Genomic DNA, 144,179 nt, shown 5'->3' on the forward strand with positions numbered 1-144,179 from the left:
GAAATTAGTTATTTGGCTAGGGAACACAGCTGGTAAGTGAATAAACCAACATTTGAACTCCAAAGCCAGTGTTATTTCCACCATCTTATACTCATATGCCATGGGGATTCTGAACAACTTTTAATAACAGCAGTTCAACTTTCTAGTATTTGGAGGGTTAATATTTTAAACTACTTGTTAATGCTTTTAATAACTTCCTGGTTGAGATGTAAATTTTCTCATGTTTTCTAAACTAACCCTGATTATTTTAACTTGTACCCATGCCACAAATGATTTATATGTTTAAATGTGTTTATTCCTATGTCCATAAAACATGTTGCTTCTTTTCCCTAACAACAACAAAAAAAGTATGTCACACCACAGTTTCCTTGCCTGGACTTTGATCACTCCTCTGTAAAATATATGTGTTTATGTTTTTGATTTGTGTGTGTATGTTTTTGCCTGTTAAAATATTAGTAATGTTGCATAAATATTTTATGTCTTCCTTATGCTGTTTTCTTTTTTTTACTTTTCAGGTTACATTAGCTTTTTAAAACAGACTCACATTATAGTAATTCTTTCATTAGTAAAATCTATCTTTATTAAAATAAATGATTTCAAAAACTTGTCTCTGAGGTTTTGAATTTCATTCACTATGGAAAATTAGTTAAGATTAATAAGAATGTGTTTTTCCTTGAGGCAACTTCATCTTTGATTTATTTATATTTAACAGTATTAGGGATGTTTCTGAACTGCTAGGTAGAATTCTAATGTTTGAAAAAAATACTATTATATAATTTTATAATATTTACTTTGATAAATCCGTTTTTAAATGCTATTTTGGTACTTTATAAAGGTAAAGTAGTACTTAACTAACATCAAAAAATAATTATTTTACTATTTTGATTTCATTTTATTAAATTCCCTTTCTAGAATTAATGAACTTTTAAAATTTCATAACAAAGAGCTAATGAGTGAGAATCATAAATAACAGCTTGTAAAAAAAGGTAAACACATAGAGGTATCTCAGTCTGAGCCCCAAGGATGACTTTCCAACTATACAATTAAAAGTCATTCATTTAAATTCCACATATAAGTGATATCATATGATATTTGTCTTTATGGGAAAAGAATCTAAAAAAAGAGTGGATATTTATATATATATAACTGATTCACTTTGCTGTACACCTGAAATTAACACAACATTGTAAATCAATTATACTCCAATAAAAATTAAAAAGTCTTTCATTTAAAATATCAATCATTAGTGTGTTATAACTTGGAAAGTCGGCATTATGTAACATCTTTAGTAAAACAATATATCATTATTCAATTCAGATGTATGGTGTAATCAAATAAAGGTATTGTTTACTGGCGGGGATTCTTAGGCAACCACGTCAAGGCTAAACATTTTGAAATTAAGATCCCATTATTACCTGTTAAGCAGTGGTCTTATAAATATATTGAAGGTCCTGAAAAAAAGTATTCCTAATTATTCTAAATGCCTTGTCCTGTAATTTTTTTAGACCATAAGTGTCTAGTTTTTCAAGGTTTAAAGATAAGAAGTGGCAGAGTCAGTACTAGAATCTGTTCTATTTCATCTAAAATAAACCACATTTATCAATAATTGTTTTCCTGGGTGTTCTTCTCATAATTAACTTTCTGTTGAATATTTAAAGTTTAATAGCTATTACATAAAAGGCCTGCAAAGATATAAGATGCACTCAATATTTTAAGAAACAATCTTGCTTTATACAATTGTTACTGTAGGGAAATCTATCTTTGATACTTTGTATTGAAATTAAGTATTTTATAAGTGTGTCTACTTAGTAATAGTGCTTGAATTCCTCTGTTTTGAAGGAAGGGTAATTGAATTAATAAGAATGAGTTTTGCTCCACTTTCTTCCCTTTCCATTCATTTGCATTTTTCAGCAATAATGGTTATGAATGAATCCCTGTCACTGCAGTGAACACTGGAAAAAAATGATCTCATTGGCTCCTCAGAAGTTTTAGTACCCATTTCACATATGAAGAAACTGAGATTCAGGGACATTAGATAATATCACACAGATACAAAGTAGGAGTGCCTATGATCCCACAACTCCTACTTTTAATGATTGTGCATGTTGCTTCTCAAACATATTGAGTTTACTATCATTATAGCTAATGAGGGACATGTCAGTCTTTGTGATAAAGTTAATGAAACTGAGTGAATGCTCCCTGTTTTCTAGTCCATACACATCTTTCTAAAATTTATAAGAACATAGGACATAAAGCAGCTCAATGAAATAGAGCTAAACTTCACGGAAAATTAACAAGGATGAAACTGAATTTAGAGTTTAAAGATCTTAAGAAATCCACCAAACTCTGATGCTTTCAAATATAAGAAAAAAGCCAGAGAGATTAATGGTCTTACCCAAGATGCAAGAGAGACCTGAGCTATGTGGCCCAACTTTTTTTTTTTTTTTTTTTTTTTTTGCGGTACACGGGCCTCTCACTGTTGTGGCCTTTCCCATTGCGGGGCACAGGCTCCGGACGCGCAGGCTCAGCGGCCATGGCTCACGGGCCCAGCCGCTCTGCGGCATGTGGGATCCTCCCGGACCGGGGCACGAACCCGTGTCCCCTGCATCGGCAGGCGGACTCTCAACCGCTGTGCCACCAGGGAAGCCCTGTGGCCCAACTTTTGAACATTAATTCCATATATTTTCAGAAAGTAAGTGACATTTACTGAGCACTTGGTATGTGTCAAGCATGGTGCTGTATTATTGTTGCTGAGGTAAGTTTTGTAATTACCCTTTGTACAGATGAGGAAATTGAAGCATAAACATGTCCAGGGCCCAACATTAGTATGGGTTGCCACAAGGATGAATCTAGCTCTAGATAGCTTTGAACTCAGACTGAAAGGGATTCACCACCCTTCAGTAATTTAGCTCCTCACCCAATAGGCTGTACAGAAACTGCTGCTCTCTGTCAGATGTGATTGGCCTCCATTACAAAGCAACTGGTTTTCCCTTACTTCAGATATACTAGAGGAGCATCCTGTATTCCAACTAACCAGGGCCGCCATGTAAAATATTTAACAATAGAAAGAGCTGTGGGCCAATCTATCAAAACAGATACCAGATACCGGGGGATTCCCTGGTGGTGCAGTGGTTGAGAGTCCACCTGCAGATGCAGGAGACTCGGGTTCGTGCCCCGGTCCGAGAAGATCTCACACGCCGCAGAGCGGCTAGGCCCGTGAGCCATGGCCGCTGAGCCTGCACGTCCGGAGCCTGTGCTCCGCAACGGGAGAGGCCACAACAGTGAGAGGCCCGCGTGCCACACACACAAAACAAACAAACAAAAAACAGATACCGGCCCAAACAGAATAGAAATTGGCTATAGACCATGGGATTGGTAGGACTGACTTACACCTACCAAATAATTGCCCTGAAACCAATTAAACTCTGCAGTCAAGGACTGGAATATAAAGTATTTTCTTCCCTTAGCGTCCGGATATCTGATCTTCTGTATTTATTGATCAAGGAAACGCAGGATTAAAAGGAAAATAATGCTAATATAGACCCCAGTGAGTGAGCTGCTTTGAGACTATTTTAACTACCATGAATAGAAAGTGTACAGAAGGAAAAAAAACCCCACAACCCAGCTGAAGAGGATACATGTTTCTTAATTACAGCTAGATTATGAAATCAAGAATGGTATTGATTGCAAAAAGGAACTATGTGACAGCTGGTAGACCATCACATCTGCATTTCAGAGCCATTAAAGAACTCTTCCATTTGGTTGCTACCTTCCCCACTATCAATCAAGTGTGGATGTAGATGCCACGGCTTGTGGTATAGTAGAATGAAATAAAAGTACGTCATTTAACATTACAGATCTTTGAAACAGAAAGTTAATACCTTGATCTTTTTAATGTTTCAATTGCCCAGTGTCTTCTGAACACTCATTCTGATACTCACCCATTTGAAACATTTCCTGATTTAATTTTCAGCAATAACCATGCCTACATGTCCTCTGCAGATCAGAGAAGAAATAACTACACTACAAAGAGGTCTATTCTCTCTCCATTCAACTGTGCTGTTCAATGGATCCCGCTCACCATGAGACAAAGGACCTGGTATTGTTTTGTGTTACCCTGTGGGATCTCACTTTCCCCAACTGTTCCAGAAAAAAAAAAATAGGGAAAATGAAAAGCTCCCTGTCAAAGTTGTGTTGAAAATGGTTGTACACAGTGATGTGGAATTTTGGATGCTAACTACATTTACATAAATGATTCCTGCATATAATTCTGATCCTAATGCTCAAGAAGCTTGGTTTCATCATATAAAGTTGGCGATATGTCACCCCGTGCTTGTGAATTGGGTTTGCCTGAAACATACATGGTGCTTGATGTCATTTATTCAGCCTCAGATAATGTGTTAACTTCTATACCTGCTTTCAGTTCTGACAGCGGTCATATGTGTTAGTCTTCACTGTCTCCATTTAAAGTAAAAGAAACCGATGACCCTAAAGTGTAAGTTATTAACAAGGCCAATTGGCTGGTCAATGGCAAAGGCAGATTTCCAAAATAAGTCAGCTTCATTCAAGTTTCAATAACCACTACTCTCTACTGCATCCTTCTTTATGGGAATATCATTTCTAGGAGAGACTATTTATTCTCATGGTAAAAACCAAGATAATACAATGTGAACGTTTAAGTGATATATGCCGTATTTTTGATATAGGGTATGACACAGTGAATAATGACTGTCTCTTTTGATACTGCTGATGGAAACAACAAAAACAAATCTACCTCTGCTTTTTACATGTGAAGAATTCATTTTGACTAGCAAACGGTCAAAATGTTTTCCTCAATTTGACTTTGTGTCTCCCCATACTTTGCATACTTTTCATGATGGTGACATTTTGTTGCAAGACGATTTTTTAAGATAGCTCTTTATATGCCTTTTGCAAGCTGGCTCAGTTTTGAGGTTGTGTGTAAATCGAAAAAAAGGATATTCTTCAAATCATTTTAACAGTTCTCTTAGCCTTCCCTGTGGGTGTAAACATATCCTGAGTTCATCTCAAGCTCCCAAATCAGATAAATGTGTGGCTATCATATAATCATAAAAACAAAATTTCTGTAAAGTATAGCAATGGGTAACCAAGAGATGTTAAAGAAAATATATGATTTGCTTCGAGCAAAGCTTATTGTGCATGATTCACAATTCTATAGCTCTTTCTGAGGTTTGAAAAGAAATTATCCAGCCACAGGAGATTGACAGGGTAGCTGTTATTTGAGGCGATGCTGTGTGTGGAGAGCTGATCCCACAGGGAGCCTGATGTCACCATGGGGCCCCCTGTGCTCCAATCACACTTTCTCCAAAAGCACATACAGGGTAGCTGCCAGGGGCTGGACACCATACTCAACACTGGATGAGATATAATTGACAGAATATGTGCTCTGTCTCTCCTGGAGTATAGTCATGAAACAGACCCATGAAAATTTACAATGCATGGGTGCCACAAATCAAAGTATTTTAAAGTTAGATTAACTGCACAGAGAGGTCAGATCATTAACAGGTATGATTCAAGCTTTCCAAGTGTTGGGGGGTGGGTGTATATTTGAATTGTATCTTGAATAGTCAACCAGACAAGGAACTTGAGATCTCTTAGAGATAGACTGAAAGATTTTCATTCATTTTTTAATTTAAGATATATCTAACCTAGAGCACATAATGAATGAGGAGGAAATACTGGTAAGGAATACCAGGCAGCAACGGGTAGTAGGACACGTATGTCACACAAGGAGTTTGACTTCTCTCTTAAAGTAATGATAATGGAATATTTTGAAATTGAGATAGTGTCACAGCAAGCATTTTTTATAGATTATCCTTTGTCCTGCAATGTGTACACGAGGCTGAAGTGGGAACAGACTGAAGGAAGGGTCTTAACCATGTCAGGGTTAGGAAGCTGAGAGAAGAAAACACATTTGAGAGCGTGTGTAAGTGCCAGAACTAGTACTGTTAGCTGATTATTTAAATATAGGTGCGTGAGCGCTCCAAGAAGTCAAAGAGCGTGGGGAATGGCCTAGGCTGTGAGTTGAATACCAGCAGCTTCCAGGAAAGATTTTTGATGATGCAAAGTTAAGTCTCCTGGAAAACTGTCTCACTCAGCGCCAAAACTTACCAGGACTTAGCGAATATTTGCTGAATGAAAACAAAACTTAATTACCCAAACCAGGGAGTTTAACAGACCCTCTGATCCATCACATTTTTATATTTGATTAGAAAAAGATGGACCCATTATGGAGGTTTATTATGTCAAATGATAAGAATCCCCCTAAGGGTACATTGAAATGTTCATCTACTTTAGACTTCATACCGAGAACCTGGACAGACGGGATCATCAGTTGGTGTGTGTCCTACAGTGACATCCAGTTTGGAGTTTAACAGTAAAAATTCTTTATCCTTAACTTTCTGTATAACTAATGAGATAAAGCTTGTATAATATCCTCTAAAGCACACATTCTATATTTGTGCTATGAAATAAAGGTATAAATGCAGAAGCCAGTTTGCTAACACCCTAATAGATTCTTATCTGTGAGCATCTTCAGCAGGATTTACAAACTATTTAGAGCAACCTCTCAAGTATGAAACAAATTCATTACTAAAAATAACCTGACTCAAGTTTTTTTAATAGTTCTCTCAGCTCACCCCATGGATATACACAGAGCTTGCTCGATTCCATCTGAAGCTTTCAAATCAAATCAATGTACAGGTATCAAATGATCACAAAATCAGAATATTAAAATTAAAATTATAGGAATGGATGACCAAGGGAGTTCAAAGACATAGATATTTTGAGGTTTGTAAGAATATTCCCTTGATTGGTCACAAACAATCAATGGATGAATCCACTGGGTGAAGTTGTGGTATCTCCATCACTGAAAATCTTAAACACTAAGAATTTGTCCTGAAGGCTAGTCAGTCTTAAGGCTAGTCAATTGATTAAGAGGCAAGAAAACAAGAAGAGTCCATGGAGCCAGGTACCATTATTATGATTATTATTTTTGATTGATTTCCATTCTGTGCTCAATGGGAATTTAAGAGGTTGCCTTTGTAATTACCAAATACAATTCCAAAATTTTCAATTACTGGATGTAAATTTGAAAATTTAATTCAATTGAATTCTGATCTTATCAAAGCACTCTCTTTGTTTCATCTATTAAACACCAAGATCCTCTAACCTCTTTCTCTCTAGATATCTAATATACAAACTTGATGCATTATCAAACTTACCAACAGGTATATATGTCTCTTTTGTTATCTTAGATATTTCGTTGAGTTTAATGAGAGAATGTAAAGTTATCACATGGGCTCTGAGACACTGGAATATGTTAGAAAACAAGTTTATTACACGATCTGTGGGCTTTCTAGCAGCAGAGTCATATTTTTCTCTGAATCCCCAGTAGAACCTAATAAAGTACTCTGTAAAAAGTAGATGAAAAGTAAATATATTGGATGAACAAACGTTTTAGGAACACAGTGGAGTAGGAAATACACTTGGTTTGGCTAAGACTGTATTTCATTCTTCTATGAAACCTCTGAACTCAGACCAGTGCCTGGGACATAGTAAAAGTTGTTTCATAAACTCTTTTGAATGAAAGGTATTCCTCGACTAAGGATCTGGTCTCCACAGAGTAGAGTCTGTAACTCTTGGCAGAAGTAACCAAGAACACATAGACATTATTTTGCACAAAATCTCCCAAATGTAATATGAATCACCTGTTACAGCCATCTTTCATAGTTAATTCTCCAACAGAGGTTCTGCAAGTCATTAATAGTAGTAACTGAGTGTCATCATTTTATTTCCTGATTCAGTCTCTGTCAAATACACTATTAGTAAAACGGCCAAGAGGGGTTAGAGAAAGGGCTTCTGGAAAATCAGGAGATAATCCCGAATTGAACTTGAGCATATGAATACATACATTTTCATGAGTGCTTATTGAAAGTATGGGTGGATGAGCTCTATAAACAATTCTGAAGTAGAAAGTACCATGAGGATTCTTAAGGAAAAGTGACATTTAAAATGGACAGTGTATATTATGAAATAGGGCAAAAGACTATTCTGATGAGATAACTACATTGGCATTTATCTATATTCTAAACAACACAGATTTCACAAACACAAAATAATATGCTCCATGTATGTGTGTATATTCAAAAGATATTCATAGGAACACACAACTTAGTCAGGAAATAGAAAAGAACGTGAAGATTTCATATAAACCCCTCACACAAAAAGAGTCAAATGGCCTTAAAACACAGAAGTTGTCTTCAAGGTAAGAGAAAATGAAAAACCCTACTACCTCCTTCATCCCATCCATGGTCCTCCATCAGGGAGTGTCCCTCATTTGTCTTTGACATGAACCAAGCAAGGATGGGCAGTATCCCAATGAACTTACTCAGATAAACACAATGTGGTTTCTTTTTAAAATAAGCCTTTACTGAGTATATCAACAAGGTACTGTATAGTGTAGAGTGAAGTTTGTAGTTAACAAAGTGTGCGACACAGTAGGTCTCAGGGGATGTGTGATGCAGAATCTTCCAGCCCCTTGCAGTCCCTTGTCAGTGAGAACACACTACACAGAAACCAGAAGCAAATCAACATACGGCTCAAACAATAACAAATCATCAGGATTAACTTTCAGCGAATATATGCTGTTCCCACGAGGGACACACAGTGGCGACGCCTTCACCTTGCCTCAGAAAGGTTATAAATCTTACATCCCATGGATGTCTTTACGAATACCCCTGTGTGTGGTGTGTGTGTGTACACAAGTGTGTGTTTTACACTAGTTAAAAAATGTCTGTTGTGATGGCCTTGCTTTGTGCTCTTCTGGTGGGTGTGCTGCTAGAAAAAGAAAAAAAAAAAAACTTAAACTATAGCAAAAGGAATGTGATTTTTTTTTGTTGTAACAGTATCCCCAGAATAACAGTGTAACAGTACATGTTATAACAACATGTACAAAACTTTCTCCCCACAATCAGGGACAAGCATCCCCCATTGTCAGCAATTGTCTTTCGACCCCACTGAAGAAATTAGAGAGAGGTGTAAACTACTGCTTCCTACATTAGTATTTTGACTTAAAAAAAAAAGCATCAGGCAAGGTTGGACAAAACTAATAATGAAGAGGAGTTTTTTGGTTTGTTTTATGTATTTATCTCTTTCTCTTTGGGGCTCCATTTTCTGTTCTGCTTTCCCATGAAGTTGGAAAGGTAAGTCATGAGCAAAACTATTACTCTCATATTCCAAAGTGAAACAATGTCTCCTTGTTATAGGGTAGAGAAAAATGCTAGAAGCTAAGAAGTAATGGAAATTGATCACTTCATTGTTGCAAGTTGTAATGGATTCTGCAAGTGAGGTTAGCTGACCAAGCTATCTGCTGTCCTCCCTGTGGACAGCAACTATATTGTCTTGTGTCTGGAATGGATGCTCTGTCCACAACATGGAGAGCTTGTTCTCCTCAGTGAGGAAGGAAGTTCTAACTCCTGTGGAATGACTAGGACTATTATGATCTAGTAGGAAATGGAGCCATAACATCAGCTATTTCATTCATCCTTTTTACCAGACTGGTCACATTATACTTTTTTTTAAATCTCTGGGAAAACATGTAACATATTTTCAACAAACATCCAGATAACTAGAAATTGCATGATTTCTCACAGGGTAGAATGTTTTCCACTTCTCGCATCAGAAAAATAGGCAGGAGGACACCCTTTGTGTCTCTGCTTTTGATTGTCCCATGCGAAAAGTTGTTAATGCATTTGACAGTTTGAGGGAAGCTAAGGGCTTCTCCCTATTCAAATACATCTCCCCAAACAAGTAGGTATTCATGACAACGCTGGGTATGAATTAATGGTCAGTAATACCTGTGTGCTCATGGCTATGACTTTTCCTTTTGGAATTTCTTCTGCACAGTGACAGTTACCTAGCTCTGAAAGTGGACACATAGTATCTGAAATCATTTGATTTGGTCAGACAGCATCGAGCTCTTTAAAAGCCGGTACGTATGGCTTTGCTCATGGTCTTGTCCTGAACCTTGAACTGTGACTCTTGACTAATCTCAAAATGAAAAATAATGTATGAGATCAAGAGAGGTCCAAAATACAGAGTTGATGTATCAGTAAAACATTCCCATAACAAAAACACCATTCAAAGCATCATCCACTACTGATGGTTGTTACAAATTCCATGATGTGCTTTCTATCCTGGTGTAGGTGAGAGCCCCAGGTACACTATTACAAATAGGAGACTGATCTCAATTTTAACAGTCTCTGTCATGTTGTGCACAAGCTCAGAATTAAGTCTATAACTAGATTCTATCTCTTCAGAAATGTCTTCTAGCAAAGGAACCATTTCAGATCATCCTAATCATTTCACATGACCAGGTCTCTGTCATAGGACTTAAGCCCCAAATAATTCTGTGACTCCCATAAGACATTATAGAAACCTCTCTAATCTTGGTCTTCTTGGCTCAAAGCAAAAACATTTGTTTCAGCAGCGAAGTATCCAGCTGGAGGTTATACACACAATACAAATAAATGAGAACGATTATTTTGTGGATAAAAGGAAAAAAAAACCCTCAAAAATCAAAGTACCATCATTTGAACACATAGTTTTATCTACACAGCCAAGGAGAAAGGGACAGTGGGAGGGAATTATCCAGTTAAGTACACAAAACCCCATGTCATGGTCCTGCATTTCAGATGGCTTACTGCTACACTGATCACTTTCACAGATTGTCTTAACCCTTCACTGTGTGGATCAAGCTTTAAAAAAAGCAACAGACAAAACGAGCTAGCTAATAAACTAAAATGAAAACCGAAGTCACTTCAGAATTAATTCAAATTAATTAGTAGTTAATTTCAGCTCAACTGACTGCACAGTTTCAATTCTTGTGTCTATAACATAACTTCAGTTATATTTTCTGCTTATTCTGAGGGACAAGGGAGATTAAAACATATGAGTTGGGGATATATTATTAAAGAAAATAAAGCTCTTACTATAAAGAAAAACTTGCATAGCATTTTATACCTAAACTCTTACAAAGTAGACACATCACAGTTCTATTTTGTTAAAAGTAAGAGGGACAGAGAAAGAGAAAGCAAAATGATTGTGACATTAACTTCATAGGTTCCTAAAATAATGGCTGGTGATCAAGGAAACATGCAACACAGACTGAAATGCCTAAATTTGATTTTGAAAATAATTTTCCAAGGGTGTATTTTTTAGATAATGTATGTGTGTGATCGATAGCCCTTCTACAACTAAGGGATGGAAAGGAGTACATTATACATGCTTTCTGAAGACGGACGTTACTTCAAAAAATATCTAGAATTAAGTCTGGACATCCTTCTCTTCTCCATGCCCTCTGTCCTATGCCCTGCTTTGCCAAGATTAGGAGAACAAGTCTTCCCTCTCAGACTTGATCATTTTTTTTCATCTGTTATGCTGTTAATATAAGATTGATTATCCCTCCACAATTCCCAAAGAAGAGGAACATCCATGACTGAAAGGAATAAATGAAATTTAAAAAATGGAAGGTCAAAGTCAGTTCAAGGTGGAAACTTGGTATTGCTTTTTAAACAAATACGTTATTTTGCCAGCTTTGATGTGTCCTTACAGAATTATTAGCAAGGAGAATTAGTATACATTTTAAAGTGTATATGGATATTTTGTGCAACCAAGACTGGCATCCATGATGTTCTTTTGAATTTTGAAGAGAGAGGGAATGACAAATGTTGCCTCTACAGCTAATTACGAAAATATACGTGAGGTGATTGGAAGACAAGAATTTCCGAGGGGATAAAGGTATTAATTCAAGCTATTTCAACATGATACTAACAAAGTTAGTTGATATAGTATAACAGAACCACTGATCACTTGCTTTTGTCTAAATGGTATCAATAATTTTTACATAACAAGTTTAGTATATTCCAAACATTGATCCCTTGTTGGTCTAAATATCATGTTGACATAGCTGCAGTGAATCTACCCAAATAGTTCTCATTATCAAAAATAATTCCATTCAATATAATTCTTCCCATTATTTTATTAGCCTCTTCTAAAAAAAGTATTCTAGAATATATCTCTGATGAATGTGATTCAACCTGACATATGATTTGAACAGTAACACTTTTAAAGGGAGTTTTCTTGCTGGGACATCCTACCTGCCCCCGAAGATGACTGAAAACAGACTCAGGTCTCTCACTGTTTCACATAGGGCCAGGGAAGCCTGAAGAGTGATTTTCAAGTTCCCAGTCAGAAAGCCAACCCCTGGGTTTGACTGTCTTTTCAAATCTTATCTCATTTTCTTGATTCTGCCAGGATGGGTTAACTTATCTCACAGGAACTGACTTCCTCAAGAGATGTTTTCTGCATTTCCTCCTTTGGGTCAAATCAGGGTGACTACCTCCTTTCTTATACTCTAGAAGTTTTCACTTTTCTTCCAGACCAGGAAATATACAAATAGCGTGAAGATATCTGGGGTCATTTCTGGTTTTATGCCTATTATTTATCCTACACTGATGAGTCCATTTTAACCTGCCCTTTCATCTGACCACCAACTCTAGGAAAGGAATTTGTTCTGAAGCTTCAACAGCAAAGTGGTGAATTGCATCAGGAGGAAGAATCACTCATTCTTTTACCTTAGTATTGGGTTCTCATTGTACAACCCTGTACAGTACTTCAGCAACTATTTTTTTTTTTTAAGATTTTAAAAAGCAAAGAGTTACAAAACTGTTTGTAATTAACTTGGAATAGAAAAGATAGCACTTTTTTTAAATCCCATTATATAGTACACCGTATAAATTACAGAGTATTCAAATGCACAAATGCATCTGTGTAACATTTATCAAATGTAATTCGCGTGTCTTTATGTGCACACACGAGTGTGTTCTCGAGAGTCTTACTGTCCGCGTTTGTAATGCTGGACCTCTAGCTGTCACGTATGGCAGTGCTCCAAGTCTGGCACACTGCTGTTGCAGTATCGCATGTTGTTGGGGATATGGCAGTCTGTGTAATTAATGCCCCCATTTGGGGTGTAAATGGGCTGCAGTCTGAAATCTCCTTTAAGGAGCTGATCGTTATTTAAGGAGACGATCTGAAAGCTGGTTTCTGTCATCTCCAGGATGGAATTGTCCTTTTTGGTGCCTGCCTCGCAATAGTCATCTTTCCGCCGGCCTCGGTTGTATTTCCACTTCTGGGAGGTGTAGCGCCCCTTTTTGTGCATATGCCAGCAAAAGACACCGAGCAGGACCACAAGCACAAATATCACCGCACCCCCGATCAGCCCCGCCAGCAGAAAAGGGGAGCCCATGCTGTGGGAAGTCGTCTGCTCATGGCTGGAAGCCGTGTTGCTGCCGTTGTTCACATAGGAGGCATGGGTGGTGGCCTCAGAACAAATGGTGTCTTCTACAGCTCGGTAGTTAAATGCATCCAGTGGCACTAAACAAATCCGATAAGTGGATCTGGGCTCTAAATTGACCAGGCTCAGATGCTGCTTCTCACCACTGACAATGCGTTCCTGAACGATGCCCCCCACCAAACTGTGGCCCATTTTCACCCACGTGAGTTTGTACGCCATCACAGTAAAGAGAGAGAGCCAGCTGACTTGAATGGAAGTGTCATTCACAAAACGAATAGAGAGCTGGATCCGTTCAGAAAGAGGCGGGGTCACTCTTTCTCTGCCATCCCAGTCGGGAATCGTGGGGAGTTTCGATGCCATGGGAGTTAGAGGCGCATAGCTTCTGCTAGGGGTCGGGACAGAGAGTGTGGGAGGCTGAGTCGTGGGCGAAGCTGAACTTGGGGCTGGAGTGAAGAGAGGCAGGCCGGGGGTCGTGGTGGGACAGGACAACAGATTCATATTCAACTCCCGGACTGCCATCCCCCGGACTTGTTCAGGACCTTGGCACATGAAACCTCGCACATTCAGAGATGAGGGTATGTGTTTGAGCCATTCTGTGACCCATTTAATACTGCAGTCACAGAACCAAGGATTATTCCGAGCAGTGAGCTGCTTCAGGTTGGAGAGGTTATCGAAGACCCCTTGAGTCAACACGCGCAGCTGGTTGTTGGATATATCCAGCCGTTCCAGCTTCCGGAGATTCGAGAAGGCTGTCAAAGGGATGTGGTTGATCTGGTTGTCCTGCAGATAGAGCCTCATCAGGTGCGTACCTGGGAGGTCAGAAGGGGGATGGGAGAGCGAATTCCGGACAATGGAAAATTCCTTGAGCTTGGCGAGGTGGCTGAAGGTGCCCTCGGCAATGCCCTTGTTGGTCAGGAGGTTTCCATCCACGATCAGACGCTCCAAGCTGGTGAGGTTCTGAAAGGCCATGTCTGATATGACGGCAATTCGATTCTCATCCACTCTCAGCTCTTGCAGGTCCATGGGAAGCCCCACAGGCACGCTGCTCAGGTGATTCTTGGATAGAAACAACAATTTGAGGCTAATGGCCTCCCGGAAGGCCCCATCTTCCACCCCCACCGTGGATATTGAGTTGTCATCCAGGTGGAGCTCTTCAAGCTTCAAGAGCTGGGCCAGGGCGGCCCGTGAAATGGTCTGAATATTGTTTTCCTGCAGATGGAGAACTCGGACGTTCTTGGGAAGGTTCATGGGGAATTCATCCAGTTGGTTCCCATAAAGGTACACGGTGTGCACAGACTGTACGTTGTGCAGCTCTGCAGGAAACCCAGCATTATTAATTTGGTTGTTGTGGAGGTAGAGTACAGTGACGCCCTCCGGGATCCCAAGAGGCACTGAGGTCAAGCTTCGCTCGTTACAGTAGACAAAGTTCCTGTCGCAGCGACACACGCTAGGGCACGCCAGGAGTTTTGACACTTGTGAGTAGAGCCCCAGGGAAATGAGAAGCCAAGATTTCAGGAAAAAAGCCCCCTGGCTGGGCCCCTGTGTAGTCTGTAGGCCCATTTCTGAAGTACAGAAATAAAATACGATGTGGTAGTGAAAAGAAAAAGAAGAAGAAAAAAAAAAAAACAGATAGCAAAACCAAAATGATTGAACGCAGTTCTGTTAAAGTCCAGAACTCCAGCTAGAGGAAAAGTCCCGAAGGCCAAGGTCAAAGAATCTTCCTGTGGTCTCTGGTCTTATCAGCCTATGTTGCCCTCTTTGCTATTGTCCTCCATGTGCAAAAAAATTTCAATAGGGAGAACTTTCCACCCAGGCAACAAGTGAAGCCAAGTTATCAGCGGTCAAAAGGGGCCCAGTTGGGTAGGCAGAATCCCTTCTTCTGTGGTCCGTCAGGTCAGTGTGGATCAGCCTATGAACTTGGTTAAGTTCAGTCTGCAATCTGCTGTAGGAAAGTAGAGAGAAAAGAGTCAGTTAAGGGTAGTGAGTGGATAAAGTGCTGATCTGACTGTGGCTTTTCAAGAATGCTGTGATTCAATGTTCATTGCAGCACTATTTACAATAGCCAGGACATGGAAGCAACCTAAGTGTCCATTGTCAGATGAATGGTTAAAGAAGATGTGGCACATATATACAATGGAATATTACTCAGCCATAAAAAGAAACAGAACTAAGTTATTTGTAGTGAGGTGGATAGACCTAGAGTCTGTCATACAGAGTGAAGTAGGTCAGAAAGAGAAAAACAAATACCGTATGCTAACACATATATATGGAATCTAAAAAAAAAAAAAATGGTTCTGAAGAACCTAGATGCAGGACAGGAATAAAGACGCAGACCTAGAGAATGGACTTGAGGACACAGCTATGGGGAAGGGTAAGCTGGGAGGAAGGGAGAGAGAGGCATGCACATATATACACTACCGGATGTAAAATAGATAGCTAGTGGGAAGCAGTCGCATAGCACAGGGAGATCAGCTCAGTGCTTTGTGACCACCTAGAGGGGTGGGATAAGGAGGGTGGGAGGGAGACTCAAGAGAGAGGGGATACGGGGATATATGTATACATATAGCTGATTCACTTTCTTATACAGCAGAAACTAATACAACATTGTAAAGCAATTATACTCCAACAAAGATGTTAAAAAACAAAACAAAAACAAAAACATCACTGTGATTGGGACTAAATGCTCAGGGAGTTGGCATTAAGTGACATGCTAAATAATAATAATTCAGTTGAAAAGTTATTCAAGAAATGAAAACGATTCAATTATCTTTATCATCAAACGGAGACCATACTGTTACCTCTCACTATCAATGATCATATTGTGAATTTCACAGCACAGTCAGTATCTTCTCTCAGAGATCTATTTGCATATCCAAACAGACAGGCACAAGAGGCCCAGGGCTGAATCCATTGAATCAATGATGACCATCTACAAATGCAACTGGTCACAGTCATATTTCAAGATGAAATGAGTGACTGAGCAACGAATACAATTTAAGGGAAAAAAAATTGTGAAACCCTTTCCAGTTATAAACAAATGCAAAATGGGGACTGATAAAGTTATTTAGAAAGATGCATCCTTCTGATCTGACACTGTGATGAAGCAGTTTAAAGGTGATGCACAGAAACAGAGGTGATGTCAGGTCAGAGAGAAGACTGCTCTTTTCTTCCCCACTCCCCACCTCCTCTCATCTCTCTCTGCCTCCCAAATAGCCCCCACTTGAGTTACCCATGACACATTTCCACTTATCCCCTCTTTTGAGACCTTCAGGTTCAGATGAGATACACCATTGCGATTCCTTTGAGAGCTGACAAGCTCATGACTGCGAATAGAATTATTTTCCAGCAACTCAACCTTCCTCCCATCTGTATGTGTTTTCCTGCTTTTAGGAAAGGACTTTCAGTAAACTTTGAAATGTTAGAAGACACAGTTGGGGAAGTAAAGGCAATATACAGATAGTAATCAGACCTTCTTGCTCCACAACTGTCCCGTCTATTTTTAGATTAGAGAAGTAAAGAAGTTAATTGAAAGGTGCCAGATTTGATTTCCCTACAAAAGAAGCTAACGTGACAGGACATGGCAAGCCGGAAGTCTCTTAATTCTTACCAATACACAACAATTGAAACAACTTATATGTAAAGCACAGAGGAACTATTTGAAATTGTTCCCTTAGCTATCTTTAGAAAGGTAATTAAAAAAGAAAAAAAAAAAAAACAAAACCATTGTAACTACTATTTAAGTGTCCAGACTCTTGTAAATTTGTTCTACAATTTGAAATATTGTGAGCCATCTAAAAAATGCCTTTGATGACCAGAAACGGTAATATTCATTTTTCTATTGTTCAGAAAACTTAAAAAAAAAAAAAAAAAAAAGGGAGGGGGTATAGGGAGTATCTTTCCAGGCAAAACAGATGGATGTGATACTTTATTAAAAATTAAGCATATTTAAGTTGTTAAAAATTACAAATATATGTTTTATCACATGGAACAGGAGTCATCCTCTCTGCCCAAAATCTCCCTATACGCTTAAAGGATAATTTATAATACAACTAAGCATAGTGCAGGAAAAGCGAATTTAATGCCATCAGCTTGATGCCATCCCTAGCTCAGGTTTCAAATTCTCAAACCATCTCAATGTTCCCTAATAGCCTGCTACTCAAGTGTGATCCCTGGTCCAACAGCACGAACCTGTGAAGTTGCTGGAAACAGAATCTGCACATTAGCAAGAGCCTGGGGCGTACACGTTAAAATTAGAGAAACACTGCCCTCAACACAGTGCCGTCTTATTTAAGCTTTCAAATGTTTTAATTTATTAAGTGTAAAATACATGCAAGAGCATGTCAAATGATTCATTTGAGAAGAGTAAAAGCATAAGGCATACTAATCACTTTCGTCCCCAGGAGATGGTCTCAAATTGCATCTTACATGTAAATGACATCTTACAGGTAGAGTAATGCAATGACTAAATATATCACTTGGCTTCAACAGACCCTTGAAAATGTATGTCTGAATGACAAGCACTAATATCCAGGAGGAGCTTAAAGAGCTATTTGTAATCAGAGGGGGCCTACTTTCATAAAGCATGATTTATTTAAGAACAAAAATCTGTTTGGTGCTATTAGCATTTACTCTTCAAAACAGGTAGGAAAGTGAGACCAAAAGAATCGAATCTAACACATTTTTGAGTATTCCATGGGAATCTTCAAAGTGTGGTAGTAGCACACAATGAACAGAATTTTCCAAGGGAGAAAACACAGCTGCCCCAGGGTCTTTAAATTCCTATGTAAAAAGAATAGATGCTTCTCAACTTGGCATTTACAAGCCAAGCTTTAAGGCCCTAGAAACAACAAACCAGTGCTTGAAGATGGTAGAATTTGTTTAGAAACTTCATCAGTGAAGAGACTCAAGGCAATAATGATTGCGAGCTAACAAAGTACTCAGGGATCACTGGAGACCATCACTGTGCATCCAAATTGCAACTCTTCCACTTGCTTCAACTGTGTCCTCTGTAAGGAGAGAAAAAGCCCTATCAGCCAACCCTTTGCCCCAGGCCTTGCTCTCTTGGCAGGTGGACTTTACTCATGAGTGGTTCTCCTATAATTACATAAGAAGAGGATGTGGTCCTGAAGAAAGCTCCTAATGGGATTACATGGGGCAAACCGTCACTGTTTATCCACCTCAATAGGAGAAAAGTCCCATCTAGATCGCGCTTGTGTTGATCAGCTATGGCAAGTTCAGTGTTGAAAGAAAACAAACTCTCAAGGTTTTCTTTGTGCTTCTTGGGAATTCCATAAAATAACTGTGCATAATAGACTTGTCCTAATTCCTGGATCAACAACTGCCTACATATTATATCAGCCAGTAGACTGTATCTTTGTTCAAATTAGTGCAAGTGTAAAACTGCAACCACCTAGGCAATAATGATTTTTTTTAAACTTAAGTAAGGCTAAAATCTCCATATTTCTTGCACTAGGGGGAGAAATCTTTTTAGACCTTAAAATGGAGACTGTATTTATAGAGAAAGCAGTATAGTATAATGATCAAAAGCATAGCCTCTGAGTTCTCATCCCACCTCTGGCACTTAGGAGCTAGATAAATTAGTTAACCTTTTTTTTTTTTTTTTTGCAGTACGCGGGCCTCTCACTGTTGCGGAGCACAGGCTCCGGACGCGCAGGCTCAGCGACCATGGCTCACGGGCCCAGCCGCTCTGCAGCATGTGGGATCTTCCCGGACCAGGGCACGAACCCGTGTCCCCTGCATCGGCAGGCGGACTCTCAACCACTGCGTCACCAGGGAAGCCCAGTTAACCTTTTAAGTCTTAGTCTCCCTATCTGAAAAATGGGGATAAAATAGTTCCTAACTCAACAGCACTGTTGAGATTAAATAGGATAATAGGATAATATTTGTGAGAAGTTATATGGTGCCTGACACATGGCAAAAACATAATAAATAAAACTTTTATTCTCTGTGTACTTGTTATTATTAATGATATCTAAAAAGATGAACTCCAAAATGTAGAGTAAAATAAAATCACCTTTGACTAACCAAGTTCTCTGTACTGACACCTCCTCCAGGATTTCTCAACATCAGCAGTATTTAGATTTTGAGCCAGATAATTCTTTTCTTGTGGAGCTGCTGTGTACATACAAAGATGTACATACAAAGATGTCTCCAGCTGCTGTGTACATACAAAGATGTACATACAAAGATGTCTCCAGCTGCTGTGTACATACAAAGATGTCTCCAGTGTACATACAAAGATGTCTCTGTGTACATACAAAGATGTCTCCAGACATTGCCATAGGTATGTCCCCTGGTGAGGCAAAATGCCCCCAGTTAAGAACAACTGATCCACCCCATCTTACAAGTACCTTAAAGAGTTAGTATTTTTATCTTGATTTTATAGAGGAAGGTGAAGATAAGTTTCTAATAAACAGAGCTCATAAATGTTTTGTGCCATGGCCACCAAAAAAGCATGAAAATGCAATATGTTTTTCATTCATTTATTCAGCCAATATTTATTGGGCACTGGAATGACGATACCATCATGCAGAGCTGATATGGTTTTTGCCTTTGTGAGTCTTAAAAGTATAATGAGGGGAGAGAAATGAATAAGCAGGGAATTATGGTACTGTGTAAAGATCTCCAATCTCAGGGCATCAGGAAATTACGGTACCATGTAAAAAGTTCTAATCTAGTGCATGGGGTATCAGGAAAAACACAGCAGAGGAAGGACTGTCTACGTGAGGATCTGAAGGATAGTAAGGTGCAAGCCAGGGAAGAGATTCCAGAAGTTCTGCACATGGATGGTTGTAATGTGGACCAAGAGGTGAAACCCAGCCCAGCTCAGAGAAGGAACAAAACTTTGACTGCACAGCACTTTCACCCAACTCTTTGCTTCCCACAGAGATAGTCCTGTTTCTAGAAGTTAATAAACAAACCCATGTTTCAAAATCATTAGCCATTTCATTTATAAGTCTCTGAAGGTTGATAACAAAAAGATTTTGCTTTACAAGATGGATTTCAAATATTGAGAGCAAAAGGTGTGGGGCTTTTCTTCTTTCTTTCCTATTTGAATAGTGCACTGAGTATGTCTCCCCTCCAGGAAATGAGAGAATGTGAAGAATGGCTTAATGGAAGGTGCTAGGTAAAAACAGAAATTTTCATTTAAAGCAGAAAAGAGTTTCAAAAGCCCGAGTGTAAAACAACATGCAACAAAGGCTCTTTGGAGACAGCAAGACCCTGACCCTGCCTGTCTGTTAAAGATGACAGTAGCGGCAGCAGTTATGCCAGGCTACTTTTTAACTCTTTTCATAGGAACTGAGACTCAAAAGACATAAATCATGGAAGAGCTTTCTGCAAAGTGTTTCTCTCCTCATGTTGCCTAAAAAGTTTTTTAAATTAATTCCAGGGGCTCTTAATAAACTCAGACTATAAAAATCATAGTACAGAAAACAGGCATTATCTATAAGCACTGCCGATTCCATAGTATAATGACACCAGGACAAACCTAATAAAAACCTTAATGGTTTCGGCATTGGCTGGATTGTGCCAAGACAGCACACTGCCTGGAGCGATGCAAGTGAAAAAGCTACTGTTGATGAGCTTTTTTTTTCCCAGAAAAGTTTCCCTGGATACATCAGACTTAGAGCTTCTGGAGTTAAGTTTGTGCTTAAAATCGACACACACAGGTGCAGAAACCATAGGCCCAACTACACTGCAAATGTCTTTGTTATAATCTGGAAACACTAAAGCAATTTATAGATCTTGTGCACATTTCCACATTCCTCAAGATAGGTTATAAATACTGTTCCTACAACAATCGGAGAGTTCTGTAGTTAGCTGGCCAAGATGTGGGAATTAGCAGAGGAATGCGGAGGAAAATATAACAATAGCTACCCCCTAACTTGAAACCATTTTTCCATCTCATTCACTGAAGCTCAGTCAAGCTCCTTGAAGTTTTTCTCATTAGACAGATATTTTTCTTTGCCAAAACAAAGGGAGAGAAAGAAAGGAAGAGGGAGAAAAGGAGGGAAGGAGGGAAGGAAAGAAAGGAAACACTTTATTTAAACAGTCGACAATTTTCTGGCTCCAGTCAGTCTAGAATGGAAAACATTAAAATTGGACCAAAAAAAAAAAAAAGAAAAACTATTCTCCTGACAAGCATAAAATTCTCTAACACACTTGAAGGGTTGTTCTCACATGGTTTCCAATGCAGTTGGTTTGAATAATAGGGCTAAGTTTAGAACAAGTTACAATGCTAAAAACTCAACTGCATAAGCTTTGAGGACACCTTCATTACTGCCATACGCTTCTCTCAATCCACTAGGGAGCTCCCACTGACCATCCCCTGGGTTCATATAAATCTGTATAATCTAGGACTGCAAGACTGAGTCTTCACGGTATTTAATAAAGCCCACTGGTGAACAGACACTATTAGAGAAGAATTTTATTGAGACAGCGCCAACAGGATTAAAAAAAGAAAAAAGTATATGGTCCATAAAGGATGGAATTCCCTACAGCTCATATCTATACACTCTTCAACCCATTTCAAAGGGAGGTAGTTCAGCAGTCATTCATACATTCATTCATTTGCTCAGATACTGAGCACCTCACGGATCGGGCATAGAAAATAGCTGATTTCTTAGACTTAACTTTGGGAGAGATTTTTCGCATCATCTGATCCAGTGATTCCCCATCCCCAAGGGTCATCAAAAACACTTAGGGAAGGTGATGAAACATTAAAGTTCCTGGGTCCCACCCCTGCAGATCCTGGTTTGACTGGTCTTCAAAGAAGGCTGGGTAGGTACATTTTGTCAACTTTCCCCAGATGGGTTTGATGATCAGCCACTTTAGGGTCTTACTACCCAGCCACTCACTAATCAGGAACTGCTTTCAGGGCATCGAGACAACTGGTCCTTCTTGCTTCTGGATCAAATCAACAAGTGAGAGGTAGAGGTGGCGTGGGGGCATGGAAAGAGCAAAGGGTTTGGAGTCAGAATTTAACTTGACATCAGTGCAGCCACTCAAACGGCATGACAATGGACACTTAACCTCTCTGTGCATCACCTTTCTTCATCTCAAGAGGGGATAATAAGCCACGCTCATGTTGGGAAGACTAGATCTAATGCATGTAAAGTAACAAGAAGCACCAACTAGGCACTCAATAAACTGTGATTTAAGAGAGGTAGAGATTGTATAATGAGAAAAAGCTGGGTCTGGGGACAGTTGACCGGGACAGCTTTCCCACTTACTAGCTGTGCCAATTTGGGCACATTACTTCATCTCCCTATGCCCCAGTTAACTCATATGCAAAATGGGGAAAATGATAGTATTAATCTCTCAGAGTTGTTGTAGGACTATAAATCACTTAGAATATCATCTAACACATGGAGAACATATATTCATTGTGTCATTCTTATTACTAGCATTAAAAAAAAAATAACAAAAAGCCCCCTATTCTAGGAAGCTTTTGTCCCTAATTTAGTAGACAGGTCATTCTGTTTAATTCATCAAATTTTATTTTTCTCTGACTTTCATTCTCTATTTTTATCATAGTTCTTTCCTCTGGGATACACACACACACCTTTCCATCCATCAACCTGCAAATATGTGGAGACATTTATTGGGTCTCTGAGATCTCTTCCTTTCCTGTGTAAATGTCCCTTTTCTTTCATTTGCTCCAGAGTCTTAGCAATGCTGATTCCTTCACTGGCAATGCCTTTCTTGATATGTGTTGCCCAGAATGGAAAATAAGACTCATGAGGTCTACCAGCACCAAGTACAGCTCAGCAAATACTCGGGGAATGCCCACGCCCTGCCAGGCATGGAGCTGGTAACTAGAAAGATACCTATGACATGGCCCTTGGTATTGAGTAAAGGTTCATGTCATATCAAGTAACTTTTTGTATAAAGCTCTTTATAATTCCAAAGACTTTTAATATGTTTCATTTCATCTAATCCCACAACAGCCCATAGGAGCTATTTATATCAACCTCAAATGAAGTCCACAGAGATGAAATAATTTGCCTGAAGCCACATAGACGGTATGGACAGAGGATAGTATTATAAATCTTCCGTATGAAAATGCAAGCTTCAGGTATAATTTTATGAACGGCGTTAGTTACAGTGGTATTAAAACCAACATCCGGGCTTCCCTGGTGGCGCAGTGGTTGAGAGTCCGCCTGCCGATACAGGGGACACGGGTTCGTGCCCCGGTCCGGGAAGATCCCATATGCCGCGGAGCGGCTGGGCCCATGAGCCATGGCCGCTGAGCCTGCGCATCCGGAGCCTGTGCTCCACAACTGGAGAGGCCACAACAGTGAGAGGCCCACGTACCGGAAAACAAACAAACAAACAAAAAAAACCAACATCCACTTCCCTGAAAAAACTAAAGCCCCTCGCCACTGCTCAAATTTTCAAAACTAGCAGCAGCCTGGCATTTAAAGTGGGTAACACTTCCAAGCAGGACTGGTGCATAAGTAAAAGGTAATTACACCAGGGGGCCCATTATCTGCTCTGCCCATGTGACTCCAGGACTCAGCAGGAATGGGAAATCAAGGGCTCCCCAGATGATGGGCAGCAGCAAGATGCCAAGAACCGGAGGCGTCTAAAGGACTAGACAGCTACTGATAAGCCGGTAGCAAGACAGACAACAAAGTCTCCTTGCCTCCTTCATAGCCAAGAGTCCCAAGTTTGCTGCCACCACGTTCTACAGCTCGGGAAGGTCTTTATGTGGGGTCACTGTCGGAAAAGCCATTTAAGGGATAAAACTAACTGCCAACTGTCCTACATACAGCCACCTTCTGTATTCTATTTAAATGAAATGTTGTTAAGTGTTGTGAGTTCCTTGAATTCCAAGTGAAAAAAATATCTGTAGAAAATGGGATCAGTAAGCTACCAAACAGTAATTTTAGGGAAAATCTTTCTACATCTGCTTTTTCTCTACAAGAGACTTTGTTCAGACAATCCTATAATAGCATTTGACACCAGGAAGTCTAATAGGTTTTCTTTTCTCTCTTCCACTCTATAACTCAAACATGCAGTGCTCATTCTGAATATGTGTGTCCCAAATGAGAATTTGTCCTCTTTTCCTCACCCCTTCCCTCTCTTTCTTTTTCAAAAGGCAGACTGTGCAGGGCTAGAACAAAAGATGTTTAAACAGTTCTTGATAATTCAAGAGAAGGAATAAGCAAATAACTATACTCACATTATTCACCACTAGGCTCTTGTACATTTCCAACTGGAGTTCAGATTCAGCTAAATATTCAAATACCTATTGAGAGCTAGTCACTACTAGTCTTGTGAAATGCCTACACAGCTATGAGAAGTTAAGTCATTATTACTCCTAATTTACAAATGAGGAAACTAGCTTGGAGAAATCTGTGACTTCCACCAGTTCAAACAGTAGCATATCCTAGAAATAGAACTGCAACTCAATTTTCCTGGCTAAAAAACAATCAGTGCTCTTCCCACTACACCACATTTCTCTCCTTATCAGTTTAGGGTATACAGTCTCTCATTTCAAAAATTCTTCTGTAACACCCCAGGTTCTCTTTGCCCTCTATTCTTTCATTACAGCAATGAAGCAAACACTTCCCACCCAATCACAAGCCCAATCTCCCCTGTGCCCACCTGAGTTTCAGATTCCCACTAGAGAAAGTCACCTAACAGCACAGACTAGTTCTACCTTAAATAAGAAATCCCCAACCTAAAGTGAGACCTCACTCCATCTAGCAATTTCACTGCACTTCTCTGGAAAGCATTCTCTCCCATTCTCCTCAAAGATGGCATTAAACTTCACTCTCCTTAGCCCTCCAAACCTTATTCCTCTCACCCTCAGTAGACAACCTGACTTTAATCTGAAGATAGCGGAAGGCATCAGACAGGATCTCCCACCTCTTTCTGTTGCCAAACATACGAGTTTACCTTTATGTGCACCTACTTTCTTTTCCTTAAAGGTTGATCACATCATCCGTTCCTTGGAGCGCTCGCCCTACAGGCCTCTCTGGAAGATAACTATCTCTTCCTTCCCTGTGTGCACAATCTCTCCCTCTCAAACTGGATCCATGTTTAAATATTCCCCACTATTTTCCACTAAAAAAATCCCCTTGACCCTCAAGTTCCCCTCCAGTTATTCCCACATTTCTCTCCTTTTAGCTAAATTCCTGGAAAGAACAGTCCATCATCAATATCTCTGTTTCCTCACCTCCCATGCATCTCACACCAACACATTCCATGCTGGTTCCCACCCCTACTCTCCCACAAGCTTCTCTTCTAATGTTTACATTAGGAGATGTTAACAATCTGCCCCAGGTTGGCAAATCCAAAGGGCTCTCTTTTGACTGTATTCCTCCCACTTAATCTCACAGCAACATTTAGACTTGTCCATGCCCTTACTGAAACATCCTCATTCCTTGGTTGCTATGACAGCTGCTGGTTTTCTTCCTATTTCTATTGTTATTTCCTATTTTGTAGGTTCTCCCTCTTCAGTGTAGCCATTCAGTGTTAGTCCAATAAGCTTGGGTCCAGACACTCTTCTTTTCTTCCCTTTGTAAGAAATGGCATCCAAGCCTTAAGCTTAAATGATCATATATGCAAATGATGCTTGAGAGGGTGTGGAGGGAAGGGAACCCTCCTACACTGTTGGTGGGAATGTAAATTGGTACAGCCACTGTGGATAACAGTATGGATGTTCCTTGAAAAACTAAAAACAGGAATACCATATGACCCAGCAATTCTACTCCTGGACATATACCCTGAGAAAACCATAATTCGAAAAGATAGATGCACCCCAATGTTCTTTGCAGCATTATTTACAATAGTTAGGACATGAAAGCAACCTAAATGTCCATCAATAGAGGAATGGATAAAGAAGATGTGGTACATAGATACAATGGAATATTACTCAGCCACAAAAAGAACGAAACAATGCCATTTACAGCAACGTGGATGGACCTAGAGATTATCATACTAAGTGAAGTAAGTCAAACAGAGAAAAACAAATATGATATTTAAAAATATGTGGAATCTAATTTAAAAACATGATACAAATGAACTTATTTACAAAACAGAAACAGACTTACAGACATCAAAAACCAACTTATGATTACCAAAGGGGAAACAAGGTGGCGGGTGGGGGGGGAGGAGGGATGAATCAGGAGGATGGGATTAACATACACACACTACTATATACAAGAAGATAACCAACTACTGTATAGCACAGGGAACTCCACTCAATATTCCGTGATAACCTATATGAGAAAAGAATCCCAAATAGAATGAATATACGTGTATGTATAACTGAATCACCTTGCACCTGAAACTAACACAACATTGCAAATCAACTAAACTCCAAAAAAAGTTTTAAAAAATGATCATATATACAATCAGAAACTTCAATCTCCATCCTAGACTGTCCTCTCAGCTGCTTATCTGTACACCCAAACGCCCACCTGACTTACTTCAGTGTTTCAGGAGCACTTCCAACACAGCATTAACAGTTTTACATACTTTAAAAGAATCTTACGTACATGGACTCATAATAAAGCTATGCATTTTATACTGTTATTATCTCACAGAGGGAATGGAGGCTCCAAGTTAAGTAGCTTCTCCAAAGTGGATGAGCAGAGAAGTGACACGGATGGACTTGAACTCAGGCATGATCTGCAGGGCCTTGCTCCTATCCTGTGTTCTGTCTCTCTGTAAACTCCACACATTCACAAGCTGGTCCCTCCCCAGGGCCAGGAGCAGCACATGGCAGGCATTCAAGAAGTGTTTGTAGAATAAATGGACGAATCAAAGAACGACCTTCAGATGATTAGTTTGTTTGAAGAGGCAGTCTGTGAAAGCTCTTCAGCATCTTCAATCTGAGGTCCCATAAGGAATCACTAAGATAATATTTCAGAACAGGCTTCAAGGGTTTTATACTACACTAACCTAGCTGGAGAGATTGATGGATAAATAATTCCCAAACACAAAGGAACTAGATGACTTTAGGAAAAGACACAGAACACTCAAGTGGAAAATAACTGTAATTACTACAGCACTGTACTTCTTTTACAAAATAATATCAAATTCTGTGGTCTTCTTCAGCAAGAGTACTACTCACATAAGATCAGTCTGATCTATTACTACAAATTCTGTTTGATGAAAGACACATCTGATCATGCTAGATACCTAACACCTCAGTTTTAAAATGGTGATGACCTGAATTCAGGTAAGTCTTTATGGTCTACAGTAAATACGTGTTCTGCTTATATATACCAACAGCTTATAAATATTTACATACATTCAGTGTGACAGTTCAGCTGCATTTTAATAGCATATCACTTTACCAGGCCACATAGTTAGAATCATAATATAAGCCAGTATCTTTGAGAGCTATAAAAATGCTTATGAAAAAAACCAAACTGAATCCAAAAATATAAACATGGCCTATTTTTCCCACCAAAATACTGCACCCTATATGTAACAGACATAATGAAACAGAAAATCTCATGTCTCCTTCACAAGGAGAATACAGATTTCAGGCAGTGATATTGATTAGGTGCGTGAAATGAAATTACATAGTGTGTATTCCCATGTGGGCTATCTGGTTTTGAGTCTAAAAAAACAAAAAATTCATTGCTTAAGCCTATTTCAGTATGATAGTGATGGCTCTGAATGTAAGTGGTATAAAATTTCCTCACTGAATAAACAGGCTTTCCAGTGCACCTTCTCATCTTCAGAACACCTGTCACGCAGAAGTGTCAGGCTATGTTCAGGGGACTATTTCTGGATCTGGAGGATGAGAAGGAACAAGAAACAGAAGAAAAAATATTATTCCTTATCCTTGACCCTCTCCTTCTCTCAAGGAAATTCTCCCCTGCCCTGACCCTGGAACATGTCTAGATATGGGTTAAAATTAAATCAAGTGATTTCTAAGACATAAAATAAAACCTGAGATGAGAGCCATCAGTACCACATCCAGTGTAGCTACACAGTTCAGATAAGGAACAATTCAAAGGAAAATAATAAAAACACACACCCACAACAGATTTTAAAAGCTACCTTTAAAAAATCTATACTGGTGGCCTTTCTCATTTGAATGAATTTTAAAATATGTTCCCCTAATACTGAGGAATTTAAACATATGAGAAGATCCTTTTATAGGTTTATACGCAGTCAGAGCCCTGCTTTCATTTATGAACACTGCAGGTTCCCAACTTTACCCCACATGCAAAAAGCTTGTATTCTCTTAAGTATTGAATATATGCTGCCAATCAATTTCAACCGCTTAAGTCTTTGTTTAAAAAAAAAAAAAAAAAGAGCTTCCACCAAAATATTTTTTAAAAATCAGGAGAACACAATAACATTTTTTCTTTTTCTTTTCTTTTCTTTTTTTTTTTTAAAAAAGAAAGCAAGCTACAGTCTGACGTAGTCCATGTCACCCAGACCCATGTGCACATAGCTGGCAGCCAGAGGGAGGCAACACAGCTGTAAGATGATCCCAGTAATACACACACACACACACACACACACACACACACACACACACACACCCCCATCACATGAAAAAGTTTTGACTGTTTTTTCATCTTTGTCTCAGCTACTTTATGGTTGTTCAGAAAAGAATTCCTATCTTCACTTGTAAATAAAACTAAAAACTCAAGTATTAGAGAGTAATGTGAGTTTGGGATGATAAAGCGGATTTTAAAGACTGAGATTAATGAGGGGAGCATCATATGTTTGAAATCAGATTGGATTACTCATTCCTTCCTTAGCTACATTTTCACACTTGACTGAAATGCAGGGCCCCCTGGTCCTTGGGAGTACCGCGGTGGGTCTAACAAGGTTTAACTTCTAAAGTATCACATCTAAATGGCAGGCCTGCTCTCTTAGACAAAACACTCAAGAAACAGATCAAGGAAAAAGACTCGTGGGTGGGCATCTGCTTAATGTGACACGGTTTCCCAAAGGATCTGTGTTTCCACAAAAACCTTTTTACACCAGTTCCCTGACACTTACAATTTCATAATTGTAAACCAATTTCTTTGGACTAGAATGTTACCCTCTCTAGAAATCCAAATATCCTTGGCAGACATTCTAAATCAAGTGAAGTGTATCAGACTTTATCCTAAAGCTAGTATTTCTCATTCCTTCATTCATTTGTCAAACAAGTGTTGAGTGGCTACTCTGTGCCAGACACAGTGTGAGGCCCTTGGGATACAAAGATGAACAAGACAGATAAAGTCCCTGCCGTCGGGAAGGTTATCTGTTTTGAAAGCAAGACAGAAAAGAAATATCAAATAACAACTACAAACTTGAGACTGGAAATAATAAAATTATGAGCGACGTCATGAAGGGCATAGAGAAGTACGATAGAGCATATTGGGAGGCTGTGAGTGTGAGTTTAAATATGGCAGACATGGATGACATCTTGGAGCGTGGGATTCCCAAAGGATGAGCAGCTGATACCCATGGGGGAGCTGGCACAAAGGAGGGCAGTGCATGGGAGGAGAGAGGCTAACACAACAGTCCAGGTCTTAGCAAGAGCAGGCACAAAGTTAGTAGGGAAGAAGAGTCTGTTCTTTTCCGGGAACTGAAAGATCAATGTGGCTGGGGATGTTTTGTGAGGAATGGGGTGGGTGGAAGGACCAAGGGTTCTGAAGGGCCTGGATACACAAGGCCTTGAGGCTTTGGTAAACCACTTGAATTTTATTCTAAGGACAACTGGAAGCCGGCAATTAAATGGGCTAGAGCAGGGAGGGTATAGAGAGGGATGGTAACGATGAAAAGGGATACCCTGAATCTGTACAGCGTAGAGTGGAAGGAGGTCTGGGGAGAGGAGAAGTAAGGATGAAGTAAAAACAGGAAATTTTATCAAGAAGAGGACAAAGCAACTTCAAACTTCTGTCTGAATTGTCTCTTCAAATGTCCTGTTTCAGACAGCCTTCCAAATACTGTCCCTGCTCCCATTTTCTCATCTGTCTTAAACTCTCTTTGAAAATAGATGTTGTATAAATAAGAAATATGGCTTTCTCTAAAGAATCTTGAGGACAAAGTAAGGTACTGATACTGCATAAAGGCAGCCATGTAATTAATGAGAAAGCTCTCCCTGCTTCTATGATGAACACTGAAGACTATCACCCTGCTTAGCATAATGTCCCCTCCACTGGGAAAGGCACAGACCACCCGCTGTTCCCAAGCAAGTAGATTGGTCCCTACCTGTAAATTATTCTATGTAGTGAAGAAGAACACTGGCTTTTTTTTCCTGAAGCTATGAGCATAGCATGGCAAACCACCATAGATAATTTTGAAAAAGTGGCTTTTCGTGACCCTAGTGACACAAAAGTGGCCAGTGATGTCCAGGGTTTGGCAGGGCTGCATCATTCATGAGAGGCTAGGCTGTCTCACCTGAGTACAGGGGTGGCATCAATGCCCTGGCTCCCTGCAGGTGAGGTGGGCGCCTCTCCAGGGTAGCCCGTGCAGTTTCTGCTTTTACCTGAAATCTGCTCATACGTTTCTAGAGCTGAATCTCCTCACAGGGAGTGAGTTGGTCTTTGCGGGGACTCACGGGTGCAGAAACTGGGGGTATTGGCGTCAGGACCTAAGGAGGTGAATTCCCAGGTGAAAAAGCCACCTCCATCGGCTCCCTTTGAACGTGGCTAAGCCCTGACCCTTGTGCTTTCTCAGAAGGTTCTGTCCCCCTGACTCTCTTGCTCACTCTTCAAGGAAGTCAGAGTATGGAGATAATATCAAAACTAGTGCAAGGTCCTGAAGGAGTTGAAACTGACCGCAGCATCACCCTCAGACCAAGACCCGCACCCTCCCATCAGGGCAAGGGGTGGACAGGGCCAAACAGTATGACTGTCTGAAGACTGTACAGCCTCTTCTAAGCTATGTTCTTTGTAGCCAAGGTCCATAATTTCCTGTCCCAAACCTTCTCCCAGGGCCTGGGTGGGTTTCTCTGCTGCGTCTGTCCTCCCGAAGTTCTGACATCTCTAGGTGTCCCCTGTTTATCTGGGGGAGGAGAGTGCAGAGCTGGTGTGCGTGGGCCCAGCCCCTTGTGGTTCAGGATGGAAACCCCATGGGGAATAGAAGAGGCTTGGGATCAGCTCTCTTTGTGTTGTTACTTTCCATGAAGCACTGGTGGAGTCAGACTTCTAAAGTCAAACCTGCCTGGCCTTCCAGGACATTCTGAAATGCAGATCAGTCATAGTAGGAGGATTGTACGCATTTTATAAACAATCTGTTAATAAGATGGATAACTTTTGAAAGATTAGCTCTGTGGCTGGCCTCTCTCTAACCGCTGCTCAGGGGTCTGCTAACGTTTGGGTTACACCTGCTGATGGCAGAAGCTCTTAACATGATGAGAGGATCTTCCTTCATGAAGAGAAGAGTGGTGCATAGTTGCTGAATAAATATGAACATCACCTTGGAATTTTATCTCCTAAGCATATCTTTAGGGTGAAAGAAATATAAAAATTTTGAGAAACTTATTAATAACTCACAAGAATTGCTAGAATTGCTAATTCTGCAAACAGCAAAAATATAAATAAAAACCCATTCATTCATTCATTCATTCACTTATTATTGAATGCCCACTACCCAACAGGTAATGGATTGTTATGAACTGAATTGTGTTCCTTAAAACTCACATGTTGAAGTCCTAATTTCCAGGACCTCAGAATGTGACCATATCTGGACACAGGGTCTTTAAAGAGGTATTAAGGTAAAATGAGGTCATTAGGGTGGGCCTAATCCAATATGACTGGTATCCTTGTAAGAAGAGGAGATTATAGGACACAGACACACGCAGAAGGAAGACCATCCGATGACACAAGGAGAAAACCACCACCTATAAGCCAGGAAGGGAGGTCTCAAAACCCCGCTGACCCTGTTGACATCTTGATTTTGGACTTGTAACCTACAGAACTATGAAAAAATAAATTTCTGTGGTTTAAGCCACCCAGTATGTGGTACTTTGTTATGGCAGCCCGAGCAAGCTAACCCAGAGATACGCTCAGTTCAATAACTCATGATACAAAGGAAAAGAAAGACATGTCACAACTAACTGTAAGACCACGTGATTAAGAACAGCTCACTTACATCCAACTCTCAGAGCAAAACTGAAAGCAGACTTGTTTGTAAACCAAAGGAAGGGTTTTCTTCTAGAAGTCCACTTTAAACCTAATTTCAACTTCCAGGTCTCCCCATCAGGATTTCTCATTCTTGGAACTGAAAACGTTCTTCTCCCAGGTGCCTTGGTCATACCCTCAGCAGTTCCAAGAATCCACCCACCTCCCACTTTTCAGGCCAACAAATAATACTTCATATCTTCAATGACAATCCATTAACAAAGTACCTATCTAAGGAGGGAAATATCCACAGGATAAGGGAGCATCACTCCCAGGTCAAAACTTGCTCAATCCCATATTATAAAGAGTCAACCCCACTCTAACATAGTACGCTGATGCCTTGGGTTGGAGGAGAACACAGTCATCTGAAATACAATAGACCATGCGTCCTCAACCAGGGCAATGTTGTCCCCAGAGGGTAAGAAAATTTTTCTTAGGGAAAGGAGAAGAAAACCTTAGATATTATGATAGTTTATGACCCTCCACGTGGCCACAGTACATAAGCGGATATACTGCATATCTATGGTATTAAAATGTTATGAGGGAATGAAATCTTTAGGAAAAAAATCTAAGCAATCTCCTTAGGGGGGCAATAAGGATGAAAAGTTTGAGAGACACAGTCATAGACTACCAAACAAGGAAATAAGAATAGTAATAGCTAACATGTACTGAGCGCCACCTGCAACTGAAATGCGCAGTGCCGAGTGCTTGAGATTTGCCAGCTCATTAAATTTTTCTGGCAAGCCTGTGAGATAAGTATTATTATTATATTACTATTTTAAGTGACATAGAAACTGAGGCATAAGTGTTTAAGTCATTTTCCCAAGATTACACAGCTGAAATATATGATAGCTGGGATATATATGGCAGAAAGTTTCTGCCCAATATTCCACTTAATCAATATACCAGAAAGTTCGATGGTCTCATGTCCTCATGAAACACACTGATCACCACCCAGCACATACTGGGTGTTAGTGGCTGCTCAGGTAATCTTCTGGCACCTCCACACACGTGCTCTTGACCGTCAAGCCCTTACCAAACCATATTATACCAACTATACTTTTAAAAAAAATTACTGAAAAAAATATTCTTTATATATATATTTTTTCACATTCTTTTCCCTTATAGGTTATTAAAACATAATGAGTATAGTTCCCTTTTGGGTTATCTATTTTATGTATAGTAGTGCGTATATGTTAATCCCAACCTCCTAATTTATCCCTCCCCCACTTCCCCTTTGGTAACGATAAGTCTGTGGGTCTATTTCTGTTTTGTTAATAAGTTTGTTTGTACTCTTTTTTTTCAGATTCCACATATAAGCAATATCATATGATATTTGTCTTTCTCTGTCTGACTTACTTCACTTAGTATGATAATCTCTAGGTCCATCCGTGTTGCTGCAAATGGCATTATTTTATTATTTTTATGGCTGAGTAATATTCCATTGTATATTTATACCACATCTTCTTTATCTATCCATCTGTTGGTGGACATTTAGGTTGCCTCCACATCTTGGCTATTGTAAATAGTGCTGCCATGAACATTGGGGCACATGTACCTTTTCAAATTAGAGTCTTCGTCTCTTTCAGATATATGTCCAGGAGTGGGGTCACTGAATCATATGGTAGCTCTATTTTTAGTTTTTTTAAGAACCCTCCACACTGTTCTCCATAGTGGTTGCACCAATTTACATTCCCACCAACAGTGTAGGAGGGTTCCTTTTTGTCCACACCCTCTCCAGCACTTGTTATTTGTAGACATTTTGATGATGGCCATTCTGACTGGAGTGAGGTAATAATACCTCATTGTAATTTTGATTTGCATTTCTCTAATAATTAACAATTATGCCAACTATACTTTTGTATTGTAATTATATAAGAATAAATATTTTACAATGCAATAAAATAGGGGAACAAAAAAGGAGTTACTCATTGTATGAAAATCTACTTGAATGGCTTAGAAACATTGATGAAGGACAAGTCAGTTAAAGTTTCTGGCAAATCAGGGGACATGTGGGTAAGGTGAGGGCAGAATCTTAAAAATCTTGAACGATTCTACACTCAAATTACTCTCCAAGTGCCTAAATGTTTTTATTCCAATGTAAGAAAGCAAACTGGAAATCAGAGTTGATGCATGTGGGGAAGGGAAAAAATGTTAATTCGATCAGTGGATCCACATGCAGGCAATAACTTGGATCCTACATCAAAAGATTGCCAAGTTAGTGTCCATTTAGATGGTTTTCTGTGTATGTGTATCACTTATTAAATCTTTTTATGACTTCTTAATTTACCTGAAATTACTGTCCCAATTACGTCTGATAATAGATAACTTGTACACTGTATATGTTTTCAAATGTATAACATGGTTCTATTAGCCCTAAAGCCTGGAAAATCTGTGACTTATTATTGAGGCAAAAACGTAAGCAAAATTGCTGAGCTCCATCCAATGGAGAGAGTTACCGTTACCAAAATAAATGACGCTCCCTATTTCCAACTAAATTTGCAAGTTACTGAAAGAATAACATAGCTGAGAGAAAACAAGGGGCTTCCTAAATGATCCTTCTTGACAAAACAGAGCTAGAGACAGACACAGCCATATAGTAACAGAGACAGACACAGCCATATAGTGACAGAGATGTGACAGAGAGAAAGAGAGAGGGGAGCAGGCAGAGAGAGAGAGAGTCAGGAGAAAGAGAGAGACAGAGACAGAGAGACAGATTGAAATTTTCATCAGATGGAAAGGAGGCCAGGTACAATATTAAAGGAAAAGATGAAAAAGAACAGTTAAAGTCTTCCATAAGCAGGCACTTCTGACTACCTGAATTATTTATCAGATGCACTGTAGTTAGGTCCCAAAAGGGCTATGAATTCTTAGTGTGTCTTCTTTGTGACCTGTGATGATTCTGAACCTTCCGTGTCAGTCACGTCTTCGCTACCCGGCACTGACAGCCAGAAGGAGGCTGCAAGGGCCACTGTGGTCTTCCCATTTCCTTTCCTAACCACCCCCATCCCACGCCTCTGCACAGACACAGCAGGAATGACTAATTTCTTCCCATTTTTTAAGCCCTCTTTGAAGGTACTTCTCTAGGACTGCTCTGAACTGCAGCTATTTAGAGCAATTTAGTTTATCTGCATCCTTTTATTCTCTCTACCATTAGTCCAATTTCAAAAACAGTAAGAACAAAAAAACTTCTCAGTTTTAAAAACAGTCCTTAGGCTTATTTATCTTGCTTCTGATTTTTTTTTTTTTTTCTTTTTGGTGGAGCTTTCCATCTCTCACTCAACTTCTTCATCCACAGTAATTTGTGCAAACAACTGCTGCCCACAGCAATCATTAATCCTTAAAGGGTGACCTACTGTGAATAATAATGTTCAAAGACTTGGGCTTAGTTGTGAGAGGTCAAAAGAAGTCAAAGATACGACCTGAGTCGTTGAAAAATGTACACTATCGTTGCATAAAGAAAATACACACATTAGAGAAGATTATCAGGCAGCAGATAAGCATGTGAAATATACACGAAATAAGATATAAGTGAAAGATGATCTGGGTAAGAGCTAGGAAATCATGACTTTACTCCTGAACATTCCACTAATACAGGCATGTCACTTAACTTCCCTGGGCATCCTGTCATGCATCTTTATGGAAGAGGGTGGACTCCATTGCATCTAAGCTCTTTTCTTCCAGCCCATCCCACCTACCCAAAATCAACAAAAAAAACTCCACAAAAATGTTTTTAAAAACTAGTAAGACAGGGTAGGATTAATTTAGGTAGGATAGGCTTTGAAGTTCTTGAGTTCACAGAAATACATTAAAGAAAGCAATAGATGCATATTCCAACTAGAGCAGTACGTTTTAATGTTATTAAAACGGTCCCATCAAGACACAGTGAAAAGTCACCTTTTGTTACCCAGAAATCTGTACAGTTTTAATCTCTGATCCCTTCTCCATTCTTTGTTCAGGTCCCAATTACATGCCAAGATTTGACAAAAAAGAAAAGAGAAGAAAAAATAAAGAGGGAACCCCTTCATCTTCTATCAGACGTTATTTATCTGTCCTTATCTTGTCCTCAGCAGAGAACATCACTCATCAAGGAACAATAAGACAGGGGCATTTTTTAATATGCTGGTTTTGAGCTCATCAGTTATTCAGACACTGCCGTTATTGTAGAAAGAACTGACGCAAGCCTTCTTTCTCCTCCTTAATAATCAATGCCCAGAACCTCAACTTTCCTCTTCCTTATTGATACAAGCAAAGGGGCCTCCGTCTGCTCTTCTCTGGAGTCTACCTCACTGGAGCAACAGGAGTGGTTACCAAGCTGCATGTAATGGGTGAAGGGCTCCATACTAAGTGTCTTCAGGGAATTCAGAAGGAATCAGTTCAAGTCCTTGCCTGCGTGTTACGTAGCACACAGGAAGACAAGGAAGATGGATAAATGAATAATTGAAGGCAGAAGGCCATAAATGCCATAACTAGAGGTTATCAACAAAATTATATCCAGGCAGAAAAGAAAGGGAATATTTGATTGGGGATATCTGAAAGACTTGAAAAAAAAAAAAGTGGCATTTGAGATTAGCTCCCTTTCTAACTGCCCATTGAGTTGTAAACAAGAGAAGCACCTCACAACCCCCAACCCCCCCCAAATAAACCTGAGCACAGAGATAATCATCAGTCTGGGGTTATGAGCAATTTTCCTCTGCAATATATCTTTAAAATGGTCATTAGTTTTATTTTAAACAGTAATGAAGGGCACACACAGAATTTAAATGCATCAAAGGATATGCCATCCACGTATGACATTCTAGCAACTTGTTTCCTAATAAATAATCTGCCAGATATGTTCAGCTACAGGGCAAATAATGTGATGTGAAGGTAAGATTCCTAAAGCACAATCACGCCCACCCTTTCTATTTCACTCTCTGTAATAATTGGAGCTTTTGCCAAATCACAGTTTTCTGTACTGAATGTAGAGCTCCATTAAGCTACTCTCACTCTGAAAACTCTAACTTGGCTTTTGAACAAACCCTGACGAAGAAAAAGAGAGCACAGAAAATAATCGATCCTGATGTCTCCAATTTGCTCCCTGAGCCACAGGGTATGGTAATGAAATCGGAAACGCCATCTCCCTTCCAGTGGAGAAGGTGGGAAGGAAGAAGAGCCAGGAGCGGACCAGGAATGATTCTGCAATGGTAACTCCAAATCTGAACCTAGAGACTATTGCAAGGTTGTTTTAGCAAGATGGTTAATCTTGAGAAACTGGACCAGATGTATCACTATTTTAAAAGACAGCTATGTAGGAGAGAGCAAAGAAAATAAGGTAGTTATGTATGTATTTTCATGTGACATACATGTGAATGTTTATATGCATTTACAGGATGAGTGTGTGTATGTATATATACACAAAAAACATTTATACCTACAAAATACACTGCACTATCCTTTACTATAAATAAGTATTTCATGACAAATTTCCGGTATGGTTTTACAAAAAAGTGTCTATTGCAGAAAGGGCCTTCCTCCATACAGACCAAGAAGTACTGTTTGTCGCAGACAATGAACTCTCTTCTACCTGAACTCCCATCTGTACAGTCTGGTATTCAGAACACTCCATGATGGACTCAAGGACACATCTCCCATTTCTGAGTACTGTAAGCCAGATACATGGCAGTCCTAATGCTAGCACTGTTTCTTAGCCATTCACATCGCTGTGGCTTTACCAACAATAATGATAATAGTCAAAAAACTAATATTTGAGTAGAATTTGAAATTTACAAACTACTCTCCCATGTATCTCATTTGATCTTCACGACATCTCTGTAAGACAAGTCTGTCATTGATCCCAGTTTGTAAATGACAGAACTGAGGCTCAGACAGTTTCAAAGATTTTCTCAAGCTTATCTAGGTAGTGGGAAGCAAGGCTGGAGTTCAAGTGTTCTGATTCCAGAGTTGTGCTCTTTCCTTTGGGGTGAGAAGAGCTTTAGGGCTTTTCTCCCCGGGCCATTAATCCACTGCAGCCTGCCATTCCCCAGCTTCTAGAGCAGCCTGCTGCTTTCTATTATCCAGAGACCTGCAGTCTCTCTGGGGAATTGGTGATGTGGGACATAACTTTAGTCCTGGAAGCCTGGCTGTGCTCCAGGACCTCTTTATTATGATCACGCCATGTCATTTAAAGTTCAATAGGGCTTGTAAGCAAGGCTGACAAAATGGCTCAGCAATGGTCTATGAGTTCATGCAAGTTCAACCCAGTCCTCATCGGTCTGGGCTGCCAGTTTGCTGCCTGCCCTGTGCCACATTCTGTCAGTGGGTCTCTTGCGTATTTTGCTTCCCTCCAATCTCATCCTATTCTTCCTCCAGCACTTTTGCCTCTGTCCCTGCATCCTCACCGCCTTCCTGAGCCTTAGCCCTGCCTGACCGTCAGCTGGACCTTCTCCTTTCTGATGTTAACCTGTGTCCTTCATCCAACCTCCTCCCCACCCTCCCGCCTACCACAGGACATGGTTTCTATTTGTTTATTTGAGAACATGCTTTTTAAAATTTACAAAATTAAGGTAATATCTATCTTTCTGGTTTGGTAAAAGGCTAAATCAGTCATTCAACAAACATCTACTAAGCACCTACGTGGATGAGGCAATGTACAGAATGATGTATAAGTCAGAGACTTGACCTCAAACTAGGTCTTCTCTGATGACAAACATGATCAGGTCTCCACTATTCCAAAAACTCATTCCCAGCACTGGGAGTCCACCAAACTCCCACTCCATCTTTCTCCTTGCATTCTTGTAAATTAGATTATCTCTATTTTTTACCCTCTGGATCTTTATAATTTGGCTTAAACTATCCTGAAATATTTTTGAAACTGCTCTCTAAAAAGTCCACATTAGGATTTCATAATATAAAATTGAATAGTCTCTTTTGATCTTCCTTCACCCTGACTTCTCTGCAAGGAATAACACTCCTGACGACTCTTCCTTTCCCTAAGCTCTCCCCTTCATCAGTTTGTCTGATATCCCGTCAGTCTTCCTCTTACTTTTCTGACCCCATTTGTTTCTTCCCAACCCCTAAATGTGGACAGTCCTTACAGTTCTGTCCTCATTTACCTTCTATTGATGCACGATGAAATGTTACTACTTTAATCGAATAAAGCTGGATCTCAAATCTTCAACCCAGTTCCAACACCTGATCAGAAATTCAGTCCTACATTTCCATACCCATGGATGTTAACAGCATTACATCTATCTGCAACTTCAAACCAACTCTCTCAGGATCTTCTTCTGACTTCTTCATTCTGACTAATGGCATCAACATCCTCTTTGTTACTCACAGTGAAGAGGTCACCACTGCTTCCTACTTCCTCCTGACTTACCACCCAAATGAGTCACTGGTAAGGTCAAGTCTTACTTTAAAACTCCCTCTTCAGATACTTGCTGCTAACCTCATAAATAAGCTAAACTGAACTTTCCTCGTGTCTCCTTGTCCCCAGTGTGCATGTGCGTCCGAACACTTTCTCTGCTGTTAATGAGCTGTAGGCGAATGTTCAGTAAATCGTTTAACTTCTCTAAGCCAAAATTTCCTTACAACATGGTTGTAAAAATTAAATGAGGGCATTTATGCAAAGCTTTTACTTAGTAAATGGCCTGAATGGAATAAGTGCTCAGTAAATGGTAATCATTATGTTCATCATTCGACTTAGACTGTGTCTATATGAAGTAACTAAACTAACAGTTTTGAATGAAACAACTAAACTGAAATAGTGACAAGTGTAGAGGAGCCATTAAAGAGAGTCTAAAACTCAGGAGATCAAAGGTTTATTTTCCAACTGTAGACAATTATGTTTTTGACTGTAAATAAATCCATTTTGCTGGTATAAAAACAAAATGCCTCCAGAGCATTTTATCTCTGTAGTCCCACTCGGCGGTGACATCCTATCAGTATATAATTTTAAACCACACATCTTACTGTGTAATTCACCAATGCCTTTAAATTTCTGCAGAAGTGACTGAATTATAGAGAAGCATGGTTTCTTTGTGAACAGATCGTACTTCTCACAAGTTGTTTAAACCCCTAAATATCCTAAAGTTGACTGCATTTTGGTATCTCCAGCATTCAGTTTTAACTAAGAAAACAGTGTGATTTAAGAAAAAATAACCCCATAGGCGTTTGTCATTTAGCTGGGAATGGCAGCCGGCAAAATCTGATAGAACCAATAAAGAAAACAAACGTTCAACATCGCCTCCAAGTTTTTCCCCAGAAAGAGATCAAATATCTCCATGTGACTCACCTCATTTACTCACATTTTTCTCTTGGTTAATAGGAGGCTATGTACTGAGTACTATATATATATATATAAATGTATGGTACGTGGGCTTCTCACTGTTGTGGCCTCTCCCGCTGCGGAGCACAGGCTCCGGACGCGCAGGCTCAGCAGCCACGGGTCATGGGCCCAGCCGCTCCGCGGCATGTGGGATCTTCCCGGACTGGGGCACGAACCCCTGTTCCTTGCATCACCAGGCGGACTCCCAACCACTGCGCTACCAAGGAAGCCCAAATGTAGTTCATGCCTAAATAGTTAATATTTCTCTTCATCTTTCTTTCATGCCCTGACACATTTTCTCTCATTTTCCAGCTCCTTGAACTACCTTTTTTCCTTATTGTATTTTAATTGACTTTTCATATTAAATTTTGCTGGAAAGGATGATTTGAGTTCAAAAACACCAGGCGTCATACCTTTTGAGCAAAGCCTTATGTCATATTTAATTTGATCCAAACTTCGATAGCAAATTCTGGTTTTCCTCTTTATTTTTTTTCCTATCCACACAATACAATATAATAAAGCATAGCTAATAATAATAAAGAAGGAAGAAGTAGTTTCTGTCATTCAAACACTGATTTCACCTTGAGTTTCACACTAGTAAAACTCTATCATAATTTTAAAATGTTTGCTTGCTTTCTGAGAATCAAATCATTAAAGCTATATGCTATCTCCTAGCCTGGCATTCTCATTACCATTTAAAGTGTACTTAAAATCAATTGAAAGTCAACACATCACATAACAAGGCCCAGCTAACATGTTCTGATCTGTGTAGCTGCATGGTAACTGCTCACCTATGAAACATCCAAATTCTTGCAGGTACCATGGTGAGAAGCAGAAAGAGCTTAAACAGTGAAAATGTTTCAAAGAAAAACAAACAGAAAAATCTTCCAAAAGATGATGGGCTCAGTTACTTTGGAATTTCTAAATCTGAAGTTCTTTTATCTACTTGCGCATTGGAGAAATCCATCAAATAAATTCTCACATTAAAGTCCTTTTTCACTTAAAAAAAAAAAGTTACTTCAAAAATACCCTGCCTTGTGTTCCTATCTAATCTCTAGTTTGGTCCATGGTTCTACAAGGCATAAATATGACATAGCAAACAAATGTGCTGGAGTGTCTCAAAAAAGAAAAAAGAAAAAAATTACATGAAAACAGTGTGTCCAACTGCTTTAATATTTGCAGAAATATCTGATTCATTTGAGGATTCTTGTGAAGATGAGGGCTGCTGGTGGTTATTTAACTGACCTCACCTAAATCCGTGAAGACAGGTTCTATGTCAGTCTCCAGATCTGGAAGAGAAGATAACGTGTGAAAACAAATCATGGGGAAAGTTCAGAGGAGTCTGTTTCCTGGCCCCTGGGTGAGATGCGGCCTCGCTGACCTGTGCAGGGAAAGACTGTTTGTTTGTTGGACGCCAGTATTTAAAAAGGCCCTTCCTGAACAGTCAAAAAATGAACTGTAATTTCCTGAAAGGCAGCCACAAGCCTGTCCTAAGATGAATGAAAAAAAAGCCCAGTCCCGACACCCGACAGCAGAAATCTCCAAGCCCTCCAAATCCTCCCCAGGAGACTTACAGAAGTTAACTCCAAGCGACTGACCAAGCAAGGAACATGCTCACCTCTTGCCAGTCATCTGAACCGTTCTAAGACACCAAGAGAATACACATATGAAGACAGGACAATACAGATATGGCCTAGCTGTCCCACTGGGCCTGTTACTTGGTATCGAGAACTTACCCCCAATAGAAATAGCTATGGGTTTCACTTCCAGGCCTTCCTGTATTAGGACTTCAAAGAAAATTTGGAATATTAATCCTGTTGATGCTATTTGAACATGGTAGGCACTTATATCTTGGATAACAGCAGGACATTAATTCCTAAGCTCTTTTCATATAGACTTCAAAAGATTCTTTCTTCCTTATCTTTGAGAGGAATCCATGAGTTCTCCTAGCTCTGTGCATATACATGTACAGAAATAAACAAGCATGAATGTACATTCAAAATGTATCTACCAACTATGGACACGTTCTCCAGGCCAAGCACTTTCTCCGGCATTTCTTTACATCTTATCACTAATCCTCACAAAACCCATGCAGGCCATTATGTGTAACTCATTATTGATATTTTTAAAAATCTAAATTTTTTTTTCTTTTTTTTTTTTTTTTCGGTACGTGGGCCTCTCACTGTTGTGGCCTCTCCCGTTGCGGAGCACAGGCTCCGGACGCGCAGGCTCAGTGGACATGGCTCACGGGCCCAGCTGCTCCGCGGCATGTGGAATCTTTCCGGACCGGGGCACGAACCCATGTCCCCTGCATCGGCAGGCGGACTCTCAACCACTGCGCCACCAGGGAAGCCCTAAAAATCTAAATTTAATTAAAGTGAAATAATTTGCTCAAATTCACACAGATTATAAACATCAGCTCTCGAACCTAGGATGATGTGAGTACCATATCCCAGGGTCATTCTGACATATCACAGGTATCCCCTGTTAGGTAATGACTGGGGCTGTGTGTGGAACTATGGAAAAAACTTTAGTTCTTGTCAGGATTATATGAAAACTGAATGGGAGGACTTAGACTCCAATGCGCCAAAAGATAAAAGCCTCCTGTATGTTTTTCGACTGAAAATGACTTCGATGGGAACAACTCTTTCTTTGTTTGTTTTTTTTAACTGGTACAAATTCAGTACAATACCTATACCAGAAGCAAATTATTTTTTATATTTATTTATTTGGCCATGCCCCGTGGCATGTGGGATCTTGGTTTCCTGACTGACCAGGGATTGAATCCGTGGCCCCCTGCAGTGGAAGCATGGAGTCTTAACCCCTGGACCCTCAGGGAAGTTCTGGGGACAACTCTTAAGGTCCAAGTTCCTTCAGAGCTCAGGGAGAACATTCCCAAATATTTATTGAGCACCTAATAAGGTAAGAGGGATTTATTTGGGTGTGTGGTGAAGGGCTGAGTGAGTGCAATTTTATTTTATTTTATTTATTTATTTATTTATTTATTTATTTATTTTAACTTCTACTGGTCTTTATTAAAAGGAAAACTATTATATGAAAACAAAGACCCAATGTAGTCTCAGGCTAAGTCTCATTGATAGAACCCCTCAAGCAACAGCCCAGGCACCTAACCTTGGCACTACAATGTTGTCCTTGACTCTGCCCTCTCTCTCCTCATCTCAGACTCTGGGGGTTCGCTTCCTACCAGGATATTCCTCTCCAGCCAGGCAAGATATCTCAGCGCCCCCCAGGACCTCGCCCTTCCTGCCAGGATGGTGGCCACCGGGTCATCCCCCTATCCCCGCCCCCTACACACCCAGTCAAGGTGACTGCTACACACGCGGGGCTGCTGCCCTCTCAAACCCAAGTGTCTTCATTGCCTTGTCAGCACCCTGGGTACACTTTAAACGTCTTTAAAGTCTCCCAGCCCATTAACAATAGGGTCACTACAACAATAAGGCGGACGCAACCTCCTCTGAGCTCAGTGTGGTGGCGTCCAAAGCTCCTAAAGTCCGAGACTTAGGCTCTCTCACCCCACGTCACTCCCCGGGGCATAAGAACTACTACTCAGGCCTCAGCTCGAAGGTTTCCTCTCTAAGAACCCTGCCCGGCACTCGACAGGCCGAGCCGGGCGCCCTCTCCTGGGGGCCCCGTGCCCCCTCAGTCTGGGCAGAGATGACACCCAGGGTCGGCGAGTGTTCCCGCCCGACCCCCTCCAGGGCCAGGGGCTCCTCGGGTGCACGAGCGAAGCCTAAGTGTGCAGCTATGGCGTCCACGTGCTGGGCCTGCACGTGATTGGGCGCCTGCTCCTCGGACTGGAAGACTTTACCTCCACGAAGACAGGAGTCCCCCGGAGGTCCACCGGCCTCTTTCCCGGCGCTTCCCCACGCGCCCCGCCCCTGCCTCCCACCAGCAGTGCAATTTTAAATAAGGCATTTGAGCTGAGACTTGCAGGAGGGAAGGAGCTGGGCACGTGGATACCTGGAGGAAGAGATTCAGGGCAGCTCTGCTGATGCACACATGGCCATACTCCAAAGACACACATCCACACACATTCCATCCCATACTCAACAGATCCCCAACCCGCCCGCCCCCCGCCCCCCGAGTAGTGATCGTGGCCCCCATTGCTCCTCTCCCTCAGCTGAGGACAAACTTGGCATACACATAGAACCTGGACAAAACCCTTGCAGCCATGTATAGTCACTCCACCACGACCTGCATTTCCAATCTCCTGCAAAAAGTGTCACTTCCTTGTACAGACGTGTACTCTCCTCTTGACATACATACGGTGTGTTTGTGGAATTTTTTCTCCTATTATTCCTTGGCTGTCTCCTCCAGTCAGATGGTTTGTTTCCTCTGTCTTCTCCTTTCCAAAGATACCTCCTCTGGGCTTATTCTAAGTTAGAAATCAATATCATCCCATTTGTCAGGCTTATTAGTATTAGGAGACCGCTTCCAATCAAGATAAACTTTTATTGTAAAATGCTTTCTTATCTGAAGAAAAGCCCTGGGGATCCAAAGGAAGGAGCCATGCTGATGGGAAACAGAGGGGCTGGTGTTTGGGGCAGGGCATCCAGCCTGCTGTGTCTCCTGCCACCAGCCCATGCTTCATGTTCTCAACCACAGAAAGAGGCTCACGTTGGTCACATGACACAGAACCTGGTCTTTTTCATGTGGCTGCTGAATTACCCAGGTCTACCAACTGCAATTTGAATTTTCTAGAGAAGCTGTATTGAAGACCTTAAATCTAGTGTTGGTTCATTAAAATATTCAGAAGACCACAGTTGGAGTGGACTGAAAACCTCATTATGGTTGAAAATCTAAATTTTAGCTTAGATAAATTATTTTAGGTAAAAAAAAAAATTGTGGTCATTGACATACTGATAAAAGTTTCATTACTAGTTTGCTTAATGTTATTTAAATAATCATATTTAAGTAGTATATACTTAATATTAAATATTATATTTAGACGAGTTTGAAAACAAATTATTAACAGATACTTGTGACTGGAATGTTCTAAATAAGCAGGCAAATGATCGAATTCACAGTATATAAGGCAAATAGAATTTTTTAAATCTTATTTTTAAAAATCAGGTGTTGAGACTTTTTAATGCTCAGAACCAGGCATAAAATAATTTCAATTCAAGAAAAACAAAAACAAGAAACACAGGTAACTAAGAGCCCTGTAAACAATGCTAAACAACCAAAAGAAACAGTTAAGGGTCGGCAATGACATAAAGAGTTCACAGTCTATAAAACATTATTAACTGGTTCCCAGGTAGAGTATAAAGACCCAACAATATCCCTCGGTTTCAATCCCCAGGAAGTATATGACATATCGAAAATCCTACTGGCACCTACTGATTTTGACTGAACATATTGAACATATGATTTTGACTGAACATATTGAACATATACATTCAATATGTTTTGACTGAACATATTGAACATATACATTTGACTGAACATTGAACATATTTTTAATCTTATCAAATTGAACATATTTTTAATCTTATCAAAGTACAGATTTCACAATTGTACTTAAAAACAAATTATATGAAAGGTATGACAAGACTTAAATTAACCTACTGGCTCTGTAGCCAGCAGACGAGGTACAGAAAAAAAGCTTGAATATTACAAGGAAGAAACAGCCACGAGCTTCAGGTAATGTCAAAAGCAGCACAGAATAGGGGCACACAGACATCACAGAAAAATCTAGAAATTTTAGGAAAAGTCTAATAACTCATTGATTAAGCATTTGAAAGCCGCACTCAAAGAAATGAAAAGTTAATCTACAGATAGTATATAGACATCTGGTCAAGTACTCTTTTTCTCCTTTCTTCTGAAGAAACATTTCTTCTAAATGTTCTTAAAGGAACACGGTATATAACCCAGTGGCAATTCTGTAGCATAAGATGAAAAGAAAATGTTACCCATATCCAGATGTGTATTGAGATTTAGTGTGGAGTAGATGAAGATGTATTTTGTGTATTTTCAGCCCACTGATTTGAAAATATTAGGTAAAACATTTATGTAATTTGAAAAGACTATGGAATGACTACAATGAAAGCCTTGTGCTCCCGGGACAGCTGATGCAGCATGTTCTGCACGCCTGGATCCTCCACAGCACTCTGCACAGCATCCTGGACAAACAGGTGCAGAATGAACGTGGTTACAATTTTTGATTGAGCAAGGAATGCCAATACTTCTTTGTACATACCAGATTCCATTTATTTTCAGAGCTGATGCACTTTTATCACCAAGGGAAAAGGATGTAGAGATGCTACCTCTGTCCTTCTCTAGAGTTCTCTCCTTCCTTTTCTATTTTGTCTTCCATCATCACAGAATATATTGATTAACACTAAGAAATAAAGTTGTCTTTAGCCTATCACTTTTTGTTGTTGCTGTTAAAAAAATAGTCATATAAAAGATTTTTGTTTTCTTCGTGTCACATGTTTTTAACGACCCATCTCAGACAGGGTGAAATCAACTACTACGTAGAGAAATATTTAATTTGACACTTTAAAAATCAATTTGCAATTTACTTCGTTATTTCAATTTACTGGAGTGAGTCATTCATTTCTTGACTGTTACATGTGTTTAAAACACTAAGATAAATGCATATTAAATTTATATAGCATTCTATGTAAGTCTAATGTCCCTTTATTTTCCACATCCATAAGAGTCAGGGCTTAGCTCACAAAATATTTATTAAGCAATAAAAATGCTATATATTCAGCAAACAAAACTCCACCTCATTTATAAATTAGGTACCCTTGTACACCTGTCACTCAATAAATCAAAAGCAATTAAAAAGAATTGCATTTAGTTGCCTGCTAACCTAGATTTACACAGATTTGTTTTATTCTCAGCTAACTATTTTATGTGCTAACTGGCAAAAATAATTTGATGGCTATTTTGGAGGCCTGAGGTGATAGGATTCCTAATCACCTAAGCATTCACCTAGGTTACCTTTTAGGAGCAATTGGAACCTGCCCCATGCATTCCCCAAGTAAGGGGCAGGGCTGTGGTCTGTCCCCTGCCTGTGCATCTTTAGATGCTCAGAGTCCAAGAACTTTGCCACTGCAGACTTTCTAACCTAGAGAATAAATTCCCACAGCACAATGCACTTCAAATGCACCGACACTGGAAGAGGGCAAGATGTATCCTCAGTTTCTGTGAAACGAACAGACGACAACATCACGACACCACCCATATGTGCTTTTACTACCTTTTTTTCAAAATGGTTTTGTATTAAACCAAATCCTCAGCTACTAGAAGGCCTGGGAAAACTAAAACTAACGATGGTTTGCAAAAGGTATATGTGGCTTTCTTCTGATAGTATTTTATGCATTAATGGCTGACCAATGGACTATTTCATCTTGAAAGTTATCACCGTGAATGATACTTCTATTTTTCAAATATTATACTTTTCAATGAACTGGATGTCTTAGAATTCCTTTCAAAGTGTTTTGCAGTTAACACACCACTCTCCAAAGTGAAAGGTAAGAGGACTTGTGATAGAAGGATGGTTCTCATTTTTTCAAAAAGAAAAAGCAGGAAACACAAATGATTCAGTGACTTGCTCAAGGCCACTCAGCCATTCAGAGGAAACAGTGACAGAAGTCTGACTCAGTGAACACATGACGACTGTATCTCAAACACACATTCAGCAAGCAAGTGAAGAGGGATGAGCAATTAAACAGCTGCTGTGTGGTTCTTCACGCACGCTACTGTGCATATGATATTGCTTTCAAAAGGCGCAGACCCCACACCATTTTTAACTGACTACACCCACAAAGAGAATAGAAAGGTGTTTGTCAATGCACTTAGCCCATCATCAAGATGAACAAGCAGACATTAATGATCACTTACTAAGGGCTAAATCTCTATGTTCAGGAGAAAGAAAGAGAGAGGGAAAGAGAAAGAGACAAGAAAAGTTGATAGCTGTAGCTATGTGCTATATGAACAGGGAGTAGAATTACAGTAACAAGAGTAAAGAGGAAGGGAATTAGTCTAAGACATCCCCAAGCTCTGCTACATATAGTACAGCGGTTCTCAGTGGGGCAACTTTACACCTCTCCCCAGGGGACATTTGGCAATACTGGAGACTTTTTATTAGTCATGGCTGGGGGTGCTACTGGCATTTAGTGGGAAGAGACCGTGGATGAGACCATGGATGTTGCCCAGTGTTCTATAAGGCAGAATGCAACTCCCACAACAAAGAGCTATTCAGTTCAAACTGTTGATAGTGTTGTAGTGGAGAAACCCTGAATTAGTGATACGACATTGAAGTTATTGAACTTCTGGAAATGCAAGCCTCCTTAATTGTATAATACTATTAATAATACAGCAGTCCCTACCTTGAAGGATGGGTGAGGTACTGCAAGAGATAATTCAAGCAAAGTAATTCATCCTGTTACTGGAATGCTTATAAAACTGGAAGTACTTTTATTACTATTATTTTTACTTTTATTATTTTTATTCATAATAAAGCCCATGCATTTCATTGAACAGCACATGAAGAAAGGAAAATACATAAGAGGGTATCAGAATAAAGACACATTTTAAGCTTATGATAGTATTAAAAATAAAATTCAGAATCAAACAGTCACATTTTATTCAGCCTCGAATATTTTAATCTAATTAATTTAATTAATTTTAATCTAATCAATCTAAATTAATCTAAGGGCCATCCCCACCAATAAAAAGGAAAGTTAAAATAAAAGCAATCCTCCAGAACATTCCTCATCATTTAACCTGTGAGAGCTCCACAGATTTCCCTAAAAGGATGATTAAGACAATACAGCCTTGGATGGGCAGGGAAGATGGCAGAAGAGTAAGACACGGAGATCACCTTCCTCCCCACAGATACACCAGAAATACATCTACACGTGGAACAACTCCTACAGAACACCTACTGAATGCTGGCAGAAGACCTCAGACCTCCCAAAAGGCAAGAAAGTTCCCACGTACCTGGGAAGGGCAAAAGAAAAAAGAATAAACAGAGACAAAAGAATTGGGACTGTACCTGCAACAGTAGGAGGGAGCTGTGAAGGAGGAAAGGTTTCCACACACTAGGAAGCACCTTTGTGGGCGGAGACTGCGGGTGGTGGAGGGGGGAAGCTTCGGAGCCGTGGAGGAGAGCATAGCAACAGGGGTGCGGAGGGCAAAGCGGGGAGATTTCCACACAGAAGATCGGTGCCGACCAGCACTCACCAGCCCGAGAGGCTTGACTGCTCACCCGCCGGGGCGGGCGGGGCTGGGAGCTGAGGCTCGGGCTTCCGTCAGAGCGCAGGGAGATTGGCGGCGTGAACACAGCCTGCAGGGGGTTAGTGCACCACGGCTAGCCGGGAGGGAGTCCAGGAAAAGGTCTGGAGCTGCCGAAGAGGCAAGAGACTTTTTCTTCCCTCTTTGTTTCCTGGTGTACGAGGAGAGGGGATTAAGAGCGCTGCTTAAAGGAGCTCCAGAGGCAGGCGCAAGCCGCGGCTATCATCGCGAACCCCAGAGATGGGCAGGAGATGCTAAGGCTGCTGCTGCCACCACCAAGAAACCTGTGTGCAAGCACAGGTCACTATCCACACCTCCCTTCTGGGGAGCCTGTGCAGCCCGCCACTGCCAGGGTCCCGGGATCCAGGGACAACTCCCCCGGGAGAATGCACGGCACGGCACGCCTCAGGCTGGTGCAACGTCCCGCCGGCCTCTGTCGCCGTAGGCTCGCCCCGCATCCATACCCCTCCCTCCCCCCGGCCTGAGTGAGTCAGAGCCCCTGAATCAGCTGCTCCTTTAACCCCGTCCTGTCTGAGCGAAGAACAGACGCCCTCCGGCGACCTACACGCAGAGGCGGGGCCAAATCCAAAGCTGAGCCCCAGGAGCTGAGAGAACAAAGAAGAGAAAGGGAAATCTCTCCCAGCAGCCTAAGGAGCAGCGGATTAAAACTCCACAATCAACTTGATGTACCCTGCATCTGTGGAATACATGAATAGACAACGAATCACCCCAAATTGAGGAGGTGGACTTTGAGAGCAAGATTTATGATTTTTTCCCCTTCATGTGAGTGTGTATGTTTCTCTGTAAGATTTTGTCTGTATAACTTCGCTTCCACCATTTGTCCTAGAGCTCTATCCATCCGTTTTTTGTTTGTTTCTTTCTTTTTAAAAAAATGTTTTCTTAATAATTATTTTTTATTTTAATAACTTTATTTTAACTTACTTTATTTTATTTTATCTTCTTTCTTTCTTCCTTCCTTTCCTTCCTTCCTTTCTCTCTTTCTTTCTTTCTTTCTTTCTTTTTCTCCCTTTTATTCTGAGCCATGTGGATGAAAGGCTTTTGGTGCTGCAGCCAGGAGTCAGTGCTGTGCTTCTGAGGTGGGAGAGCCAACTTCAAGACACTGGTCCACAAGAGACCTCCCAGCTCCACATAATATCAAATGGTGAAAATCTCCCTGAGATCTCCATCTCAACAACAGCACCCAGCTTCACTCAACAACCATCAAGCTGGACACCCTATGCTAAACAACTAGCAAAACAGGAACACAACACCACCCATTGACAGAGAGGCTGCCTAAAATTGTAATAAGGCCACAGACACCCCAAAACACACCACCAGATGTGGACCTGCCCACCAGAAAGACAAAATCCAGCCTCATCCACCAGAACACAGGCACTAGTCCCCTCCACTAGGATGTCTACACAACCCACTGAACCAACCGTAGCCACTGGGGACAGCCACCAAAAACAACAGAAACTACAAACATGCAGCCTGCAAAAAGAGACCCCAAACACAGTAAGATAAGCAAAATGAGAAGACATAAAAACACACAGCAGATGAAGGAGCAAGATAAAAACCCACCAGACCTAACAAATGAAGAGGAAATAGGCAGTCTACCTGAAAAAGAATTCAGAATAATGATAGTAAACATGATCCAAAATCTTGGAAATACAATAGAGAAAATACAAGAAACATTTAACAAGGACCTAGAAGAACTAAAGATGAAACAAACAATGATGAAGAAGACAATAAATGAAATTAAAAATACTCTAGATGGGATCAATAGCAGAATAACTAGGCAGAAGAATGGATAAGTGACCTGGAAGATAAAATAGTGGAAATAACTACTGCAGAGCAGAATAAAGAAAAAAGAATGAAAAGAACTGAGGACAGTCTCAGAGACCTCTGGGACAACATTAAACACACCAATATTCGAATTATAAGGGTTCCAGAAGAAGAAGAGAAAAAGAAAAGGACTGAGAAAATATTTGAAGAGATTATAGTTGAAAACTTCCCTAATATGGGAAAGAAAATAGTTAATCAAGTCCAGGAGCCCAGAGAGTCCCATACAAGATAAATCCATGGAGAAATATGCCAAGACACATATTAATCAAACTGTCAAAAATTAATTACAAAGAAAACATATTAAAAGCAGCAAGGGAAAAACAACAAATAACACACAAGGGAATCCCCATAAGGTTAACAGCTGATCTTTCAGCAGAAACTCTGCAAGCCAGAAGGGAGTGGCAGGACATATTTAAAGTGATGAAGGAGAAAAACCTACAACTAAGATTACTCTACCAGGCAAGGATCTCATTCAGATTTGATGGAGAAATTAAAACCTTTACAGAAAAGCAAAAGCTGAGAGAGTTCAGCACCACCAAACCAGCTTTACAACAAATGGTAAAGGAACTTCTCTAGGCAAGAAACACAAGAGAAGGAAAAGACAATAACAAACCCAAAACAATGAAGAAAATGGGAATAGGAACATACATATCGATAATTACCTTAAATGTAAATGGACTAAATGCTCCCACCAAAAGACACAGATTGGCTGAATGGATACAAAAACAAGACCCATATATATGCTGTCTACAAGAGACCCACTTCAGACCTAGAGACACATACAGACTGATAGTAAGGGGATGGAAAAAGGTATTCCATGCAAATGGAAATCAAAAGAAAGCTGAAGTAGCAATTCTCATATCAGACAAAATAGACTTTAAAATAAAGACTGTTAGAATAGACAAAGAAAGACACCACATAATGATAAAGGGATCGATCCAAGAAGAAAATATAACAATTGTAAATATTTATGCACCCAACATAGGAGCACCTCAATACCTAAGGCAAATACTAACAGCCATAAAAGGGGAAATCGACACTAACACATTCATAGTAGGGGACTTTAACACCTCATTTTAACCAATGGACAGATCATCCAAAATGAAAATAAATAAGGAAACACAAGCTTTAAATAATACATTAAACAAGATGGACTTAATTGATATTTATAGGACATTCCATCCCACAACAACAGAATACACATTTTTCTCAAGTGCTCATGGAACATTCTCCAGGATAGATCATATCTTGGGTCACAAATCAAGCCTTGGTTAATTTAAGAAAATTGAAATTGTATCAAGTATCTTTTCCAACCACAATGCTATGAGACTAGATATAAATTACAGGAAAAGATCTGTAACAAACACATGGAGGCTAAACAATACACTACTTAATAACGAAGTGATCACTGAAGAAATCAAAGAGGAAATCATAAAATACCTAGAAACAAATGACAATGGAGACATGACGACCCAATACCTATGGGATGCAGCAAAAGCAGTTCTAAGATGGAAGTTTATAGCAATACAATCCTACCTTAAGAAACAGGAAACATATCGAATAAAGAACCTAACCTTACACCTAAAGCAATTAGAGAAAGAAGAACAAAAACCCCCAAAGTTAGCAGAAGGAAAGACATCATAAAAAAATCAGATCAGAAGTAAATGAAAAAGAAATGAAGGAAACGATAGCAAAGATCAATAAAACTAAAAGCTGGTTCTTTGAGAAGATAAACAAAATTGATAAACCATTAGCCAGACTCATCAAGAAAAAAAGGGAGAAGACTCAAATCAATAGAATTAGAAATGAAAAAGGAGAAGTAACAACTGACCCTGCAGAAATACAAAATATCGTGAGAGATTACTACAAGCAACTCTATGCCAATAAAATGGACAACCTGGAAGAAACGGACAAATTCTTAGAAATGCACAACCTGCCAAGACTGCATCAGGAAGAAATAGAAAATATGAACAGACCAATCACAAGCACTGAAATTGAAACTGTGATTAAAAATCTTCCAACAAACAAAAGTCCAGGACCAGATGGCTTCACAGGCGAATTCTATCAAACATTTAGAGAAGAGCTAACACCTACCCTTCTCAAACACTTCCAAAATATAGCAGAGGGAGGAACACTCCCAAACTCATTCTATGAGGCCACCATCACCTTGATACCAAAACCAGACAAGGATGTCACAAAGAAAGAAAACTACAGGCCAATATCACTGATGAACATAGATGCAAAAATCCTCAACAAAATCCTAGCAAACAGAATCCAACAGCACATTAAAAGGATCATACACCATGATCAAGTGGGGTTTATCCCAGGAATGCAAGGATTATTCAATATACGCAAATCAATCAGTGTGATACACCATATTAATAAAATGAAGGAGAAAAACCATATGATCATCTCAATAGATGCAGAGGAAGCTTTCGACAAAATTCAATACTGATTTATGATAAAAACCCTGCAGAAAGTAGGCATAGAGGGAACTTTCCTCAACATAATAAAGGCCATATATGACAAACCCACAGCCAACATTGTCCTCAATGGTGAAAAACTGAAAGCATTTCCACTAAGATCAGGAACAAGACATGGTTGCCCTCTCTCACCACTCTTATTCAACATAGTTTTGGAAGTTTTAGCCACAGCAGTCAGAGAAGAAAAGGATATAAAATGAATCCAAATCGGAAAAGAAGAAGTAAAGCTGTCACTGTTTGCATATGACATGATACTATACAAAGAGAATCCTAAAGATGCTACCAGAAAACTACTAGAGCTAAACAATGAATTTGGTAAAGTAGCAGGATACAAAATTAATGCACAGAAATCTCTGGCATTTCTATACACTAATGATGAAATATCTGAAAGCGAAATCAAGAAAACACTCCCATTTACCATTGTAACAAAATGAATAAAATATCTAGGAATAAACCAACCTAAGGAGACAAAAGACCTGTATGCAGAAAATTATAAGACACTGATGAAAGAAATTAAAGATGATACAAATAGATGGAGAGATATACCATGTTCTTGGATTGGAAGAATCAACATTGTGAAAATGACTCTACTACCCAAAGCAATCTACAGATTCAATGCAATCCCTATCAAACTACCACTGGCATTTTTCACAGAACTAGAACAAAAAATTTCACAATTTGTATGGAAACACAAAAGACCCCAAATAGCCAAAGCAATCTTGAGAACGAAAAACAGAGCTGGAGGAATCAGGCTCCCTGACTTCAGACTATACTACAAAGCTACAGTAATCAAGACAGTATGGTACTAGCACAAAAACAGAAAGATAGATCAATGGAACAGGATAGAAAGCCCAGAGATAAACCCACACACATATGGTCACCTTATCTTTGATAAAGGAGGCAGGGATGTACAGTGGAGAAAGGACAGCCTCTTCAATAAGTGATGCTGGGAAAACTGGACAGGTACATGTAAAAGTATGAGATTAGATCACTCCCTAACACCATACACAATAATAAGCTCAAAATGGATTAAAGACCTAAATGTAAGGCCAGAAACTATCAAACTCTTAGAGGAAAACATAGGCAGAACACTCTGTGACATAAATCACAGCAAGATCCTTTTTGACCCACCTCCTAGAGAAATGGAAATAAAAACAAAAATAAGCAAATGGGACCTAATGAAACTTTAAAGCTTTTGCACAACAAAGGAAACCATAAACAAGAGCAAAAGAAAACACTAAGAATGGGAGAAAATATTTGCCAATGAAGCAGCTGACAAAGGATTAATCTCCAAAATTTACAAGCAGCTCATGTAGCTCAATAACAAAAAAACAAACAACCCAATCCAAAAATGGGCAAAAGACCTAAATAGACATTTCTCCAAAGAAGATATACAGACTGCCAACAAACACATTAAAGAATGCTCAACATCATTAATCATTAGAGAAATGCAAATCAAAACTACAATGAGATATCATCTCACACCAGTCAGAATGGCCATCATCAAAAAATCTAGAAACAATAAATGCTGGAGAGGGTGTGGAGAAAAGGGAACACTCCTGCACTGCTGGTGGGAATGTGAATTGGTACAGACACTACGGAGAACAGTATGGAGCTTCCTTAAAAAACTAAAAATAGAACTACCATATGACCCAGCATTCCCACTACCGGGCATATACCCTGAGAAAACCATAATTCAAGAAGAGTCATGTACCAAAATGTTCATTGCAGCTCTGTTTACAATAGCCAGGAGATGGAAACAACCTAAGTGTCCATCATTGGATGAATGGATAAAGAAGATGTGGCACATATATACAATGGAATATTAGTCATAAAAAGAAACAAAATTGAGCTCTTTGTAATGAAGTGGATGGATCTAGAGTCTGTCATACAGAGTGAAGAATGTCAGAAAGAGAAAGACAAATACCGTATGCTAACACATATATATGGAATTTAAGAAAAAAAATGTCATGAAGAACGTAGGTTTAAGACAGGAATAAAGACACAGACTACTAGAGAATGGACTTGAGGATATGGGGAGGGGGAAGGGTAAGCTGTGACAAAGTGAGAGAGTGGCATGGACACATATACACTACTAAACGTAAAATAGATAATTAGTGGGAAGCAGCTACATAGCATAGGGAGATCAGCTCGGTGCTTTGTGAACACCTAGAGGGGTGGGATGGGGAGGGTGGTAGGGAGGGAGACGCAAGAGGGAAGAGATATGGGAACATATGTATACGTATAACTGATTCACTTTGTTATAAAGCAGAAACTAACACACCATTGTAAAGCAATTATACTCCAATAAATATGTAAAATAAATAAATAAATAAAAACAATACAGCCTTACAGTTTTGTGGTTAGTGTTTAATCAGGAGAAGTTTATGCTAAAACGGGATGTTTAAAATTATTATCATTTTAATATGATCTTTGAAATACGTGTTTTTATTCCAGGAGTGATTTTTTATTTCAATTTTAAGGGTTCTGATTTCATTCTTTTGAGCTGTCAATTGTGACCACATCTAAAGAGACAGTTTGCATTTGTCTGCTGAACCTGTGGTTAGAGCTTGAGTAATAGCAGAGTGTTCACTTGAAAAAAGAAAAAATTCCACAGTCAAGTCCTTTAATTTGTTGAAATAGTTAGAACCTGAGCAAGTTCTAGTTAAAATGACCTAAGAATCGAATATGTTTTTCTGCTTTAGGTGGTTTAAACCACAAGATTATATATCAAATGAGCAAACAAAACAAATCTGGAAAATCTCGGACAGAAGAGCAGAAGTAGCTCTTCCTTGGGAATTCTTTGGAACTGTGGGCAAACTGGTGTCTGCTGTCAGTGACAATTACAGTGACCAAGATAAGTCTGTTTTTCTTTTTTTTTTTCATTCCTTAGCCAGCTACAAACTAGATGACAAAGCAGTTTCAAGGCCAAAATCTACTTGTGCCCATGTCCTGAAATGCTGAAAGAAAGTAAGTGTTTTTTTTTTTTGAATATCATTTTGAAAGCAAAGTAAAAGTGAGCTTCCTCATTTGATGGTAAAACTGGAAATACACCTTTTCTAACATGTAACTAAGGGCCAAATATCAAGTAAGAAATGCTTTATATAAAAGAGTGTAGATTTCCTTATAGTCAAACTGGAGAACACTGATCTATAAAGGGAAGCCAACTCAAAAACAAAAAAAAAACCCTCTACTATTTTTAACATTCACATACTACCTGGGAATTTCTTTGATTAAACTAAACTCCATGAGAATCAGCTTACCTTCCTGTGTTGATCTTTTGGATTAGAACATTTTTCTTCTGACTTTGAGAAATATCATGGCCCCATTGTACAAGTGATGGGATCATTACTAAACTGATTCCATGTCTACTATGCCCATGAGAATTTGCCTGACTAGTGTTCTGGTTTCAACTGTTTAAAAAAAAATTTAAACAAAGACCCCTTTTTACTTTGAGATATATATATATATAATGAAATACCATATTTCCAATTCACAAACTGTGGAAGGATTGGCACATAATCCTGGTGAATTTTACCAGGATTATAAAATTCCAATTTGGGGCATTATTTCATTTATTTTTTAAAAATTTCATTTTATTGTGGTAAGAACAATTAGCAAGATTACCCTCAACAAACCCTCAATTCTTAAGTGTATAATACAGAATTGTTAATATAGGCACAATGTTGTATAACAGATCGCTGGAACTTATTCATCTTGCATAACTGAAATTTCATGCTCCTTGATTGATCATTATTTCTTACACCAGCATTATCAATGCAGTAAGCAGAATAGATAAAAGCGCATGCTCCACAGCCCCTGGGACTGAAGCTGGGCTCCATTGTTACAGACTGTGTGACGTGTGGGCAAGTTACTTAACCTCCCTGTGCCTCATTTTCCTCTTCTGCGAAAAGAATTTAAAAAATCATATATATGTGTTATATGTTATATATATGTATATATATATATATGTGTGTGTGTGTGTGTGTTATATATTTTTATATATATGTTATATAAAATATATATAAATCAAAATAATACATATATAATATATATGTTATATAACATGTATGTGTGGGTATACGTGTGTTAACTACGTATGTGTGTGTGGCATGTAGAACCAATGCCAAGAAGATAAATAACAAAAATATTTGCAATCATTATCACTGACTATCAGCAAAGCTGAAGCATTGGTACTCCTGAACAACAACAAGAAAGGAAAATGTATATGAATTTATATTCTCATTCTAAAATGAAGAAAATAAAATTCACCTACCCTTGATCTCAACAAACCTTATGTTGCAGAATCCAGAACTCTAAATAACATATTAATATGATACTCAATAAAATACCCACCATATATACTCTCATGCCTATGTAAAACACATACCCACACATGCAATGATTCTTTCTGTGTCCTGCGATTATAATTGCTGGTTATTTTAGTCTTTAACTTTGGATTTTCCAAATTATCTACAAATAAGCTCACCTTACATGTGTAATCAGAAATTAAAAGGTTCGCAGTTTTCAAGTGGGGATAATTTTGGAATTCTCATTATAACTGAACACGATTGAGCCCCCTTTGAGTGGGAAAAGCAGAACTAGAAGACTGATAATACAAAGACTGCCCTGAAAAATGATCATCTGCAATGAACCAAGTGGGACGAGGAACAGTAAGAGAAATAAAACATTTGAGTAACATCTTGCTCTTTGAACCCAGAGGACAGATGGTCACCTCAGTCAAACCTGAGGAGTGGTGTCTTGGAAAGGCTTAGGGGCTAGAGACACTTATTGAGCCCTGATGACAGATAACTTGACAAGCATTATCTCCCTCAATCTCACCTCCAACTTGTAGAGAGCTCTTTGGACCACAATTTTACAAATATGGAAACCGGGGTTCAAGGTCAGCAGCCATGGTAGAACACCAACCATATTTCCCAGTTCTAAGTTACACATCCTTTCATGATGCCACAGAGGCCCTCGTCTGCCTCTTGCCTTTCCTCAGCCCTCTCATATATTTATTCATTGCCCCTACCATGCTCCCCCTTCAAGCCCACCCTCTTCCCTGCTTTTTGGATGTGGTCCCATTTGCAATGAAAAGTCAGCAGGAGTACAAAAGCCTCATATAGCTCCCACACAGAAAGCCTGACTAAGGTAGGGACAGCAATGCCTGAACCCACCAGTATTCTCACAGACGTGCAGCTGCAGGCACGCACACCGATTCTGCAGAGCTCATAAAGCAGCTTTCAGCGCCACTTAGAACCCTGTGTCAGCAGGCATCTGCGGGGGAGGCCAGCTCCCACAGAGTAAGTGATTCTCTACTGAACCCAGGCAGGACTGCATGGGACCCCAGGGAAGAAAGTCTGTCCTCTGTGGCTCTGGAGGGCATATTGTCATGTCCCAAAAGACAGGAAGGGGAGAAAAAGCTGCAGAAATGTCTAAGGAAGAACCTCCAAGTCTGACTGTATCCAGTCACCCAACCTAGGCATGGAATTTCTACTGCTTGACAGAAATACAGAATTAAGATCATTAAAAGAATGCCTTTCATGGTTTTAATTGGTCCCCACTATTTTTTTTCATTTATACCTTTCAGCATATATTTTTTCATGTAATTTCTCCTGCTAATTATTTAAAGAAGGAAATGAGTGCAATGCCTAAGTCATTACTATAAGGCCTGGTACATGCTCATGCCACTCCTAAAAGGCATTTCCTAGTCCTGTGCACATACTAATCAACTCTTGCATTTTGTGAGGCAAGTAGCTAAGAAGCCTTAGTTCACCAGTGCTTAAATAGAGAGGTTAGGACAACAGAGCAATGTAATTGTGGAGGCTTCCTAAGACTGAAAGCTTAGAGGTAAGATAAAGGGGAGCCCATATTCCCTGAGGGAAAAAAATAAATAAATCCTATTTCAGGGATAAAGACAGTCCAGGGAGCCACAGGAGCCCATCAATAACGAAAAGCTAGTGCCAATCACCTCCTATTCCTAAAACATCCATATACCCATTGTCAGATTCTGATTAGCTTAAGAAAGGCTCATTTTTCTCTTCCTTCTCACTGATTTTCAGGAGGTACAGATCAGTACAATCAACATGCAGCACACATATTATATAAAGTAAGATATATTTTCTTCCTTGCACAACGCCTTGAGGAAACATGCTTTAAGCGAACCACGAGCTCTGATCTTGACTTTATCCTGTAGGAACCCTGGGATGTGCTTGGAGGCTCTTCCCATGACATCTACTGCCTGATGCTGTGTGTACCTAGGGCTTCAAGCCACTATTGCCAAAATGGGAGTGCTCTGCTCCCAAAATTCTTTGCTTTAACCCACATTTGAATTCTGTTCATGGGACAGAGTGCCCCTCAGTTGCTCCCTGGATTAATTCCTTGGTTGTTACTATTGGGGAACTTTGCCCACTCCAGTTTACCAGCAGCAAGGATTTCAAATGGGTTAAAAGTGTTTCCTTAAGTTTTGATCTAACAAAATGGATGAACCTTATCTATCCTTTCTCATTACCTCTGCTTCTTTAGATAGTATGACATAGCATAAAAAATTAAATGAATCAAAATTAATTTAAAATAAATGTCCCTGCAGTATTTACTATGGGAAGGATTGGGACATTCTAACCTTCAGAGCTGATCCGTCCCAGTAACTTTCAGAATCTTACAGAGATTATCTTTCCATGATTTTCCGCACACAGTTCCTAGAGCCCTAACCCTTCACAAGGACAATTTTATTCCTCACATGGGAATTTTCTCTAGGTACTATTTTTTCAGATGGTTTTCTACTTTAGATAAGGGCCAGGAGAGGGGAGTAGGGAGGAAGCTTAGCTTTAACCTCCAAAGTTGTTCAGTGAAACAAATGCAACTGTTATTCTCAAAAAAATATGCAGAATATTATGGAAATATATAGTAAAACAATAAAATTGATCTAACATACATAGAACCCTACAAAAGGATGCCCTTTTTCATAGCTACTATTTAACATCTCTCAAAATTAGATGCTCTCATCCCAAGTTAGTAATAAAAACAGCTAGACTTTATTGAGCACTCTCTTTGCAGGACGAATTTATGCATAATTATTGCATGTAATCTCCACAGTGACTGCTTAAGATAAGACTATCCACTATCCCCCATTATACATATCATAGTAATGATAATAACAATAACAAGAGCTATGATTTATCTACTCAGTGCCTAACTACGTGCTAGACACCTTACGTAAGTCATCTTCATTTAATCCACGCAGTAGCATTATGAACCTGGTTCTCTAGTTTCTCCCGTTGTACCGATGAAGAAACGGAGCCCACAGAGGTTAAGTAACTAACTAAGATCAACACTAATAAGTGCCAGCATTTCAACCCAGACTGAACTCATTCTTGACTTCTTAACCACTTTGCTCTACTGCCTCAAACAAACACGAAGTACAATGAAAATCCGTGAGTGGGGTTGAGGAAGACCTCTACGAGTCTTTGAGCAAATACTTTCTATCTCCTCCTTAGGTCCCCAACTCAAGATGTCTGCCACTTTCATTGAGCTTCCTAAGTCAAAACAAACTATGATTACCCATTACACACACACACACACACACACACACACACACACAAACACACACACATCACATAGTCGTAAGGCATATGTATCAAAATAATGCTCATCTTGCTGTTGAATAGAATATCAAAACTCCGTTTGTTTTGCCTTACCACCAGCCTGTAGACCTAAGAGTAGGACCTAAGTACACCTTAAACCAGGCAAATCATACAGAAAATGGGATGGTAGCTGTAATTAAGTAAATATCTTCCATTGTTAGAGTTACTGTTTCCTATAAATAGCTTCTTCCTTAAGCTTCATAAGAACATGGCAGAAAGACTTCTTTTGTACAATTTAAAGACAGGAAGACTCAGATGCATAAAAATAATGATCACACAAATATTTAAGACTAGCTCCTTCTCCAGTGCTGGTGCTTTTTCCACTAACAGACTGTATTAGTAATGCTCCCCACTTGCCACCACCCCCAAGGAAGAAAACAGCTAGTGTAAATGATGCAGTCCGTGAAAAGAAAAGCCCGCCCCTCACTGTAGGGAAACACAAAGTTGAAGCCAAACTTGCATCTGTGTTCACAGGTACAGTTGTCATCCATAGCTAAGACTTCATCCCTTCAAAAGCTATGACTCAAGGCAAAATGAAATGATAGATATTTGTCATATTTGTCACACATCCTAATGGTGGACAAGACAATATGGAGAGATAACACTGCAGAATGACCCCAAATATTAGACTTTTCTCACTCAAGTGAAACATGACAAAGGACCTTTTGGACACCGCCCTCAAACTGGCCCTGCAAAAAAATACACATCTTTTTCTGAATAAAAATAAAGAATGTTATTATTTAAAATCTAGTTCTACAAATTTAAAAATAATGGATACTACGAAACAAACATTATAAAATATATGTAATGTCACCACTGCATAGGGAGAATTTTTAACCTTTCACTCCAGAAGAAAATGGAAGTCTTCATCCTGGGGTCAATCTTCAACGCTAACGTTACTGGACGCGTGACTATGAATGCCCATGAGGACCGACTGGGGCTTTGAACCAAAGGAAGGGAATGACTGCCATTTTGTTGCAAGAAGTGGAGACGTGGTAGAATTTTCTAAACCGTTTGAACTAGGACTCAATGGTACTGTCAAACTATTGTTTTCCTTTCTTTGACCACAAAATATAGAGGCCGGTCTTCTCTAGGGGTCAGTGGCATCCTGTAATGAGCCATGTGAAGCCACCAGCTTGTCATTCAGAGCACTGCTTGCTCTGTTCTAGAATCCTGGAACACCCCATGACTGCTGCTGCCTCCGGACCATCTCCAAACAAATGGGAAGCTGATTTGCATAAACCGCATTTGCATTTTATTCATCCCCTGCCCAAGTCTAGATCAGAATGTTTAATATCATCCCCGCTGTGGGAGGTCTCCTGAATTTAAGGCCATTTGTGGTCAACCATGAGAAGGTCTGGGTTCCAGAGTTGGGTTTATATTTGAAATTAAAAGCAGAAACAAGAGAAGGCCTGCTGCAAGATACAGAGTATGAAAAAACAAAAAGACCAGTTACAGTATAAACATGGCAGAAACCAGAAACCATTGCTGAGGTCTTGCATTTCTACTGATGAGCTAGCAAGTCACCATTCAGGGGCGCCTAAGATGACACCAGGTACTTTACTTGCATTTCCACATTTAATCGTTTTTTACTCCCTGATATACAAGGAAAGTCCAGAAGAAAAAGAAAATCAAAAGGCAGGAGGTTTTCTCAATGTTAAACATCCTCTAAACAGTAGAAGCAAGATTCAAACTTAGTAGTGTCTGGCTGTAACCCCATTCCTTCACCCGCCACCCCAACTCACCTCCCTTCTGCCGACCCCTTGTTTTCTGACATTAGCCCAAAATACAACAGAAAAGTATCCTAGTAAGTGTAAACAAAAACTTCAGCGATTCACTCAGCATTTGAATGTTTTCTTCTCCTTGAAGATTAATCAGACAGAGAAAAACTGTTAACTTAAACTAAATTCTATTTAGGTTTATAAGCCAGATTTTGAGGTGTGTGCGAATGTTAGTTACCAAGAATAAATAGGCTCTATGTCATAATAAACACACACATACGTACATGAACACGTATTTCTTGAGCAAACACAATCCCATTAGAAGGAGAAAACAAAACTACTTGTGAAAACTCTGCAAAAATCCTGCAACATCAACAGCATCTTCCCTGGATCATTAATTCTGGCCTAAATTTGCAACTATCAGGCAAATCAGGCACACTGTCCAGCAGACACCCACCTGCTATTAGGCTGAATGTGCCCGGCATCTTGACATTCTATTGATTCCAATCCAAAGCTTATGTAAAAAAGGCAGCTCAGAGTCCAAAGGGAATTTTAGCCACAAATACTTTGGGAGAAATCCAAACAACTAAAAACAGAAAGAAAGACAAGATGCAAATCTGAGTGACAAAACTGCAACAGCTCAAACCAGACTGGTAGATGCTCAAGAACAAATCTACAAACGACTCAGGCCTCCCCTTTTGATAACTACTGATTTTAAGAAATCCCAATAGCCTCTACGAATCAGGACTATCACTACTGGTGCATGTAGCCACGAAAAGATTTGTTATGACTCCAGGGGTGTTGCTTTCAAAGAGGACTCTGTCAATTTCTGCCCACTAGAGCCCTGTAAACATTCCATAGAAATTTGTTGTACCATAAATATGATCCTAATAATGACAAAGGTTCTTAAGCAGTTCAGATGAACCAGCAACTATATAAAGTGCTTAAGAATACTACATCCTTTAATCTTCAGAACACCCCCACGAGCTAAGAGTTCTATTTCCATTTTACAAATAAGGAAAATTGAGGTTCTGAGAGGTAATTTTCTCCAGGTAGCTGGAGAATGAGACACTAAAGAAGAGAGAGCATCAGGATTCATTTCTAAGTTTTCTGACACCTCCCAGCCTTCCTCCACTCCCAGAATAGCCGAAGCCTAAGTGGGGTGGGTGTATGTCCAATTTCCAAGTCCTGGCACTAGTGGCTTTGGTGGCAGCTGCTTGTTACAGTCAACTTTGCATAAACAGGCTGGCTCTAGTGGTGTCCTTTAAAACCAGAATAATTCTGTCTTTTCTTTAGCCAAGAGAAGACACGCATTTCAAAATCAAAAGTAAATATATATTTTTAAAAGGAAGCAAAGGAGAAACCTGTAATCCCATGGAACAACATGGATTTCAGCCGGCCCCCACTCCCCCCCTCCACCCACTTCCCCACTCCCATTGGCCACTGCACAGCCCCCTCTGACTTCAAAGGCAGCTCCAGGGGGAAGAGAAGCACGAGGTCCATGAGGGCCAGCTGGAAGGGGGACCATAATCCTAGGGAAGGGTGGAGGACGAGTGGAGATTCACTACAGAGGTCGGTCAGCTCAAAGAAAAGAATTCAAAGTGTTTCCAAAAGCTGATTTCTATCAGGACTGCCAGGGCAGATCAGAAGGTATGAGGTTCCAACTGGGAGGGGTGTGCTTCTGTGGCTCAGATCCCAGGTTTGCAGGATGATCCCAGATTTCTGAGTGCCTGGCTGGATTTGAGGGGCAGGGGTGGCCATCCAGATGTCAAGTAGACTCAGTTTATCCCCACCATGACAAGGCAGCGGTATTTCACCCGCCCATAAAGCTGTCTGTGACCCTCAGCATGTCTATAATTTGAAGCAATACTCTTTTACAAGAATGCTCCTGACTTGAGCTATATAAACTAAGTATGTGAAATAACCAAAAAGTTCCTTAAAATGGTTTGTAACATTCCTCGGCCCCATTTTCCCCCAAATTGCTGCAGCGTCTATTTTTTTTTTTGTCCATGATAGGGGTTGGAGGCCCTGCCTGGAAGTCAAGCCAGTGCTTCCTTCCCTCTGCTCTGCCTCTGATTTACAAGGTGACTTCTTAGAGACAGCCACTTAGCCGCCTATTCTTGGCTTACCACCCATCGGTTATCAGTGTTACTGCTGCCATTATTATTCAGAATGATTATGGACTTATGACGATGTGCTCATCGGATAATAACGTATGCAATATGCTTTTACACTGCCTAGCTAACATAGCATGCCTGTGATTTTTGTTCTGCCGCAAGTCAAAAACGCTGCTGCAATGGAATGTTTAGCAGCTTTCTGAACGGTTACATGAGAACTGGGGAAAAAAAAACAGGTGCCAATATACATATTTTTTAAACAGCAAATTGGGTGTACTTTTGTGCATAGATGACAACCAAATAGGTAACACCATACGCAACGTTAGAAATATCTGGCCCTTTCCTTCTCAACTCAGTGTGGCAAACTCTCTAAGGGCAGTGATTGCCATTTGCTGTCCTTGACCATCTCACTCAAGTCCTGTTGACAGTAGGGGAAGTAGAGCAGGCATACAGAAGGCAGGGCATTGCCCTCAGAGGCCAATAAACTGAAAAATAGTATACTGGCTAGAAAGCAGAATCTTGAAGGAGAGCACGGCTGCAGGGAATTAATAAAAAATCCGTACATCTTTTTTTAAAGGCAGCAGCAGTGGGCTGTGACTAGAATTCACCTCTTCATGCATGCACTCACCTCCCTTAGTGTGGACGGGAGTTCTGTAACAGCACTGCGGGAGAAAATGGATTCATACGTCATTTAAAATGAATCATTTCACTTCCTCTCCTCCATTTTTATACATATTGACAAAATACAAAAATACATTTAAAAAAATCGATTCGGCTTTGTAGTTTTCTACACCAACAGCAAAAGGAGACATCAGAATTATAAGATTCGATAGCCTCTGAATAATTATTTAAATGGGGTCACCCACAACAGCATTCCACAGGCCTCAGATTTGCCAACCCAAAATGAAAAACAGGCAATGCATTACAAATCGCTCCTTATTTATTTTGAGATTTGAATTTCTATTTTATTTTTAACAAGAGCTTCACAGTTCGCTGACAAATGTTCTGAGCTATAGTTAGAGGAATAACTGTATGTAAGATCAGGAACACACATGGACAGAGTTGGTTTTTCACTTTTTCTAAACAGAAATACAAAACATGTGGGCACTGTGTGAACTTCATGTCAAGGATTTGAATTGGCCGTCAGAATTTCTGCTCCTCTCTGAGCACAGTGTGTCAATGCTCTTGGAAGGGTATCTGGAGCGCTTTCGAGGGGTGTCTATAATGCCTTTTCTCTGACACAATAGAATATTTCTACCATCAAGCAAGCAATTAGTTTTAATATGAAGAACTGCAAATCTGAAATGCATTTGAAAACAAAATCGACAAATGACTTGTTAGCCTCCTCGCAAAAGGTACAAGCAGCTTGTACTGCTATTGCTTTAGGAATTAGATTTTCAGAAGTTGGAAAACAGTCTTTGGCTTTCCTTGAAAGAATGCTAGAGGCAATATGCTGATTATTTTTCAAAGTAGGAAAAGAAGGTGTTGAAAGCTTTTAATAACACGTAAAATTCTGAGTTTGCAAGCACCAAACACAAGACAATGATAATGTTTTGGCACTTTATAAATGTAAGGCACTCTCTCTACTGTTTGGAGACAGCAGATACTTTTAGACAAATTATAACATCCCTGTCTCTATGCCCAAATAGAGGAAAACAGCCAAATACTTTGAGTCATCAAAAGATAACTATGGTGATGAAAATACAGAGCTCTTGTCCCAAAAGGAAAATAAGAAATCACATATAATTAAAATAGCAGCAAACCTGAAAGAAATCCGAATAACTGAGGGTTTGGTCATGAGTTTCTGAGACTGCCTCTGACAGAGTTTCAAATATAGCACAGATTGCAAGTAAAGAAAGATCATTTTATCTCAAGATTGGTCACTGGTGAACTCAATGGCAGATTATTAATCGGAGGAAGCACAGAATATAAACATACAAGGTCGTGAATGATCTCTTAAAGCCTTAGTGCAAGAAGCATCCTTCTTGCACTAAGAATTTTACAGGCAAGAGAGAATGAAGGTTTACCAAGCTCCTTCAAAGCCCTGTCCCTCCCAGACATTGTGCTAAGCACTTAACATATATTCTTCCCTTTAATCTTCTGGATAGCCCAGCCAAAGAGGTAGTATTATCACTTCTTTACAGATGAACAATTTGACACTCAGACGTGAAGGCGCTTAGCAGTGGAACTATGGCTGGAAGGTGGCTCTCCTGGAACAAAGGGGGCCCCCCATTCTGTCTTCCCTCCTGCACCCTCTCGCTCTCTGCATCTCTTAAAGAGGCTTGAAATTGCTGCTGCAGGTTGTTCATTCATTAGCCCATCTGCCCCATGGGAAGAAGCACAGTCTGGGGCAGGGTTTTCACTACTTGCTGTAAACAACTTTGTTTGGAGACTCAGGGGTCCAAACCATTCATGTCCCCTTACTCCATTTAGTTATGCTTGGTAGGGGATTCTCGTTGTGGGGCCCGATGTGCCCATCCCAGAGCAGAGAGCTTTCATTTCCCCATTTCCAACTTAACTTATACATACTTATGAAAAAGGTGAGTTACCTTTTCTGGAGCTGCAGAACCACTTGATCCATTCTAAAATAATGTTTTGAGGGGGAACCAGAGGTATCGGTAGATATTTGTTGAGTTTGAAGGAATATTTCAATAAGAACAAATTGTCTTCAGCTCCAGAAAATGGGAAACAGGGTTGTAAGTCAGAGTCCCTTGTTCTACCCACACACACTCTGCTCTGAGGTACCCAGAGGTATCAGAGGTAGAGATTCAAAATTTACCTTCAGCCTGTTTTAGGCCTAAGGACTGTACAGGATCATCTGGGTCCAGGTTTCAAGATCTCAGTGCGATGGTAAAAGCCCAGGAGCAAAGCCTGGGAATAAACAACCTTCAGATGATGAAGGTTGGGTCCAGGCTGCCGAACTATTTCCTTGGCAATCACAACCACCTATTACAGGCTCTGCCAGTATGGCCATATTCACAAGTGTGCCCATTAAGTATATCTGAAAACTTAGTAAATAAAAGCCAAAGTAAAAATATTTGCTGACCTAATGACCGTAAGTCTTTTCTGCTGAGTCAGTAAGACTAAGTATGAGTGGTACCCAGAGATATTGAGTCACTAAGACTAAGTATCACTAAACGAGGGTGGTACCCAGAGATCAATTTCAGTGAAAATGAATCTTGGTGGTGTTGGCCGTGACCTGGTCTGCTCTTAAAAAATGGCCAAGGCCTTTGTTTCCTACCTTACCCAGCATGTCTTGGGTAAATTTTTTCCAAAGTAGACTAAAGAGATGCAATTCACAAACAGTGGAAAAATATTCCATTTGGAAGAAAAACTATTTGGGAAGCCAACACATTGGTCAACAGGGAGGTCTTAGATTCCTCACAAGTCTCATCAAAATAAAGTTCTGAAATTTAGGAGATGGTAGTTGTATCCACATGAGAAACACTGGAACAGTTTTCCACGTGAAGTGATGGCTTAATAGGAGCAGTGTAGCTAGATTCCTTTGCACTCTAAAAAAAAAGAAACCCTTTAATTTATTTCAGGAATAAAAGTGAATGCAGCTCTGGCAAAATGCAGCATAAAGGGAAAAAAACGAGTGAAAGATTTAAAAAAGGCATCTTCAATTTCTTTCTAACACAAGGATCTTCCAGAGGTTCAAGACACAAGTTAACAGGCAATACCACAGCTTCCGCCAACCTCTCTTTGTCTAGAGATCATTTTTGACCCCTTGGTATTAACATTTGTAAAAGAACCAAGACTGTCCTGGCTTTCTATAGCATGAAAGGTTGCCAGGTGAAAAAAACATAATACAAATAAGGCATGGGACCTATGCATGCCAACAAATATTCAGTGTTTATCAGAAAATCAAATTTAACCAGGCATCCTGTATTTTTATTTATTATATCTATTAACCCTCTAATAGAACAATCAAGCAGTCATGAGCAAATTCTGAATGAACTATTTTTGAGCTGGTTAATGGTGCAACCAGAGGTCCTTAACCGCTATTGTGCTTCATGTTTTCCTGGGAAGCTCTTTGAAAATGCAGACTCCTGGGACCTTCCCCTAGAGGTCAGTTCTCCTATGGGCCAAATATCACTGTGCTTACAAGTTTCCAGGAGAATCTTGATGCACACATATTTGAGAATGACTGTGTTAACCCAGACTAATAAAAATAAATGTGGAAGACACAATAAGCCAGATTTCTTTGATGGCTCAAATCACTCCATTAGGCCTTTAGAGGTGACTCGGATGTCCTGAATCTTAAGGTAGTGTGAACTTGAGAACATCAAAAGGAGATAACGTCAACCCAAATACTGGTTAAGAAAATATTGTCACGGACCACTTCTTCATTACCCACATGAGGACACTGCGGGAGAACCACTCATTCTAAAATTGTAACCCAGAAGCACAACCAAGTATAGAATCTCTGACACCTGATGCCAGAATTCACCCCATGTTGTCATTTCTAAACAATTCCTCCTTACATCCTGTTTCTTGAACAGCTGAGAGAGTTGGCACACCCAACAGAAGGAGCTGAGACATTCTTCTACCCTTAGCTAATGTGCGAACTCCTTTGCCACCATGTAACCGTCCAATCACAGTATAACATAACGACATCCACATTTGAATCAGGAATTATCTCAACAGATGTGAGCTGGGTCTTCATTGTATCAGTAAATGCTAACATAGCATTAAAAGTGAGTAAAGAAAAATCGGACTTTTCTTCATGGAAAATAAAGCTCAATGACTTTTTACTTCCAAGGACATGCTGTGTGTGTGTGTGTGTGTGTTTGTGTGTGTGTGTGTGTGCGCGTGTGTGCGCGCACGCACGTGCGTGTGCACACACGCGCATGTGTGTTGCCTATAAATGGGCAGGAATGTTTCCTTCTCTTACCATCAGCAGAATTTCTTCTCTGGGGCATAATAGCCATTTACAATAGCTCCACACACACAGCCTTGCATTCACAATAGCTCCACACACACAGCCTTGCATTTACAATAGATAAAAACTTCTCTCCCAGGGAGGCTATGTTCGACAATCCTGGGTTGCTAACTATGAGATACAAATGACCAAGAGGATGAGCCAGCCAAAGAAAGATGTTAACACAGAAACTGTGGCTAATCAGTAATTAGAATGGCCAAGAACTGGAAAGCTAGAACTGAAGCATGGGTCTGTATGCAGCAGGAATTCAGGAGAGTGGAAAGTAAGCATGAGCGTTCTCTCTTGAGAGTTACTCAGACTTGTGTTCAAACTCGAGTTCCATCTTGTCTGGCCCTGAGATCTTGGGCAGGTTACTCAAACTCTCTGTGCCCCTTAGCCATCTGGAAAATGTAAGTAACAGCAGCAAACTCAAAGAGCTCCTTTGATGATTAAATAAATTAGTGTGTGTGAACTACCCACCACAGCGCATGGTACATGCTCACTAAATGGCAATAATGAGATGCAAGAATGCATATTTCTGTGGGCCCAGTGGGTCAGCCCATCACCATGTATTTGCCAGTACTTAGGCACAGACTCTGTGCCTAGCTACATACAGGATGAATGAGCAATAAAAGAATATCAATACCTACTTCCTGTCTGCACATAACTGTCTTATAATCCATGTACCAATATACGCTTAATAGCAACTCCTGCCATGACCCTGGGACCTGATTAACTGATGTTGATAATACAAAACATTGTAAGACACATTGCCCTGCCCCCATGTCTTGGCTGAGGAAATAACACACACCTGCTGGAGAAGTTAATGAAAATGACGGTTGAATAACAATAAAAGGACAACATAAAAGTACAAAGGGCAGTAGATGAATCACTGATGAGCAGTCAGACAAGTGGTATAACTGATAACACCATCCATGAGCTCAGAGAAAAAGGGAACTGCCGTGAGTTAAAGCAGTCTGGGAATTCTTCATGGAAGATAAGCCACTTGAGACTGGCCTTGAAAGAACAGTGGGATTTAGATAAGCAGAGAAGAGGAAATCCTAGATTTATGATACAAGAAAGTCACAGAAATGAGAAAACACAGGGCTAAGTGATGACTTAGAGATACACAGTACATTAGCCATGCTGTTTGCAGCATTGAATGCCAGGCACAAAAGTTGGACCATTGCTATTGAGGCCGGTGGTTCTCAACATTTTATTGTTTGTCTCACCACTATACAGCTGTCAGGTAATAACAGTGATCATTCTCAAGGCTCCACTCAAAAGGATTTGGGGTTGCATAAATAAGACTGATTGTAGATTATATAAAGTCCTAGTAAGCTGGCACTAGCAATCCCCCCCCGAACTCCAAACACACACACACACATACACACACACACACACACACACACACACACACACACACCCCGACACAATTTCACTGACTGCAAAACAATCGTCTCTTGACACATGGTTTACATGGCTGCCTTGGGACAAGAGCCTCTAAGAGCTTTAGCAGCCAAATCAAGAGACACTTGATAAGGAAAGAAGGTGCTCTCCACGTTCTTCAAACATCAAGTGCACTGGGTCAGAGGAGGAGAGTCCCTCTATGGCTCTGCTCCAGTGGCCTCCCCCAGCCCACCTTGTTACAATTCCTCCCACACCACCATGGGAAGAAAGTCAAGGAAATATTCAACACCAGATGAATAATGATTACATTTGATTCTCATTTTTGGAATCAATCTTTGATACAGCTTTTACACATGTCAGTGGGAGGGAAGAGCCCAGGGATTAGATAAACCATTTCTCCTTTCTTATGACCACATCCACCACCCCATCCATTGGGTTATACTATTTATTTATTTATTTATTTATTTATTTATTATTATTTTTTTTTTGGCGGTACGCAGGCCTCTCACTGTTGTGGCCTCTCCCGTTGCGGAGCACAGGCTCCAGACACGCAGGCTCAGCGGCCATGGCTCACAGGCCCAGCCGCTCCGCGGCATGTGGGATCTTCCCGGACCGGGGCACGAACCTGTGTCCCCTGCATCGGCAGGCGGACTCTCAACCACTGCGCCACCAGGGAAGCCCGGGTTATACTTTTTAAACTGCCAACTATGGACCACTGAATTAAAAAGTCATAATAGGTACTATTTGGCCATCTAATATTTCAATATCCTCCTTACCCCACAAAGTTCTTTATAGTTTGTTAAAGTTTCTGAAACTAATATATAAGAGGGTGATAATTTCCATTTTAAAAGAAATTCTAGAATATAAAAATGTTATAGCAGATCGAAATATAAACACATTATAGCCGACCCTGAGCTAACATCATGTTGATTCTTAAAATCATGCACGCTTCTGAGAAAAACCTTAGCAGATAGCATCCTGTGATAAAAATAAAAGTATATCCATTTTAAACAACTTCAGCCTTGAGCAAATCAGATGAAGAAAAGCCCTGGGTTCCAAATCCTTAGGATGTCACCAGGGCCCAAGATACACTGTAATCACCTTACACCCCCCAAAGCCAGTATCACTGAGAAGCATAAACAGATACTTTCTTAAGATAGAAGTCTTACAAACACTTGAAGCAACAAATGCTTTAAAATCTAAACTCCTGATTCATGGCAGACTACAATGAAAATAAGTATAATGTAACATATTAAGACACCAGAGCTGTTTTCAAAGAAATAATGAAAATTTAAGGGAAAACACAAGCATAAAGAATTCCTTAAAACCATGCACTTCACCCTTTGCTCTTTCAGTAACTGTATAAATTAGAGCATATCTATGCAATGCTTTTTAAAAAAAAAAAAAAATTCTAAATATGAATTCATTTAGCTGCTTCCAATACTGTGGTCAGGTTCAGGTAAAAAAGTACAACTATGAATCCTAATGCCTAAAATGAAAAGAGTTCAGTTATTACATGTTCAATTTTGTATGTATCTACTCAGTTATTTACAATATCCTCACGTAGATTCTAACCCGGAGCTGGAATTTGAAACCTACGAAAACCAAGGGCTTTCATCTTCAATATTCAACACAAACTTGGCATCAGAACAAGAGAACATCTTTGAAGGAGCCAAGGTATAATTTGGGACAAAAATGACAACTCTACTCTCCTGGGTGATGGCTGTCAATACCGGAAGCTAGAGAATGGTGATGGTGGCAATACACAGTCTTATGTGGTGTGAAAGCTTGTCACTTTCTGTTCCTGATTTTTTACTAAGGTTGAAAATGATATATCCATCTGGAGAAAGCCTGTTTAAAGAATATGGTGGTAGATGAAATGGACATACCAACATCCTATCAATACCACTAAGACTGACTCTCTGTCACATTTAATTAGCATGATCCCAAAATCGAACTGGTCAAAACTTTTATAAGAAAACATCTCGGTAATGGCAGCACTTGTGATGATTTTATCGCTAATGCAAAATCCTTCCAAAGGCACTGAAAAAAAAAAAGCTTTAATAACATTATTTTAGGATTGGTATCCTGCCATTGTCTCACTGGTGTGCAGCAAGATAAATGTATTTTTTAGCAGCTCTGATAAAACCATAACAAACTGGTAACCAAAGGGCCCAGTGACAAAATAAACCTCATCTGAAATTCTTAAAACACACTCCTTAGTGTGACTGCCTGCAGAGTTTTATGAGAACTCGGTAGCGTACTCACAATTGTCCTGGTTCCTACTGGTTCCTTGTCTCTAAGGTTTATCTCTAAGGGCCAAGTTAAGTGCATCTTGGGTGGTGTTCACTGTAGGAAATGATGTCTTCCTTCTGCTGCTCTTGTGCTGCTCTGGTCCACAGTCCCAGCACAGAGGACTGGGTTCCACCCTCCTCCTTGCCCCTGCTGCCATTTCCTGGTCAGCTCAGGGAACCAGAGGGGCTCAGTTGTGCCCTTCTCTCCATCCTAGGCTAGAAACCTGCATTGACACAGGTCTCCTTAACAACAGCTGGTCAGCTGTCAAGGACGTGGGGTAATGACGGAGCTGCTTTGGGCAGACACAGCTCCTCTTTTCTTTCTAGAGGAAACCAAGAACAGTGCCCAAGAACAAAATGATAACCACCTCTACTGGCTTAAGTGCCTTCCTTTGGTCTCACAGAGCCCTCAATAGTTTGTCACAACGTCCAAAAGGTCCACCATGAATATATTCCTTTTCTTCCGTGAAGAGTTGCGGTTGCTAAGAAATTACTATCACAACGTTACTACTTATCATGATAAGGTTTACTCATTAATTAGTATCAGAGCTGGAATTTCTAAGATAAAGGCTGACCTGAAAATCCTTAAGACACTAGGGTAAGAGGGGATGAGAGGGGATGCAAGGAATGAGAAGCAGAGAGAAATGGTTAATATATACCAGGCACTGGGCTAGACATACATACCATGTCCATTAATCTCTAGGCTTCTCCATTTTACAGACAATGAAAATGGATTTCAAAAGGTCAAGTAACTAAGAGGAGAGCCTAAGAATAGGAGGAGTGAGCATCCAAGGTAGGGCTCCACAGTGAGCGTCCTCATTAATTAGAGGGGAGGGCAGGACCAGAACACGGGATCCCTGAGGAAGTTCATGGAAACAGAAAAGACAAAAGAAACGACAGGTAAACTAAATGTGAAGCTCAGTCCCCGTCTTTTGTGCCATTTGATTCAGAGTTGCTCCAAGCTTCCTGAACATGGTCCATTTTTCAGGGAAATCCCCATCTATATTTATATAAAGAAGGAAAATTAAATTCAGTTGGAAATACACCTAGCAATGACCACTGTCTCAGTCCTAATGCCTCCCTCACACATGGTTGTTAAGGTTTTCCAATCACCTTTTAATTTCAGCATTCATCCTCCTTACAATAGCCCTTTCCATTATCCAAGCAGGGCAAAGAAACTCTTTACTTTTCAGCAGGAAACTGAGTGACCAACCTAGGGCAGACTTGGAACAAAAACCATGTTTTCTGCCTCAAAGACCCACATTCCTCCTCCGGCACCCTCCTTCCCCAAGTCAGCGAGGTTCTACAAATAGAGACAGTGTTTGCTGCCTTCTCACTTCCTTGTCTTTATTTGTCCCCTGATGAAACAGGATAAGGGGCAAATTCTCAAAGAACCCACCATGAGGAAGATAGAGATGGCTAATCTCCAAGTAAGTAGTGAGACTCCTTGCTCTGCAGAGGAACTGTGCAAGTCTTCGGCAACCCACCTGCTGGGAGGAAGGTAAGCCATGCTGTCGTAGAACTTAACCGAGCTGGATGTTTCCCTGATCTCTATAGGAAAACAAAATGCACTCATAAGTCCTTTGCCCTATGCTAGACCCCATTCTAAGTGCTTTACAGATATTAAGTCATTCAATTCTCACAACAACCCTATGAGTAGGTACTGGGATTGTCTGCATTATACAGAGAAAGATACTGAGGCAGAGTGATAAAGACCTTGCCCGAACTCCTAGGTAAATAAGTGACAAAGCCAACGTATGAGCCCAGGTGGGGAGTCTGGCTTTGGAATCCATGCTCTTAATCCATATAGTATGGCAATAGGGCAAACATGCATATGACACATACACAGTGTATGTCTTCCTAGAAAGTTCCATTCTGGTCTAACAGAGGAAGTGTGTAGAAGGAGGTCCAAACGACCTTTGGAGTTTCTATTATGTGCAGGTACCATGGTATGATGGAAATACCATGATGTTCAAGACACTGCCCAGGTGCCCATGGGGTTCTGAGGGGACGTGTCAAACATGGCAGCTGACCCGGGGCTGGTTGCAAGCAATTCTGCAAAGCTCAAATCCAATATCCTGCTCCCAACTGATGGATGTGTTTGCACACACCTCCTCTAGCTCCTTTGAAAAAGATTACCACTGAGCCAGGCAGCAACACATTTTTCATTTTAAATAGGTTCCAATAGATGTGTCCTTCCTCCAACTTTCAACGACACTAGCTGAATCATGAGAAATTTTGGTCACCTGTGGAAACTATTTTCATTACTTTCTAGTCCCAACACAAATATTAATATTGCTGAAAGTTCTGCACTGTATTACCCTTCATCTGGCAGAAACGGACTGTTTTTTCATCATGACTGATTCACAAACGACCAAACTGAAAAATATTTACGCTTGCTTCATTCTGGGAAGCTGATACACTGAAGAGGTCTGTTCCTTTTCAGTCATGCCAAAGATTTGATAGGATGCAATACTGCAACTGTTTTTCTGCCACCAGATGACATTTTTTCTCCCTGCAACTAGGCCAGGAATATAAACCCTGAAGAGTATACCACACATATTTGGATCAGCTACTGAACAATACTGCATATTGCATTTTCCCAAATGCTTTCACCAAAATAGCAGCAGAAATCCTCATCTTACACACACACACACACACACACACATACACACACAATCATGGGAGTGGTGAGGATGGCTCTCTTAGGATTAGACTTGAGAATTTACCAAGTGTTATCTTCTGGGCTGAAAAATCAAAATGATCCTCTGGATTCCTTCACAAAGCCCTTTCATTCTTGAAGAACTGCCCCAACTTCAGTCTTGAATGTAGTAATAATGCGTGGTATTCATTCAGTGAATACCTTCTTCCTTGACCCATGAGTGAGTGGCTCATCAGCGCACTCAAGCCCACAGTACTTTGATGTTTTTCCCTTTAATACATGTAGAGACTATTGTTTGTTGACTCGTGCACACTCTTTAGGGTCCTCAACCAGAGTGAGTTGGGCACGTGCCAACAGGAAAGTGGATCTCTGTCCAGGTACATCCAACTTTGTCTTCTAATCTGCATTGTATGAGTCATCAGGATAATTCATGAGAAAACTACCGCTGGCACAGTAGCATTTGCAAATTTCCCTAAACTTGTCATTTTCCTATACTGGCTTATCTGTCAGCATGGCCTAGATATGGCAGAAAGCAGAGACCCATCTTTCTTATTCTAATGACTGGGGGTATGGGAGAATCTTACAAAAGTTGATGCGTTTTGCTTATTCATCCTCTATTGAAAGCAGTGAAGTCTCTGTCTGGAGGACTAACAAAGCAATGGCTTTTCTCCCTTAAGATAACAGCCTGTCGGTAGGCATTTTGTAATAAACTCCATTACAGGTTCTAAACCTTCCCAAGGCCCCATGGATTCAATAGGTAGGAGTACATCAGTGTTACGCGTCAAGTACATTTTCCCTCATGACTTGTAACAGCTCTTTTAATGTAGGAGTCTTTTTATGCTATTTCCAAGTGTCTTTTAGGCATGACAACCCAAAATAGCAACCTTTCTTTTTTTTTTTTTTTTTTGCGGTACGTGGGCCTCCCACTGTTGTGGCCTCTCCCGTTGCGGAGCACAGGCTCCGGACACACAGGCTCAGCGGCCATGGATCACGGGCCCAGCCACTACGCGGCACGTGAGATCTTCCCGGACCGGGGCATGAACCCGCGTCTCCTGCATCGGCAGGCGGACTCTCAACCACTGCACCACCAGGGAAGCCCGCAACCCTTTTTTAAAGCTAACAACCTGTATTTTAAAACCAATAACCTGAGCACAAGGACCCTCAAGCATATACATCTTATATATTCTCTGTATTCTGAAATCATTTGAAAATTTAAAAAGTAAATAAATTTGGTCACTAGCCATGCATGTACTGGAGCAATGGTGATATTCCTATTAATCAGATTAAGAAACTATCGGGGTTCCAGATGCTGTAATAACACCCCGAATAGCTCCATCAAAGTCATTATTTTTACACCCAGCCCATTAAACCGATTGCAGAATCCCCTTGTCTCATATCCACATTTTAACTGAAAATGGATGTGACAGATTTCTTATGAGAAAAGTAATAGCACACAAGTGACATTATGACAAAAGCTATTTTTATGACTCCATACATCCTGGTAATATTAATATCACTTCTCTTATGAAAAAACAATATATGACACTGCAGACTGCATGCCATCTTGGTCAGGAAGAATTTTGCTATCCTCGTCCTGATAAAAACAAAAACAAAACTGTTTTTAAAGTAGGGTATTTAATTTCCTTTTTCTTAAGATCCCTGAAAGAAATGGAAATGACAGAAATGAGTCTAGTTTAAAATAAGACTTTAGGATTTCTGTGGCTTTGCATCTTGAATGTTCTATAAAATATCTTATAAATTCTGTTCCTAAGACCGGTGTAGTTCATAACTCTACAACTCTTTTCCTTCTGTCATAGAAATGGTGAGAAAGAAACAAGATAAAACCAGAGATCATATGATAAATATCCTACCTCCTCCTTACCATGAAACAACCAGTGTGTACATTCAAATTTTCACTTTCAATATCATATACATTCATTGGAACCCAACAATTCAGGAGTTTGAAATCTCTTTTATATTGAGGAAGCAATATTTTAAAATCCCGAAGACTTGACTGAATCATAAAGTTAAATTCTTTGCTTTCTGGTAAGACCAGGGATGCAGCTAAGAACTAATTCATGGCTATACAGGAAATATGAGAACAATTTCATGAAACAAAAGGAGATAAATTTAAATGGGTATTACTGTACAAACTTAGGACAGGGTAATCCACATGAAATGTGCCTTAATGTATGAACTACCCCATAGAATCAGAATAATAATCACCACTAGGACTTACACATGAATAATAGTCTTCAACTTGCAAATCACTTTTAGATAGGATCTCACAACTGATCACCACAAAAACCTTTGAGATCAGCACTATTATGCTTCTCATCATATAGATGAAGGTGTTGATTTGCAGAGCTGCACAGTTTAAGAACTATGACATTAAATTACATACCATTTGTTTCAATCACGATAGGTACTGTACTATTTTTCTGCAATAGTGTTAACCATGCCTACAAAAGACACAGAAAATGGTTCATATTACAGGACCTTCCTTACAAATACTTTTTTTCATGCTATCTATGAGTCTAACAGAACACTCAGAAACCTAGCCCTTTTTGCCAAAGTCAAAATGTCTTCACATAGATCTTCCATGAATACATTTTGCACGGTCTCGGTTGGAACAATGGACATGTAATGATTTAGGCTCTTAATTACCTAAATATGTTGCTAACTCAGTTGTTAGTTTTTGTTTGTCGAATTTTTGATTATCCTGCATCCCTCTAAGATAATCAATTTATACTAAAATGAGGGAAACCAGTGTCCCTTTTAACACTCCCAAATTGGTCCTCACCAAAGGGTTAAAAAAAAAAAAAATCACTAAATCTTCTAAACCTATCCATCCAACTCAAGCAATACATAGTCATCAGCCAAATCAATCCATGAGACATGAAAAAAAAAGTTATTTGGCTATAACGTTCTCCATATACAGGCAGAGAAGAACAGGTTGCCAAGTGTCACTTTGGTTTTCCACCATGTTAATACTGAAAACAGTGCACTGAAGTGTGAACCCCCCTGCCTGCCCTATACTTCCCTTGATAACACCATCTTATGATCAATTGAAGGAAAGGGATCAATGCCCTGACGTCCAGCTGTCCATTCAAGCATCAAATGTAGGGGTACTTATTTTTAAGGGTCTTTTCATGCTCAGACTTCTACCTGTGTCGACACTGTCTTCTTTTTCACTCTATGTCTTCATTGAGATTTAGAGTGAACCGTCATCTATGAAGTTATATACAAATATCAGACACACCCTCTACCTAGGAGGAAATATATGTAATATTTTCTGTTTTTTTGAGAGAGAAGTCCAACTCTCTCTGTTTTTGTTTTTCTTTCCCAAGATCATATAAAGTACTGGGGTTTGGAGGTAACAGAAAATCTGAACGATGTCAGTCACAACAGAAGTACCCTTGGGAAGCACTCAATGAATCTGGCATTTGTTAAATAGCATAGACTTTGGAGTCACATAGAGCTGGTCCCATTCCAATCTCATCATTTTCTGGCTGTGTGTCCCTGGTGACAGAGGTAACTGTTGTGATATTACTTGGGTGTAATTGTAATTATGAAATTCTTATTTCATAAGACTTCTGTAATGGTTACACTGAGTAAGGCAACAGTGTCCAGAAGACCATAATTCTCAAAAAATGGTATGTGTTTCTTTTAAGAACTAGATGTCCTATTGATGCTTCCAGCTATCTAATTTTACTTAAGAAAAAACAAAGTTAAAAATGCATTTCTTTATTATTTATCTTTATATTTAACACAGTGGAAACAGCCTTCAAAAAGCAGAAACAAGAAGCCCAGGTTCCAATTCACACAGCTTCTCAATCACCTCTGGGTCTCTGGGACTCAAGAGCTTTGTCTCTTCTTACCAGGTTCTGTTACAATCCATTGATTTTTTCCTCACAGTATAAAATTTCCTTCGTTTAATTTCATTGGGCCATTTCCCCTGGGTCACTCTGACTGATTATGTTCCTTGTTGTTTATACTGTTCAACCTTCAATAGATTTCATTTTGAAGAACATGATGCAATCATGTGATTCTTTCTTGTTATTGAACTGTCGTTGCCTAAAGAATGTCCTAAAGAACAGGAAAATAATTGATGCCCATAAGCATCACAATCTTTAAGACAATTATGAGGTAAATTAGAGATCTTGCATCTTGATCAAAGAAAAAAAAAAGTGGAGTAGGGTTGAGACTTGGGAACTAACCTCAAGTAGCTGACATTATATACCTACCTACTCTCTCCCCCTCTCTGATATTTATACCATCTCATTTGATTCTCAGAACAAGGCCATGAGTTGGTATTACCTCAGTTTACAGAAGAGGAGACTGTATTTCCAGAAAGTCAAATAACCTGCCTCACAGCCCAAAAAAGGGTAGAGACTGCACTCAGACTTGGTCTTCTTGATGCTAACTGCCATACATCCTCTATGGAGAATCCAGGAATAATATTAAAACTTTACATTGTCTACATTACATTCCGATTACTTTGGGTTTGAATTTCAGAAATATCCATGTCTACATGAAATGAAGTGTCCCTTTGGAAACCTGAAGCAGGTCTGAGAAGCTGACCAGGTGTGCAGTAACTTTCAGAAGGAAATGAAGCCTTTCCTCCCACGGACGCTCTCCCCCCATTTGTTCAGTAGCTGCTCTAAGCATTCCATTTCAGAAACTATCTGCAGTTAGTCCAAGTACTTACTTATAGTTTTAAAATGCAAGTATTTTCAGAAAACAAACATTGAGCATTGGTGTCAGTCATATTCACTGTAGTAGAAATGAGTTCCAACTTATCTTGAGACCAGTTGTATTGGTAAGAGAGCTTGAGGACAGAAAAGAAACATGGTGACAGAAGTGTCCCACAGAAGGGGGGTTGGGCAGCTCTGGAACTGGTAGGGGCACTAAAGCCAAACAACAGAAACTAAATACAAAGACAACAAGAGCCACAACCGAAACAATTTTGTAATTTTACCCAAGGCTTGGGGCTGTCTTAAAGAACTAATGATTTTCAAGGCTCCGTTATTATACATTTTAAAATAAGGGAAATTTACCATTCTATGTGTGTGATTCTATGTGATCTCACTCCTACTTTATCACTGTATACTAGGCAACCTTTCTGCAATTTTACTGGTGTCAACAATATCACTTGCTGTAATAATGGGAGGAGAATTTCCATGCAGGCAAAAGCCATGTGTTAGGATGCCTTGTTTTCTACCTGCCGGGGTTCTGTGAGTGTTCTAGTGTATTTCCAGCACTCATTCTGCCCAATTCATAATCTAACAGATGGCACCATTAAGCAAGTATCCTCCGTAAGTCAGTCTCTTTGAAAATGAGGGCAAAGAAATGCAGAATAAAATTCCGTTGACTAGAAGAAAAAGGGTCCTTACTCCTTACATTATGTCGACAATGGCTGACAAATTTCTCGCGGATATAATCTTGCAGAACATATGCACGGTAACGTTTTACAGCAACATAAACTGATATTGTGAGATACCTTGATAAATAGTTACTTTCTCACCCCAGGCTGTGTGCTTCCCTCTCCAGACACATACAGCTCCCATTACCACCCGACAGCCGGGGGAGAATTACACACTGCTCAGTAGACGGCTTCTGAAACAGTAAGGAGATGTTAAAAAGCTGCACTGAAATTAGGGCATTGGAGCAGAAGCATGTTAAACAGAATGTAATATCAGCTTTGGAGGCAAAGAAATATCCAATGTGCAACAGAAAGGTAACGAGGGAAAAAAAATCTAGTGTTCCACGCACTGACAGTGAGCTATTAACAAGGTAAAATGACCAAGTATCGGTGCAATTTGGAGCTTGCATTTTCTGTTTTGGGAATTACGATAATGTGACAAGGTTATCGTTACAATTAGGAGAGTAATTAAAGTAGCAGCGTAATTGCTCTTCTGCATTTTTTTTTGTAGTCGAAAAGATCTAATTGTATAAAAAAAGAGGAGAGAAAAGAACATTCTTCATTTACTTTTTAAAATTTCTCACAAGCATCTATCTCAGAACCCAAGAGCAGGCATACTCGTCACACTGCACCTAGCACCTTTCAATTTTCTTCCCTTGAACCACTTTTTTTTAGCTGTTACAAATTACTTGTCACATACCATGGATTTTATGTGTGAAGACTGTCTTTATTAGGAGTCAGTTTCTGGTGTGTGTGATATTATTTCTAAATCTGATAGGTTAAGATATTTTTCTCCTTCGTGCTTCCTGATTCTGGACTTAGTTTCAAGTAATTGTATGTTCACACTGTCTCACCTATAAAAATGAGGAAAAACAGAATTGTTTCACCCGGGTGGGTACAGCTCCACATACAGTAGACAAGTAAAACTTTAGAAATAAATAAATAAACCTACCCAACCCTGAAGAGTCGGAGCTGGGACAGACAAGGTCTGTCTGTCTGGCAGAAACACTTTGAAGAACAGAAAGGAGGAAGCAGCATGAAAAGATTTGTTGAAATTTCTGGGGGGAGAAGGGAGCGACTCTGGCAGAGATGCAAGAAAGTCAACATTTTTGCTCAAATCCTATGGGCTGTCCAGGGCTTCCCTGGTGGCGCAGTGGTTGAGAGTCTGCCTGCCGATGCAGGGGACACGGGTTCGTGCCCCGGTCTGGGAAGATCCCACATGCCGCGGAGCGGCTGGGCCCGTGAGCCATGGCCGCTGAGCCTGCGCGTCTGGAGCCTGTGCTCCGCAACGGAAGAGGCCACAGCAGTGAGAGGCCGGCATACCGCAAAAAAAAAAAAAAACCTGTCCATCCGACATGAAAGAGTGAAGGAGACAGGAAAGCCACTAAAAGCCGCTGATGCCAGGGGAAGCCCAGGGTCTGGAGTCTAACCTGTAACCTGCATCTAACCTCTGGATGGCAATGGACAGCACAGACCTGGCGAAGAGTGGTGAGTTCCAAGAACATTCCTGGAGGGAAACCGAGCCGCATGATCCTGTGCAAGTGACAGCACTTCTGTAAGCCTCCCTTTCCTTACCTGAAAAAGTGATCCTATTCCGCTAATTTGTTGAGCTGCTAAGAGGTAAAAAGAAAAAAAATGCATAAAAAGACTTTATAAACAACATCTGTATTACATGTACTCATATGTACATACATTACACATATATGTATGTATACACATATATTACATAGCGCATATAATCTTTACCATATGCAACTATGGTTTAGCTCCCGGGCTCCCTTTCCTCTAGGTAGTGCCTTTCAAAGGACAGCTGAACTATTTAGAAACAAAAGAACTCATATTCATTTTGCTGCAAGTTTTGCCCCAAAAGTGATTACTTCCTTTGCCTGGTAGACCTCACACTGCTTATCTGCTTAGCCAATTCTTGTTCCTTCAGCAAGGATCAGCTAAAAGGTTACTTCCTTGTGGAGCCTTCCCAGACTCCCAGAGGAGAAACGAGCCCCACTTCTACTCTGCCTCCAGACCTCTGTGTACATCCCCCCATCCCAGCTTGTCCTCTTGTCCATCTACCACCAGACCATGAACAGCTTGAGACAGGGGCTGAGTCCCTGCATCTCCGTACTGCTAGGCTGAGCATGTGTTCAAAAAGTATGTGTCAGCTGAGCTGAATAACAGATTCTTCATTAGGAGTAACTACGACAGTTATATATGTCTGTATATGCAGATGCATATTCATGTGTACAAATCTATGTGTATACATGTGCTTTTACGTGTATTTATCTGGCCTCATAAATATATTTTAAACACAGTTGTCTTTGATGAGGACACTAAACTGTTAGGAAGCCACTAGCCACCCACATTACCAGATCCGGAGAAAGTGATGGGAATAACTAGTTCCTTTACTTCGGATTACCTTATTCCCTAAAGGTTATTAACTCCTCTGGCAATAACAGCATCTCACAATCACTCTAAAGAAACGCTATCCAATATGCATGATGCAAAAGGATTTGAAAAACAAAATGTTGATCTGGAAGGGAATCATGTAGCGGGAACTCCCCGGTGAATAAACACCTTGACACTGATGCTACAGCTGCTGTTCATCTGAGCAACTGCATCTTCCCCTCTCTTTTGTGATGTGATTTTAAACTGAAAGCATTAGGTAGCTAGAAGCACTGTAATTAAAGCTTCAAGCAGAAAATGATTGAAGAAGCACTGAAAAAGACTTCTCCTTCAAAAGTGCATTTCAATTCTCCCCTTGTCTCTAGAAGACAAATGCTTCTGACAGTCTGTATTTTACTACTGTTTCATTTAATAATGCATATCGACATTCATCCAGGAACGTCAGCCGTTGCTTTACTTCTCATTTTAAATCAGCTAAGCACCTGCCCATTCCCATGACTCCAATCCCCTCCCTCCACCCACCCAGCTTGTTTTCTCTGTTTGTTCTCACTTACTTTTTAAATTAATTTTTGAAGCAAGGATATATGTTTCAGGGTGAACACACTAATTCCCTAAAAGACCTGAATATAACTCTGGGGGCAAAGGAGAGCCACTTGCCTCTTGTTCTGCTTACAAAATGACAAAATCATAACCCAATTGAAAACATACACACACACATGCAGAGGACATACACGTTCCAAGAGCAAAAGAGACTACACGGAGGCTTCAATATTCTTATGGTCTGTACTTAGAACATAGTAAGAGATACTGTCTACAAAATTCCATCGTGTGCTTTATTTCCTAAGAAGGATTCCAGGTTCACTATTTCTATAATCACCATTTTCCTTCTAATATGAGCTTGTGCTATATACAAGTTACTTCTAGAAGTGTCTTTTGTGTTTTGCTTTTATTTTTATACTTTCTGGGTTTGTGTAGGGATGTTAACTAGCCCATCTCCTTTTTGAAAATCCAGGTACCCTACTAATAATACCTTATAGTCATAATGCGGTAAACTTAAGGAAGAAATCATTTAAGCAAATTTATTCATCACTTCATTAAATACTCAGTTAGGAGCTGTGGAGGTGTTTCAAGATAAATATGATATGAACCTTGCTCTCAAAGAATCAGCAAACTAGTAACAGAGCTACCTCATAAAAATGCTTTAAAAAAGAACACTCTAAATTAGTTATGAATTTAAGCCTCCCATCAAGTAACAGGGTCTGTGTTTTTTGAAGGGGTTTATCACTTAGAAAACAGGAAGAGTTCACAAAGTCTTTTACTAGATCAATTATAAAAGGTAGAGAAATTGTGCTAGTAAGGCGTTATTTATAAGTAATAGTCATAGTTATTACTTTCATATGCATGTACTACATGCCAAGCATTGTTCCGAGCACACAGTATTAATTCATTTAATTCTCCCAACACCTTTATGTGGTAGACATTATCTCCATGCTCTAGTTGAGAAAACTAAGGCCCGGAGAGACAAGTAACTTACCTAAGGCAACCAAGTACAATGACAAGGAGGGATCTGAGCCCTACAGAGACCGCCTCCAGCGCTAGCTTAATCATTTCCTACAACTGCCTCTAAGCCTTGGCGCGCCCCTGCAGTATAGAACATACGCAACTTACCGGGTCGAAAATGGATTTTCTCCAAGGAACATGTGTGGTCCTCAGACCAAGCTCAGGCTATGATTCCACTTTTTTTTTTTTTTTTTTTTTTTTTTGCGGTACGCGGGCCTCTCACTGTTGTGGCCTGTCCCGTTGTGGAGCACAGGCTCCGGATGCACAGGCTCAGCGGCCATGGCTCACAGGCCCAGCCGCTCTGCGGTATGTGGGATCTTCCCGGACCGGGGCACGAACCCGTGTCCCCTGCATCGGCAGGCGGACTCTCAACCACTGCGCCACAGGGAAGCCTCTATGATTCCATTTTTAAAGCTACAATATTTTTAGCAATAGAATTTTGTCACTAACTTTTTAAAAATTAATAGAGCACTACCTGTAGGTGAAATTAGGGAAAGAAAGAAGGGTATTTGGGATGTAGGCTAGAGCTTGTCAAAAGGTAAGTTAAATATCTGAAATTAAGCTCTTACCAATAAAATTAGTGTGCCCTGCACACACACACGTACACCTAATTTTCAACCACCCAGTGGGCCTTCTTTTAGAATGGTGAATACTGCGGATGAAATCCATATAGTTGTCTTTAGGATATGAAACTTTAAAAAAATTATAAATGTCCAGACAGCACTGCTTATTACTGCTTTAATTTAAGAGAATCACTGTATATTCCAGACAGTCTTACGAAAGTACAAATCTTCTATATTCACAAGACTGAATTTATCCACTTAATAGTGAATTTCTTAATTATATGCCTTCTATCTATAGTGTATTAACATCTCACTGCTAGAAAATAGAAACATGCATACATCTTTATGCTTATTTCTTCTGCTAATTATTTTTTAATTAATTAATTAATTTATTTATTTATTTATTTATTTTTGGCCGTGTTGGGTCTTCGTTGCTGCATGCAGGCTTTTCTCTAGTTGCGGCCAGTGGGGGCTATTCTTCATTGCGGTGCGCAAGCTTCTCATTGTGCTGGCTTCTCTTTGTTGCAGAGCACGGGCTCTAGGTGCAGGGGCTTCAGTAGTTGCGGCACATGGGCTCAGTAGTTGTGGATCTCGGGCTCTAGAGCGCAGGCTCAGTAGTTGTGGTGCACGGGCTTAGTTGCTCTGCGGCATGTGGTATCTTCCCGGACCAGGGCTTGAACCATGTCCCCTGCATTGGCAGGTGGATTCTTAACCACTGCGCCACCAGGGAAGTCCCTTTCTCCTGCTAATTATTAAAAGTGTTTTTAGTCATCACTTTTCTAATTTTTAATAGTTGGAGTTCTTCCCATTTTCTTCTCTCCTTACCAGATTCATTTTAAGATTTTAGATAGGGAAGAAATAGCTATGTTGCTGACCTGTAGCATCTCACAGGAATTTAGGCATATTCTGACATACTAACTAGTTCATTTCTGAAGGTACATCAAGATTATTAGGGCTGCTAACCTCCTTTGGCCCCTTAGCTCAAGATGTGAATCTACTGTGAAATCTGATGTGAAAAGACTTCAGTACCTTGTCACTCTTAGATTTCCCCTCCTTCCCTTTCAATAAAGATAGCTTTTACACAGAGTAAACTAGCATACCAAGTGGTCTCTAAGGACCACAATTGCATTACCAGAATGATGCCTGTCTCCATTAGAAAGGCATTATTAGATGATGTTATAGGTCTTTAATCCACATCAGTGTGTTCTGCAGGTGTGATCTATACCCAGTGGGTGAGGGCATGGGAAGCTGATGTGATACCAAGCACCACCTCTGACTGCAGGACAGCAAACCACCTTCAGGGAAAAAGGACCTCAGAATCAGACCTTAGCAGCATCCAGTAGTGATGTAGAATTGTTCTCTTAACTGGGCCGAGTGACTGAAATTCATAGCAGCACCTCTCTATTTTTAAATTCAGAAAAGAATGGCAAACATAACCATTCCTCAGATAAGTTAAACACCACACTCATATTCACAATCCTAATTGTTTGGTCAAAGTTAATGAATTAAATTTTACAAATAATGGATCAAGTAGAAATATCACAATTTTAAGAGGGAAAGAGTCTCGGCCCGATTAGGTGAGTTGAATTCATTGTCAGCTCTAACTAGAACGTCAGGATTCAGTTAAGGAAAAGGGTGGGAGGATTCAAAATAGATATTCAAACCACACAGACGTGGTCTGATAAAACCGCAGAGTCATCTGTATGCCACTTGCAGGCTTTGAAAAAAAAATGAAAATGTAATACATCCTGAACTGTATTTCTTAGGTACACTAATATATCAGGAAATGAAGCACATAATACTTCCACTCTGCAGGAAAGGCGTCTGCACCCTGTGATCGCTCACTGACAAATGTTTATCTTCTACAATGTCTTTTTTGCAAGATGACAGTTTAAATCCTGTAGGAAGAACACTAAACTAGCACTTAGAACTTCCTTGTATTTGGGACTTCAATAAGTACTTGTTGATCGCTGGCTCAAACATGAATCTTTTCTTACCTAAAAATATGTGGTGTCTTGTAGAGGGTAATGAAGCCCTCTAATAAGTTCAGCTCTTTGAAAAAGAAAAATATAAAATATTTCCCCCTTTCTTCTACATGAGTATGAAAACAAGAAAGGAGGCTTGGCTTTCTGTTACTGATGAGATTTTCCTTTCAACTGAAACCCTCAAGATCACATTTGAAAATATCTGCCTTACCTTATAAGCTGATGAATATAAAACTGAATCTATGTTGTTTTTCGGATAACTGTGTCAAGCACATAGGCAGAGCTGTGTTTTAATGTACTCCGAAGTTCCTCTGTTATGCCGTGTCTTCAGTAGGACAAAAAGACTCTATACTTTTCCAAAATTACAATGTAGAACCACCACCAAAACTTATACTCAGGGCTTCCCTGGTAGCACAGTGGTTGAGAATCTGCCTGCTAATGCAGGGGACACAGATTCGAGCCCTGGTCTGGGAGGATCCCACATGCCGCGGAGCAACTAGGCCCATGAGCCACAACTACTGAGCCTGCGCGTCTGGAGCTTGTGCTCCACAACAAGAGAGGCCGCGATAGTTAGAGGCCCGCGCACCACGATGAAGAGTGGCCCCCGCTTGCCACAACTAGAGAAAGCCCTCGCACAGAAACGAAGACCCAACACAGCAAAAATAAATAAATTAATTAATAAACTCCTACCCCCAACATCTTCTTTAAAAAAAAAAAAAAAAACTTACACTCATCTACAGAGGTAACATGAGGTCATCTTTCTTTTTTTTAATTAATTAATTAGGATGCGTCGGGTCTTGGTTGCAGCATGCGGGATCTTCGTTGAGGCCTGTGGGATCTTTTGTTACGATGAACGGGCTCTTCATTGCGGCACGTGGGCTTCTCTCTAGTTGTGGTGCGCAGGCTCTAGAGTGCAGGGGCTCAGTAGTCGTGGCATGCGGGCTTAGCTGCCCCGCGGCATGTGGGACCTTAGTTCCCCGACCAGGGATCAAACCTGCATCCCCTGTATTGGAAGGTGGATTCTTAACCACTGGACCACCAAGGAAGTCCTGAAATCATCTTTCTTTTTACCTTCTCCCTCAATCTTTCCTTCCGTCCCCCTCCCTTCTCTCACTCCTTTCCACCACAAATATTCGTTGAAACCCTACTATACCCCTGGAATCTGAAAGTAAAAGTGTAATTCAGACAGCCATCATCCCAAGGGGTTCAACAAGGTGAAAGGACCCTTAGATGGTCCCACTGAGGGAGAGGAAGAGAAAGCAAGTGGATCATTGGGGCAAGTGTTTAAAAGTCGGCCACTACAAAATACCCTGTCTACATCCTTAAAAAGATTGTATCATCACATCTCATCCTGATTTTATGTTTTGTGGCCAATAAACCTTTATCACTGCAATATCCACTGCATCCTTTTGCTCTGTCTCAATGCTGCAAAGGAGAACAGTTGTGCATTTCATAACAAAGACCAATGCAGATACCTGTAAAATCTTACTTGAATCAAAAGAAAAGAGCTAACAGGTGGAAGGTGGCTGCTCTCTCATTGTCCCCTGCCTTATTCACTATCTATTGTGTCTGAAAGTATTTAATTTACAAAAAATCCCCTAGTTAAAATTTAATGTGGGAGTCCTAGCCTGAGCACTGCATCCAGAAATGCCATTCCTCCACAGTCTTCTAAATCTAGACCTAGAGGTTAGGCTGGTAAAATTTTCAGAGAAATAATGCAGTGGCAGAAGCATCAGATACACGAGCAACAGGATTCATTAGTTACAGCAGTGCAGGTCTCTTGGAAGGATTTCTGGAATCATTTCTTCACATCAAAGGTTTCACAATCAGCCTTCTAAATTGCTCCATAAACCGAAAGGTCTCGTGTCTTACCTGTCTATACCAGGAAATTCCATGCTGTGGCAGAATCATCAACAGTATCTTCATGAAACACTGGCTGAGCTCCTAGAGGGAACGAGAGGGACCACACCTCTCATGGAAGAGGCCTGTGGGATGTTCTTCTGTGATCATCTGCCCTTGGTAGCTTCGAAGGGCATGACTTGGGCTGTTGGGTCAGTAATACAGGGACACATTAACGTCTATTTCTTTTCCAAAACATCAGTGATGCTTGTCTTACCTTTTTTTGAATAAGCCATGTTGGAAGACTTGTTAATATTTATTGAGCACATAACTGCACCAGATACTATGCTAAATGCTCGGCATGCATTTAATCCTCACGGCAACTTGTTTTTTTAAAAATAAAAACGTATTTAATAGAATTCCAAATTTGAAAAAACATATGGAAATAATAATAGTGATGATCATTACCAGTATTTGGCATTATACATGATTTATATTTTCCTTTCTATAATTCTTAAGTGTTTAGTTTGTTTTCTAGTTATTGGATGTTGCCACTGCTATATCAATTTCTTTTTCTTTGGCATCTTTCTGCTTTACTGTTGTGGTTGATGGTGGAGTTTTTGTTGTTGTTTATTTGTTTGCTTTGTTTAATTTCTTTTTGTGTGGTATAATCTTCCATTCTTTTATTTTAGAACTTCAGGTATAGTTTTTTAATAGGGGTGAGATGTCTCTTATAAATAGCATAGTACCCATTTATTTCCTTTATCAAATCTGAGAATCTCTAACTAACGTGTGAATTAAATCTACTCACATTTACTTTGATTACTTATATATTTATTTTCATTTTTTTATTAACGTGACTTTTCTTTGGTTTATATTTTGTTTGGGGGTTTTGTTTTTTTTCTTTTTTAAAAATTTATTTTATTGAAATATAGTTGATTTACAATGTTCTGTTAAATTCTGCTGTGCAGCTAAGTGACTCAGTTATACATACATTCTTTTTCATATTCTTTTCCATTATGGTTTATCACGGGATATTGAATATTGTTCCCTGTGCTATACAGTAGGAGCTTGTTGTTTATCCTCAACTTTTTAAAGGAGGTTTTAGTTTTGCTGTCCCCGCTGCACAGATGAGAAAGGTGAGGCTTATAGAGATTAAGTACCTTGCCAGGGTGCCAGAGCTGTGAAGTAGTGAAGGCAGCTACAAGCCCAAGCAGACAAGATCCAGAGCCTAGCTTCTAACCACTAATGCTGGCTCCCTAGATTCTGAGAATTAAAGAATTACTGGAGGGCTTCCCTGGTGGCGTTAGTGGTTGAGAGTCCGCCTGCCGATGCAGGGGACACGGGTTCGTGCCCCGGTCCGGGAAGATCCCACATGCCGCGGAGCAGCTAGGCCCGTGAGCCATGGCCCGTGAGCCATGGCCGCTGAGCCTGCGCGTCCGGAGCCTGTGCTCCGCAACCGGGAGAGGCCACAACAGTGAGAGGCCCGCGTGCCGCAAAAAAAAAAAAAAAAAAGAAAAAGAAAAGAAAAGAAAAGAAAAAGAGTTACTGGAACTGTCCAGTCTTAAACAAATGAAGAAACTGAGGCTCAAGACAGTTGAGAAATTTGACAGAAATCAAAGATTTTTTTTAGAGACAGCACAAAACTAGAATTCAGAACATCTGCCCACTAGCCTATTGCTCTTTTGATGATCCCACACTGCTTGTCCAGTCCAGCTCATGGCACCAATTGTTGATAAGATGACTATTTGATACATAGCTATACAAAACAGAAATGGACATGACCTTCTCCATTTCATCTTCCTCTCTGAGAATCTTTGAGATAGTGATAATTGTGCACACCCCACCTACTACAGGAGACAGGAAAGTAAAATGATATAAGTAAACTGAAAGCTTTAAGAAATAGGAATTACAAAAATGGAAAGGATTACGAAAAACAGTTCCCATCTTCATGGTTCCATTTCATGCTATGCTTTCTCTCTGGCAATAATTAAATTAAAACTTTAGTTATTCCATTAGGGTCCACTGCAATCCTAAATAAAAGGAATCTTTTAGGGATTTCAAGGCAGAACATACATATAAATCCATCCATGCATGCACTCATCCAGCCATTCATTCAAGAACTTAAGATACAGTGGTAGTTAGCCAAACACACCAAAAACTAACAATATGCTAAGATCCTACTAGGCATAATATTTTGCATAGTTTATTTCACTTAATCTTTATAAGAACTCTTTAAAATATTAATGTCTTCATTTTATACAAGAAGTTGAGATAAAATGTATAATTTGCCCAAAGTGTCACAGTTAGGTAGTAATAGAGCTGGTATTCAAACTCAGGCCCACCTAATTCTAACACTGAACAACCATGCTGTCCTTGACATTCCCTCTACCTGGAGTCATGTTTGGATGTGCCGATGACCACAAAGTACTATCCCTCCCAACCCCTCCCGTTAAACAGGACAAGCAGAGGTGACACAGGAGCACCTATTGCTATCACTTGGGCTCTAGAGAGTTAAATCATAGAGTGATATGAAAGAAAACAACAAACACTGCACTTTTTAATGAATTCTCAATTACTCTCCATTGGAGAAAGCTAAGAGTTACTGTAGGCAGAAAAGGAGATTCTAGAAGGTTATCTCTACCAGCGGCATGTCCGTGCTCCTCTTAAGCTTCCAGTCTACCTCCATTTCCTAATTTTTCCAAACAATCCCATTCCTTATATCACTTCAATTATGGCCTAATGGTCCTGTTCAGCACATTTCACAGATACCAACTAGCACTCCTCCATCAGCAACGTGCTCTAAATCTTGAAGAGCAAAAGAAATACGAGACTTGAAGATGCAATCCTTTCATCTTCTTGTTAGGAGTTCTGGTAAAAAGATGGAGTCACAATCACAGCCAAGCTACCATTAAGTGAGATTAGAGATTTCTCTCGACATTCCATTATTTACAAGTCTCTCTGTCACTTAAGGACAAATAATCATCTGAATACTCATTTCTTCAGGAATCTATTTGCTATATATTTGCATAGAAATCCCATTAATTGATCTAGAAATAAAGAATCACGAAACGAGAGTGGGCAGTGACAAGCCAGCTTGTTTGCACGCCTGTCATCGGAGACCAAATTTAAGCTAAACCACCAGGATAATTATTTATGTTATCTGAAAAATCGCTAATGAAGGAAATACTACAATTCTCCCATGAGATCCCTTCCAAACTTCCAAAGTATTATATACAGGAAGATCAAGATTTCCACACAAAGAAAAATACAATTAAGGATAAGCTCTAATATTGGTTTTTAAGGGTAAAAAAAAGTCATGTTGTACAGGTCCTTCTTTATCTGCTAGCGTGTTTTCAGACTGCAGACAAGCCTTTAAACTGAAATCTAAGTGAAGCTGAAACAACATTGACTTTTTACCAGAAAATAAGTCTACGAACATAATTTCTCATGGCTGTGGGGTTTTGATATGAAAAACACCTTCATAACTCTGGATGACACTAATATTACGCTGAAAAAGAAAACATATTCATTAGCCAATTATAATCACATTGGTCATTCGTGTTAAATGAAATGTGCCTCACAACCCATCATATTTTCCACAATGTGGTCCACAATAAAATTATTTACTAGATTTGCCTGTTTTGCTTCCCTCTTTGTAATAGCTTTCATTTTGCTGTTTACCTGTTTCCTAACAGACATTCCCTAGGGTTCTTGAAGAGTTAATGTTCATTCTTAGAAGCTCTTACTTGAGAATTTCACCTAGTGGAAACACTCACTGCTTCGTCCCCACAGAATATACTATGAGTGTTGCCATTTTCATGTTTATAGCGACAAGCTAAAATTTAGTAGAAAAACTCTTTTTTTTGCCTGTTGATAAGCCAGACTCCTCCGCGGGCAGTTGTTTTTAAGAGCTCTCTCTTTGAGTAATTCCTTTCTAATAATCCATGATACCCACTGTTTTTGAGGCGATAAGACTGCTGGAGAGATTTCTTTTTTTCGCAGAAGCAAAGTGTTTTTAAGAGTTCTTCAGCAGTGAGTGTCCTAATTGAGACAGAGTGATAACTATTTCTTAAGATATCATTTCCTCTTCTGGACCCCAGACATAAATACTGTTATGGAGAAATTGGGCAAGAGGCAGTGTTGCCCCACAGAAAGATCCTTTAGGGAAACAGTGACATAGTATTACAGAACTGCCTTATCTATGCAGGAAAAAAAAAAAGCCATTTATAAACCACAGCACTCACATTATTCCAAGTTGGAGTGCAAAAGGAAGGAGAGCTAAGGCTTACTAGTACTTGATGTGTGTCAGGCATCACCTAATCTATTTGTCACAGTGATCCTGTGAGATGCATATTATTTTTCCTCCATTTAAAAACGGAGGAAGTAGACCCAAGATGAAGAAACACACTCAAGTTACCCTAGGTGGTTGCGGCAGAACCAGATTCAAAGCCATCCATGTGAATGCAAACTCCATGGCCTTCCCACTACAACCACCCTCTGTCGTTATGCAGCTCCCTTTTTGAAAGAATACAATTATGGAGATAATAAAAAGCATGTGATTGTTGCATTTTTCAAAACATCCAGATGTCTTCAAAGATTCCAGTAAGCTGCAGTCTGTGGTTCTGCAATACTGCAAGCATCTCTTTCAGTATAAACCATCACACCACTAATTTTGGCTATCCAGCCTCAGTTATAAGAATCCAGCTCAACATAATCAAGTCTAATGCCTCTGATTATTTCTATTTGCTCTTGCTTACAGGTCTGGAAAGACTACAGATTTTACAAATACCAACAGAGGGCTCATGGTGCTGTTGGAATGTTCTACCTTCCTGTTTTCAAAGCAAGAGTGCACTGCTTTGACAAAGTGTTCCACAGAGGGAACAAGGGAAGCTTCTATTAGATAACTTTGAAATTCAAATGCATGAGTTATTTCTGCAAACTTGTGTTAATATGAATTTTCTCAGTACTGAAAATTATGGGAAGTAGTATATGTTGATGGAGATAGAGACTTGTGCTATAAGTTTCAGAGGTAGGTTGGAGTCAGATACCTGAGTATCTGGTATGGATGGATACCAGATAGAGTATCCTCAAACATTTACTGGGCATGGCCTTCTCCCTAAAGGAGCTCACAGACAGTGGACACAAAGCACCAGGTAAAATTTTACACCACAATGAGACTATTATAAAGATAAAAGTGAGGGCTCACCCTACATTTAGTTCAGAAGAGAAGATTAACTTTCTTTGGGAAGATAAAGGAAAGGCACAGAAAGAATGGCCTTGAGTGTCAAGCTTAAAAGTTTAGCCTTGGGCTTCCCTGGTGGCGCAATGGTTGAGAGTCCTCCGATGCAGGGGACACGGGTTCGGGCCCCGGTCTGGGAAGATCCCACATGCTGCGGAGCGGCTGCGCCCGTAAGCCATGGCCACTGAGCCTGCGCATCCGGAGCCTGTGCTCCGCAACGGGAGAGGCCACAACAGTGAGAGGCCCGCGTACTACAAAAAAAAAAAAAAAAAAAGTTTAGCCTTGACTCTGTGAATAATGGAAAGCAGTAGGATCCGCCTGAAAATGAGGAAGAACAGCTGTGGTGTGCAAGTCAGGGGAGGAAAGACATACCTGGGTTTAACTGCAATGCAGCCAAAGTGAAAGGGCAAGGAGGACAGAATTTTTGAAAGATGCGTAAAACTAGTGACAGAACAATTGAAAGGGAGTAATTAAAGATGACTCAAAGCAGTGGTTCTAGACAGCGGATCTTGTTTAATAAAGACATATGAATTAAACAGAGTGAGACTTTGTTTAAAATGACATACCGACATTGAATTCCAACAAAATCCAAGTGAGTCCACCACTCCTAGTGGAGAGGGAAGAGTGACCCTGGGTCGCAGGCTGATCCTTTATAGGTCTGTGCATGGTCCAAAGAGACCAGGCAGCCATTTCCAGCAAGACTGACACTGGTCTGTTTCAGTTTCTTCCACGTGGCCTGATCACTTCTCAGCTGCAAACTGCAGAGAGCAAATGCTTTGGTTCAATTTAGCTCCTCAAACGTTTGTTGGGCAAGGCCTTCACCTTAAGTGAGCTCACAGATAGTGGACACAAAGCATTAGGTAAAATTTCTGCCATAGACAGAAATAACACAGAATTCACCGGAGGGCCAACAGAGCTGGTGTTTGCATGTGGCCCTGGAGCTGGGGAGCCGCTTATCAAACTGCTACCACACGTGGGCAGAGTGTGCTTTCGTACACCACCCCATCCACGAGCCCATCTAAACTGACCCAACTCAGAAATCATCTTATGCCACCCCATCCACAGAAGTCTCATGACAGATGATGGGCATGTGGTGACAAAAGAACATAGAAACAACAACAGCCATGGTCTAGTTGCCTACAGGGAAATGAAAGAATTAAGCAATGGATCACTTAATTTAGACAGAATTAAGAATATTTATACAGAACTAGGAAGGACAAATAATTGCAAATTCATAAAATGCAACGAGAATACATGCAGAGATGAGGGCATCAGCAGAAAGGGTGAGAAAAGAGGGATGGTCAAAAATCAAATTCAACTGGGGACGACTTGTAAGCACGGGGCTTATGTTCAAATTATCAACATGCAACAGCATTTCCCAGACCATCTCTGGGTCATTTTTTTCACCTAACAGGGTCTACCACCTGAGCAATCACATAGAGTTAGAAAAGGAGAGGATCTGATCTATTTATAGCACAGTCAATTCTCAGTCATTTCCAGGCTCTCTCAGAAACCTCTCACTCTATGTTATTATCTGCCCTTTGGCCATTCCATTATCCATTATCACCTCCACAGGGAAAAAGAGGTGCATCTCAAATCAGTCCATCTAACTATTTATTAGTAGTACTGGTAAAAGGGTAAAGACAAGAAACGGAGAGTCTGCTCTCCGATAACCGACTCCTTAATCACTAGGTACTTACCACAGGCTTTCATTAGTACTGAAAACATGCTAGAAGTTGTCATACTTTATTTTCTAATTAATGACTCTTCTCTCTTCCCATTTTATAGAAATGCATGGACAGACCCAAGAACTGCTTTCACTCAAAAATGGCAAATAGCAAATAATTACTTCTTAGATATTTACCTATTAAAAAGTCAAATATGGAAATCTGGACCACATGCTGCCTAGTGGAGGATGAGCAATCATCCCAGAATTTGATTTTAAGGCATGGAAAAATAAAGTTAGAGTGGATTTTGGAAATCACCTAGTGCTCACCTATCTTATAAAACTAATTAACTGCAGTTACAAAATAAGATAAGCAAACTGACGCAATTTGCTCTACTCCAGTTTCCCTCTGTGTAAACTGGGGTTATTAGCAGTATTTCTAAACAGAACCTCTTATACAAGGTTTTTGTGAATATTTAAACATGATAATATACATGAACTGCATAAGCAGCATCCTAAATGAATTGCATAATCAATACAATTACCGCTGTTAATTATTATTACTACTACTATTATTATTATTATTAACCCCCCTAGATGAGAATGTGACCTTACTGATACCCAGCATGATTCAAGAATCAGGAAAGCATACTGTTTCTAAACAGCCCCATAAATTAACCCTGTAAGATCCTTGGGGGGCGCTGTGATTAGCCCCTAGAACTCAAGCAGAGTGCTTTATCAAAAGTCATCTCAGGTCATCCATGGGTCGCCTATTGGCATGGAAAGTGTTGCCAGTATATAGACAGCCCAGAGGGGACCAAGGGGTTAAGGTGTGGGTATATCAAAATGTGCTCCACTATCTTCTACTGTTTTAGCCGCTGAAAATTTTGCTTAAAAAGGGGGAGGAGGGACCAGAGTGTGTTTATGTGTGCATACACCACCCCCACCTGCAAACAAGTCCTCTCTGTCTATCAATCGATAGTCTACCATAAAAGCAGCAAGGTGTTAGAATTGTCTCTTGGCCAACAAGAAGGACTTGAAGTCCAACTTCTGTCGCTACCGTGATCACATTAAACCATGCAAGTTTAGAATGCGTTGCAACCTTTGCATGGGCTTTGCTGCATTCAATGTGCAAATCATGAGGACTAGGGTGGATCCTGCTTTGTGGAGACAGAGTGACTAAGGATCTATGATTCCTAGTCTTCCTTTCTCCTCTTTGGAGGGCCCTCATTCCTCAGATATCGCCATCAGGAAATAATGTGCCTAAGATCTAATAAACAAAACAAAAAGGAAGAGCAACAACATGAAAAAGAGAGCAAATGTACAACAGTCACAAGTTCTTTGCTTTGCTCTCTTTAATTCTGTCTGGAAAGAGGCACAAAGTTAACATTATAAGTTAAATTTCTCATTTTATGGAAACCACATCTGCATGAACATCTACTTAACTGATGGTTTTACTCGGTGTCAAGAGAGATACTTCCTCAAGCAAAATTATTCCTTCTTTAAACAGATCTTCGAGTGTGGCATTTGAAATTGCCTCATGTGGGGTTTGGAGAGCTTGATGCTGATCAGGATTGGGTTAACCAAAAGGCTTTTGCCTGACAAACCTTCTTACGGTAAGGAAGAATGGTGGTGGTTGTATTTTTTCCCCACTGAGCCACCAATCTACAGGCATGGAAAGCACTTCTGAGGAAGCAGCCCCTATCACTAGATTATGAATCTTCTTGTTTTCCAGAATTGTCCAGTACAATTATATACTTATTCACTCAATTACATTTGTGCAGAACCTGGGGCATTAAGCACTATTGTTAGTACCAGGGAGATGGGATGAATGAGCCAAGGTTTTTGGGTCTACTGGGAGAGACAGACACATGAACAGACACGCTACAATACAACACCAACAGGGAACTAATAAAGTGACAAACAAAATGCCCTAGAAGCCCAGAGAAAGTAATGACTAATTTTGACTGGGAGGGAATGTGTCATTCCTGTGTGTCTTACAGGAAAAGAGTTTGCCAAATGGAGAGTGAGCAAGTAATATTCTATGTAAAGGGTAAATGGCATGGGGAAGGCCTTACCATCTTTGGAGCATGGGTGCTGGGATGGGTGCTGGAGAATGAGGTCTCAGTGATGCTCGGGACCCAGATTGTCATGGATCTCATGTGTCATGATAACAAGTTTGGATGGGCTTTATCCATGGGGACAGGAAATCCAAGTCATAGGACTAGTAATGCAATGTGATTTGCTTTCTTAGGGGATTAACTCTGGGGACACCAAGAATGGTACAGACAGATGGTGGAGAAAACACACAGGAGACTGTGGCTACCAAGAGTGAAACCAGCCCTGACATCTGGTCCCTCAGAAGGTTCCCCTAGAAGAGTTGGGTTAAATGGAGCAATATTTCCTATGTGGCAAAATATATGGGAAAAATACTTTCAGAAATTCACAAGTTACTCTAAACCAGACAACTATAAAAGCACTGAGTTTCTGGTTCGGAAAAAATTCTAAAAATTATCAGCGAGTGATCTCCAATCCCAGGAACTTTTGAACATCCACATTCCCAGGCTTCATCACAGACTTAAAATATCGGGGTCTCCAGGCCTCAGGCCCAGAAACATAGATTTTTAACCAGCTCCTCCAGTTTTTTAACCAGTTCATTCAGATGAATGAGTCTAGTTTGGAAAAGGGCAACTCTAGGTCAATCCATTAGATTTCCTGGGGAGGAGGGACGAGGTCTTCTTTGAAAGAGTATCCCAAGTGCTCAGAACAAAACTTAGCATGGTGCCTGGCACATGGTAAAAAATCAACCTTTGTCAAATCCCCAGTTACAAGTTTGTGACTTGAATGGATGTCTGTCTTGCATTCCTTTGGGACTCAGAGATTATGAGAATTGAGCTTTAAATTCCATTGCTGTCAGCACTATTTGACTGGTTCCTTACCTATTTGGGTAAAAAAAAAAAAAAAAATTTTAAACCATTTCCCAAAGAATTTTAATCTCTCTTACATGTTCTAAAGAAGCAAAACAAGGTCTTATTGTTTTATGTTGGGGGAATGTTGGTTCTAAAGCTACTTACTAAGAAGTGAAGAGCTTGCAGAATACACTCTAGTGCCTGCTTCTCTTCTCCAATGTGACTGATTGTATGTATATGTGTTGCATATATATGATGTGATTTTAACAGGAAAACCTCTGTGTTTCCAAACTTGGAAGCTGGGGGTTCCTAACATCTTCTTAAATATAACCTTCCCACAACAATTTATAGATTCATAGTACTAAGAAAAAAGAACCAAGTCTCAACTGCTCAATAGAATGCAAAAATTATACTATATATACATGTAATCATAATGAAATGGAAAATAACCCCAGCATTGTGTATTTGACCAGTGCCTTTGAGTGCTGTTCAGGAGTGTCTCACACAGAAGCAGTAAGAAGCTCTTTTACTTAAATTAATTGAAAATGGCTTTCTGAAAGAAATTCTTCCACACGGAAATGATAACCCAAGAGCATCATTCTGATTCGAGCATCTACCATTACACAAGCAAGGTATAATCATTCTGTAAGCACAGAATAAGCATTATATAAACAGAGCAATGATTTACATGTTAATCTTCTACAATAAAATATCTTCTTGACTCTGCCAAGAGTCATGTGCGAGATGGATTGTGTGAAGCAAGTGTTTAAAATGAATTCTGATAAAAAAATCTCCATAGACTGGCAGAGGCATCATAACCTCGGCTCACTGTGTCCAGGGTCACAGTCTAGATATGGGGCTTGTTGCAAGCTGCAGGTACTGTCACCCTGGAAGGGGGCATGGAGGTGAATGGGGGGCGGGGTGCCAAAGGCTATGCTTTCAATGACCAAAAACACTGCAAGTCAGGCAGGACTCAGCTGACACTACCTTCTGATTCCCCAAACTGAGGTCTCTTTTCTGCCCTCTGTCCCTTCCCTCTGTGCCCTCTCACACCATCAGCCCACACTGTATCCCACTAGCCATGAGCCCATTCTGCCACTATGTGGAGAGCGCTTTCCTTTGCTGTCCCCTCATGCTCTGTTACGTGCATAAATAACGAAAGTGTCTTTTGCAGAAGCTGTATCCTGTTAATGAACAGGTTCAAAGGGTCGAAAGCCTTCTTCGGGATTCCAGGGCAATGCAGAGGTATGTGTAGAGGGGGCGAGTAACATAATGGAATCATTATCATTTCAGAGAGAGAAGGATCTGCGGGCAGCATTTATTAAGCTTCTACTGTGTGCCAGACAGGCAGATATTTTACATAATTGTCTCAATCCTCAGAAGAACAGCTCTATGACTAGAAAGAATTTCCTTTCATTTTTCCACTTGAGGAGACAAAGACTAAAAGATATATCTATTTTTTAATTATTTATTTATTTTTGGCTGTGTTGGGTCTTCATTTCTGTGCGAGGGCTTTCTCTAGTTGCGGCAAGCGGGGGCCACTCTTCATCACGGTGCGCGGGCCTCTCACTATCGTGGCCTCTCTTGTTGCAGAGCACAGGCTCCAGACGCACAGGTTCAGCAGTTGCGGCTCACAGGCCCAGTTGCTCTGCGGCACGTGGTATCTTCCCAGACCAGGGCTCGAACCTGTGTCCCCTGCATTGGCAGGCAGATTCTCAACCACTGCGCCACCAGGGAAGCCCTAAAAGATATTTTTAAGGTGTGCCCAATTTACATAATTAACAAGGGACAAAGGCAGCATTAGAACCTGAGACTCTCTCTCCAAATGAAAAGCTCTTTTCATTAATACTCTGTGCTCCTGGCACTGTCTTCAATCATGGATGAAACTGCCATGCAGATAGGTTTTATGTCTTCCTCTCCCCTCACCAGCCTGGGTTGCCTCTGTGGAGGGATCCTGCATTACCAATGTTTGCCTCTCCAGTCTTACCCCATGCCTGGTGCATGGTAAGTGGCAAAAATAATCTCCTGAGTGTATGAAAAAGCTTTCTTCATCGTCGGATGTATACCTTCTGCCTCTACAAGAATAATATCTCCTCATAAGTACCACGCCATTCACACAAAAGTATAGTCCCTTGTTACAATGTGTGTGTTTATCTATTTAGGGTTTCCCTAGGACCTATTTGGAAGTGAAAATCTCCAACCAAAAATAAGTTAGGTTATCTCATTGTTCTATTATAGTATGGACATCTGGGCTAAATTAGCACCACCTAGCATAAGGGCAAAGTAGTACTCCCATCCCGTTGTATCTAAGACTTAGATTTGTCTGTGCATTTCAAAGACGCACACAAACGTATACTGCCTCCCCCATATGTACCCACAGGTTCTTCTCATGTTGTTAGCAGAACTCTTCAGAGTAGCAGCAAACATTCTTTCTTCAAATATTATATCATTTGGCACTGCCAGAACAAAAGGGATTCAGACTAATTTTTTCAAACTATGAAAATGATTTGTCATATAAAAATGTAGTTCCGTGGCCAGGTCCTTTACAAGGTACTACTAAAATGCTAATCAACTTAAAAAAGAATAAAGCAAGCGTCAGAGCTCTGGCAAATAGAAAATCCAGAACTAAAAAGAACACTGTCCAGATCCAGAACACAGATCCAGACTGTCATACATTCAAATCACTGATAGGAACATTCTCTTCTGATCAAGAATCATGACCTAATCATACGTTTTATAAATACACACTTCGCATATGTGTGTTTTCTGCAGGCTTCAATTAAATAACTTTAAAACAATTAAACCTTAACCTTTACAAAGGCCTACATGTAGACAAATCAGGGAAGTAAAATAAACATGCTCAACTCTTGGAACATTTAAAATTAAAAGTGTCTCCGATTTGACAATTATAAAAATACAACTGAACAAAATATGAAGGAATAAGTTGTGAAGAACTGTCCCACAAGGGCTTTGTGACACTCACAAGTCAAAATAAGGCCAAGCTTTGGAGACTGTGTTGTTTCTTAATAAATGAGGCCATTTATTGGTAATGGGCTCAGGAGGCTTCCAAACTACTGACAGTCTTTTGCACTGGCCTGCCTTATTTTGCAAAACAAAAGTCTGAAAAATCATCATATACTCTAGTAATGACTGTGTTTTTGCAAAAGGTTCATTTGGATGGCTAAAGTATAAAGCCATCATCCAAAAAGAAACAACCTTACTTCAGGGAATGTTGACGGTTCCTTCCCAAAAGATCCCCAGTGGAATCCATCTGTGATAAATTCATTTTCCAATGTCAAGCCAAGCTGTCAAGGAAGGAAAGTTTGGCCCTTGTGCCCAACTCACCACGGAAGAAGATCATGCACCATTAAGTGAAAGGAGGGAGTGATGTAGAGAACCACCAGACACTTTACTGGTTGGGTGGTATCCAGGACACTCACAAAAACAAAAGCTCCTGGAGAGCAGGGCACGCTGCCTTGGTTACCCTTCTATTTACCTAAAACCTAGAACTATCCTAGCACCTGACAGTCCTGCAGTGATAAATGTTATCAATCTGAATAATGCCTCTTTATGGGAATATAACACTGAATTATTATCAAGGTATTTTCACACACATTAATCTTATCTGACCCCATAACAACCCTGTTGAACTCTGTAGAGAGGAAATTAAGTCTCCAGAAGATGAAGTAATTTGTCCAAGGTCATCAGTGTAGAAAGGAGTGTGCTGACATGAGAATGCAGGTTTTCTTTCTATAAATACATCTTCTCTCCAAAACAGCCTCCCTATTTCTCATTCCCCATCACAGTAAAAGTCCCAAATCACAAAGCCGACCTCATAAAATGACTCCCATCCTAACAGGCAAGCATGCCTCTAGGATAATGGGGGAGAGACAGTGAAGTGTTATTTTAAAATCAAAATATTTACACAATCGCAAGATTTTTTAGAGTTTTAATTTAAGAAATTTAAGAAATTTAAGAAATCCAACTCTGATCATTTTAGGTGAGTTCGTAAAGAAGGAAACTTCTAAACTGTATCAGAGAATTCAGCATCTATGTAATTAAATGTAACGTTCATGATTTTGTACAAAGTCAAACGGTTTAAAGGAGGGCTCTGTGCAGCCTTAGGTAGCCTTCAACTTCCTTCTGGCTCCTATTACCCAATAAGAAGCCAGGAGAGTGGGGCTTTCTTAGACCAACTCACAGAAGAGGCAGTTGTGAGGAATAAATGAAATACTGTATGTGAGAACTGGAAAACATAACAGAGGAGGCGGGTGAATGATCAAGAGGAATATGTTTGAAAGTCAATGTCATCCCTCAGGGCCTAAACAGAATTTTCTGGAACCACTATGTCAAATGTTTATCCAATCTACTCCCTTAACCTACTCCAGCACCTCTTTATCTAATATCTATGAGGAACATTACAAGTTTCTGCATGATTCCCTTCTTCAAAATATTCGAGTCGAAGCTCTGGAGCAAAGTGGGAGAGAAAACTATCATAGAGGTTATTCTGACACTGGATTTTCATGAAAGTGACACCCACAGGCAGCTGGGGCTAAGAGTGACACCAGCACGTGGGCCTATTTCGGGACTGATATAAGTCTAATGTTTTCCATTCAGACCTGTGACCTCTGTTGACTTCAATGGACCATATATTTGTGAACTAATTTTAGGAGCCACTGTTCTTTCACTCCCTGTGGAAGGAAGTTTCAGTGTTCTGAGGCCTAATAGTATCGATGAACTTGGAGACCTGATATTTTTCGATGGGTTTAAATCCAAAAGCCCTCAGGTTCTTGAAAGGTTCAGCTGGAAGATTCTTTTATCTGTGTGTTGAAAGCTCTAATAAAGAGAACTGAAATACAGCACATGACCTGTGAACTGAGGGGAACAGAGGACTTTTTGCCAAGTTTCTCGCACATTCCCTTAAAAGCAAGCTGGGAAGAAAATGAGAAAGACTGCCCAGTTCTAATGAGCGCTGAACGGGTAAGAGCATCTGAGATTTATTTTGTGAATGCCTCAAAAAACGGCTGAGGTCTTCAACCACTAAACTGCCAGAAAAATGTGTGCCCTTATTGAGTATCCGCAGAACAATTGATCGGTATTTAAGAATCATGAATGTGGCCTTTTGACTTCCCAAATTATACAAGGATATTTTCTTTGACCTTCCCTATGACAGATCCGTAAATGACACTGCTTTGTTCGGACAGCACATGGTGCTGTTCGCTTCTGCAGAAACACATCCCACATTAAATTAAGTTAGAGGTGGTATTTGAAAAATAAATAAATAACAGAGTTCCAATTCACTGCAAATGGTACAGGAGGCCAGTAAGTGGGAAGCCTGCAAGAGAAGGACTTCTTTTAGAAAGATGTTTTACAGGACTTTTTCTGCATCATTAACTCCTCTGGAATCCTGAACATAACATGATGAATTTCCCGAGAAAAGTAGCTACTGTTTAATTTTGAATCACTTCAAAGAGCCACATTAGAAAGAATCAAAGAAAACCAAAAAGACCAGTAGATGCAAAATTCACCAAGGGGGAAAAAAAAAACCCATGAAGGTTCTAACAGATTTTGACCATGTACTGAAAATACTGCTGATTATTTTGCCAATACAGTGTTTTACTGTTCCATGCAACTGAAATAAGTCTCTGTATTCATTGGAACACAGGATATTTTTATTACAATATTTGTGTCATAATCCTTTAAAAAGAAACATATTTCAAACCTTGAAAAGAATCTCTGTCCTAAAATGGTCCTTGATGTTTACCTGTGTATGTTTTACTATAAACAGATATTTAATTGGAGGTCACATTGCTGAAAGGAGTAAAAAGGTACTGATAGCCTTACTCCTAGCCCCAACATGTAGTTTTAGAAGAAAAATATAACTTAAAAAAAAGCAAAGCCATTTGTGGAGGGTAGGGAAAAGTAAGAAAGTTGGGGTGTTATAATAGTTGCTTAAGTTTAGTAATAATAATAATAATAATAATTGGTCTTTTTAAATGTCTCTGGCATAAAACCTGCCCAAGGGAAGAGAAAGCCTCTTAAAAATTCTATATTCCCAAATACCATGAGATCAAAAACCATCTGGAAAATGCCAGATAATGGTATCCGCACACTTAAGAAAGTCAGTAAACTTTGTCTTCAATTACCATTTAGGATAATCAACTCAAATGGAAATTTTGATTTGAAAATGCTCAGAAGACAAAGCTGGATTAGGAATCAGATTTTAAAAAGTCTCCTTAAAAGACCATCTGTTTATAGACACCCTTCTCACACCCCACCTCGCCTCGCCCTTGATCTGGACCATAAGTTCACAGCAGAAGCACAGCTGAACTTAAAAAGATATACATGCACTGCTACTGTGAAGTCTAGAGCCCACATGTATGTTCTGGGCTTGTCTCAAGTTTCCCTTGTTACATAAGCACTTCAGGGCCATAAAATTTAACTTACATCCAGCAGTATTGTGAGTCTCGAAACATTAGTCTACCTGACTGTACTATCCTTTTATTGGCAGTGGACAGCACTGGTGTTTTATTTATGTTGATCACTTTGTCAATGCTGTATGGAATAATCATTTAGTAGCCTATTAGCCTGTAACATTTTTATTACCGTTGTTAAATATCATTACCCATTCTGAACTCTGTATTAGAAATATCAAGTTCAAAAATCTAAATACTCAGAAAGAACTACAGAGCTGTTGGGTTCTCCCCCGCACACACACATAATCTGTCGACTCTGATGAGAAGAAAGAAAAACAATGAGTGCTCACTTCTCACAGACAGAGGTCACTAATGGCCTGAATTTGAATCACTGTGGCAGAAACCACAAAGTTAGTAATCTAGTGAAAAATGAACTTGAATTGAAATTAAAGATACCAAAAGATGGTTATCCAGAAAGGTCTAACCGGAATAGAAATAAAATTACATCACCTTGACCTTTTTCGAATCTTCTAAGTCGAGCAAAACCGAGAGCCACCCGGCACCCTTGCTGTTTTTTACCTTCAGACACTAGGGACCGCAGAAGTGGCAATTCTTCCTTGTAGAGTACAAAGCTGAAGGGTCAGATCAGATGATCACACTGGTTCTCTACAGAATAAGGCTTCTGCACTTGTACATACCTGAGCCTTTCTTGAAACCACAGCTTCAAACTGGGAAGATATAGGATTGCTTTTGGGAGATATGTCTAAATCCTAAATCAAACTCTCCAGCAGGCCAGAATATAAATGTAACGGGTATCAGAGGAGGTTCAAATTAGATCCAGGCAGTCAAAGTCAAACTCAAACTCGGATAAGAGCACATCATCTGAAACCTAGCATACAGGAAAAATCATGCCTGCTTTGGGAAACCCAAGGCAGCCCAGCATGGTGTCATTTGGGAATCTACTTCTTCTGTTAAAAGCATCCCCTGGAATTTCTAAAACTGCAATGAAACTACTGAAGTGTTAAGACACGGGCATTTTTTTAAAAAAACAGCATTCCTTCCATGCTAGGTTTGTAATAGGTCTGCTACAGTACAGCTAGCTCAAGTCTTTTTACAATTTCTTGTACCTACTGCCAGAGGCATGGACTAATGTTTGAAATTTCATCTTCCAGCCTCCTCCAGTCACAGATATTTGCAGCTCAACATGACAGTATGGTGTTGCACTGTCACCTGTGATTATTAAAAATCCATAAATGGTTTTGAGGTTTTTGGCGAGGCGAGGAAGAAAAGTTGTATTTCGCGGACTAGTGACACTGTGGGAAAATAAGCAACTTTTCAGGCTATGCATGAAAGATTGATTACCCAAAGATTGATTTTCATCTAACATGGTGGCCTGCCGATCTTATGTATCTGGTGCATGTTGCTCAGTGATTAAAAAAAAAAAAAAAAAAAAAAAAAAAAAGTCCAGTTCTAACACTTCAGATACTGACCTAAAATTTTACATTCATACTGATTCATACTGCAACAACCAAATACATGCCTGGACAAATGCCAACCTGCATTCTATTTACCTCAAAATATTTGGGGGGATCCTTTCGTTGGAGATGTAATAAGGTCATACCGCTAAGTCCACAGACAATATCGGTCCCGATATGGAAGGTAGCCTTCATATTACCTTTTGCCTGGGAGAAGTTAGACATAATAAATTTAGCAATAAGCCTGTGAGCCAGTGGACATGCCCCAAAGCTCCCTGACCCTGGGTGATTAAAGAGTCTCCCAGCTGAGTGGGGAGCAATAGCTCCCATTTAGAAGATGCTTTGCACAGCAAATGCAGCATGTAAAGAAATCTAATCAGCACCTTGCACTCCTGCGCGAGCATTTACACGGATTTGTGCTTTGCATTTGATTAGCTTACTGTAAGCTTTACAAGAGATTTCCTGCACTAAAATTAATCAAAAGCTCTTGGAGACTGATTTCCATTTACGAGAGAAGGCACGATGAGTTTCCAGGTGAATAAATAATGATCATAATAAAGAAGACAGAGCAGCAAACGTTGAGCTGCTTCGAAACTCAAACTCGACTGGGGGAAAGGGGACGTCGGGGAGTTGAGGCTGACACCTTTTTGCTCTCGGAGTGAAACGCAGGAGCTATTTTATTAGCGTAAGAAAGGCTGCTGCCCAGGAAACGTGACTGTTTTCTCTCCGCTGCCCCCGCCTTAGTGCACAAACGCGACCACTCACTCCCCCCAAGCCCCGGTGCATCAGGCCACCGAGGAAAACCGGCCTCTCCGCAACACCACTAACCCCCTAAACACACTTGGCTGACGATCACTGCAAATTCACACCACCAATGGTTAACGTGTTTCATCTCACCCTTCAATCAAAATGTGACTTCGAAAGTTCCTATTTTATGAAGCCAGAGGTGAATGGAAGGAGGGAGGGAGGGCTCTTAGGATGTTAAAAAGGGGAAGGATAAATTTTCCCCTTTGCTTGAAATTTTCCCACTCCCTCCCCCCCCCCCCATTTGCTTTCCTGCACCAGCTAAACTGGGTAGGCGAATGAGAGTGGGTTCGTATCATTTTTAAAAAGATACTAAATAAAGATGAGAGAGTGGGAGGGTGAAGGTGGAGTGAGTGAAATCTACGTATCATTTCTCTGGAATGAAGAATACTAAAAGCCACTGAATAAACATTCTAAATTTCCTCCGAGCTACAAGATGAGGCACCAGCTGGGGCCGAGGGCTCCCATCCATTCCCGGGCGAGATTCGCCTCCCTGCACAGCTGCCTACTCTGCGCAGAGAAGCGCCTCGATCCCGCTCTAACGTTCCAGTAGATCTCCCCGTGCTAGTTGCCCATTCCCGGGATCTTCAACTTCGCCTCCCTCTTACTTTCAGCCAGATCTGGCGAGCGTCTGGAAAGGCGCTAGGAGGAAGCAGGAGCCCAGCGGGCAGGCAGGGAAGGAGAGGGTTGGGGGTGTGCGTTACCTGCGAAGGTTCTGGAGGTCTCCTTCCAGCCCTGGTAGTAATCCCGCTCAGCGTCGCGTCCTCCCCCAGATCCAAACTTTTGCTCTTTCCTCCGGGTGGTGGCGGCGGCGACGGAGGCGGCTGCCGGAGCCCGGCCCTGTCGCCCGCAGCGTCGGGGCGCCGGGATGCGGAGGCCGGAGCCTCAGAGCGGCGCACGCCTCCCCGCAGCCGGCCGGCGCCCGGGCGCCCCGCTCGCCTCGCTCGCTCTCGCCTTCCTCCCCTACGGAGCCGCGGCATCGTCTTCCCCCGTCCTCCAACACCTCCGCCTCCAGGGCTCGAGCATGCCACTTTCTCTCGGCTCCGGCCGCCGCGGCCCCCGCCTCCTCTTCTCCTCTGCCTCCCCCCTCTCTGCCTCGGCAGAGCCCACGAGTCCCGAAAGAAGGCGGGGGAGCCGGGAGGGCGGCGGAAAGCTGCCCAGCAGCGCCGGGGCTCCTCGGACACAGAGGACCCCGGGGGGCAGCCGGAGAGCCAGGCGGGTGCGCGCAACTCAGACGCCTGTGCGCCGACCGCGCGGAGCCCGGCGTGGGGCGCCGCACGGGGTGCGCGGGGGCGGCCGCGGGGCTCGCTCCGGGGGCTGCGCCGGCCCGGCGTGGGTGCGGAGGCTGCTCCGACCTTACTGCTTCCTCGACCCAACCCGGCCCGGCTAATGTAGGCGCCGCGGCCCCCACCCCCACCCCCACCCCATCTGACACCCCCGGGAGGTGTTTACAGTAATGAAGGCGCGGGATCGCCTCCGCTGCTCCCGCACTCCTCCTCTGCCTCGGTCCCTCGCGCTCTGGCGCGCTCCCCTCCTCGAGTCCTCTTTCTCTCCCTCCCTCCCCTATTCCCTCCCTCTCGGAGCCCCTCCCACATTTCTGGTTTAAAGAATGCTTGGGAGGCGCGGCTGCAACTCAAAGCTTTCCAGGAGGCAAAGTCAGCCTCGGCTTTTAACCCTGTCCTCCCTGAAGAGAGTTGCAGCGTGAGCGCCGAAGCTAACAACGCGGATGCCACCCAGACCGCGTACGCCTTCCCCTCTCTCTCTCTACCCTGCACCCTCCCACCTCCAGCTCTGAAGGATAGTGCCACCATCTGAGCGCCAAAAGTTGATTTCCCCCTGCCCGCCCGGGGTTGTACTTCTAAACCAGAGGATCTATTACTTAGACACTGAGAAACGATCGAAACGTGACATTAGAGGGTAAAAATATATAACAAGTCTCTCAACCAAGATGGCGTAACTTCAAATGCAGGCAACCTTGGTGATTTGCCCCCCGCCCCATCACTGATCCCGGATCTTCTTAAATAACTCAATAAGGAAAATAATTCGAAGTTTCATATAATTATTTTAAGCCACCCATTTTCCTCCTTCACCCTGGCCGCTGGAAAGAGCGTTGTTCACTTGCCCCATAGATTACAACGAACAACCAAATTCAGCCTCAGAGATTTAGAAAACAGGTTTGACAGCGGGGGAAAAAAAAAAAAAAAAAAACGCTTGATTTGCATACAGGCTACGTTTCCACTTCGCAATCTTTTGCAAAGGTTAAAGAGTAATGCAAGGAGAACCAGGTGCACGTCTCTTTCTTGAAAAAGGAAAAAAAAAAAAAGCTTCTGGTTTTCTCCTCTCATTTCATTGCCGCTCCTCCTGCCTCCAGTAAATTGCTGTCATGTTTTAACAAGTCTGGAGAGAGGCTAAATCTGAACAGAAGAGGGAGAGCGAGTTCGCGCCAAGCGCCGGACTGCGCTGAGACGCGCCGTCGGTGGGGCCAGGCGAGAAGCAACCAGCGAGCTGGAAACTGGCTTAGGACCAACTCCCTAGGGATCCTCTCGGTTATCGCGGCAGAAGTGTTAGGTAGGGGCGGTGGCCACAACCAGCTCGGGATGAGTTCTCCGTCCTCAGTTCAAAGTCTGAGTCACTTGGCACCACTTTCCTAATTGTTTTTATTTCCTTCGCATCCCCGTTGTGTCTACCGCCTTCATGTTTTTTGAGCGCCTAAATCATGTTAAACGGACTTGGAGAAACGCCTGATTTGCCTCTCAAACACAAACCACTCACGGATCCACCCAGACGCACGCCCGAGACGCACGCTGGCACACGCGCGCACACACGCCCCCGGGTCGTGCCCGCGGGTCGCTCCTCCTGTTGCATCCTGAGAAGGTGGCTAGGAAAATGCTTTGCCTTACAGATGCAAAGCCGCTCTTCTCCCCAAACTCAGTATGTGACTAATAAATATCGGGTGAGGGGAGAGGCTGAGGGAGTTAATTGAACCAGGACTGACAGTGAGGAGGTTCCAGGAGGAACCTTGCTGGGAGGTTCCAGGAGTAAAGCGCCAGGGACGACAGCAACGGTGGCCTCTGCCTCCACCAGCAGCTGCCGCCTTCCGGAGCCCCAAGCGCTCCAGGAGTTTACCGGGCATCAAGTGTGGGTCCAGCCCGCCCCAGTCACCCTCTTTCCGGATACTTCCTTTCCCTGGTTAGTGCCCGCACCTCAACTAGCAATCTTGATCTTGGGCCTGATTACAAATGAGAAGCGACCGAGACAGCGCTGAAAGCGCGAGGACGAGCCCGGGACTGGTCTGCGTGGCGGAGGGATCTTTCCAGGCGGCTCCCACCCCTCCCTGGGACTCCGTGGCAGCTGACGAGGCTCCACTCCCGCGCTCCTTGCTGTCGCCTCGCCCCTAAACCCAGTGTTGGGAGGCGTTATCCACCCCCTCACCGCGTCCCACGCACGCGGAGCCGGGAACGCAATCCCAGTTCAGCCTGGTGGGCTCCTCCCGCCTTCACCGTCACCACTGGTGCGCCTGCAAGACACGCAGGCCGGAGCTCAGTGCCAGGCCACTGAAGACCAGCAGGGCTGGAGAAAGACTTTGGAGAAAAGTAACCCCTTCCCCAACTCGAAGGAGAACGAACCAGCACCCTCCGCATCTTCTTAGCCACTAATGGATCCCCGATTGCAGGCAGGGGGCGGGCTGGTGGTTTTAGACGCAACCGCTTGATAATAACGCCGGTGGCATTAACAGCAGATGGAGTGGGCGCAGGGGTGGGTGACTAGGGGATTGTTACTCTTGGAAGTTAGCATTCATTCTGGGGCAATGAGAGGTTGGATTCAGGCAAGCTTAGTGGATCTAGAAATCCCAATTTAGGATCGACGCTCCAGCTGGCTAGCTAATTTGCGTTTTGACCCAGAGCTCAGTTAGGAAACTCCTTAGAGGAGGTAGAGTCGACCTGCAATTAGACTTCCCTTCCCTAAAATCAGGGGCGAGTTAAGCAGTCTGTTCTTTCTATGGATGAAAGATAAAGCCTAAAACATCCCACCCCAATGACCACCGCCAGCTGATTTATAATCCCCCTTAAGAAACCTCGTGGTTCTCGCTTAGCGGCAGCCAGGTCGGTTACTGGAAACTCCACCTGGCACCTCAGTCCCTTTACCTGGAGGCCGCGGCTTCTCTCAGTGGGCTCATCCGAATCCGACAGGGTCTGGGAGGTGGAAAGGCAAGAAGCTGGCTCGGCAGCAGCGGGGCTCCCGGGGCATGGTATTTTTTTAGGGGTCGCCGCCAAGGTCCCTCCTGCCCATCGTTGAGAACTGCCAACCTGCTCCCCGGGCTGGGTGGACACGGTGGCGGGCGCGGAGCTGCCGCCTCGAAGCTCCCTGATGCACGGGACCGAGGGTCAGAGACGCACCCAGGGCGGGAGGCGCGCAGCGCCTGGCTCGCAGACTGCGGCCACTGGTATTATCTCCGAGCCCCCGTTCCTCTTCGGTGACAGTGGAAGATGCCAAACTCGCAAGTGACGGCCACAGGTTTCGAACGTACAACTAACTACAAGGTACCCAGCCTGAGACTGTAAGCTGTTTTTCCCCTCCCCCGCCTCTCCCTCCTACCAGGGAGGGAACTAACTTAACCCTGTGTGCGCCCTACACTCCCCGGAGAAGCTGTAATCGACCAGGAAACCGCAGGCGGCGGTTCCCGGGGAAAGAGCTTTGTTCACGTGCGATTCTAGTGGGTGTGTTGCTGTCTGGGGGCACTCGCGTAGCAAGACGCCAGTGGCAGGTTTCCAGCGCCAGACTTCGGCATGGGAAGGAGCCCTAGCGTTTCATCCGGACCAGACCCAGCCCTCGGAATCTATTTTTTGCCCTCAGTTACCAGATTTATTACAGTTGCCAGCGAAGTTGGGTTTTATTCCTTTCCCCCCGACCACCCTCCGGACCCACGGATTACTTCCTTTCCTAGACGATGCTTTTGAAGTTGTGGGACTCTCTGCTCCTTCTACCTCTAGCTTTTAACTGTTTTGCGTGTGCGAGACGAATTGTTGAAGGCACCCACCCACTCACGCCAAATTTAAATGAAACCGCAAGGAAAGTTGCCTCCCAGTCACCCACCACCCAGTGTCTGCAAAAGCCAAATATAATAACCTTATATTCAAATAAGATTAAGAGAACGGAAGATGGGGGGGGTGGGAGGGAGGTGAGGGATTTTTGAGATGTAAATGGGGAAATAGGTGAGGGCTGGGGGGAGGGGGAGAGAGAGAAATCCTCAGAATGGATAAAACGGGAAACAGAAACAAGAATGACGATGCAGAAAATATATCTGAGTCCCAAACTTGAAAGCAGCAGGTTAAATTTAAGAGTCTGGATTTTAATAAACATTATTTCCCCAGTTCCTGTGAGAGACAGAAAGAGCGAGAGAGAGCGAGAGCGAGAGCGAGAGAGAGAGAGAGAGAGAGAGAGAGAGAGAGAAGAGAGAGAGAATACGAATATGAGCCTCCACCTTGGCCACCCAGATGCTTTGCATTTTGTAAACATCTTCGACTACTTGCTCTGGGCACCCAAGAAGTTAACTGGAGTTGGAGGCGAGTCATCTCACGGATGCAGAATGGAAGCTTAGACAAGAGAAAACTGACAGCAGAACGCCTCTGCTGTCACCGTCATATCCCAAAAAGCCAGAACTTCGCCCAGAGCGCAAACTCAGAAGTCTTCAACCGATTCCTTCTTTCTCCATCTGCGTTTCGAACTAAAGAATGAAAGACCGAGCCTTTAAAAATCATTCAGAGTAACACTTGAATCTTGCAGAAACTGAGTCATTTTAAATAGGGAAAATGTTTAAATAGAGAAAATCCACCGGATAGATGTTCTCATTTCTCTCTGCTACATAATAGCCATTTCAAATGCCTCTCTGAGCCAGGCCAGCCCGCCGAGTCAATGGAGACGCTGTTTCCAGCCAGCCGGGTGCAGAATTCCGTTGTAAATCCTTCTAGTTTGCCAAGGTGGCAGCAAAGCATAGAGATAGCTCCTCAAGCCGCAGAATCAACAGGGGTGACCACATTTTAGGACAAATATTCATCTGCCTGCTTTTTAAACATCCAACTTCGTGTGTGTAAGTGTACATAAGTATCTACACGAGGTTCTTCCTTTGAAACCTTGATGTGAGATAACGGTAGTACTATTTCATCTTTAAGAATACATTTTTGTTTAAAGGCAAACGGAGCCCTGTTCAGGTTTTGCTTTCTGATTTATGCTTCGGGAAAATGAATAAGACTGAGAAAGGGAGAGGGGGTGGCTGCAGATGTACAGAATTTGTATGTTAGATTATTGCTGTTTCTGAAGGATAAGAAGAGAATGTAATGTGAATATACTCCCTATTAAAGACGACTGGTGCAGTTATTTAATCAGGACAAGGAAAATGAAGTATGGAAAATATCACACCAAATGTATGAACAGAATCACTGTTACAAATTTCTTAGGCATATGACCCATTAGTCAGCTCTAGAAATGCATGATGGCAGGGCCAGAGGAAGCAAAAGAATGTGGTTCAGGGGCTCCAGAGTATAATAATTTTGCAGACTCACAAAACTGTGATAATTAGGTTACTTTATTTTTATAGGGAAACTATCACTAATGCATAAGGGTAGAGAAGGAGAGAAACAAAAAGCAAATCTGTGAGCTTCAAAACCCAGAAGTCAGCTTAGTTATGCTTAGGACTTCAATCTTCAGTGGAGTTTTCAATTGAACTTTGACTGTCATCTCAAATCCTTTAGCCCCCGCCCCATGTTTCTTGTACCCTTCCCCATTTGCACATGAACACTGACTTGGTGAAAGTAAAAATAACATAGGATTTGGATTCACAAGATCATGGTTTAAGCCTAAGGAACTAAAAATTTTGATCCCGAGTAAGTCAGCTTCAAGCCACTGTTTACTCATATATGAAATGGACATAAAAATATTCATTCTACCAGCCTTATATACCGTCAGATCGTGAGTCAGTGTGTGTGAAAGTGCTTTAGAAATTTTAGTTGTTGTTATTGCTAACAGTATTATCATTACATCACACAGTCCCAGCCTTCAAAACATAGGAAAATGACATCAGACTAAACATAGTTTCCCCTAACATTATCATCTTACATTACCTTGGCACATTTATCAAAAGGAAGAAACCAACACTGTTATATTGCTACTAACTAAACTCCAGACTTCATTCCTATTTCGTCAGTTTTTCCACTAATGTCCTTTTTCTGTTTCAGGATCTCATCTAGGGTACCACATTGCCCTTAGCCATCGTATCTCCTGTGCTTTGTGACAGTTTCTGAGTCTTTCACTGTTTTTCATGACCCTGAGAGGTCAGGTATTTTGTCTCTCAGTTTGGATTTGTTTGATGTTTTCTCATGACTAGACCCCAGATTAGACTGTTAATTATGGGTTTGGGAAAGAATACCATGGAGGTGGAATGTCATTCTCATCACACCATATCAGGTGGTACAAGATATCAGCATGACATCACTTATGAAAAAGTCATCACTTCTCAAGGTATTGTGTGCAAGGTTTCTCCACAGTAGAAGTATTTGCCCATTTCCATACTCTATTGTTTGGAAATGAGTTACTAGTTCTTGCCCACACTCGTGAATTTAGAATTTTTAAAAGAGCAAAATAAGTATTTAGGGTAGCTCATAAACACCCAAAATATCAAATTCATCCAGGAATAATCTCCCAGGAAATTCCTCCTGTATTATATGTCCTTAGAAAAATGTTCAACAGTCTCCTCTTGGGTATGTATTTTTAACCCATCTTTAATTACTCCATGCTTTACAGTCCCCAAACCTAGTCATTCTCCAAATCCTGTTCCTTTCTAATGTCCCTTTCCTTTCCAATCCAAACCAATGCCACATGTGGTTGGTTCAGAATTCCAACTTCCATATGGAAAGATGACATTCATGACTTCTTACTCCTCTCTTTTTTTCATGGTTTTCTGATAGTATGGTGATAATTTCATTCTCCCTCAAAGCCATAGTAGTTATCTTCATATTTGTCTTGGACTAGATCTAAGTGTCTCAAAGAATTGAGTTGGTCTTACTTTTCTGTTCTCCTGGTAATACTCAAAATACGTGTGTTGACTTCATGAGTTAGCTCCTCCAGCAGGTAGAGAGAAATGCATTCTTTCTCCTATGATGAGAACCATCATAAGGAAATCCATGATTAACATACTGGGGAGAAGTGGCTTCTCATTTTTCTCATGAGTATAAACTACGCCTAATGTGTGACACCCTTTTTGTGAGTGCAGCTTGGTTCATGTGGTTCGGTGACATTGAGATGAACACCCTTCTGATTTTGAAACACCATTCTACAGTATGTGGTTCATCCATTCATCCAACAGACATTTGTAGAAAACACAAAACAAGTAGCAGGCATATGCTGAACAGACTCAGTTCCAATCCTGTCAAAACTCTCAGTCTAGTGGAGACACATAGACAAATAATTATATACTCATTAGGTAAATATAACAATTTAGGTGTATGCAAAATACTTCAGTGCCCTGAAACAGATTCCCTCTAGAGGGAAGACCTCATCCAAGTTATGAGGAGGCTCTTTTGACAAGGTATTGATTTTAGAGGGGACTTTGCAGCTTTATTTTATATCCAGCCTTGTGCATGTGGCAACCCCAGGTACCAGCTAGAGTCCCCCGTCTCATGGGAAGCTCTTTGGGACCAGAATTGGGAACTCAGTGTGGAAGTAATTTCTGAATATCCATTTCTCCAAGCCTTGGTTTCTTTGACTTTCCATGAAAGTTACAAGATGATTATGCGTGAACAAAAACAGAAGGTACATACTGACAGGAAACAAAAGCATGTTTAAACCATGGAGACTTCCCCTCACATAAACCTGCCATTTGTTAAGCAATTGCTCTCTGTTCCAAAAGGAAGCTGGTAAAAAACCTGAGGCAAACACTCTCCAACAGCACTGGGAAAGAATAAGTGAGGGAAACGCCTTTTTAATAAGGGTATAGGAGTGATGTAAAGATCTAAGCCTTTTTCAGAAGAGATGAAAGATCTACCCAGGGATTTATTCAAACCTGGTCAAAACCATTGTAGGAAATGTTACTGAGCCTTCCATATCTGACTGTAGTACTGATGAAGACAGAGGTGCTATTTTAATCCGAGGAAACAAAGTCAATTGAAAGAGTTTATAAGATTCTGAATTGGAATATATATTTGTATACATTTATATATATATATATGTATATAACTTCTCAATACACTATATATATACATATATATGCACACATATATGTATACTTCCCACTGTCTATTAATATATTAGAAAAATAAAATTGCATTCTTTAAAAGGTCAGAGACAGTTTTCTAGACTGACTCTCTTTATGAGAACAAATATACTGTCAGTTAAATTGTGTGTAGTTTCAAGAGCCGTGAACTTGGATTTGAAAGATGGTATTATACTTTAAGCTGCTGCCACGTTATTAGGGAAATCACTTAACTGCATGAAACCTCAGTTTCTCTTCTATCAAATAAGTATAACCAAAACTATCTTCCAGAGTACATATATAAAGAATAGATGAGGTGAGTTATTTCAAAGCTCCACAGTAAGAATAAATTCTCATTATTTATATAATTATAGTGTTTTCTAGGACATAATTTAATTTAATGTGAGATATATTTTGCTCTGTGTAACATTAAGCCATGGGTTTTACTTGTGTTGTAGGTTTTGCTTTTCTGGTAACCTTGTCTCAGAGCTTTAACATACAGAGCTGCTAAGTTCCTGCAGTGTCTCTGAACAATATTTTCTGGCACCACTGTTTGCTACTAAGCTTTGAACTACTCAAAAAATAAATGTTCTCAGCCTAGGGAGTTCTTAGCTTATCTTCTCACTTATCATTTAAAAATTCCTATAAAATTCTGTTGGCCAATTTTCTTCCAAAGTTCCTCCACTTAGCTAATAGAGGTGAACTAAAGTTTTTCAAGTGATTCTTTTATTTGTTTAGTTTTTTTGTTTGTTTTTTGTTTTGTTTATTCATCTTATGGTTGGGTTATTTCAGTGATTGAGTTTTCTGGATTTAGTCATCTCATTTGCTTACTCAGTTGGAACAACTTGGATTTCATGTTTCCCCTTTTCCACTTGAAACATTTTTGAAAGGTAAAATTAACAATTTTACCTCACAGATAAAGCTAAAAAAAAATCATATGTCATGAAATTAGCATTTTGTTTTCACTCTTTACCAATAGTACAGGGGCAGAAGTTAAATTCTGCTTCCTAAAAACTGAAGAGCCGTTGTGGCTCACCAGTCTGTTTTGTAGATTAATAATGGCACTGGGGCTAGCTCATTTCTCTAAAGAAGTCATTAAGACCTTCAGTTTGAAAGGTCTTCCCATTCCTTGGCAGTTTGAAGAGATGTCTAGTGAATCCCAAACACAATGTCAAACCACAGAAAGAAGTAAATTGTTCTGTTCTTGGATTATGTATTAATTTTTATTTTTAAGGATTCTGCTATATTTCCATGTTTATATAGTGGGGTTTCCTTTCCTTTTCACCTTAATGCTTTATACATGGTATAGTATTAGATTACTAAGTGCAGCAGATACAAGAATATGGATTATAGATCAGTGTTGGTAGAAAGTCAAGCAGTCAACATAAAGAATACCTTCATTTCTTGAACCTTTATCCCTCACAGCATTTCTAAATTAATTATTTTATCTGAGAGCTGCCGCCTTTACACACACGTCCCAGGTCACAGAACCAGTGAAGCAGCTAGTACTGACTGCATGCCGGGTCTTGAGGAGACTGTACAGAGTTTAGCGCACAGCCCCGCTGTACATTTTATTATCTCATCAGCAGGAAATTTTTCTCTTGTCCCTTTGGATAAAACCAAAGTTTACTTAAATTTTTTCCTAAGTCCCTATGAATTAAAAGCATTTTTTTTAAAAAGTAAAGATTCCTTTAAAGACACAGTGTATTCCTCACATGTCTGTCTGAAGCAGACAGGCTTAAAAATTGCAGAAGTAAACTTATAAAAGCTAAAGAAGCCTCAAGATCATTAGGGAAATGCAAATCAAAACCACAGTGAGATACCTCTTCACTCCCACTATAATGGCAATGAAAAGCAAACCCCCCCCTCAAAGCCCCACAATAACCCTCAATGGTGAGAAAGTAGAAAATTTGGAAGCTTCATGTATTGCTAATGGGAATGTAAAATAGAACAACCACTTTGAAGAACAGTTTGGTGTGAAGTTTTCTTAAAAAGCTAAACGTAAATTTACCGTATGACCTAGAAATTCTACTCTTAGTTATATCTACCCAAGAGAAATATAAACATATATTTACAAAACACTTTCACATCAATGACCTTAGCAGCATTATTTGTAATAAATCTAAATTGGAAACAACTTAAATGTCCATCAGCTGGTGAATGGATAGGAAAATTGTGGCATAGTCATGCAATGGAACACAATTTGACAATAAAAAGGAACAAACTAGGGATACCTGCTAAGGCCTGGACAAGAGAAGCCATGACAATGAGAAGGCTGCACACCGCAACAAAGAGTAGTCCCTGCTCGCCACAGGTAGAGAAAGCCCGTACGCAGCAACGAAGACCCAACACAGCCAAAAATAAATAAATAAACTAAAAAAAAAAGTCTATGAATCACTAAGGGAAAACAAATTTTCTACTTTTGTGTTAAGTTCTCTGCTTACCTGACTCCTCTGTCAAAAGGTTCTTCTGGTTTTACAACCCATAGTACTTTTGTTTACTATGGCTCAAGGAAACAGGATGCTTTATTAATAAAAATCTATCTTTCATAGTAGAATTACCAATTATCATAACATATCCCTTTAACAGTTTACTTCCTTCAGATATTCATCAATCAGGAGCCTTCTTTCTTTCTGTCCAGTTATGGCAATATAAATAACATTTTGTGAGGATGTCAATTTTTTCTTTTTTCTGGCAAAACAAGAAAGCATAAGACAGATGGGTTAAGAAGAAAGTCAGACACAGTATCAGTTGCCAAAGGAAAAAAAAAACAACATAAAGACAGCAACTTGTCCATCAAGTAACTCAGATCAAGAGTCTTTCTTTTCTCAAATGATAACAGCTCCAGACCTGTGAGCAACCAGAAAATAAATAAGCAAAACTACTGAAGGTGTTTCTCCATGGTTTCCACTGAAATGTCTGGAATAAATAAACATGTCATTTTACTAGGAGGATTACCTGAAAAAAAAATTAGCTGTAGCACACAAAGAAAAAGAGAAGAAAATTGATTAAGGGCACGGCATGTCTATTACACTGGGATAAACTGTCATCATGTTTTTCTGGGCACTGCTGATGAACAGGTTCAGGAAGAATAATCTATCCTCAACAATATAAAAGGATCTAAAGGACAGATTTATAATCTTCACATGAGGAGCTTCAGGACAACTGACATAGTGGCTTTCAGTTGAAAATGGGCCCTGAATGGTATCCTGCATTCATTTTTCTCAAACAGGAGTTTGCCCGCTAGATGTGGTGAAATCGAGTTTGTGTGCTCTCTAATGGCCTTTTTACAGCCAGGAAGACCTTGTTTTTCAGGCCTTGGGTAACTGTTGATAGAGTGAAGGAGGTTAGAGCTGTGACTAGATTTGCAAGACCTGTAGGTCATCCATCACCTATTCACAACAGTATCCCAGATGGAAGAGAGATGAGGATGATCACAGTTAATGAGGTGTGAGCTCTAAAGGGACAGAAAAACACAAGTCTGAAGGTTTTGAGATCAACTTCTTGAATTGATGCAATGAAAAATATTTAAAAGATTTAATCATAGATATAAATCACATTTATTTTTCATTTTTCACACTATGTACTCTCAGGCTTTAGGAAAAGACTAGGTTTTGAAGGTATTGAAAAAATTTCTTAATTGGCTAAGTTCTTTGCCAATGCATTATAGGAGGTGTTTAAGTGTAAGAGCAGGTTGCAGTCTATTTGGAATAGAATCGGGCTGAGTTCTGGTATCAAATATGTTCCCAACTACCTGAGTATTTGGGAAAACCACTCAGTTTTCATAGGCCCCAGATGTCTCGTCTCATAGGTGATAATAATTTCTGCCAAACTTGCTTTACATCATTTTGTAAGCATAGAATAAAATGATAAATGTAAGAGTATCTAAGAGAAAAGCATTTCCCTAAGCAAAGGTGTCATTCTTATTAAAAATGAGAATGTTTCCTCTTTACCCCCTTAGTTTGCTTGAGGATGAAAGCCAGGGTAAATCCTCTAGGAAATGGTCAGTTTCTGGTTTACGTTTCTTATGTTATAAAGGGGATAAAGGGCTGATCTTTAGATGTGACAAGTACAAAGTCCTATGCTTGGCCTAGAGTTTGGAGAGCCTCATTAATCATGCTCCATTGTGTTATAGGTTCTGTAAACATTGCAAAAGTATAAAGCACAGCCCTTCATTAGTGACATCTTTCCAACCTAACTCCAGGAAGCCTTTGAGATTTCCTCAAATGACTGGATTTCGTTTCAGTCATTAGTTAACCCTGCCTAGTGGGTGACTATGGATCCCACCAGGCAGGAGTAAGGGGATATGTATTCAAACAGTACAAACATGGCTTGTCCTAGTCACATCGCCATTAAGAACAGTAGGAGGGTTTCCTTTCTCAGGATAAGTCAAATCATTTATATGAATCCCATAATATTCCACATTATTTTTGCCTTTGGAAATTCATGCCATAAAGTTATAGTTAGAAAAAGAATGCTGACAATCCTACTTATGGATATTTTGGGTGAGATTAAAAGGCAAGAGTTATTTCTTACAGATTTATAGAGTCTATTGGCAAAGTATTTTCTTAAATGAATGAGCTACTATGAAACAATACAGAAAGTCAGGCCACCTTTGGGACTATGAATCAGAGAACACTGGGTATGTACTAGGACTCATCTGTTCAAAGTTCCTTGTTATATTTTGGTTACACTTAGCTTCCAAAGTCTCTAAAATCCTCTTGTTTGTTTTTACAAGATTTTATTATTTATTTATACATTAATATTTTATTAATAATTTCCTTCATGGAAATGTTTTAAAGCACATCTATCAATTGGAATGTAGTTCTTTTCAGCTACAGATCCCAACAGAATTAATGCAAACAAGGCCATTTAAATAGCTCTGTGTATGAAATTGGTACAAAAACATGTCAATGCATACTTTAATACTATTAAATTTACAACTTAGTTGAAGAGGAGTATGTTAAGTCCCAGTTTCCAAGTTGTTTTGGGAGGTCCAGATACAGTAAATTGCATAAAAAACATTCACTTCTTGGCTTCTTTTCTTGGTTTTGACCCCCTCCATTCTTTTACACCCCAGGAAAAGCCAGGCTATAGTGGTTAGACATTGGTCTAATAAGGTAAATGTTGGAGTTTATATAATAAGCAAGCTATCGTCCCTTTTTATAGATAACGTGGAAAACTTTATATGAGTCTCACAGTAGGATGACATTTGTCACAAGAAAAGAGTTCTTTGCTTGATCTAAGATAATCCATAACCACAGCTCAAGACAGAAGACATTCCAACAATAGGTCACAATTAATATAATGTTTATGAAAAATGAATCATGTATTTCCTATACCCATAACAGTGATTTTCTTCAAATTCGTCAGTGATCCTACTATCTCTCATTCTCTATCTTCTAAATGTTTTTTTTTCCTTTCATACTAATACTCTGCATTATTTCCAAATAGTGAGACTCAAACTAAATAACTACTACTACTAATAATAATTAATCAAAATGTATATTGAAAAATTGCAGTGGGTAAGTTAGAATCATTAATAACAAGATAAATGGATGTGATAATGTCAACATGCTTAGAATAATGAACTGAGCATTGTGAATTACAGCTATGGAATTTTCTTCTGGTCCTTGCACATTATAATCCAGTAAACATGTCTAGTTGTTCCATCATAATTTCTCATAGCTATAGCATCCTACCTATGCAAATTTAGCTAATTTCCCAAGAAAAAAAAATCTATATTCTTTCCACCATTCTTGGGCCTTGTCTACATCTCTCTAAATTTGGTTGTTCTGTTTGTACTTTTACAAACTTCATATGAAGCATGTGCATGGTATCCTTGTTTTATTGCTTACATTATTAAATACTTCTGAAACCCTACTGTGTGCCAGGCACTGTATTTGATGCTGGCAAAGTTGGCAGCGAGAAGTAAATTATTGCAGAGGATTCAGACAAGTAAGTGAAATTATAGTGCAATTGTGGTGAGTGCTAGATTGGGGAAACAAAGTTCTGTGGAAGAGCATAGGAGAGACACCTAACTCAGTATTTTGGAGTCAAGTGTCCTTTCTGGTAGGATATGAAATATGACAGAAATGTAAAGTTGTTCATTTTGCTTAGAATATCTATTGTCTAGGAGAGGAAAAAGAGAAGTGAGAGAATTAGTAGCAGGGCTTGCAACTCATGTTTAAAAAGTTGAGCTTTATACTGAAGGAAGCAGGGAGTCGTTGAAGGTTTTTAAATGTCATAAGATCCAATTTGTGTTTTTGCTACTCAACTCTGCTGTAGACAATATGCAAACAAATGAACGTGTGTGTTTCTGTAAAGCTTTATTTACAAAACAAGGCAGCTGGCAGGAATTGACCCACAGGCCACAGTCTGCAAAATTAGAGAGCCGCTGCTGACGTAAAATTGCAAGGGTTTGGTCACTGGCTAGAAATAAGGGAGAGGGAGATGCCAAGTTTTGGGCTCAGTCAATGTGTGAGAGAAAACTACCAATGATGACCCTAAAACTCATTAAAGGCAAATGTACTTATATATCATGTAGAATATTGTAGAAGAAAGCAAGAACATAGTAAGAGAAGTGATTATAATTTGGAGGGTATCTTTAAATGGCCACAAAATCATAAGTTAGATTAAGCACTGTAGAATCATAGTGTAAGCTAGTAATTCTGTCTTTTTAAAAAATTGTGATACAAGTTTATACCTGTAAAATGAATAATATTTTTTAAACATAGGAGTTAGGAAGACAGTATTTGAATGCCAGTGAGTTCTAAGAATAAAAGTGCTAGATACAGGCAAAGTATTATGACGCAGTAACATGTAATATTTTGAAAAGCTTAACAAAGAGTCACACATAAGCTGCAGAGAGGGGAATAAATATGGAAACAGTTAAAGAAAGGATGTGGCTCACAGGAAGAGAGCCAATCTGAAAATTCGAAGAAACGTAGGGAGGAGACCAAAGAGAAATCCAGAGTCAGCTGAAATAACTGTTCGGGGAGCAGATGGTGCAATATCTCATTCTTAAGAGATAAGACAAATGAAGAATCTGCCTTTTCTCCTTAAAAACTTATTTTGTATTCCATTTATTTCCCTTTGGGAGTGGTTTCATCTGTAATTTATCTTTCTTCAAGATTGGAATTTTACCAATATCCCATATAATGTCACTGCTGTCACTTTAAAGACCTAGGATTCTCACGCCATCTTTTTTTCTTACCCTCTCCATCTCCATTTTTGCTTCCATCCTTCGTATTCTTCAGATGAAAATGAAGTCGCTGAGGTTGCACCATAATATGACATTAAAATATTTTGGCAACTCCTAATTGCTGGTTTCTGCAAGACATTTGGGAAATATTATATATTATGAGTAAAGGAAATCCTTTCACCCCTCCTTTTTGGCATGCTTCTCTTGGGCAATCACAGTTAGACCATCAATGGGAGAAGATGTAGCTTTTAAATTCTTGGCAAATATAACTTGGTACTTCAACCTTTCATTGCTTTTAGCATCCCAAATCCAGATATCCTGCCTGTACCCCTCCTCCTTGCCAGTTCACCAATCCCCATTCTCTGGAAACTTGGTGTCAGTGTCTTCAGCGTCTGGAAACTTTTGGCATGGAAACCACCACCAAGCAATGAAACATTTCCTTTTCATGTACACTGAGTCACGTCAATGCGCTTTAGATCTTGAGAACCCCTCCCAGAACTGTCTAAACACCACAATTTTAAAGGAGGGCATTGATACAAATGTCAAAAACCAGTGACAGCAGGGTTGATGCCATCCCAAGTTCTTAATTCCAACATGACAAGCCCTGAGTATGTCCAGATGTCTGCGGATAAAGTTTCGTTTAACTTTCCCGGAAAAAGAACTTGGAGGATTACAATTGAAGGCTGTTTATTTAGAGCCTATATATATGTATATGTAGACATTTACATGTGTATAGGTATATGTGTGTGTGTGTGTATGTATATATAGTTTACATCTCCATAGGGAAAAATCCATTGTCCAAAAAATAAAGAAAAATGCATGGATTCTCTATGTTCCAAAAAGCAGATCCTAATGCTTACTTTTTAAAAATTTTTCATCAGTGTCAAAAGATCTTCCCAGTTATACTGTCTTTCATGTGGAAACAAGTACACAGGTCTCACAACACATCCTTGAGCTTTTCTCTTTAATGATATATTCATTTTAATAAAAGAGAGAATAGTTTGTTTTTTTTTTTTAAAGGAAGAAAAGTGCCAGCTTTCTACCAAGTATGTTAGAATGAGGCTGATTCTATCCAGTTTTAACTCCAAGTTACCCTGAAGATTGTTCATTGCGTTCAAACTGTAAAGAATATTTCCATTCTATCACATCTAAAATATAGCTATAAAGAATATCATATATGTTGAGATGAAAATTTCTGAAGATTCATATATAACATTGTTTTATTGTCTTAAGTTATACTAAAATATCCATTGTTCTAAGTAATGAGAGTTAATGTGGCTTAATCCTAATTTAATTTTCTCACAGCTAAGTGTCTGCAGAGAGCAGGCAAATTACCATATTTCTTTATTAGGTTCATTAAAACCACTGAAAGGCAATATTTACAATTAGTTGTAAAAACTTATTACTTTTGGCTGAAACAACTCCACAATAGGTGATCAAGATTGTAGCTCTTCAAAAGTTTGTAGCCACAGTGCATGGAATACATTTTAGACAATTCAAAATGCAAAATCAATGCTTAAAAAGTTTTTTTTTTTTAAGTTATGTCTCAGGAAGATACTACCCAAGTCATTGGACAATGTTCAGAGATTCACTCCTTAAAATATGCTTATTAATCGATATTACAGTAGTTGAAATTTTTAATGTAGCAAAAATCAACCCAACCATGTCAACTTTGCTAATTATATCAATCTATAAATGGAAAGCACTCCTAGCAATCTCTAGCCCCATTGCGCAAAAGCCATCAGAAAACATAGTCTGCATGCGTCCCAGACTTTGCATCTACTTGAACGTAGATCTTGTGCCCTTAGAGATATCTACAATGTCTCCAAAAAGAAGAGCAGAGTTTTTCAGTCTCCTTCCTGTTCGAGTCTCTCAGATGTAACATAGCTATTGCTATTGCACATGATCTAGATACTCATAAAGCAATAACTTTACCTCAGCAAATAATAGCTGAGAATTTACTATGCATGCGCCAGACATCTATGATTGGTGCTGGGGATGCAAAGCTGACTAGGACGCTCTCCTAGCTGTGATGCTTCAGAGTTTGGTTGAAACTGGAAAAGAGAACATTAAGTTGCTTTAGTTGACAAGGATCGTATGTTAGATAAAGCCCATCAATGAATGTCCAACTCCAAATTATCAGTTTGCTTTTGTTCTAGATCTAATCTTTTTTCAAACCAGTATCTCCTAATTTCATTAGCTATCTATAGCTTGTCAAAGTGACACATTATTCTCGTAGCACTTTTCTGTTGATTCCAAAACAAAATATGCTTTTAAAATATGTTGTTCCTGTGCTTTGTACTTCACGTGAGTTTATAAGACAAACCATTAAGTTAACAATTGAAGCTACAAAGAAATCATTCCCTAGTAATTTTGTAAGTCTGAAAACCTCTAAGTTTCAACAAGGGTAATTGTCAGGGAGAGAGGGGTCAACGGTGCCTACCAGAGATATAGCTATCTCTTGGGTTTTCCTTCTTTCAATTACTGCTGCCAATTTACTCCCTAACTCCCACCGGGTCCCTCAGCTGTGAACTCTAACCTTTTACCGTAATGTCCCCACGTAAACCAAAAGTCCTTCCTTTTGATTGTCTATTGGTAAAACTGAATTACTCTGGAAGTTCTCAAATCTTTACTGAATATTAATAGAGAACACATAGGAACTAAATGTAGAGAATAAAAGAAAAAGAGAAGTATTTCCCTTGATAAGAGAGAAGTATTTGTGTCTACTGAAGCTAGCTTCCTTTAGCATCTGCTGGCCTTCTCTTATTCAGCTAGTTAATTAGCTCTAGAAACTATCGTGGGTAGTGATCTCAATGGAGAGGAAGGTCTAGAGGGAGAATAGAGTGGGTGGAGTTTCTGGGCATTCCTTAGACAGTTTTGATTTTGCCTATTCTGTTTATTTACATTTCTAGGTGAGGTTTCTTTTGAAGAAGATTTTCACAAGTTAAAAAGTTTTTTAAACCATCACACAAATCACATTGAGTCAGCTACTTTCTGATTCATGTGTGACAAACATGACACAAGGACTGCTTATTATGTTTCTTCCTTCCATGGAAGTTGTCACTAAATTCATGTCATCCTCATTGATTCCTAATGAGACTCAGAATCTTTCTCAACCTAGCATTTCAGACAGCTACAATAGTTGGTCAGTATTGGCACATTAGTTTAAACCAAAGCACCATCACCCCTGATCTACCCCTTTCTTAGAGTTCCTTACTTCCTCGCTCCAGGCCTTTCTTGATTTGTGTAAGAACGTCTTGATTCCTAAGAGTTAGGCTATCATTCTCTGCTCAGTGTCTTAAGCTGGAAGTCTAAAACTTAGTTCTATTATTGAAATATAGATAATATTTAGATGAATCTATTGTCATTATTTTTTTTTTTTCTGAATAGTACCTTACATTTCTTATGAAGTGTTCTTTGGAATATGATTCCTGTTGTATGTGCCATGAAAAATATTCCTTAGGCAAATATACTTGGAAAATGCTACATACAATAGCCCTTGTGAAGAGCAATGATGTGTAATCACTAAGATTCTAAGTGCTATAGTAGAGAACCCTGTCTGATGTAGTTTAAGCAACCATTTCCCAAACTTATCTGGCCATGGACAACTTTTATCCAATGACACTTTTTAACAAGTCCAGTAACACATTTTTGCAAACGCTCTAATTACTTGGTCAACTTCTTCACTAAAACTTCTACCTTCAAGCCTTCTTATTTTCTGCCACTAAAATTATCTTTCTAAAATTATGTGTTTAATCATATCATCCTTGATTTCAAAAACCCTAAATGGTTTCACTTTAGCTATAAAATAAATCCAAGCTCTTGACTACTGTGTTCAAAGCCTGAGGCTTCCTTTGCAATTTATCTTTATCAGTTTTAGTGGGAAGACAGAGTATTTCTTTGCACATAGAAGGCACCTTTTGAAGGAATCTGCCTTTCCTCATTCCCCAGTCTTCCTGATTGTCATGCAGTAATCCCTGATATTCTCATTCATGTTTATGTCTCTCTGCTTTGGATTAATTCATTCCCTCAGCCTAGAGTATCCTTTCTTTATCTCTGGCATCCCAAATTCTTATTTAAAGTGTAGCTCAGAGATCACTATTGGTGGGAAATACCTCTTTTACCTTCCCCATATCCTAAAGAAAATTCCCTCAGATATGTTCCCACTGTACTCAGAATATCCTTTTCCACCTGTTTTGCTCCATTTTCCACCTGTTTTGCTCTTCTGTAAAGTATCAGTCAAGAGTTTCTCAGCCTTGGTGCTGTTGACATTTTGGACTGGATGACTCTTTGTCATGTGCATTGTATGATGTTTATCACCATCTTGGCCTCTACCCACAAGATGCCAATAGTACCCATACCCTCCCCACAGTCATGGCCATCAAAAATGTCTCCTGGGGGGCAAAATTACCTAAGGTTAGGAACCACTGTTCTAGATCAAACCTTTGCATTTACTAGTCTTTATCTCATGCCCACCAAATAGCCACTGAATTCAACTTAATTGAATTGTTCTTATTTGTCCCTTGAGGGTTTGATTGTAGTTGACAAGGGGAAAATAAAAAAAGGAAAAATGTTAAAAAAGAAAAAGAAGGAAATAAAATGTTCTAAACATGCTGTCATTTGGGAAGTCTTGTAAGCATCATTATTTTCTAATTTTAGATTTATCAGTCAAACCTGAGTGGATGCAGAATGGGTTCTCCCCATTCAAAGGTTACCCAGACCTTTCTCATATCTAGGATTTTGTTATGCAAAAGTTGTCTTTTGTTTTCTGTTCTCTCAAGTGTTCAGATTTGGTGAAGCGAATATACAATTGAGCCATTAAGAATCGTTAACTACATTGATTTATCTTTCTCTTTCTGTTTGATACATAGTGATTTGTCTCCAGAGATTTATTTTTTTATCCTTTAGGAAAACAAATCTCATATTTTATTTCTTACAGAGAGCTGTTTTGTGACATGAAGACTCATCAAAGTAATAATTACATTTGGTTTGTCTGCATTGAACTGTCTGTCACGTGTAAGCATTTGAGCCTGGCACGCGTGCGTCTTTCTGCATTTGTACTACATTTTTTCAAGTTACTTACCAATCTGAGATGATTCGTTAGTGAGCATAAGCTACTTTTGGCACTCTCTGACTTTAATTTTCCTGGCTACACAACAAAGTTGTTTATAATTTTCTAGCTGTCCCAAGCAAAATAATGATGATGCTATTTGTATTTTTATTTGTAAAAATTGCTAAAAAAAAATTGCTAAAAACATCACTTGTCATTAAACTTGATGTTTATCTGTATACTCCATCTGCACCGGCAATTTCTGTATTTATTCACAAATACTCAACTCCTACTTTAGATGAAGGGGATGAATTTAAGAGGTTCAAATGCATCCAAATGTTTGGATCTTTATCTGAACCTTATCTGAATGATCCGGGCTTCCTGAATCTTGGATCTCAAATATTGTGTTAGAAATTAGAGAGCAACCCCTCTCACTAGATGTCCTGCTTTTAAGAAAACTAGCTAATTCAGGGGAAACTGGCACATGCAAGGAACTTCTGTATGTGGGCTTCTGGTATTTAGTTAAAGTGACAACAGACACCTTGTCACTTGGCTTCGTTTAGCATGACATATTTTGTCCCCAGAAAGAATCTTAATTTAAGATCCATTTGAGAGTCTGCAATCCACAAATGGGGAAACCCTGGTCAAGAGGCACTAAGTAATTTGCACTTTAAAAAAATAAAATAAAATAAGATGAAAATCAAGTGTAAAAGAAAAAGGCTTAAAAATATTTTCTACTCCTCCAACTTGACTCTCCGGACTCAGGCTGACATTTGACAATCTCTGAGATTTGATAATAAGACACTTACCATTTCATTTGATTTTGCCCCAGCAGATATACAGATGTAATTTTAACCTAAACACAAAATAATGGCAAAAAATTTGGCAAAAAAGGTCTGTTTATTGCTTCCAATAGGTAGTATCCCGTAGCATGCTTCCTTGACATTTTGATGTTCACTTCCATAGTTGTGTCTCCCAATTCATGACCTCAAATGATGCCATAAGGAATATCTATACAGCTGAACCTCTACAAACCTCTGGGAAGGAATAGGAGGTGCTGCAGGTCAAAGGGTATGTGCTCAGTTTATTTCATTAAGTATTCACAGACTGCTTTCCAGATTGGCTCTTCTGGTTTCTGCACCTGTCAGTGTGTCTCTACACCCCTTACCAATACTTGCTAAGTTTTGTGATTTGAATGACTATAAAGTAACATGATTATTCATTATAATATGAATTTATCTGATGACTTCCTAATGAGTTTGGATCTCTCTTTTCAGAATTAGTATTTGAACTTTCTCTTTTGTGAATTGCCTATTTTAATATTTTTTACCTTTAAAACATTTATATTTCTGTCTTTCATTAAAAGGGGGAGTTCTTTGTATATTAAAGATAGTAATGGTGTGTTTATTTTAGATATTTCACATACCTTTCTCCAGTCTCTTTATATGTCTGTTAACTTTGTTAGCATTGTCTCTTACTAGAAAAATTCTTAAGATGTTTTTCTCATCTTTACTACGTTGAGAAATATTTCCAAAGATATTCATGAACATTTTCTTCTGATAACTTAATGGTACTACCTCAATTGTTTTTTATAATCTTTATGGAGTATGATCTTGCGTTTTGCATAAGGTAAAGAACTGTATCTAGTTTTTCTCTATAGAAGGTGACTATTTTCCCAACACCATGTATTAAACAATCTATCTTGTCCCCTTTGCTTTGAAGCACACATTTCTTTGCATGACATAAATTTCTTTGTATAAATAGGTCTATTTATAAGCTATACATTCTGTTTCATTTACATTTTTGTTCCTGCACAATACTGTTTGTCTTATTATAACCATGTAACCTATCTTAATATGTGGTGAAGTAATTCAACCTAATCCAGCCTTGGTTCTCTTTTCTCAAAACTGACATAATTACATATAGACCATTATTATTATATATTAACATTAAAAGGCATTTTATCAATTTTCTAAAAACAGTAGCTGAAATTTTTTATCGTTTCCTTTGAATTTGTAGAATAATTTGGGAAGAATTAACATCATTATCATGATATATTGCATCCTCTATATAAATAGTTTATCATTTTTTATTCAAAATTTCTCCTATGATTCTGTAAATGTCTTCTTTGTTTAGACGGTAGCTAAAAGTTATGGCATTATCATAAAGAGCATTTATCTTCTAATTGGTTATTTCTAGTAAAGCCTAGTTCTTGATGGGAGAGCAGGACTTGGAATGGTAGAGAAGGGCAAAGAGCATTCTAGTCAGAGGGACAAATCTTAGTGAAAACCCACAGCCTCCAAAGATTAGAAGATATATTGGGAATAGGAAGAATTTCATTTGTCTAGAGCCAAAGTTCTCTGGAAAGAGCTATTGGAGAATATGGATAAAGCAAGATGTAGAAGGACATCGATGGCCCGTTCGCCAGTTTAGTTTTCAGAGGTCATATAACATGCTAGTTGAAAGCAGGGGCTCTCAAGTCAAACTGCCCATATCCTGACTCTGTCACTTATTAGTTGGGGGATGCTGAGTCTCTCTGTGCTTTAGTTTCCTCATTGGTAAATGGAGATTATGATGGTGCTGACCTCATTAGAGTTAAGTGAAAATTAAATCAGTTAAGACATGCAACATCTGGTGTGGAATAAGCATTCAATAAATGTTAACTTTTATGGTTATTGTTGATGTTATTATTTTAAAATGAGAAATCATTAAAGATTTTGATGTGATTTGCCCAATGTCAGGAAACGGGTGAGCCAAATAGTGGAGAGTAGAGACTTAGGTTTCCTGATTTCAAGCATAGGAGCGGGCTTTTAACATGTTGTGGAAACAAATAAATGTATTAAAAACAACTTTGAAAAAGCTGGCCATTTACTACAATGTTTTAAAGGGCCCACTAATATCAAAAGTATGAAGGCTATAGTGCTCTTAATGAATGAACTGGTATAATAATAAACCCAAATGCTGTCTGGATACATTTGAAAACACAAATGATGTTTGTGTACCCAAGCATGGAGTGTACTAAAATACCATAAAAACAATGTAAAACTTCCTTGTTCTGACAAGTAAAGATGATGCAAGTATGTTTTAAAAAGTCTATTCGAATATGCCACCATGTATTATATTATGGAGAAAAATAAAATTTTAATCAAATATTTACTTTAAACCATAGAAAAGATTTCAATGGCAACTTAAGCAGTTTGATGGCCTCTTGGAAACTGAGAATGGAGCAATAAAAAAGGATTCAAAGTGAGATTTTTTCATGCTTAATAATATTACCACATCGTTAAAATTAAACTAATATTGGAGACCTTTACAGAAGGTGGCATATCAAGAAAAACTAGCTAGCACTGACTAGCTATGGAACAGGTTCTGTAATTTTAATTTGAAAAATGTCATTTTTTTTTTTTAGCTTTTCTAATGAGTACTGGAAACATGGGCATGATTAGCTTATATTTTACCATAACACCCCATATTCACTTACATATGAATTATCTTAGGTAATTCATCAAGGGATTGATAATGAGGGAATCTCTTTTGCTTTTTAAGTCAGCATCACAATTTGTCCCTTTCCAGCCCCCGCCCCCCACTTTATTTCTTGCATGTTAGATCTGTCTTCCAGTTGGCCTGTAGATTACAGGCCTCTTTGAGGACAGGAAATAGGCCTTACAAACATTGGCTTCCCCAGAAGGCACTGCACAGGATAGTTATGTGGTAAATCCTCAACAAGAAAAAGCAGTGGCTTGGGCCAAAGAGGGTTGTGATGATTTGTGTTCAGTGAGAAATGACTAATGTTTTTGATTGAAGAGGTTTTAATTTAGTTCAAGATCCAGACAGTACAGGAATCACAGAAAGTATGTGGGTCAGTGTAGCGAGTAGTTAGTGGCAATTGATTTGCAGATTTATCAGATTAGGCTTTGAGTTGTATGAACTAGATGGTACATCATCTCACTAGGTCTAACATTTCCCTAGAAACCACTGAGTATAAATTCCACCATGCCTCTTTCTTTGCTTTCAGACCACTCAGATCCCAACTAACCTACCCCCACCCTCCCTTATGCACCCACAATATTAATCTTTTTTTTTTTTTTTCTGGTTGTTCCTCCTGAAACATTGATAAAGTGTTGAAAGCCTGAATGGTTTGCTTTGAACAGAACAGCACAAATTCATACACAAAAGCTTCTCCCCCTGAATTCCCTCTGGGCCTAATTCTAGGACCTCTATTCTCTGGGTAATAACTCTAATTTAGTTAATAGCTAGGATAGAAATAGAAAGAAAAAAAATTCAGATAAAACAACCACCTCCCTAAAACCTATCTTTTAATGGATTTGAAGTCTGAAGTCCAAGGACAACTTTTTTATTCCATTCTTTTTCATATTCTACTTCCTTCCTTACTCTCAGCAGGAAATGTAAACCGTGTGTACACAAAAAAATATATATATAATTTGGCCTTTACTTTAAACTTGTTTCTCTTGGTCTAAAACTTATTTAAATTTTAACTCAAGGTAACAACAAATGTTTAGAATTTTCCAAGCAGCGCAACATGCTGTTTCAAAGATGTATAGAATAAACAATATTTCAAAATTTTCAACTGGCAAATTTATACCCAAGGCTTGGGCATTTTAATTGCTAGAGTTTTAAAAATGATTCATTTCCAAACTCAAACTGACCAAAAAAAAAGAAAAAAAAAGAAAAGAAAAGGAAAAATTGAAGAAATGAATATAGTCCATTGATAAATGCCTTTGTTGTAAACAGAGAAAATAGACCCTTAGTCTGCCCTGGCTCTAGTATTTAGCAGTTAGCATCTAATTAATTAGTTATCAGGGGTGGAATCCCACAGAGAAGCAATTCCCTTTTCTCCTGATTATGGATTGCATTTTGATGGTAAAATTGTTGGTTGTGCCCCTTCTTAGTGACAGATTTTGTGTGATTAATGTCTCTAGTATTATTTTTTCTTTTGTCCCCTTCACACAAAAGATGCCACAAAATCAGCATTACCAATCAAAATGTAGCTTTCAAGCACTCTCCCCAAATCACCCTCCATCTTCTCTTATTATGGTTGATCTTTAGCTTAGTGTATTTGAAAATTAAGAACAAAAGGAAAGACCAGAAAGGTGCTATATTTACTACTGCCAGTTCAGTTTAAATTATGGCTGCATAATTCTGAGCTTCACTAGGTTTTTACACAGACAAGATCACTTGCAGTGTTCATTAAATGTATTATACTTGTTTTAACAAAATGCCATTCAGCAAAACATTGTTTTCTGTAATTGACCTAAACATTTAGGCATTTAACTGTGGTTCTGTACATTGCTGTTTGTCAACGCCCTCAAGCAAATACACCTGATTAACAAACATTTGCTCAAAACAAAACAAATTAAAAACCCCAACCATTTGCTCAAATGCATGAGTAAGATACAATTTTTATATAGTTAATATAAATATAACCTCATTATGCACTTAGCTGATAAATTTGTTAGACTGGCTTAGTTGCATGCAAGGTAAAGAGACCTATTCAAGTCACCTTAAAAGCAGTAGCTTACAGACAGACTGGCATGTTTAGGAAGCCCCTTGTCTTACTATCACAGCTTCTGTGCTCTTTGGCCTTTGTTTCATTTCCCTGTAAACTAACTTCCTCTGCTTTTGTACATTGTTCTCTGCTCCCTCCTATCTTTGCTATCCACATGGACTGTCATTATCATCTCTGGGTTATTCTCTATCAGGCTGCTCAATCTCTAAGCTTCTCAAAACCAACTGCTGAGGAGAAGATTCTTACTGGTTCGCCTCACTTTGTAAAATGAGGCTGCCGTGATGAGAGGTTAGTTAACAGGATGGTGGATTTAACTGCCCTTGAGTTATGGCTCATTTTTGGTCTAATCATTTAGGCCCAAGAGGCACATCATCATGTAGAATAAAACATGGCTTCCTTAGCCAACTCTTTAGAGCTGTGTGGGTAAGAGACGTGCCCTTAGAAGAGGGATCCTAATACGGATGGTGCTATCGACTAAATATTTGGGTCCTCCTGCAAATTCATGTTGAAGCCTGATTCCCAGTGTGATGGTATTTGGAGATGATGGGGCTTTTAGGAGATCATAAAGGTGGAGCCCTCATGAATGGGATTAGTGACCTTATGAGAAGAGACACAAGAGAACTTACTTATGTCTTTTTCTCTGCTTACTGCCATGTGAGCATTAAATGGCCGTCTGCAAACTAGAAAGTGGGCCTCCCCAGACACTGGAGAACCAAGAGACTTGCTAATGGACAGGATCTGGGTTGTGAGTAAAGTACAATTGGCTTCAGCAAAACTGAGTTTTTATTAATTGAGGTAGGAAAATTGCAGGAGGTATAGAGTAGTTGAGGGGTGGTGGTTTATTAGAAGTTCAGTTTGGAATATGTTAAAGTTCAGCTGCCTGTTAAACATTCAGGTGCAAATATCTTACAGAAAGTTGGATACTTAGGTCTGGAGGTCAGGGGAGAGTTCCAGGCTGGTGATATAAATTTGGTGACCGTCAGCATACAGGTGGTAACTAAAGCCAGGAGACCAGCGAGATCACCTAGGGACTGATGTTAGTTAGTAAAGAGAGTGGATTAGTTGATGTGGAGCACATCAATATTTAAAAGTAGAGAAATGAATGAGAAAAGGAGACAGAGAGAGTGGGTAGGAAGATGAGAGAAAAACTTGTTGATTGTGGTATCCCAAGAGACACATTTTAAGAGAATGTTCAATTGTATTGAATGCTGCTGACACATAAAGTAAGATGTAGACAAAGAAGAAAAAAGATCATTGAATTTAGTAATCTGGAGGTTATATTAGTCAGCTTGGGCTGCCATAACAAACCCCAGACTGGGTAGATTAAACCACAGTTGTTGTTGTTTTTTTTTTTTTCCTCACAGTTCTTGAGGCTAGAAGTCATAAATCAAGGTGCTGGTAGGGTTGGTTTTACCTGAGACCTCTCTCCTTGGCTTACAGATGGAGTCTACTTTCTGTGTCCTCATATAGCCTGTGTGCTCTCACACTCCTAGTAGCTCCTTATAAAGACACCAGTCACATTGGATTGGGGCCCCACCTTTCTGATCTCATTTAACCTTGATTACTTCCTTAAGGTTTTATCTCCAAATACAATCACATTGTTGGTTAGGACTTCAACATATGGATTTTGGCAGGGTCCTGCAATTCAGTCCACAAGAGAGGTCATTGATGAGTTGATAGCTATAGATTTGGTGACATGGGATTCTGTTAAAGAGGACCTGACTTGAGTGGCTTCAAGAAAGAATGGAGGAGAGAATAAGAGACAGTGGATAGAGACAGTGTCTGCAAGGAATTCTGCCATTAAGGGAAGTCTAGAAGTGGGGATGGACATGGAGAGAGAAGTGGAAGGAAGGGAGAGATTTTACATATGTGCAAATACATATATATATATATATATTTATATTAATTTATTATATATATTGCTACTTATATAAAGCTAGGAAGAAAAGATACAGCTGATGTTTATCTCAGGTGAGCTGCCTCTTGTGTTGGAGAATTTTCTGCTTTTAATCTGTCTCGACACTGGAGGGACCAACAGAGCTGCTGAAGGCTACAGAGAAACTGAGATGAGGGCTGGGAGGTGAGTGGAGGATAAATGATGGGTTTTATAATTCTTTCGAGTATTTCAAATGTATGTTATTTATAGGACACTTTAAGACATTATAATATACATGTCTGTTAATTAATTTATAATGTAGCATTTATTGGTATAAACATTTCCCTTTTGCTTTTTTGTTATTGGGCATCCTAAATGATGAACATTTTTGAAATGTTTGTACAGGTTGTTTGTTACCTATAGTCACTACTACTCAAATGTAAATAATTGCCTTATGTTTAGGTGCTTAAATTGTATTCATTCATGATGGGTGATGAATACATCAATACTTGATTTACTCAATTGATTACATATCCTTGGAGAATTCCAAACTAATATTGCTGTGTGTCACTTTTTTTTTTTTTTTTTTTTGCGGTAGGCGGGCCTCCCACTGCTGCGGCCCCTCCCGTTGCAGAGCACAGGCTCCAGACGCACAGGCTCAGCGGCCATGGCTCACGGGCCCAGCCGCTCCGTGGCATGTGGGATCCTCCCGGACCGCGGCACAAGCCCACGTCCCCTGCATCTGCAGGTGGACTCCCAACCACTGCGCCACCAGGGAAGCCCCTGTGTGCCACTTTTTATACTACTCCGAAGGGAAGGGAAGTGTCTGCTTACCTGGAGCTGGATACTGACTGCTCTCCATGAGTGCTCCTTTCTGGATGTAAAGTGATTTTGTAACATGGTATATGAAGAAAACGATTGAATTTGGAGTCAGCAAACCCAGATCTGCATTTTACCAGACTTATAACTCTTGTTATCTTGCTATATCTCTTGCCTCCAGGTTTCGCATGTATACAACAGAGATAATGTTACACATTATTATAAATATTATAAGCCACTTCCTGGTTCTTGGCCTGGAGTCTACCAAACAATTACTCTTTCACTATCCCCAAAGCCTTTCCCCAGAGGACCCTATTCAGGTCCATCATATCTGCATCTGTACGTCCACTTTGGTCTTCTTCCTATTCTCATCGAAGTAACTTTCCTAGGTACCCCATTTCCCTCCTGGAACTGCGGTCTTGATTCATGCAAGTTTCCTTTCTAGAGTATTTGTGTCTTGCTCATGAATTCAAGCCACGTGGCTAGAATCCTGCCATCTGCTAAGATAATTCCTGTCTTTTTCGACAGGCTCTGGTGCCTCCACTTCTGGATATTGATTTCCCCAAATTTCTCCATGGCTGTACTTCAGTCGTGTGCTCTGTCACGTTGCTCTGGTTTCCTGCTGTGGACTGTTTTGCCAGGACCGGAACTTGATGTTATATCACATTGCCTAAGTTTTCTCATCTGTGAAATGAGGCCAATAATGGTATTTATCTGATGAGAGTGAAGTGAGGTTGAAATGAATGAATCCACATAAATACCTAGTGGAATGCCTGCACAGCCATTGCTCACAGGTGCTCAATAAATAATAGTTATGCTTGCTGTTGTTGCTGTTGAAGTTCTTTGGGCAGTTTTTCTGAACTTCTCACTTGAGTCACGGCATGATTTTGCCCCACTGGCAGACTTTCTGCACTATAATTTTTAAATATATATTTTCCATAGGCTTAAAATTTTTTAAATAAAAATGTAAAGTAATTATTAGATCCAGGTTGCTTTGATAAACCATCTTATTTCACTGAGTTTAAGATGTCATTGGTTTTATGACACCATTATGTTTGGTAACACTAAGAAAAAGCACTGTCCATTGAACTATGATCTTCCATTAATTTTAAGAGGCAATTAAATTTTCTGATGTCAGAGATGTTAAAATGTCAGTATGTATCTTTGGAATCTTTGGATTAACAGATATTCTTTAAAATCATTCCCTAAGCAATATTTTTAGCACTATACATACTATCTCTAGCAGTTCTCAATCCCTCCTGCAATTTAATAACCACTTGCATTCTCATGACTCCCAGCCCTCTGTGTCTGGGAAAACCCCTGTCTTTAACTTCAGAAGAGTTCTGCTCATCAACCTGCTTGCCACCTCTGCATAGATACCGCCAAGACACCAGACTCAGCGTGTTCAAAATTAATTCTTTCTATTTCCCCTCATTTCTGCTCCTTAGTCTCTATTGCTTATCCTGATGAATAGCAGCCCCAGGCAGTAGCTGCCCAAACCTGAAAATTAGGCCTCATCCATGACTGCATCCTGCCCTTTATCCTTCCAACTCCTCAGTCTGCAGGTATTGTGGCTTCCATCTCTTTTAAATTGCTTCTAAATCACCCCGTCCACATCCTCACAGCTGCAAATTTAGTTTTGCCCCTCATTTGTCCTTCTGGGTATTTCTGGGTCTAGCCCCCTCCAGAATGCCCTGCCTTCAGTGTGGCCACCTTCTCCTATCACCCATTCCACACTGCTGCCAGCAGACTTGTCTTCCCAAGTCCCAGATATGCTCTGTTTGTGCTTCTTTATATAGAGATTCAGTGGCTCCATATTACCTTCAGCGTAAAGTCCCAAACCCTCAGCATACCCAGGCCAATACCTTGTTTGATCTCACCCAGGCCTGCTCTAACCCCAGTCTCCTTCTCACTCATCAGCGTCCTCCCCAACACACACCCACTGCACTCCTTTCTTTAGCCATGTCAATCCCCTCACCTGGCCCAGAATGAGTTGTTTCCTCCGGTGCACTCCTTTGCAGTAGCTTCCTTTCTCTCCCATCCCTCTCCCTGCCACCTTCTCCCATCCCCCTCTTTCCCACTTCTCCTTCCTTCTTCCCCTTTATCTTTCTCAGCTGTTGCCACTTCTAAGGAGCCTTTACCATACTTAGAGCTGAGGTAGGTGTTGCTGCTTTGTGCTTCCAGAATCTCTTATGTTTACTGTAACTGTAATTGGTACTGTATTTCTAGGTTATATTTGATTACCACTCGCCTGTCTCCCAGTACAGCTTCTTGTAGGAAGCTACTTTAGTTTTATATGTCTGTCTAACAAATCACTGCAAACTCAGTCATTTAAAATAATCAAGCATCTCTCTTGGTTCTGTGGGTTGACTGGGCTCAGCTGGAACATTCTCCCTTGAGGTCTGCTTTGGATGTAGTCAGATGACAGTTTGCATCATGTGAAGGCTATACTGGACCAGATGTACGATACTCCTTCCCATCTTTGGTAGTGATGGTGGCTGCTGGCTGTGAGCTCAGCTGAGTCTGTCTACCAGAGCACCTCCATGTATACCATCCATGTGGCTTGGGCTTCTCTCAGCATGGCAGCAGAGTTCTTAGAAAGAGCCCTCCAAGAGTGAGCGTTCCAAGAGGCCCAAGAAGAAACTTCTGGTCCCCTGAAGATCTGGACTCAGAACTTCCAGAACATCTGCTGTATTCTAGTGGTCAAAGCAGTCACAGAGCCCACTCAGATTTCAGGGAGAAAGAGTGGATTCCACCCACTGATGGGTGTGGCAAGATCACATTGCCACAGAACACGTGGGATGAGAGATGTTGCTGTGACCATCTTGGGAAACACAGTGGGGTGTTAACTTTGAGCTCTGTCTTCCCAGCGTCAAGCACTGGGCCTGACACACAGTAAGTGCTAACAGTCCCCTAAACAGAATAATATGCTGATGAAAGGCATGGCCTCTGAAGCCAGATCTGCCTGGGTTGGTATCCAGGCTCTTCCACTTTCCTAGCCCTGGGATCTTTGATGAGGTGTGCCTCAACGGTCATAGTGGTAAAATGCAGGTAGACTCCACCTCATAGTGGGCTCATGAGGAATAACCAGGTTAATATGCATAAAGGCCTTAGGACAGTGCCTGGCACAAGCGCCCAAAGTTAGCCACTATCACAAGGAGGAAGGAGAGGAGAAGGGCTCACTCCTGCAGTGTCCCCCCTCCTCCTGTCCTAGTTCAGACCTTCCAAGTCTGTTCTCTTCTGTTGAAAACCAGTGGGCGATACCTGGCTAAGCCCCATGTTACCATGGTGATTAAGTTCCTACATATGATACCCTATTTTGGCAGCCTAGAATATTCCTCTAGTGACATACATAATACTGCCAAATGTCTTGAGATTTGTTCAGTGCATGCTATATTTTTATTATCTACGTCCTTGTTTCGAAGTACTCAACTTCGAACTTCCTCAGGGGCTAAGATCCTATCTTATGCTGTCTGTGCACGACTGCCTTGGAGTCTCTCACGGTGCCAGAGATACACCAGGCATGGAGTAGAGACTTGTAATTAACATCTCATATTATTGACATGCTGCTAATTAAAGAACATTTATAAAGAAAATTCTACTTATCCCAATTTAGTAAAAAATTAGTTCTTGGGATTTTCCAAGAGAAAAAGAGGTCATGGGACATCACCCCTAAGGAAAGCCAGAGTCATGTGTTCAGTTCTGTTTCCATGGTCTCCAAGAGAGGCACGTCTCCTTGCTGGTATCCCTGCTTACACCTGGGCTCCTGTGTTGGCTCTTTAGCGAGAGAGTCCATGAGTGGAAACATGTAGTGTTTGGCAATAAAAGGTTGCCCCCTGAAATGGCACTCAACCTCAGCTGGATATCTTTTAAATAACTTGTGCATGAACATTTTCTTAAACTCAGTTTCTCCAGGAGTTGTAAACACCCTGAAATTGTATGCTAGATTTTATGTGCATGTGTAAAAACATATTTCTTCAGAGAAATCCTATGGTTTTCATGAGGTTCTCCTTAGTGATTCCTAAGAAAGAAAAAGTTAGGAACCACTGGTTATGAAAACATGGGCAGAATCCACAGATCCTTGACACATCCTGGAAGTTGTTTTCATCCGACCAAAACTTTAATGGTATATTTACTTACTACTTCCCTTGCCTTTAGCATAAAACTGGAGGGCAGCATTTACAAAAATCCCATAAAATCCATTAGTGGTATTTCCCTATCCTAGTGGTCTGGACTGTGGTAAACAGGAATTTATTGCAGTGTAATATTGGTCTAAAATTAAGACCTCGGGAATTTATGGGTGGAGTGTATGTCTCTGACTATATACTTCTCTTTAAAAGAATGTGAGGACATAAAAATATTAAGAGAGACAACTCCAGATCATATCAATTAAAAAGAAATTTATTTTCTTCCAATACAAACACACACATAAACACACACACACCATATGCAGCCTTTTTTCCTAAAATACATATTCTCTGATAAAGTGCCACAGAATTATTCATTATGTTTTTAAAGTGTTCTCAGTATATGTGATTTACAGGGAGACAGATTTATTTAAAAATGATCAGAGGCCCATAGATTCTGTTAATTCAGAGAAAACCTTGTAATTACTTACCAGAGAAGCCTATCTGTATTATCTCCAGAGGCAGAATTCCTGGGGATTTTAATCTTTAGACAGCTTCTCTGGTTCAGGAACCAAATATAATTGCAAGTCAGTTCCCAAGTGTTTCCTTGTAATTAAGACCCACTATTTATAATAATAACAGTGATAATTATAATAGTAGCTTTTTATTGAGCACCTGCTATGTGCCAGGTTCAATGCTAAACATCTCAGTATTATATGCAATCCTTTCTATATGCCATAATATCATTCAGCAATTGCTTCCTCAGACTTAGGCAAGGATGGCATTGAATTTCCTTCTTTTTAACAGAAGTTGATTACTGGTATAATAAAACACACACACATCTATGGTAGTGT

At 40.1% G+C, this 144,179-nt stretch overlaps 1 protein-coding gene across 7 annotated transcripts; it reads right to left on the reverse strand.

Annotated features, from left to right (window-relative positions):
* Positions 1-7,504: 7,504 nt before the first annotated feature.
* Positions 7,505-114,110, reverse strand: FLRT2 (fibronectin leucine rich transmembrane protein 2). 7 transcript variants are annotated; one of them, XM_079905882.1, is made up of 3 exons: positions 110,183-110,306; positions 96,775-96,966; positions 7,505-15,335 (listed from the first exon to the last, which is right to left on the reverse strand). In XM_079905882.1, exon 3 carries the CDS (start codon positions 14,951-14,953, stop codon positions 12,971-12,973), a length of 1,983 nt encoding a protein of 660 aa, XP_079762008.1. In that variant the 5' UTR covers positions 14,954-15,335; positions 96,775-96,966; positions 110,183-110,306; the 3' UTR covers positions 7,505-12,970. The 7 variants fall into 7 exon arrangements, with proteins under 7 accessions (XP_079762008.1, XP_079762005.1, XP_079762009.1 ...); XM_079905879.1 differs by lacking the exon at positions 96,775-96,966 and adding an exon at positions 91,000-91,171 and having other exon boundaries at positions 110,183-110,278; XM_079905883.1 differs by lacking the exons at positions 96,775-96,966; positions 110,183-110,306 and adding exons at positions 28,084-28,174; positions 64,245-69,774 and having other exon boundaries at positions 7,505-15,332.
* Positions 114,111-144,179: the final 30,069 nt, after the last annotated feature.

The sequence above is a fragment of the Stenella coeruleoalba genome, assembly GCF_951394435.1.
Source record: "Stenella coeruleoalba genome assembly, chromosome: 2".
NCBI classification, from domain to species: Eukaryota; Metazoa; Chordata; class Mammalia; order Artiodactyla; family Delphinidae; genus Stenella; species Stenella coeruleoalba.

Coding starts and splice junctions, on each gene's coding strand:
- FLRT2 (XM_079905878.1), bottom strand. CDS start 14,953: ATGGGCCTACAGACTACACAGGGGCCCAGCCAGGGGGCTTTTTTCCTG.